General features: G+C 39.6%; 1 protein-coding gene and 1 long non-coding RNA gene across 6 annotated transcripts; both read left to right on the plus strand.

Moving 5' to 3' along the window:
• Window positions 1–7513: 7513 nt before the first annotated feature.
• Window positions 7514–91010, plus strand: PAXIP1 (PAX interacting protein 1). 5 transcript variants are annotated; one of them, XM_049862665.1, is made up of 22 exons: window positions 7514–7731; window positions 7972–8076; window positions 12426–12560; window positions 16733–16776; window positions 19146–19209; window positions 26795–26908; window positions 34066–34692; window positions 57959–58709; window positions 59197–59291; window positions 66236–66331; window positions 68000–68137; window positions 68860–68981; window positions 69465–69649; window positions 71078–71121; window positions 73498–73568; window positions 75178–75280; window positions 78169–78337; window positions 86291–86391; window positions 87577–87711; window positions 87800–87875; window positions 87964–88023; window positions 90549–91010. In XM_049862665.1, the coding sequence occupies exons 1-22, from the start codon at window positions 7624–7626 to the stop codon at window positions 90563–90565; spliced, it is 3360 nt and encodes a 1119-aa protein (XP_049718622.1). In that variant the 5' UTR covers window positions 7514–7623; the 3' UTR covers window positions 90566–91010. The 5 variants fall into 5 exon arrangements, with proteins under 5 accessions (XP_049718622.1, XP_049718623.1, XP_049718625.1 ...); XM_049862666.1 differs by lacking the exon at window positions 7972–8076; XM_049862668.1 differs by lacking the exons at window positions 7514–7731; window positions 7972–8076 and adding an exon at window positions 7809–7873.
• On the plus strand, window positions 19451–23957 carry LOC126064064 (uncharacterized). Its single transcript, XR_007514443.1, has 3 exons — window positions 19451–19508; window positions 22536–22599; window positions 23944–23957. It is a non-coding gene; the product is annotated as an uncharacterized LOC126064064 (long non-coding RNA).
• Window positions 91011–144179: the final 53169 nt, after the last annotated feature.

The following is a 144179-nucleotide window of genomic DNA, read 5'->3' on the forward strand; positions in this document are numbered from 1 at the left end:
GCAGCCAACATTATGAGTGAGAAGTCAACTTTGCAGTAAGCCAGTAAGCTACTGAGATTGGGAGTATCACAGCCTAGCGAAAGCTGGTCAATAGATGCATCCAGCCTCCAAATGACCAGTGGATTTATGTGATGTCAACAGAAAAAAAAAATAGAAAACATGTTAAATAAAGTGAAGAATCGAAGTCATTTTATCTAAAGAGTCATCACATAGCTCTTTGGCACTAAAAAATCCAAAAACCAAACCCGCTGCTGTTGAGTCAATTCCGACTCATAGTGATCCTATAGGGCAGGGTAGAACTGCCCCAGAGGGTTTCCAAGGGCAACTGGTGGATTCGAACTGCTCATCTTTTGGTTAGCAGCTGGGCACTAAAAGTCAGTTACAAAATCCTGAAATCAGTCTTAGGCTGTAATTTCTCCCAAAATGAATTTTTAATAGGGCATAGTATGCTATGTGTTGAAATCAACTCAACGGCAATGGGTTTATTTGCTGTTTAGGGGGTCCCTAGGTGGCACAAATGGTTAAGTGCCGAACTACTAACCACAAGGTTGGAGGTTTGAACCCACCCAGAGAAACCTCGCAAGACAGGCCTGGCGATCTGCTTCTGAAAGTTCACAGCCTTGAAAACCTATGGAACACAGTTCTGCTCTGCACACATGGGGTTACCATGAGCTAGAAATGACTCAACAGCAGCTAACAACAAAGAATGCTGTTTAGCTTAAATTAATTCCAAACCTGGCCTGACATTTTCATTTTTAGCTTTGTCTTGGCTACCACCCCACCATCCCTTAGAAAACGTGCTTATACAGGTGTTCTTCACTTTACCCAACTACAAATGTTGTGAGCAAACTGAATACTTACAAACATATGCACTTAAAGTAGAAGTTCTCAACTGCGGCTGTTTATCAAGATTGTTTAAGTTTTAAAAAATGTAGAAGCCTGGTGGCCATCCTTCAGAGACGCTGAGTAAACAGTTAATTTCCCACAGGCAGTCTGTCACAAAGTCCTTAACTTTAAATTGCTACTAAGCTATTTTCTTTTCTGTTTCCACAGCTACAGGATGACTCCGTCCCAAATGCAACAACTTCTGATGGAGACACAAGGATCTTCATATACTAGACATAGCCTGTTTATTATTTCCCGGTTTCACCTGGCATCAAATTGACAATTATTTAATATCTAAAATGTGCAACTTTTCATTTAGCAATACCAGTATTCTGACTCCAACACCTTTTATCTTTGTGGTTTCCTCCCCTCCCTTCAGGAACTACTCCCTTCATATCCACTCCTAAAAAGCTTTCCCCAGCTACTCTAAATCTCTGCTGCATTTATGACTAATTCCACCAGTGTTAGACTTGTTTCTGAGGTCAGGCACAGTATTTAAAAGAAAAAAAATCTCAACATTCCTATCTGGTTTTCAGTCCATCAGGTAGCGTCCCAACAGGGAGCGGCACACTCATATAAGGTATTTGAGGAAGTTTATTTATAAGGGGACTACTTACCAAGTTATAGACAGGTCTGGATAGTGAAGGAAACGGGTGAGAAACAGGGGAGCCCTGACAACCCGTAGGCCCAAAAGGATGAGAGGAAGGAAAGGTTACCAGACCCGGAAGGAGAGAGTCATGTAGAACAGGTTACCTTGCCAATTTCAAGGAACCCTCATTAGGAAACTGGGAAATAAATACCATAATCCTACCCTCCTCCTTTCCCCTACCCTCAGCTTTCTGCTGGGTTCCCCATTGACCAAGTTCAACTGGAAGTCAGAGTGCAAGGAAGTCTATTGATATAAAACAGTCAGTTCAGTGGACAAGGTGAAAGATGGAGCGTAGATCCGAGGGTGGGGAGTGGAAAAAGACATCCAGCTTATCCATCAACAAGCCTTCAATAGACGCCTGATTGCGTAAATGCACCTAAGTGTTTGCTTTTGAAAAAAGGACTCTACCGTATTAACCCTTTTCATATAAAGCTAATAACCCCAATTTCAACAATATCTATTGAGTAGCTATATGCAAGCACATTTTTAACTTTTACTGTGCTATGTGAGTTTACAAATTGTCAGTCTCTCACATAAAAACTTATCTACACGTTACTACATACTCCCAATTACTCTCCCCCTAATGAGACAGCCCGCTCCCTCCCTCCACTCTCTCTTTTCATATCCATTTCTCCAGCTTCTAACCCCCTCTACCCTCTCGTCTCCCCTCCATGCAGGAGATACCAACATAGTCTCAAGTGTCCACCTGATCCAAGAAGCTCACTCCTCACCAGCATCCCTCTTCAACCCATTGTCCAGTCCAATCCATGTTTGAAGAGTTGGCTTCAGGAAGGGTTCCCGTCCCAGGCCAACAGAAGGTCTGGGCGCCATGACCACCAGAGTTCTTCCAGTCTCAGTCAGTCCATTAAGTCTGGTCTTTTGATGAGAATTTGGGGTCTGCATCCCATTGCTCTCCTGCTCCCTCAGGGGTTCTCTGTTCTCTGTCAGGGCAGGTGTCAGTAGTGGCCGGGCACCATCTAGTTCTTCTGGTCTCAGGATGATGTAGTCTCTGATTCAGGTGGCCCTTTCTTTCTATCTCTTGGGCTCGTAATGACATTGTGTCCTCGGTGTTCTTCATTCTCCTGTGATGCAGGTGGGTTGAGACTCAGTGATGCATCTCAGATGGCCACTTACTAGCGTTTAAGACCCCCAGACACCACTCTTCAAAGTGGGATGCAGAATGTTTTCTTAATAGATTTTATTATGCCAATTGACTTAGGTGTCCCCTGAAACCATGGTCCCCAAATCCTTGCCCCTGCTACGCTGGCCTTCGAAGCAGTTTATTCAGGAAACTGCTTTTGGTTTAGTCCCATTTTGCTGACCTCCCCGGTATTGTGTATTGTCTTTCCCTTCACCTAGTTTTTATCTATCTAATTTGTGAATACCCCTTTCCCCCCTCCCTCCCTCCCCCTCATAACCACAAGAGAGTGTTTTCTTCTCAGTTTAAACTATTTCTCAAGTTCTTGTAATAGTAGTCTTATACAACATTCGTCTTTTTGCAACTAATTGCACTCAACATAATGCCTTCCAGGTTCCTCCACGTTATGAAATATTTCACAGATTCATCGCTGTTCTTTATTGATGCGTAGTATTCCATTGGCAAGCACTTTTTTTTTTTTGAAATTGTCTTTGAGAATTTTTAGTTTTATGCTATATTGTACTCTTTAATTTTAGAGAATTTTTTTTTTTTTTGAAAACTCAAAATGACAGAAACGGGCTAAATGCTCAACAATCACATTTTTTCCTGGAGACATAAAAAGACTACATTTCCCAGCCTCCCTTGCAGTGTAGGTTCGGGTCACAAGACAAGGTTCTGGCCAATAGAAGTGGTTGGAGGTGAAGTATGTTATCTCTAGGCCTGTCCATAGAACCTCCTGCCTTATATCCACATGCTCTCTCCATAGCTAGAAGCAAATGGCTCTGAGATAGCACAGCCACAAATGACAGAAGCCTCAAGTCCCTATTTGGAAGAGCTATCCTAGCAAGCCATGCAGCAATTGTGTGCAAGAAACCTTCAGTGTTATAAATCACTGAAATCTAGTTTCTTACCAGAACATAATCTTAGCCAGGGTTTCTTAACAGTAGTACTGTTGACATTTTGTGCAGGGTAATTCTTTGTTCTGGGAGTCTGTCCTGTGCAACATAAGATGTTTAGCAGCTCCATGGACGTTTAGCAGCCCCTCCCCAGCCCAGCTGTGACAACCAGAAATGTCTCCAGACGTTGCCAAATGTCCCCTGAGGGACAAAACTGCCTCACCGTGAGAGCCACTGACATCTAAGCCCTCTTGACTAACATACTAGCTGTGTGCTTGGCACTGTGCTCAGAGCCATGAGATAGGTATCAGGCCTGGATGATCTTAAAACATGAACAGAATAGTACATTACACATACATCTCCATTATATGATGACTGCTTCATTGCAGCATTGTTGGTAATTGTTAAATTGGTCATAACAAACGTGCAACACAGGGTTAAATAAATTACAGTACATTCAAATAACAGGATATTTATCCATTAAATGATATGGATCTATATTTACTGACATGGAAACATTCTTGATTTTTTTTTTTTTTTAAGCAGCAACAGAAAAGCATGTTAGGATTTCTTTTAAGTAAAAATATACACTTATATGGGGCAGTATCTGGAAGGCTTTTAATAATAGTTGCTTCTGGATATAGGATTTGGGGTCATTTACATTTTTTGCTTACTTATCTTTTCTAGCTTTTCTACATTGAATAGCTAGATTGTTGGCAACTGTTTCCTGTGGGTAAGGATTTGGCTTAATCTTTCCCAGAATGAAACACTACCCTTTGGGTTCACAGTTTCTCCTGAGGTAAGATTCTGGCCCCAAACTAAAGGTTAACTAACACTAAAGGCTGTATTACTAGGTAACTGAACAGAACACAATATGAGAACAAAACTGACATTCTCATACACAATATAGAGGTGTTTTTAAAAAGCCATTTGGAAAGGCTTATCTAAATACAACTGCCTCAAGTTTCCACCAGTAGACACAATTTGAGTTACATATTCCCAGCTCTACTTTTGCTTTTTCTAATTTCATATTTAACTTTGTTTTTTCTAGCCTCAGGTTATTCTACAAAGCAGAAAATGAGAAATGTTTGACCATATTCACCAAATTAACATCAGCACTAAGGAGGCTGCTTATTTTCTGAAGGTGTATTATCAACAAATGACCCCTTTAGAACTTAGTTGGGAGAAACCGAAAAATATTAATGCTCAGAGTGTGATATTCAGCAGTAGTACAGGCATCAAAGCCGTAAAAAAGAAAACCCAAAGCTTCTAATTGGTGAACTGATACTGACGTTACCTTAAAGTTAGTCATCCTCTAAGCATCACAAAAATCAATGAGAACTCTCTACTTATCCATGAATAAAACACAGCAGCCTCAACGTGGGATTTTCTGTAACTTTGCATATGGACACTTTATATGATAGAAATTAACCTTTTTGTGAAGATAATTTTTGAGTTTTACTAATAATTTTTAAAAAATCAAATTGCTATCTTCAAGTCCTTTCATACACGGGTTATCCATATTCCAAAGGAAATTAGATTTCATCTAAAGATTTTTACCGGCCAAGTGACTGGTAGACTCTAATGAGTACTTTCTTTGCCTGATGCCGACTCTGGTCCTTCCTGATGCTGGGATGCCTGACTGTGTGCTGACACCTGTGCCCCACAGTGACCCTGCACAGTTCACATGGAGATTCTACAACTTCCGACAGGTTGATGAGATTTTTAAATATCAGATTTCTTAATCCCACGAGATATGGTGACTAAGACTTCTGCCTTACTGAGTATCAGAAGTCACAGGACGGTAACTAATCCTGCTGAGTGTTACAAGTTGACTTTTAACTTATAAAAGACCTGGTTGAGGTAAGCTTTAAGTCTTTTAGCATAAAGCTACATCTTTAGTTTGCATTTAACCTGGGAGAAAAAAAGGCTAAATGTTACCTCACTCAGGCCAATAAAAGGTCAGGTTAATTTTCATTTTGTATTTAGAACTATGGTTTACCACACTGACATTTTCTTAACACTGAACACCAAGCATGTTCTTGGGCACTCAAAGGTTTCCACACCTAAGGGGGCTGAAAACTCTTATTCAGGAAAGCACTCTGTTTTTATTTGCAAAAGAAACATGTTAACCTTAGAACAGGGTGTTTCAGATTGTTCAAGAGACCAAAGAAAAAGACAAAAAATAGAAAACATTCGGATGATGAAACATCAAATATATTCAAAAAGTTTGATGTGTGCCATTTACTTTCTGCTCAAACTAAAATCACTTACTGTACACATAAGAATTTAAAGACAATCAAGGCTGTATTTGCCTGAATTACAAGTCAGTGCACATTACAACCTTACAAATGAATCACTTTTACTTTTGGAACTTTAATTTTTTTTTTTAAGTTAATTTCACTAACCTTTACTTAGACATGATTTATCTGCTCAGCAGGTAATGGGAACCATGGGATGACTTAAGACACGGGGAAGAAATTGTCGGCCTAATGCATATTCCATTAGCAAGGTGATTTTCAAAAATGGACTGCGTAATATTCTGATCATTCATTAACGAATTTCTGGTCTACGATTTGTTGTGAGATTGGAAATCAAGTGGTGTAAATCTGCATTTATTATCATGGTATTATTCCACCTCTCAGCTTTTTTCATCAAAGTGTTTTGGGAAGGTGAATCTAGTCATTCTGCTGTTTTGTGATTGTGGACGAGTTAAGGGAGAATAGCTGTAACTAAAACAATGACAAATTAAAATCACCATTGTAAGATATTAACCTGCCAAATATTATACTTTGTAAAATATATAGTGTCTTTGTTAAAAGGCAGTTGAAGTTACTGAAGTGTGGTTTGTATTCCAGAATAATTCTAAAGTGGACACTATATCACAATAGACAAACCTTACACAGCATTCAGATGATGTCAGAATACAAAGTTATTACTAAATCGTAATGCATTCGGAAATACCATTGGGAATTTAGAATACAGGAGAATATATTTTACTCTGAATAACCCATGCCCCTTGGAAAGAGTAAAATGTTAAGCACCTGAAAGAAATAAGCAGACTGTGCAGTACGTCTAAGGCAGGACAGTGGAAGAGTAACGGCTGTGCGGTTGGTTACATGCAAAGTGCGTCCTGGGCTAAACGGGAAGAAATGAGCCCGGAGCGACTATTTACCGGGAAAACTCAGGGAAACAGAATTACTCCTTCGCAAGTCTCTGTTTTCCAGTCTTCTGACACAAATCGAGACTTTTTCCAGTCACCTACCTCTCACGTTAAAAAACAGTAACAACAACAAAGTGAACTGTTCCTCACTGTCACTGGAGCAAGCGGACCAAAGGGCCCCCGAGCGGTGGCAGGTCTCCACAGGGACAGGCTGGCGAAGCGCGCTCGGACGCGCTGCCCAGCGAGGCCCGCGAGCCACAGGCGGCGTCGCCAACGGGTGTCGTCCCGGAGACGCCACTGGTTCGCTTCCTGGAGGAAAGGCGCCCAAGAGTTGGCGCTCTTTTCACCAAGGGCGCGACGGCGGCTCCCGCGCCTTTCTCTCCAGTTTTTTCCTACTGGTCGCGGAGAGGCCTCGTACACTCCGGAATTCCCAAAAGCGGGTTCCAACGCTGGCTTCAGTCTGGAAGCCACGCACCTCCTTCAGCCCGAGAGTCTCTGTGGCGTTACCTCGGTCTGGTGAGGCTCAAGGTCTTCCACTGCGGCCGGCGAACGCTTCTGCCGCGGACCGCTCTTGCCCTGGGCGGGAAACCCCCTCCGTGAGGCCAGCGGCCAGCGGGCGCCGGAACCGCGCCGTCCCCGGCGAAGCAGGCCCCACCACAGCCGCCGTCGCCGCCGGACGCCCTGGCCGGCGGCCTGCCCCGCCCCTTCCGCCCCGCGCAGGCACCGCCCCAACGAGCGGCGGCGAGTGTTGATGGGAGGGGCTTCCCCGCTCCCGACTTTCCCCGGGACCTACGCACTCGTAGCCTACTCGGGGGGTGGCGCGTTCACTTCAGTCCCGGGGCCCCCTGCTCAGAGTGATGGAGAGCCCCAGACCTCCGGCCTCAAACGCAGAATGTGCGGTGAACGTGTTTCTGGGGCTGCGGGCCGGAGAGGAGTCCCCGCACGGCGCCGGGCGCCAGATGCCCTCCTCGTCGCTTCCCCCGGTGCCCGCAGAGGAATGGTGCGGCCCGCAGGGCGCGCGCGGCTCCCGCGCTTTGGCCGTTCCGAGAGGGCGGGGGGGAAGGAGGCGGAGGGAGGGGGACCGGACCCCAATTCGTAAAGACTCCGCCAGGACCGGACTCGCCGGGCCGTTCGCGGGGGAGGTGGGGGCGCGCGGCGCGCCGGCCGAAGTGGGCCTCGCCGGGGGGTGGGGGGTGGGTGGGGTTGGGGTGGGTGCCATCGTGGATTCTTCCGGATCCAGGGACGCCAGCGAGCGGCCGGGATCATGTCGGACCAGGAGTTGAAAGTTCCTGAGGAAATGTTCAAAGAGGTCAAATATTACGCGGTGGGCGACATCGATCCCAAGGTACCGCGGCCGCGGGCTCCTCGCTCCCCGCCTCGCCTTCTCCTTCCCCCGGCCGCGGGGCGCACTCCTGCAGCCCCGAGCAGCCGCTCCCGAGCGCCGCCGTCCCCGCCGCCGAGGGCTCGCGCCGGCCGGCTGCGCGGACAGGGCAGGGCGGTGCGCCGGCGCGGGGGCCCGGCGCCTGACGGAGGCGCGAGGGCCGGGCTCGCGCCCGCTCCGCGCCCGCCGCAGCCGGCCGACGGGGCGGGGGCGCGTGGCCACGGCCGGGGAGAGGTGGACACCGGGAGGGGGCCCGGTCACGCCGGCGCCGCGCGGGAGGGACGGGGACGGGCAGGGCTTCTGCGCCACGGCCCCGCGTGTGCATCCGCTGCCGCGTCCCCGGCCGGGCGCCCCCGCGCGCGCCGCCCGCGCGAACCGGGAGCCCGGGCCTAGCGCCGCGAGGGCCGATTGTCACCATGCCCCCGGCGGGGTGGCGGGACCCGGCGCCCTGCTGACCGGAGGGTAAGCCCCCAGCCCGGCGGCCGGCGTGCCGCCGCCTCGGCCCGGCTGCCGCTCTCCGCGCGTGGAGCAGCGGGGTTCGGGCAGGGAGCGCATCCTTTCAGCCTGCCGGGCTCCGGAGCCTCGGCTCCGGGAATAGTTGGTCTGAGGGCCGAGGAGATGACGGAGATAGCGGCCGGGAGCCTTGACCGATGCAGCTCGCTTAGGGACCCGGTTTCCAGGCAGCTAAGCGGGAAAAGTTAGCTATGCTCCTAGCTCGGCCAGCCCGATGATTCTGGACATCTCCGCCCGCTTGGCTTCGGTCATTTATGCGGATCTGAGAAGCACTTCGTTCAGCACAAGTGTTCGTTCATGGGATGGGGGTTGGATTTGTATTCCTTCATGTTCTTAATTGGGGGAGTTAATGTGGAACAAATGTGGGAAATACGCTGGTGACACCGTTATATTACTATTATGATTTCGTATTTCGGGCTGCTGTTAAAGAATATTGTGGGTTTTCCCAAGTACTAACGTTCGCTCAGTCTTTAGGATGTTATTATTCCAGGTGGGGATGAATCCTAGTTGAATGTTTTTTTTAATTTATCTTCGAAGTGTTTACTCTTGTCAAGTTTAACGGTGGAATTGTATTGCTTCAAGTGTCACGTCAGTATCACAGCAGTAGTGCCCAACCTGGGGGGGGGGAATTCCGCGCTGCAGGCGGAATGATCAGAACTTAGGTCTCTGAGGGTGGAGATGAATACTCAGCAAGTGAACCTGGATTGTGTAAAAGGAATTGTGCAAGGCTGGCTGATCTTGGCCTTCCAGAGGTTTGTATTTTAGTACCTTAGTGGTTAAATTAGTAGTTGGATGACCCCCAAGACGGATCCTCTTTTTTCACTGCAAATTTAAGATGAAGAGACATTTGGCTTTGAATTTAAACAGGCGCTGAACCCCGAATGATCAAAATGAGTGTTTGTAATAATGGAAGCTTTTTCTAGTATTGATAATTTCCCTCTCTCCCACTGTCCACCATTGTTCCCCTTCTCCCTCACCCCTTTTCTTCCCCTCCCCTCTGCTTTTCATTATGGAACTTTGGCTTTTATAAGGGACTTGAACCAAATGTTACTTAAAACCTGGAACAAGATGAACTGGAATCATATTTGCTCAACTATGAATCAAATTAAGTGCTTAAAAATGTCCTTGGCAAACCACTTCGATATGAAACAGTATATTTTCTAAAAGCCTGAGAGCCAGAACGTCTGATTTTCTGAACCTTGTAAATATGGATTCAGAAAGTTAACATGCCTTGAACGTTGATTATGTGTCCAACATTGGACTAAGTACTTGGTGTAATATAAAGATGAACAAAACATACTACCTAACCTTGAGGACCTCACCAGTGGGGAAGGGGAGCACAGCTGAACATATTACAGTGCAAAGTTGTAGTTAGCTGCCATCGAGTTGGCCCCCGAGTCATGCATGGGACTGTCGTGGTCTATAGGATTTTAACTGGCTGATTTTTTGGAAGTATATCACTAGGCCTTTCTTCCTAGTTTATGTTGGCCTGGAAGCTCCCCAGAAACCTGTTCAACATCATAGCAACATGCAAGCCTCCACTGATGGATGGTGGCTGTGTATGACGTGCATTTGCCTAGAATGGAACCCAGTCTCCTGCATGGAAGTGGAGAATTCTTGCACTGAACCACCCCTGCCCCTGTAGTGTAAGGTAGTCGGTGCTGTAAGAGGACAGATTCCCCCTACGGTGCATAGGAGAAGGCATCACTGAAATGTCACTAGGTGCTATTTTAGTTTGGTCTTGAGCTAAGTAAAAGTTAAGAAGAGGGTGAAAGATATTTTCTTCAAGTGGACTGTATATGCTCAGGAATGGAGGCATTAACACATTTGGGATGATACTTCAGGCAGGTACCTGGAGCAGACGAAGGAGGGACAGGAGAGGAAATCTGGTAAGAAAGAGGTTCAGTAGTATGGAGATTGAAAAGAAGTTATTGGTTTTGGCATCCTCAAAGTCAGTGAACATTGAATAAGTCTCAGAAGAGTGTTGGTAGAAGAGGCTGCATTGCAGTGAGTTGAAGAGTGAATACAAAGTGAGGGAGTGAAGACACAAAGGTCAGATTGTTGTTTCAAGAAATTTGTCATTATAGGGCCGATGGGTGGATGTTTACTTGCACAGGCATGTTGTATAGGATGTGGGAGACTTCGTTATTTATAGGTTGAGGGAACATAGTTATAGAGGGGAGAGATTGAAATTTCTCAAGACTCGTAAAAAGTAGGACCAAAAACACAGAAGGGTAGATAAAGGAGTGTTTTTCTGTGAGACAAGTGGAATAGATATATGAAGTTAAAGATGCTTGAAGGTCAAAGGAGGAAAGTTGTGGTTCACATCTAGTGGCCATTGCTTTTTCATTTATTAAATGCTCAACTACTAGCCAAAAGGTTGATGGTTTGAACCCACCTAGAGGCAGCTCAGAGGAAAGGCCTGGCGATCTGCTTCGAAAAGGTCAGGGCCTCGAAAACCTTATGGAGCAATTTTACTCTGTAACATATGGGGTCATTGTGAGTTGGAATCAATTCAGTGGCAATGGATTTGGGTTTTTGTTTGTGTAATAGTTCTTCTTTATTAATGACTAATAAAATAAGTTGTCCAAGTTGTGAGTAAAATTTGCTATGTGACAACCTTACCAATTTCATACTTGGTACAAATTCTTATATTACTTAGCTTGTCTGATGCGTTTGACTCTGTCGACCATTCTGTAACCCTTACCTTCCTTGGCTTTTATGTACACTACTCGCCCTTGATTCTGCCCTTACACCTACCTGTCCCCAAAATGTTCTTTATTGCCAGTGTTTAGTCTCCAGATCACTTTCCACTCTAGACTCGGGGGCGTCTCTTTCACTCTTGTTGCTTTAGCCCCCATCTGTGTATATATACTGAGGATTCCTGATCAGGTGAGCCCCAGATCTCTTCCTAGATTTTACACGTGGCACCTAAAGGACATGGAGTGGCCAAAACTAAAAGTTTTCCTCTTGCTTCCCCCTGTCCTTTGCTCTTCTAATGTATTCCTCAGCATTTCATTCTTGATGGTTCACTTGTACTTACACCCCTTTCAGTAGCCACATGTTCTTTATTCTCTCACATCTTTCTTCATCTTGCTATCCCTAATGATATTCAGTTACCTGCCTCTTTCACCTCGATTATCCTAGTCGCTCCCTAACCAATCTGTCTCCAGTCATGCCCAATCCATTCTTACTGCTGACAGTAATTTTTCTATAACTAAAATCTGATTATGCCATTTCTCTGGTTAAAATCTTTCAGTGGCTTTCCTCCAGATAATAAAATACAAGGTTATTTTTCTGCATGGCATATGAGAAAGATCATTTGTGGGCTGATTACTAGTCACCTGCCCAGTGCCTTGAACATTGCTCCTTCCTCCAGTACATTTGTTTTTGCCTGGCTAACTCCTGTCAGTTCATAAGGATTCTGCTGATATGGCCCCTCTTCCAGAAGCTCCCTAATTGTGGTGCCACCCATCCCCAAGCCTTTAAGTTTGAGATCCAGTATCATGTGCATACCCAGGTTTAGCGCTCAGCCACGCTGGGTGTTGTTTGTATGGTTCATTTGTCTTGAGGGCAGAGACAATATCTGGTACCTGGTTCTCAGGAGCCACCATTGCTGAACTTTTTATTGTCCCCAAATGTTGCATTGGCATATTACTCGGAGTAGAAGTTTACCGATGCTTTGTGGGGATAATGGTGTGTTTTAAGTGAAAATTCCCATTGTTCACAATAATTATTCATATAAGTCAAGAATAAAACATAAGGTTTTCTGTTTTAATTTCTTTGGGTTTTTTCTTTAGGTTATTCAGCTTCTAAAAGCTGGAAAAGCTAAGGAAGTCTCCTACAATGCCCTAGCCTCACACATCATTTCAGAAGATGGGGACAACCCAGAGGTTGGAGAAGCCCGGGAAGTCTTCGATTTACCTGTTGTAAAGGTCAGGAGTAAAAAATTATAATTTTATATATTTTCATCATGGATCTTGAAAGCAAACGTGTAGAAATTTTGATGTAACTCGTCTTGTGGTCTTTGCTGTGGAAAGTTGCCAGATTAATGAATCCCTTTAACATCTTAACTAAGGCCCTTTAAGCTGTGTCACAGAGTTGCAAGGTGCCTGTATATGCTAAGTATTCTAGATCATCCTGTATACTTGCTGTAGGAGTGATTCCATTTTATCACTGCCTCTAAGCTCTCTCAGCTGAGGAAACTTGTCGTAGGAAGTGGATCTATCGCCTCAAATCAAGTGGGCATTGGCAAATTCTCTCATAAGAACGCATTTGAGTACAAAAGGAGGCTAAATCCTGTCAAGAAGTAACTCCTGGAACACGGTTACTTTCCATTCTGATTGTGGCAAGTGGTCCTGATTTCCGGCTAGAATAGTCGAAGGAGATTTTGCCTCCCATCTACTGAGTTCTTGCATCGACCTCATTAAGTAACAGAGAGCACTCGCATCTCTGACAAGGTCCACCATGATCATTTGTAACACTGTCCACTTGGTGGCCACCTACAATACTATCCAGCTTGACCTGTGCAGCATTTATGGTAGGAAGTTGGGGGGTCTCAGCTGGTGGGCGCATTCAGATTTTGTTGATCTATTTACTGTGCTGCTTTTATCACTGATAATTGAGTTGATTGTCATTAAATGAGTGTTCTTAACATTTGTTAATTTATTCTTTTTTGTTTTAATTTTCTGTATTATGTATTTGGGAAACCCTGGTGGTGTAGTGGTTAAGGGCTACTTGGCTGCTGACCAAAAGGTGGGCAGTTCACATCCACCAGGCGCTCCGTGGAAGCTCTATGGGGCAGTTCTACTCTGTCCTATAGGGTCGCCATGAGCCTGAATTGACTTGACGGCAGCGGGTCTGGGGATTATGTATTTGTTTAGAAACAGTTCTATAGCACTACCTTTTTTTATTCTCTTCTTCATGCTATTAAGTGCTTTGCTGTAGGGAAAAATAACCAGTGTAAAAGTCAGTATGATTTAGTAATAGAGCGAAGTTAGGTTGGTGGCAGAGAAGTAGCTGGCTGCTGGGAAGTGGTGAACCTCACCAATATCCAGGGTCTTAAGCTCTGCTTTGCAGGCTTAGATACTTGGTTTTTGAAAATAAACCTGAAAGTGGATCTGTCTCAAGAGATGGTTCTGAAGACTCTCGGGAGACTGGCGTGCGCAGAATGCTTATTTTAGCGGGACCATCTCGCTCTCACTCTCGATGCAGATCCGTTTGTGAAGACTGTTAGCAGGGTTCCTGGTCTGCTGTGTGATGCCGCTTTGCGAAAGAGATAGACTTGCTACAGGGGGGGGTTTATCTCTGGTTTGCTTCCATTCTTAGCTATAGGGACTAGACCTCAGGTCCTTTCCCTGACTGCAGACTTTCTCTCAAGCTGTTGTCTCATTAAAGTAACTTTGCATGTCTTGGATAGATTACACAATTGAACTTTAAAAGGGCAGCCTTATTAACAAATTTTGGGGGCCTAGGAGCCCTGGTGGCGAAGTGGTTAAGAGCTCAGGCTGCTGACCAAAAGGTTGGCAGTTCGAATCCACCAGCCTCTCCTTGGAAACCCTATGGGGCCGTTGCACTCCGCCCTGTAGGGTTGCTATGAGTTGGAATCGACTCGACAACACACAACAAGCACAGATCATTGTTGGCAGACCACTACAGCAGTGATTCTTAACCTCTGTGACCCCAGAACCGCTTTTGGTAATAACTACTTTGTTCCCATTGTGCAGAAATGAAATTCATATGTAAGATAATTTACCACATAATGTCAGCTGTGCATATATGTAAGTGTGAAGTAAATATATGAAATGTAAAGAAATAAAAGATAATAAGTACGTGTTTCAATATGTAAATACTTGGGCACAACTATGCTAGGGGATATGAGAAAATAGATGCCGCTATATATAGGATCACTGAACGTGACTGCTGCAAATGCAGGCTGATCCTTGTATCCCACAAATGGAGCTGCCAGCTGTGAGGTGACATTTCACAATGGTGAACAATCCTTGGTAAAGTTCTGAACTAAACAAAACAGTCTTTGGTTTTATATAGTAGTTACATTCCTGGAAAAGTCAATGTATAATAAAGCTGTATAAAGGTACACACTTCCCAGCTTCTATAGTTATCAGTGTTTTGCCTATCTAGCTTAATATCCCACTTTCCCCCCTTTTGGCTGTAGTATTTTAAAATCAATCTCAGATATACCATTTGGTCTGTAAATATTTCAGCATCCCAGCCTGCTTTTAATTTGTGGCAATACCTGTGTAATAGTCCAGTGGCTGTGGTGTTACTTTGTAGAGTTATATAATTTTTCGGAGCTGACCTAACAGTTTATGTTCATTCCATGATAAGTAGACCCTAATATTCTTAATCTGAATTAACCTAATAGGCCTGTCTTATTTTGGATCTCTCTCTGCTAGGAATTGAGTCTGAATTTGACTGAAGGGTGAAGCCTGGTTCCCTAGGGGTATATCCCTTGGCCTTTGCCTTGATATTAAATTTGACAAATGCATTTTTAAAATAAGGCATCCTTATGCACGATGACAGTTTATCCATCATTTATAGAAAATGAGGGATTTTACATGTATGAATTTTATAGATTTTAAAACTTACTTCTTTAGGCACCAAAATTTTTAAAATAATTTTTTATAGAAATGTTTTTCTCACCGGCCTTTAGGCATCATTGAAAATGTTAATTATGCTGACTTGTAGTGAGTTTATTTTTATATATTGTTATTTGCCTTTGGGATAAATAGCACCTTATTACCATGCTTTTATAGTTTTTCATTTCTGCTTTATTAGTGTGTTCTGCCTCTTAATTTTGCATTATTTTATCTGAATGAAGGCCTTAGGGTAACTATACTCTGCTTGGACTTTATTATGGCTAGACCAACGATGTAAACTGGTGGAATGTCACTCCCGCCCCAGCCTCTGGAGGGGAGACTTACCAAGGTGTATGCTGTATGGATCACTGGGCAGGGATCGGTTTCTTTATGCGGTCCTTCCTAAAACTGCCTGAGAGTATACCTGTGGTCACGACAGCCCTCCTACCAGTTTACCCAAGAAAAGGCATATCCTCACTGCCCTAGCCTGAGAAAATCTCCCCGGACACCAAAGGGATCATTGGAAATACTGGTTTCCTAAAAGCCTCCCGAAGTGTGATTGGTTATGAAACTTGAAACTCTGAGGGACTTCTGTGTGTGTTCCAGTTAACAATAGACCTTGGCCCGTACAGAGATGTGCTGGCCAGTTCGCCTACGTTTAACTGGAGTGTCTCCAGAACCACCAAAAAAAATGTTAAGATATATTGGATAAAACACCTGGATAGAAACCTTAAGTGCTGATGGATGAGTGATAAGTACATAGATACCTGTTTCAATTGAGTGAAATTTCTGGAAGCCAGCCAGCTCAATGGGACATGACTATATTTTTACATGATAATTTTGTGAAGCAAATTACAAGTGTGGTTTTTTAAATTAAATGTGAAAATAGATGAGGAGCTAATTTTTAAAAAATATAGGTTACCTGAAAAGGTAGTTATTAATCTGAGGCTTTATAATTAATGTTAGTTTTGAAATTCATAAAATGGCTACCAGACAGAATAAATTTTGTGTTTTACAAACATTTTATCTACTTGGCTTTGCTAAAAAAAACCCAGAAATCTCCTGAATTTACACTTCATGGAATTCAGGATTGAAGAAGGGAACTTAAGAGAGCTGACTATTCCATGGGCGGAGTGGGTCTGGTGGTGGGGGCGGGCTGGGTAGCAATGCCCCTGTCCCTCTGCTTCTGAGGACAGTTTCCCTGCTGGCCTAGAGGCCTACACAGTTATAAGTGCATAAACCCGGAATTTAAATTTCTATATGGAGTAATTTTTTTAAAAAGTCAAGTAATGCTTAATTCTTTAGTTGGATTTTTCACTTTGGGCATTGATAAACTAACCTTTGACTGTGATATTCCTGCTACCTGAGTATTCACAATTGTTACCTGGATGTTTTATAATCAATTCTAATAGAGTCTTTTAATTTCTATGAGCAATGCTGCTAAAGTAACATCACTTTGATTATAAATTGAAAATACGTTTTGATCAAGTTAATATTTTGTTTTTCAGCCTTCTTGGGTGATATTATCCGTTCAGTGTGGAGCTCTTCTGCCGTATCCTTTTTTGGGGGAGGGGAGGAAGGAAAGGGTAACTCCTAGTATAAAACTGAAGTGATACTTACTGAGTGAAAAGGGAGTTTATTAGTTAGGTGAATTGTGTTGTCTCCACTCTGTATCTCTCCTATTTTCTATCCTGTGTCAAATTTTATGTAACCAATCCTTATCATTACTAGTGTAAAAAGGGAAGGGCCGGCTATGTGGAAATAGCTCTAGGCTAGGACCACTGAGGCACAAATTTTAGGTCTTTTTTTTTTTTTTCACTACTCAGCTTTAAAATCTTGGGCAATCTGCTTCTCTGAACTTTAGTTTTCTTATCTGAAAAGGATAACTTTTATGGTGTCTAGCTGGACAGTATATTTCTAAAATATTAGACCCAAATCATGAATAATATTCAAAGGGTAGATTGGGGAAGAGAACATCAGAGGAAAATGTTTAGTTTTATAACACACACTGTTATTCTTTTTAATAATACCAGATAGAAGGTTTATTAATTCAGTAAACACGTTTAACACCTGCTGTGGGCTGGGTGCTGAAAATACAGTGGCAGGCAAGACATAGTTTCTGCTCCCAGAGCGCTTTCTTGCATATATGCATGCATTCATTCATTCAGTGTTTCTTGAGTGTGATTCTGCCCCAGGGACTGTGCTAGATGTTAGGAATGAGGCTTTCTGTAGGCCTGCTGTTTACTGTTCTGGGTCTCATGGCTCCTGTTTCACTATGAAAATACGAATCTTCATTTTCTGGAGATATATTCTTTAGCATAACCTTTTTTTTTTTTTTTTTAACAGTACCTGATACCATACAGTCATGACGGTAAAATTTTAGATTTGGGTGAGAGATTCTCTCTTTCACCCTATTTTATTTTGCAGCTGTGCAAGGCAGTTCCTTTGAATGCATTTATTACCTATGAAAGTAATGTGGATGGAAGGAATCTTACTATAATTAAATATTTATAGGGGACCTCAAATGGACAGAGAAAATACCCTTTAAATGCAGTTCTTGGAGTATATGCAGAACATGAGCAACTCCAATTCATGTATTCTAAGATTTCTCAACTGCAGCCTAGAGAGTTGAAGTGGAGGTCTCGGGGTAGGGTGAGGGGTTTATTTGTGTTTTTTTTGTTTTATAAGAGCAAGTAAAAAAAGGTTAGGAGTAGAATGGGTATTTTTGAAGAGGGTAGTTCTTCCTGTTCTGGATCATTAACTCTCCACACAAGAATTCCTTCAGAACTTGTCATCTCCTTTGAACTGTTACTTGCCTCTCCTAAAGAAGCCTAAAGGAAACAGAGGAGGGAACCTCCAGGACTCTGGTAGACAACATACGCTGAGATCTGCCTTTGCTAATGTTTCCCCCAAGTCTTTGGAATTATAAAATCCATGGTCCGTTTAGTAGGAAGATTGACACTAGTCTTGGGATAATGGAGCAGTTTGAGTCATGTTGAGTCTACAGTTTATTCAGGGAGTGTTCAGATCTTTATAAGATTTGTCAGTATACCTGTATAGGAGACTTCAGAGTTGCAATAGAATTTTCAGTCTGTTATGTTTTTCTTAATTCACCCATCTGATATATACACTTTTCACCAGTCAGAAAATAGAAGTAAGCCTTTAAGCCATTTTGAATTCTAGACACTCCAAACTTTAAAAAAGTCATTGTGTTTGTCTTGAATAGACTATAAAGTATAGGCACATAGAGCCCATGTCTATTTATAGCCATGTTCTGGGGTCTGGTACATAGTAAGCTTTCAGTAATTATGTTGAATGGAGTTTAAAAATCAGAACTTTAGAACTAGAAACGATCTTGGGAATTACATATTCCACCTCTTTTTTTAATGAAGAGGAAACTGAAGCTCAGAGGTGTCTTGCCCAGGTTCACAAAATTAGTGGTAATAAATCTAGAACCTCAATTCTTTCATAAAGGATTCTTTCTACTATGTCACAGAAGTAATCACATTACCCTTCCATTCTAAAATAAGCTTAAAAAACTTTTTTATGTTTGTTTTTAAAGTGGTTGTTATACCGTGTGTGTGTGTGTCATAAGCAAGCTATCAGAGGCCAAGTGCTTTTCCCTGTAACTGTATTATGCCCATTTTATTGAAGATAAGTGGAGAGATTGGATTTTAAAATGTACTTCATAGAAAACCTCTCAGTCCTCTTTGTGCTGCCTATTTCTCTTTATTCCAGTCTCCTTTGTATTATTCTGTGGTCAACTTAAGGCTGTCTCTTTCATAAATGGATAGAGTGGGAGGGAGGGAGGAAGGTGGGAGGAAAGCAGGTAATGTTCACGTGGTCAAGTAAGATGGTCTGTTAGTGAAGGACAGGTTGCACTAATTCTGTTCCATTGTAATCTTAATAACTACAAAACAGAGTAAATGGTTTTTCTCCAGAGTCATGTCAGATTTTTTTTGGAGTTACTGCCTGCCTTTCTCAGGTAAGCATGATTATAATTAGTCTTGCATTATTTACACGTAACACTTTCTGACGTTTTGTATGATTGGATTTATGACCTATTAACCAGTTTTAAAGAAGTTGTTGACTAAACTGTGACTGCATATTCAATATGAACTTATGATTATTTAAATATTCATGCTTATTTTTAAGATTTAAAGTTTTTAATGGGTGAGAACAGTCCTTCTAAATCTGAAGAATTACAAAGTTTTAAAACTTGGACACAAAAAGTGTTAAAAATGAAATTAAAAGATGACGAAGAAAATTCAGTCAGAATTATAGGTGAGGAATTAATTTTCCTAGTAAATTATACGCATCAATAAGAAAAAATAATAAAGATCTCAGCAGATAAGTTAAAGAAGTGAATTTACAGTTCATAAAGGAAACCCTGGTGGCGTGGTTAAGTGCTACGGCTGCTAACCAAGGGATGGAAAGTTCGAATCCACTAGGCACTCCTTGGAAACTCTACGGGGCAGTTCTACTCTGTTCTATGAGATGACTATGAGTCAGAATCGACTCGACGGCACTGGGTTTTTGGGTTTTAAAGAGAAACCACATATATCAAATAAGTATAACAAAACACTTGCTACACTTTTATAATCAAAGACATGGAGGTTATAATAGCAATGAGATCAAGATTTTTGCCTATCAAATTGGTAACATTGTACTTAATACTGGTGGAGACATCTACCACAAAACGCCTACCTACTGCTGGCGGGAGTGCAAATCAGTGTAACAGTTTTCTAGAAAAGTTTAGCAGAATCGGGAGCCTGCAAGTACTCATTCTGTTTTCCTCTGCAGTTCTCGTGTGTTCAGAAATCTATCCCAGGTTGATTGAAATAAAGACAGATTGATGCATGAAAGTGTTCAGCACAGCATCATTATACAAGAGGGTAAAACTGGAAATGATAAGATTATCCAGTATTTGGGAAAGGTTAAGAAACCTTATATACACTTATACAAGAGTCTAGCTGTATAGCCATTTTTGTATTATATTTTATGAAGATATGTAAAGACATTGAAAATGTTTTAAGTGGAGACAAAAGCACGATATAAAATAATTATAATAATATCAACTACAAGCAGGAGATATCTGAAAGGAGGGACCAAAATGTTAACAGTGGTTAATTCTGGGTAGTGAGGGAAGTGATTATTTGATTTTTTTTATTCTGTTCTCCCAAACCCTTAGTTAAAAAAAAAAAAAAACTCAAACCATAGAAACTATTTTAAAAAATTAAGTTTGTACTGTTAAGCTTATTTTAAAATTGCGTAGGACAATTCATTTAAAATGAGTGGTTATTGGACAGGAAAAACCACAACATAGAGTGCTACCATTTTGACACAGGCCGGGTCCCCAATCTATAATTTTGATATTCTCAAGAAGATATTTTTCAGATAGTGTTTAGTCCTCTATCCCCTCTGAAAGCTTTGAGAAAGGGCATACCATGAAAATGGCTTTGATTGGTGTCTTTCTGTTTTTGCTCCTCTTTGGCATTAGAGGGCTATAGAACCAGGCCTTATTTACTTTAGCACTGTTAGAGTTTTGGCCAGACTCAGCTTTTAGTACAGATATTACCAATCTAAGTTTGATCCCATCTGTGCAAGCAATAAGTCAGTAAGTTTAACTCTGGTTACTATGCTTTTGTTTTTTGTGTCATAAATTTTGGAAGTTCTTTAAAATGATAAAATCCTCTTTTTTCTTTTTCTTGCTACATAAATTTGGTGGAGATTCTTAAAGAAGCAAAATTGACTCCCCTCCCCCCCTTAGGAACAGGAATTTTGTTGGTATTTGTATTTTTCAGTGTTTTTCGTATCTGTTATAAATGTGTATTTACGTGATGATGATTTTTAAAGTTGGCTAAAGTGAAAATTTTTTTTTATCACTAAGTGCTATGGTTACATGTAATTTTTATTGTTTTCTTTATACTTCTCTGTATGTTCCAAATTTATAATAAACATCAGAAAAGTGTTAAAATTGAAAACATTTTATTCCTATATCGTATATGCATAAACACAATGTACTTTGGCTAAAATGTGAATTTTTAAAAATTATGTTTCATATTGATTGGATTTCTGGGTTTCAGATTCAGAAATCCACTATCCAGTGAGGATGCAAATTGAATGAGAAAGCAGGAGAGAAAGATGGGCCATTGAGAGCTGGGGTGGGTACGGAGGAGCACTGGATATTTTTCAGGGGTCTAGGCCACAGTGACATGGCGATTAGCAGACTTGACTTGAAGAAATAAATAATAAAATAAAAAATATGTGAGAATAAGGTAATTAGAGGTTTTTAAATTAGGAAATTAGATATAATTCAATACTAACTATGAGTTTAGCACTAGGTAGAATACTACCTAGTAGTATTCTAGGAGAGAAAAAAACTAGTAGTTACATTTGACAAAGGTTATACCAGGTGCCATTGAGTCATTTCCGACTCATGGTGACCCCATGTGTGTCAGAGTAGAACTGTGTTCCACAGGGTTTTCAGTGGCTGATTTTTTAGAGGTAGATCACCAGGACTTTGTCTGAGATGCCTCTGAGTGGACTTGAGCTCCAACCAGTCCAGTGCATTAACCATTTACAAAAGACTATTATATGGTATAGATATAAGGTTATAGTATATATAACACGTACTATGTGATATGCTCAATCTAGTGACATAAGTATTAATATATGAGTTCAGAAAAGGAAGGCATTAACATGAGCTGGAAAGCTCAGGGGAGACTTGACAGAGGATGCAGGATTTGAATTGGATCTGAAAGAATAGGCAAAGTAAGAATAAGGTATGGAGGGAGGGCATTCCATGTAGAGAAAAATAGAAGGAAAAAACAGGAAGGCACACGTGGCTCATTGTTAGGAGACTGATGTCAGAGCTAAGGTTATATATTTGGGTATAGAGCCAAAAGCTTGGGTAGGTAGGTGGAGAGAGAATATGGAGAACCTTGAAACCTAGGTATGTGAGCTTGAGCTTGGTAAAGTAGTCAGCAGGATGCTTCCTTACTTTGTTTATTTTTGAGTTACAGATGTTTACATTAGAAAATTTAGAAAACACAGGAAAAAATAAAAATTCGAATCGCCTGTGATCCTTGTAGGTCAGGTTGGTCATGGAACTTCAGTGTGACATGAAGGCAGAGCAGAGGTTGGAGTTTTGGCAAGATGGAAAGTTGCTGTCTTTTAGACTTCAGGTGAAGAAGATTTGGATTAAGGCAAGCACAGTGTAAATGAAGGTATAAAATGGAAACTAGAAACAGTTTGAAACCTATTGAATTTGGGGTATTGATCAGCTATCCAAATGGAAATTTCTTGTAGGGATTTGAAGATACAGTGGCATGAAGGTGCTGAGAATTGTTAATTCCTTCAAAGGATAGTAGAGGTAAGAGGAGATCACCAGGAATAGAGCTTTGGGTAACATACATACTTACAGAGATTGGAAAAGGAGAGGAATTTGAAAATAGAGACAATTAGAGAAGTAGAATTTTATTTTTAGAAGCCAAAGATAAAGTCAGACTTAATCATTTTTATTTTTATTTGCTGGTAAAGTTTCAGAGCATGAATTTGTAGGAGAGAGGTATACATAGCTCCATGTATTCTCAGTCCTGTTCTGTAAAAAAAAAAAACCCAGGAAAAAAAAGAATGATGAAAAAGGGCACAGGACTTGGTGACCATACTTAGGGGTCTAAGTGGATCTTGGGTTCTAGGCTGAGAAGACACACCAGTATAGTTAGCAGGGGATGAGGAGAGAATGACCATCCCATGAAGAAAACATTACAGGTGAGGAAACTAGCCAGACAACATACATGTCTAGATTCTTGAAGGTAGAATAGTGTCATTTGATTATGAGGTCTGGGAAGTGACCCTGCTGGTGACACGTTGGGTGAAGATACGGCTCCCCAGCTTTCATTTGAAAAGTAGAATTTTATGTAGGTGCTAAAATCATGGAGGGGAGCAGCTGGGTCTATGGAGGACATAAAGAACCTGAATTTAGTGTGAATAATTTTGTTGGGTAACAAAAATCAGAATCTGATATGGTCTTTGTGGATCGTTTATTACACTTATTATCCTAGTCCATCATTTATGATGAATTGAAGGCCCCAGTGTGTAATTTAACAGGGTAAAATAATGAAGCCCTGCTTTCGCATTCAGAAAGATTGTTCAGGTATGGATGGGAAGGATCTTACCTGACAGTAGTTCATATGAAGAACCCTGGAAATTTTAGTTTAAGGAAAGTGCATTGGGAGGCAGTAATATTTTGTGCTTATTAACAAGTGTTCATTAATTTTTATAAGGTATATTAACAAACATCTGTATAGTGTGTAGCTAAGGGACTTTGGTTCAACAAATACTTGATGAATACTTCCTTTGTGTCAGGAACAACGCTAGGGTACAAATAAAGATGCGATTTCTCCCCTCAGTAAACTTACAGTCTATAAGGGGAGATAGACATGTGAACAAATACAATATATTGTAATATGTACAAAAATAAAAGTGGGTACAAGGTATAGAACTAATACAGAGGAGGGTTGGAAAATGATGGTCAACCGTTGCTCTGTTCTCTGCACTGTTAGAGACTGTCTGAGGTATTGGTACCTTTTTTTGAACGCTAGAACACCTATGTGCGCACACACGCATACATGCATTACCAGGCAGGACTCCACCTTTAAAAAAGGAATGTTTGCTTGGTGGTTCTTAGTGACCCTTCTGTCTTTTCCCCTGTCAGGGTGTTGATACAAGCTGGAGCTCTTTGTTGGAGTCTTCCAGAGATCTCCCAGGGAGAGGTAGGGAAGGGAGATTGTGCCAGCAGAAGTTGGAAAGCACAGAGACCATCTGCCTTCTTCTGACCCGGTATTGATGCAGGCCGAGGCCCTCTGTTGTAATGTGCTGGGTAGGTTTCTGGGAATAGGTCAAGAGTGTAATGGAGAGCCTGGCCAGGGTCATAATTTAAACTTAGAAAATGAAAAATAAAAGTCCTTTCCATTTCTGTATCTCAATCAACATGTGTTTCTTGACTGCCTACCCATGTGCCTTGCACTGTACTAGGTACTGTGAAAGATACCCAGGCTTTTAAGACGTAATTTTTATCCAAGACTTTAGTCTTTAATAAGTAGCATTGTAGTTCCTGATACTGAAGGAGAAATCCATGTATGTATGTTAGACTCAGGGAGGGTTTTATTAGGGGTGGTGAGATCTGAAGGAGAAGGGAGGACATTCCTGATTGGTATAAAGGAAAGCATGTGTTTAACAGGGGGAACAGAGTTGCTTAGAGTGCAGTGGAGGGGGGGGGGGCAGATGTGTATACAGTTACATAGCTGGATGAGTATTTAGAGTTTTGTATAGCATGCTATGGGAATGTAGTGACAGTGATACCTGAGCCGAATCCTAGAGGAGCAGGGAGCTGAGGGCTAAGCTTTGGGTGGAGACAGAAAGCAGAGCATGTCTGAGGAATGCCGTTAAACATGGCTGTAGTGGAAAGTGCATGTGGGGAAGTAGTGAGCACAAGGAGGTGGTCAGGAGCCAGGACAGCAAGGGCCTTAGACACCATTTTGAAGCTTTTTAGATTTTAGCCCTGAGGAATTGAGGAGACATCAAAGCTTTGTTAGCCAAAATGATAAGATTTGTGTTTTAGAAAGATTGCTTTAAAAAAAGAAAAGCACTTTTCCCCAATTTTAAAATTAACGATTTGGAAAATACAGAAAAGTATAAAAATGAAAATAACAATGTCCCCATAATTATATCACCCTAGATAACTATTGTTAACATTTTGGTGTGGAAAGAGCATTCCTAATTATTAATTAATGCTGATTTATTGAGCTGGTATGGTTTTTAGAGGTCATTTAATCCAAACGTACTTTGATGAAGAATCTGGTTCACGGACGTTTTCCAAGCTAACATAATGAGCTTGTTATGGGAGACACAGTACTGCCTCCCAGGTCCCCTTCTTCCTCCCTGCCTAGTGTTCTTTCCACAGCAACATCTTGCACCCTGTTGAGATCTATACCTATGGCATAGGCCAACTATGTTATAGGACTATATTTACTGCAGTCAGTAAAATAAAAATATCTAACTGACTTATGGCCAAATCTTGGTAATAAAGGCATATCTAGATTGTTTTTTAATTTCATTTTTGATAAAGGTTAGATAATGATTGATTAGTTTAACCTATATTATCATAATTAAGTTTCAGCTGTCCAGATGCTGCAGGATATAAATGTTTTTTCAAGTCTCTAATGAAATAATAACCTGATCTAATCTCCTGAAATGTGATGTTACCTTACTAAATAAAAAAAAATAATAATAATATTTTTAGAGGTGATTTTATAACGTGATCTTAGTATTCCTAGAGTAGTGTGGAATGTGAATTCATTTCTTGAAAAATTTGTAAGAAGGATGAGAGTAGATGTATGTCAGAATTTTGGCAAACTGAACGATGGCAATTAAAAAGAAATTAACCCATTAATACTTTTAAAACTGGTAAGATAGTTCAAGATTCTTCAACAGGCATAATCCTCAATTTATAATAAAAGTTTATCCGGAGAAAAAAATCACTTTGTTAAATGATTATCTTAGAATTAACACACCTTTATTTTTCTTAAGTGTTTCTTTTGTTTTTCAGACTCTGAAGTTTTAATTGCAGGTATTATTTTTCGATTTGCTAGTAGTGACCCCTAGAGAAGCAGCATAGAACAGTGGGAAGAGACAGTTTAGAGTTAGACCCGGGTTTAGACAGACCTGGATTTAAAAGCCAACTTGTCCAGTTATTAACTAATCTTGAGAGAATTACTTAATCTGAGTTTGTGTCCTATCTTTATGATTGGACTAATGATTCCTATTTCCCGTGGTGGTTGTAAGGATTAGGAATATAGATAAAGCACTTGGCACAGTTCCTGGCACATAGTAGGCAGGCAATAAATGGTAGCTGTTTTTATCATTATAGTGAAAGCCTGTTTTAAAACAAACCATCATATCTGGAGTCTTTACTTTATCATTATGCAAGCATAAGAAATTACTCCTTTTATGCTTGTCTTTTCTTTCTTCATGTTAAATAATATTTACATTTACCCCTGCACTTACAATTGTATTTTTATGTTTTTATTTACCCATTTCATGATTAGTATTTATTTGTTTTCCATTAGTGATTAAGGAGCTCCTTAAATGTGGTTTTGATATTGCTATTATTGTATTTAAAGTTTCAGAAATTACACACATAGAAGCTGGAATGATGTACTGGTTCTTTCTGCTTCCCCGTTCTGCATCATTTTTGTTACAGACTGAATCCTCCATTCGGTCTTTGAAATATGAATATAAGTATTTTTTATTCATTTGGTGGCAAGATAAAAAAAGATATCTATAAAACTATCGTGACAGAAATATAGTTTTTATTATAATAATTGCTAAAAACTTATTTATTTTTCCTACTCAGGTCCTTAGGTTGATTTCATTTAATAAAACAGAAAAGTAGATAAAGCAGAATAGTTAGGATATCACAATGTATTCTAATATAATAAAGTAAAAAGATAAACATGCAGAGATGAAGACGTATGATGAAAGCCCTGTTTTCTCGCTTCTCCCAGGTGTCATCTGAAGACCGAAGTGCTCTGTGGGCTTTGGTTACATTCCACGGAGGGGAGTGCCAGCTGAACCTCAACAGGAAGTGCACCCATTTGATTGTCCCAGAACCAAAGGGGGTAAGCACCTCATACACACCCTGTCTTTGTAGGCCATTGAAGTGTTTACAGAAGTCAGCTGTCTTGTTGTTTTTTTTTTTTTTTTTTTTTAAACTCCTTTTAAATTAATTATTAGATTCCACTTGCAGAAGCTGATTCTGTTAGTTTTCATTATTTATACCCGGCTTCATTTCACAGAGGATGTGAGATCATTGTAAGTTACATTATAAGCCTAATATAACTTCTAAATACAAAGAACTTTGGCTTTATTTCATGGGGGAAATAGGAAACTTTTTTGAACTCTGTAGTTTATTCTTTCAAATCCAGTAAAACTTCAGTTCATTTTTATGTATGGAAAAAATGTATGAAGTTAGTCTTCATAGTTTTTTTTAGGACCTTGTGCTGGATATAATTACATACGTTTGGTAAAGTTTTCAATACATTTTCTTCTTTTAGTAATCTATAACAGTAAAAACTAAATTTATCTTGATAAGAGCAAGGCTTTTATCCCTATGCACTGGTATGACCACAAGGATTTTGGTTCCTAAAATATGGTCCCTGGTTCAGCAGCATCCATCACCTGGGGACTTGTTAGAAATGCAGATTTCCAGCCCCAGCCCAGATTTACTAAATCTTAAGACTCTGCGGGGTGGAGCCCAACAATCTGGTCTGTCAAGCCCTCCAGGTGATTCTGCTGTGTACTAGATTTTGAGAACTACTGTTCTATGGAAGGAAACCCTGGTGGGTAGTGGTTAAGTGCTACAGCTGCCGACCAAAAGATTGGCAGTTCAAATCCACTGGATGCTCCCTCGGAAACTCTACAGGGCAGTTCTACTCTGACCTATAGGGTCACTATGAATCGGAATCGACTCGATGGCAATGGATTTGGTTTTGTGGAAATCAAATTCCCTTCCATGACCAATATATAATTTTGATAACCAAGTATAATATATGACAGCCTTTGATTAGTTAATTTTTCCATCTGTCAGTCATTGCCATCATGTTTTTGTTGTTGTTGCCTTCAGTCTGAATCAACATTGTTACCATATTATTTCACCTTAGCACACAGAATCACAAAAGTAGAAGAAAGGAGTTTTCCGTTTATGGCAAAGATACTGAAGTAAAAAAGAGTGGAAGACTGATAAAAAAAACCTGCCCAGCCAAGAGTCTGTTCCATTTTATAGAAACTTGGAAACTGTACAGAAGCGATCCATAAATGTCACGTGTAAATTGTGGTCCTTACTGATAAGTCCTGCAATTTAAATTGTATATTGTTCATCATGCTAGTTTCCTGACAATAAAATTAATTTGAGCTAGTGAGTTTGGTTGTGACTTGGTATTATTAAGCCACACAATCAAAAAAGAAACATCTTCTGGGAAAGTTTATGGTATGATTCTTTAAGTAAAAAATTTGTATTTCGCATACTATTTTGCAGAACAATTTAACCAATTAAGTGATAAGTAGTATGCTTTAGTTACATGGATATTAAACAAGATGTATGTATGTATGCACATACACAGAGATCTTATCTAAGTCTGTAATGGAATTATAATATTCTCTTAAGCAATTTATTTCATTTTAATGCTTAATTTTATTTATATTATTTATTAGAAAAGAAAGAAAAGCCTTGTTTGCTTTTCCAATTTTAATTTCTCAGTTTTGAAAGAACTAACTCAATATAGGGAAAAAGGAATTAATATTTTAGTGTTAACTGCATTTCTTCTTCAATGATTAAAAACTTGTTAAAACCAGATTTATGAACTTAATAAAAATAGTGGTAATAAACATTCATTATTGAGCACTTACTAAATGCTAGTAATATTCATAGCATGTTATGAAATAAGTTCTCCTATCACCATGAAGAAACTGACACACAGACATCTTCTTTCTGTAACAAATATTCTACAATACACTTTATTGTTCCTAAATAATTTCTAAGAAATCATAACACTCACTTGTAAAATAAATTGAAAAAAACGGTAAGATGTATGTATGATAATATTTGAATGCTCAAGTACAGCTATACTAGAAGATGTCATGAAATAGTAAGATGTTTATATATATGTTGCTGTATATATTTTTGGAAACCCTGGTGGCATAGTGGTTAAGAGCTATGGATGCTAACCAAAAGTCAGCAGTTCAAACCCACCAGGCACTTCTTGGAAACTCTGGGGCAGTTCTTCTCTGTCCTGTAGGGCCCCTGTGAGTTGGAATTGACTTGAAGGCAATGTGTTGTTTGTTTGTTTGTTTGTTTGTTTGTTTGTTTAATACACACATGTATATATAACATAAATGTGTATATAAATGGATCTATACGTAGGCGTCTCTATCCACTTGCTGTGGAGCCGTGTCAGAGCAGAACTGTACTCCACAGGGTTTTCATTGTTCAGTGACATGATTTTCCAAAATGGCAATGAACTCTTAGTAAATTTTTGAACAAAATAGAATCAATCATCCTTTGATTTATTTTATTATTATTTTTTTTGGTAGCTGCTTTCCTAGAAAATTAATGTATATACCAGCATGTATTTATCTCTGAATGTCTGGTGGTACATCAGAACATGGTATGCAGGATACCTCTTGAACTGTACAGGATTTCTGGAGCACTCTAGAACTTAGCATCCCTGGCACCTCCTTGTGCCCATTGGTTCTTGTGACAGACGAAACAATGCCCTCACAGATACCCAAAACTGTCTAGGGAAGAGTAACCATGTGTTTAGAATTGCTGAGTTAAATAATTTTAACCAAAGTCTCAGAACTAAAAAGTAATGGAGTTAAAATTTGTAAGCAGGTCTGTCTGCCATCTGTATCTAGGATGGTATTGTTACTTTTGAGATATTTTACAAATAGATTATGATAGACCATGTTGCCTCCTCTCGTTTAGTTTGTAGGTTGATGATTTCTTACTTCAACTCACCTCTTCCTTGATTTTCCACCTCCTCTCCTATAAGGACAAGAATCCCCAGTCAGAAGAGCTGGAGGCAACCATATGATCTGGCATACTCTATTTATAAAAACAAAATGTTTTTAAGTTAATGTACATCATTATTAGCCATTATGTTCTTAATTCATGATTTTATCTTTGACATAGAACTAAGTTACTATAATATTTGAGATTAAAGCCCTTTAAAAAGACTGAGGTTTGGTCATTTTGGATGTACTTAAATCTATTCAGACATAAGTTTTTGTGTTTTTTTTAAATTAATTTTTATTAAGCTTCAAGTGAACATTTACCATTCCAATCAGTCTGTCACATGTAGGTTTACATACATCTTACTCCCTTCTCCCACTTGCTCTCCCCCTTTTGAGTCAGCCCTTTCAGTCTCTCGTTTCGTGCCAATTTTGCCATCTTCCCTCTCTCTCTATCTTCCCATCCCCCCTCCAGTCAAGAGTTGCCTATACACTCTCCAGTGTCCACCTGATTTAATTAGCTCACTCTTCATCAGCATCTCTCTCCCCCCCACTGACCGGTCCTTTTCATGCCTGATGAGTTGTGTTCAGGGTTGGTTCCTGTCCTGTGCCATCAGAAGTTCTGGGGAGCATTGTCTCTGGGATTCCTCTAGTCGCAGTCATACCATTAGGTATGGTCTTTTTATGAGAATTTGGGGTCTGTATCCCACTGGTCTCCTGCTCCCTCAGGAGTTGTCTGTTGTGCTCCCTGACAGGGCTAGACATCGATTGTGGCCGGGCACCAACTAGTTCTTCTGGTCTCAGGATAATGTAGGTCTCTGGTTCATGTGGCCCTTTCTGTCTCTTGAGTTCTTAGTTGTCGTGTGACCTTGGTGTTCTTCCTTTGCCTTTGCTCCAGGTGGGTTGAGACCAATTGATGTATCTTAGATGGCCGCTTGTTGGCATTTAGGACCCTAGGCGCCACAATTCAAAGTGGGATGCAGAATGTTTTCATAACAGAATTATTTTGCCCATTGACTTAGAAGTCCCCTCAAACCACGTTCCCCAGGCCCCAGCCCCTGCTCCGCTGACCTTTGAAGCTTTCATTTTATCCCAGAAACCTCTTTGCTTTTAGTCCAGTCCAATTAGGCTGACCTTCCTTGTATTGAGTGTTGTCTTTCCCTTCACCCAAAGCAGTTCTTATCTACTGATTGATCGATAAAAAGCCCTCTCCCTCCCTCCCTCCCTCCCCCCTTTGTAACCACAAAAGTATGTGTTCTTCTCCGTTTTTTCTATTTCTCAAGATCTTATAATAGTGGTCTTATACAATATTTGTCCGTTTGCAACTGACTCATTTCGCTCAGCATAATGCCTTCCAGATTCCTCCATGTTATGAAATGTTTCAGAGATTCGCCACTGTTCTTTATCGATGCGTAGTATTCCATTGTGTGAATATACCACAATTTATTTACCCATTCATCCGTTGACAGACATCTTGGTTGCTTCCAGCTTTTTGCTATTGTAAACAGAGTTGCAATAAACATGGGTGTGCATATATCTGTTTGTGTGAAGGCTCTTGTATCTCTAGGGTATATTCCGAGGAGTGGTATTTCTGGGTTGTATGGTAGTTCTATTTCTAACTGTTTAAGATAGCGCCAGATGGATTTCCAAAGTGGTTGTACCATTTTACATTCCCACCAGCAGTGTATAAGAGTTCCAATCTCTCTGCAGCCTCTCCAACATTTATTATTTTGTGTTTTTTGGATTAATGCCAGTGTAGTTGGTGTGAGGTGAAATCTCATCGTAGTTTTAATTTGCATTTCTCTAATGGCTAATGATCGGGAGCATTTTCTCATGTATCTGTTGGCTACCTGTATTCAGACATAAGTTTTTAAAGGTACTAATAACAATCTTAAACAGTTTACAATCTGAATTGTATTAGTGCTGAAGAGACTAGCTGACTACATATGAAAATAAATGGCATCTCTTTTTAAAGTAAATTAATGTTTTTACATTTTGTTAATGAGTGCATAAAGAAAATGTGTAACTGGCATAAAGAAACTACCTTTTATACTCTTCAGTTTATAAAACATTTTAATTTCAATTGAGAAAGACAGGAATTTTTACCTTAAGATCAACAGAACAATGTTTAATTATTGGCAGGAGAAGGTTAGTTTGTAGCATTTGCACATTTCTGAGTGTAAATACTCTCAGCGTGGCTAATTACAAGCTACCAACCTGATGTCATCAAACAGGAAGTTGAAATTGGGAAAGATAGGCACAACCAGCCAACCCTAGCACGTCACTGGTTATGCCCTCGACTGTGCTAAGACTGCACGGGTGCGTTTACTTATCACTGTTGACTCCTAAGGTCCATTACATGTAGTAATTTATCATTTTGAGGATACAAGAATTAGAATAATTTAGCTGGTAAATTAGCTCAGGCAAAGGCATGTAAAAATTGCTTGGCTCTTAAAGTTGTTTAAGCAGTAATTGTCTTTTTTTGTTTGTTTTTGACAAAGTAACTGTCTTTAAGTGACAAAAGCTATTTATGGAAAGTGAGAGAAAACTTGAGTGAAATGTGATTTTTTTAGGATAAGGAATAAAATATTTTATTATCAGGGGTGTGAGTATAAATTGGAATAGTGTCTTTAGAGGGAAGTGTAGTTATAAATGTACAGCCTTAAATCTCTTTACTTTTCAAACCTGCGACCAAAATTTAGAAATTTATCGTAGATAAATAATGAAGAATATATATATATATAAAATTAAGACTATATACTAAAAATGTTAAGTGTGGTAATTTCCAGTCAGTGTAATTATTATGATTATGCTCATTTTCCTTTTGGTTAGCTTTTTATTCATAAGTGTTCTTTCAGGTCTGCGTTTTGCTTGCGGTTTTAAAATGTTTAAAAAAGAACATCCTCGAAAATAACAGAAAGTGAAATCATTTGCCTTATGTATAGCTTTATTCTTTCCCAAGAGATGTCTCTTAGTTTTATAGCACTTCACATTAACACTGATTGTCCCCAAAGAATGAGACAGCTAAAAGTAGTAACTCCATATCCTTCTACTTCCTGTACTGCCCTGTAGAGCATAATACTTACCCTGACCATAAACAACAAATGTCACCTTTGGTCTCTACAACAGGAAATAGGTTTAAGTTTACAGCCATAATTATGTGTTTGCCAGACAATTGCTGTTACATACTGAGCTTTTAGAAGCTGGTGGGTGAGATTCTATGAATTAACTGAACCGTATTTACAAATCATTTTTTTTAAAGCTACTTTATTTACATTCACTTCCTTTTTCCTTTGGTATTGATTCCATCTTGACTTTCACATTACACATACCAGTGGAAGAGTCCTTGACCTGTCAGCACACTTCGTGATATGCGCCATGCACATTTTTTCCGTTGTGCCATATTTCTCCTCCCCTTTTCTACCATGCAAATTATCTTCATGGCTCAGGCATATCTCACCCTTCAGTGAGGCCTTCCTTGAGTCCTGTAGCTCACACTGGCAAAATCCTTTTGCAATCTTGTTACCATGTCACTTAACACTTGGTTTTATATTATAGTCTCCTTGCATATTTAATTGCTTTTCTGAATTAAATTGTGAACCTCTAGGTCAGAGACGCATGCTTTGTGTCTCCAAACCCCTAGTTGTTGTTGGGTGCCATTGAGACAGTTCTGACTCAGCTGCCCCACAGGGTTTCCAAGGAGTGGCTGGTGGATTTGAACTGCCAACCTTTTGGTTAGCAGCTGCAGCCCTTAACCACTGCACTACCAGGGCTCCTAAACCCCTAGTATTACTTGGCATATAGAAAGTGCCGGTAAATACAAGATAATTGATTAAGGGAGGATCCCCATGAAAAGTCATCCACACTGTGTATGTATTGAAGGTACTCCACCCCCATGATTCCATTACCCTGAAAAACCAGCTTTGCAAACACTATCAGTAAGTGATTTTCTAACAGAATTTTCCAAAAAATTCCTAGCTATACTTTTGAATTTAAAATATAATTTATAAACAGACTCTTTTAGGACTACTATTGCAGAGGAGACATTTCCAGTGATCATTGGTAATGGTTCATGTCAACTTTTTTGCTCAATGTCCTCTACGTAAAAGGAGATTAAGCTTTTCTTTTGTATATAATGGCAATAACAATTGCTGAACTTTTTCAACTGCATCCCTCTCCTAAAGTTTTTTTTTTTTTTTAATACACAGTGATTCTGGGAAATCTGATAAAATTTACAGCTTTGGTTTTGTCTGTGCTTTACTCACAGGAGAAATACGAATGTGCTTTTAAGCGAGCAAGTATTAAAATTGTGACACCTGACTGGGTCCTCGATTCCATAGCTGATAAAACTAAAAAGGATGAAGCATTTTACCACCCTCGCCTGATTATTTACGAAGAGGAAGAAGAGGAGGAGGAGGAGGTGGAAAACGAGGAACAGGATTCTCAAAACGAGGCTAGTACAGATGAAAAATCAAGCCCTGCTAGTTCTCAAGAAGGATCGCCTTCAGGTGACCAACAGTTTTCACCCAAATCAAACACTGAAAAATCTAAAGGGGAATTGATGTTTGATGATTCTTCAGATTCATCACCTGAGAAACAAGAGAGGAATTTAAACTGGACCCCAGCTGAAGTCCCACAGTTAGCTGCGGCAAAACGCAGACTACCTCAGGGAAAGGAGCCTGGATTAATTAATTTATGTGCCAATGTCCCACCGGTCCCAGGTAACATTTTGCCTCCTGATGTCCGGGGTAATTTAATGGCTTCAGGACAAAATCTCCAAAGCTCTGAAAGATCAGAAATGATAGCTTCTTGGAGTCCAGCTGTGCGGACATTGAGAAATATTACTAATAATGCTGACATTCAGCAGATGAACCGGCCGTCAAATGTAGCACATGTAAGTCACCTTCAGAAAGCAAACATTTATATATTGGATTGTATAATCTCTTTCAGTATAATTTTTTTTATTTTCTGCTTCAGACTAAATAACTTATAAGCAATATTCATTTGTGTCAGTGAAGTAATGAGAATCTATTTTATAGTCTTACTATTTTTGATGTGTAATGAATTCTATCACAAAAAAAGATAGCAGTGTGAGCAATGTGCACTTAGGTTGAAGACCTAACACAGCTGAGTAGAAGCAGGGTAACAGTGATAAAGTGCTCTCCCTTGAAAAAGGGTTTCCACTCTTAGTCTGAAATTAGCGGTAGCAGCCAAGAGAAGAAAGAAATTTATCAGCTCTTCCTTATTTGGAGTCCTGCTGGTGCAGTGGTTAAGAGTTACGGCTTCTAACCAAAAGGTTGGCAGTTCAAATCCACCAGCTGCTCCTTGGAAACCCTATGGGGCAGTTCTGCTCTGTCCTGTAGGGTCTCTGTGAGTCAGAATTGATGCGACTGCAGCAGGTTTGGGTTTTTTTTTTTCTTTTTTGGTTATTTTTTATTTGCTTGTAATGAACTTCATGGTAAATAAATAAGTTCATTTATTCACCAAAGAAGCCTTTATCTCAGTTTTAAGTTTATGACATGAAATGTGTTGATACAGATAGATCTTAAAATTTTCAAGTAGTGCTTCTCAATTTAAGATAGAAAGAAGGGTAGTTGAGGTAGCATATGGATGGACCGTTGTTTGCCAAGCACTTTCTAGGCACTGGGAATAAAATAGTAAATAAGAAAGACAAGTTTCCTGCTCTCATTTTAGGTGGAGAATACCGACAATAAGCAGACAAATATCAACAAAATGATAGTTATAAATGTTTTGAAGAAAATAAAGGGTTGTATAATAGCAAGGGGTGGGGGAATGCTGTTTTGGATTTGGTTGTTAGAGAAGTTCTCATAAAGGAGGTGACTTAAGTCAGGGTTAGATGACAAGGAGATCAGCGGAAGAACTGAGAGCAAAGGGTTGTAGGCAAAAGGAACAGCAACTGCAGAAACCCAGAGTGGGAATGAATTTGTTGTGTTCTAACAAAAGAATGTTAAGGAGACTTAAGCTTAGTAAATGAGGTGAATGAATGCTAGGAATGATGTAGTGAGGGCCTTGTAGTCCATGGGAAGGAAGCCATTGGGGGGCTTTGAGCAGGGATGAGATGAGATCTGATAGGTGTTGTGTCGAGAATGTATTGTAGAGGGGCAAGAATCGAAGCAGAGACCACTTAAGAGACTGTTGGTGTGGGGTTTGAGAGAAAAAGAGTTAAGGATAGGACCCAGCTTTCTGTCTTGAGCAGTTGAGTGATGATACCATTTCAGAAAAAAGGGACATTGGAAGAGCTGCAGGTTTTAAGACCCTAAGTTCCTTTTTTTAGAGAGTTGGGTTTGAGGTGTCTGATAAATCCAAGTAGAGATGTCTAATAAGTAGTTGGGCCTATGTGTTTGGCTCTCATGTTAAAGGTCTCAGCTAGAGGCACAATTAGCCAAAACGATGCTGATTGAAGCATGGATCTGGCAGAGAGGGCACAGCAAGAAGAGAGTCTAGGGCAAAGGTGTAAGGATCCCTGACCTTTCAGAGCCAGTGGAGCGCCCCATCTAGCTCTTAGGATCAGTCTGCAGGCTCACCTTGCTCTGGCAAACTTTCCGTTTCATATTTCTTATTTTTTGAGTAACAGTATAGAGTCCCAGAAAAACAGCTATATAGAGTATGGGAACAAGTCGAGGTGGTGGCCCAGTGTTCCACAGATTCCTGCTTTCGCTAGAAGGACTTGATGTTTATAACGTGTCATCATAGAAGCACATTTATAATGTGAATGTGAATGATAGCTATTTGATTCTGAGTGCACACATGCCTTAAAGCTCAACTGTAGGAACATTATAGACAAAAAATTAGTTTATTGAAATATACATCCTTATACAGTGTAAGGCTAGCCAATCCATAGCTAACTAAATTGAAAATGGTGAAGGTAAAACATGTTTAGTTATAATTTAATGGCGTAACCTGAAGCAGGAAAGCAGTGACTAACTCAAAATTACATTAAGAAACCTACAGGAATTCTGTCTGCTTGTATGCCTGCACACTAGGACGGGAGTTTTGCAACGTTGTCAAACGTTGCATGGTAGCAAGATTTCTTGATAGACTATTGAATCGTTTGTTGGCAAATTTACTGAAAAAACTGAATTTATGAATTTAGCACCCCCCCTTTACTGAATAGCTTATCCACAGTTGCTCTTGTGTTGGTGTATGCCTTTGAGTCAATTCTGATTCAGCGACCCCATGTGACAGAGTAGAACTGCCCCATAAGGTTTCCTACGCTGTAATCTTTACAGGAGCAGATGGCCAGGGCTTTTCTGCTGTGGAGCCTCTGGGTGGGTTCAAACTGCCAAACCTTCAGTTAGTAGCCAAGCATTTAGCCATTGTACCACCAGGGTTCCTAAGTTGCTCTTTTTTTTTTTTTTTTTTTAATGATTGTTCTTTAAGTGAAAGTTTACAAATCAAGTGAGTCTCTCACGTATAAACTTATATACACCTTACTACATACTCCCAGTTACTCTCCTCCCAATGAGACAGCCCGCTCCCTCCTTCAGGTCTCTCTTTTCCTGACCATTCTGCCAGCTTCTAACCCCCTCTACCCTCCCATCTCCCCTCCAGACAGAAGATGCCAACACAGTCTCAAGTGTCCACCTGATGGAAGTAGCTCACTCCTAATTAGCATCTCCCTCCAACCCATTGTCCAGTGCAGTCCATGTCTGACGAGTTGGCTTTGGGAATGGTTCCTGTCCTGGGCCAACAGAAGGTTTGGGGACCATGACCGCTGGGATATTTCTAGTCTCAGTCAGACCATTAAGTCTGGTCTTTTGATGAGAATTTGGGGTTTGCATCCCACTGTTGTCCTGCTCCCTCAGGGGTTCTCTGTTGTGTTCCCTGTCAGGGCAGTCATCGGTCATGGCTGGGCGCACCATCTAGTTCTTCTGGTCTCAGGATGATGTAGTTTCTGGTTCATGTAGCCCTTTCTATCTCTTGGGCTCGTAATTACCTTGTGTCCTTCGTGTTATTCATTCTCCTTTGATCCAGGTAGGTTGAGACTCATTGATGCATCTTAGATGGCCCACTCTTCGAAGTGAGATGGCAGAATTTTTCTTAATATATTGTATTTTCCAGTTGACTTAGATGTCCCCTGAAACCATGGTCCCCAAACCCCAGCCCCTGCTTCTCTGACCTCTGAAGCATTCAGTTTATTCAGGAAACTGCTTTTGGTTTAGTCCAATTGTGGTGACCTCCCCTGTATTGAGTGTTGTCCTTCCCTTCACCTAAAGGAGTTCTTATCTACTATCTAATTAGTGAATATCCTTCTCCCACCCCCCCTCCCTTCCCCGTCTCATAACCACAAAAGAACTTGTTCTTCTCAGTTTAAACTATTTCTCAAAATCTTATAATAGTGGTCTTACACAATATTTGTCCTTTTGCAACTGAATAATTTCACTCAGCATAATGCTTTCCAGGTTCCTCCATGTTATGAAAAGTTTCACATTTCACTGTTCTTTATGGATGTGTAGTATTCCATTGTGTGAATATATCATAATTTATTTATCCGTTCATCCTTGCTGGGCACCTTGGTTGCTTCCATATTTTTGCTATTGTAAACAGTACTGCAGTAAACATGGGTGTGGATATATCTGTTCGTGTAAAGACTCTTATTTCCCTAGGATATATTCCAAGGAGTGAAATTGCTGGATCTATAGTAGTTCTATTTCTAGCTTTTTAAGGAAGGCCAAATGGATTTCCAAAGTGGTTGTACCATTTTACATTCCCACCAGCAAAATATAAGTGTTCCAGTCTCTCCACAGCCTCTCCAACATTTATTGTTTTGTGTTTTTTGGATTAATGCCAGCCTTGTTGGAGTGAGATGGAATCTCATTATAGTTTTAATTTGCATTTCTCTAATGGGTAATGATCAAGAGCATTTCCTCATGTATCTGTTAGCCGCCTGAATGTCTTCTTTAGTGAAGTGCCTGTTCATATCCTTTGAACAGGATTTTTAATTGGGTTGTTTGTCTTTTTGTGGTTGAGTTTTAGCAGAATCATGTAGATTTTAGAGATCAGGTGCTGGTTGGAGATGCCATAGCTGAAAATGTTTTCCCAGTCTGTAGGTGGTCTTTTTACTCTTTTGGTGAAGTCTTAAGATGAGCATAGGTGTTTGATTTTTAGAAGCTCCCATTTATCTGGTTTTTCTTTGGCATTTTTAGTAATGTCTTGTATTCTGTTTATGCCTTGTATTAGGGCTCCTAACGTTGTCCCTATTTTTTCTTCCATGATCTTTATCGTTTTAGACTTTGTGTTTAGGTCTTTGATCCACTTGGAGTTAGTTTTTGTGCACGATGTGAGGTATGGGTCCTGTTTCATTTTTTTGCAGATGGATATCCAGTTATGCCAGCACCATTTGCTAAAAAAAGACTATCTTTTCCCCAATTAACTGACACTGGGCCTTTGTCAAATATCAGCTGTTCCTATGTGGATGGATTTATATCTGGGTTCTCAATTCCATTCCATTGTCTATGTGCCTGTTGTTGTACCAGTACCGGGCTGTTTTGACTACTGTGGCTGTATAATGTGTTCTAAAATCTGGTAGAGTGAGGCCTCCCACTTTGTTTTTTGTCAGTAATGCTTTACTTATCTGGGGCTTCTTTCCCATCCATAGGAAGTTGGTGATGTGTTTCTCCATCACATTAAAAAATGTCTTTGGAATTTGGATTGGGAGTGCATTGTATGTATCGATGGCTTTTGGTAGAAGAGACATTTTTACTATGTTAAGTCTCCTATCCATGAGCAAGGTATGTTTTTCCACTTATGTAGGTCCCTTTTGGTTTCTTGCAGTAGTACCTTGTAGTTTTCTTTGTATAGATCTTCTACATCTTTGGTAAGATTTATTTGTAAGCATTTTATCTTCTTGGAGGCCACTGTGAATAGTACTGATTTGGTGATTTCCTCTTCGGTGTTCTTTTTGTTGGTGTAGAGGAATCCAGGTGATTTTTGTATGTTTATCTTGTAACCTGATACTCTGCTGAACTATTAGTTTCAGTAGTTTTCTGGAGGATTCCTTAGGGTTTTCTGTGTATAAAAATCATGTTGTCTGCAAATAGAGATACTTTTACTTCTTCCTTGCCGATCTTGATACCCTTTATTTCTGTGTCTAGCCTGATTGCTCTGGCTAGGACCTCCAGCACAACTTTGAATAAGAGTGGTAATAAAGGGCATCCTTGTCTGGTTCCCATTCTCAAGGGAAATGCTTTCAGGCTCTCTCCATTTAGGATGATGTTGGCTGTTGGCGTTGTATAAATACCCTTTATTATGTTGAGGAGTTTTCCTTCTGCTCTTATTTTGCTGAGAGTTTTTATCACGAATGGGTGTTGGACTTTGTCAACTGCCTTTTCTGCATCAATTGATAAGATCATGTGGTTTTTGTCTTTTGTTTTATTTATATGGTGGATTACATTAATGGTTTTTCTAATACTGAACCAACCTTGCATACCTGGTATAAATCCCACTTGGTCGTGGTGGATTATTTTTTTGATATGTTGTTGGATTCTATTGGCTAGAATTTTGTTGAGGATTTTTGCATCTATGTTCATGAGGGATATAGATCTGTAATTTTCTTTTTCGTGCAGTCTTTAGCTGGTTTTGGTGTCAGGGATATGCTGGCTTCATAGAATGAGTTAGGGGGTATTCCATTGTTTTCTGTGCTTTGAAATACCTTTAGTAGTAGTGGTGTTAACTCTTCTCTGAAAGTTTGGTAGAACTCTGCAGTGAATCCATCCGGGACAGGGCTTTTTTTTTTGTTGGGAGTTTTTTGATTACCTTTTCAATCTCTTTTTTTTTTTTGTTATGCGTCTGTTTAGTTGTTCTACTTCTGTTCGTGTTAGTTTAGGTTGGCAGTGTGTTTCCAGGAATTCATCCATTTCTTCTAGGTTTTCAAATTTGTTAGAGTACAATTTTTCGTAGTAATCTGATATTATTCTTTTAATTTCAGTTGGGTCTGTTGTGATATGGCCCATGTCATTTCTTATTCAGGTTATTTGTTTCCTTTCCTGTATTTCTTTTGTCAGTCTGGCCAATGGTTTATCAATTTTGTTAATTTTGTCAGAGAACCAGCTTTTGGCTTTGTTCATTCTTTCAGTTGTTTTTCTTTTTTCTAAATCCTTTAATTCTCCTCTAATTTTTATTATTTGTTTTCTTCTGGTACCTGACAGACTTGTTGCTCTCTATTTGTTCAAGTTGTAGGGACACTTCTCTGATTTTGGCCCTTTCTTCTTTATGTATGTGTGCATTTATTGATATAAACCGACCTGCGAGCACTTCTTTCGCTGTGTCCCAAAGATTTTGATAGGAAGTGCTTTCAGTCTCGTTGCATTCTATGAATTTCTTTATTCCCTCCTTAATAACCTTCTATAACCTTCTATAACCCAATCTTTTTTGAGCAGCGTGTTGTTCAGTTTCCAAGTATTTGATTTCTTTTCCCTAATTTTTCTGTTATTGATTTCTACTTTTACGGCCTTATGGTCTGAGAAGATGCTTCACAATATTTCGATGTTTTGGATCCTGCAGAGGTTTGTTTTATGACCTAATATGTCATCTGTTCTAGAGAATGTTCCATGTGCGCTAGAAAAAAAAGTATACTTTGCAGCTGTTGGGTGCAGTGTTCTGTATACGTCTATGAGGTCAATTTGGTTGATTGTAGCAATTAGATCGTCCGTGTATCTCTTCAGCTTCTTACTGGATGTCCTATCCTTCACTGAAAGTGGTGTATTGAAGTGTCCTACTATAATTGTGGAGGTGTCTATCTCACTTTGCAATTCTGTTGAAGTTTGTTTTATGTATCTTGCAGTCCTGTCATTGGGTGCTTAAATATTTAATATGGTGATATCTTCCTGGTCAATTGTCCTTTTAATCAGTATGTAGTGTCCTTCTTTATCCTTTGTGGTGGATTTAACTTTAAAGTCCATTTTGTCAGAAATTAATATTGCCACTTTTGCTCTTTTTTTATTGTTGTTTGCTTGATATATTTTTTCCATCCTTTGAGTTTTTGTTTGTGAGTCTAAGCAGTGTCTCTTGTAGGCAGGATATAGACGGGTCGTGTTTTTTTATCCAGGCTGTGACTCTCTCTTTATTGGTGCATTTAGTCTGTTTACATTCAGCGTAATTATAGATACATATGAGTTTACTGCTGTAATTTTGATGCTTTTTTTGTATGTCTTGTTGACAGTTTCTCTTTTCCACTTACGTTTTTGTGCTGAGTTGTTTTTCTTTGTTAAAGTAGTTAAATTTATTTTTGCTAAGTCATTATGTTTATCTTGATTTTTATTTTGAAGTATGGAATTGTTAGACCTCTTTGTGGTTACCTTAATATTTACCCCTATTTTTCTAAGTAAAAACGTAACTTGTATCGTCGTATATCGCCTTGGTTTCCTCTCCATATGGAAGATCTGTGCCTCCTGTATTTAGTGTTTCTTTTTTGATTATTGTAATCTTTTACATAATGACATCAGTGATTCTCTGTTTTAAGCTTTTTTTTTTTAATTAATCTTATTTTGTTTTTGTGATTTTCCTGAGTTTATATCAGGATGTTCTGTGACCTTTTGTTGGTATCTGATATTATTGATTTTCTGACCAAAGAATTTCCTTTAGTGATTCTTGTAGTTTTGGTTTGGTTTTTGCAAATTCTCTAAGCTTGTGTTTATCTGTAATGTCCGAATTTCACCTTCATATTTGAGAGAGAGTTTTGCTGGATATATGATCCTTGGCTGGCAGATTTTCTCCTTTAGTGTACTGTATATGTCATCCCATTGCCTTCTTGACTGCATGGTTTCTGCCGAGTAGTCTGAACTTATTGATTCTCCTTTGTAGGTGACTTTTCGTTTATCCCTGGCTGCTTTTAAAATTTTCTCTTTATATTTGGTTTTCGCAAGTTTGATGATAATATGTCTTGGTGATTTTCTTTTGAGATCTGTTTGTATGGGGTTCGATGAGCATCTTGGATAGATATCCTTTCATTTTTCATGATGCCAGGGAAGTTTGCTGCCCACAGATCTTCAACTATTCTTTCTCTGTATTTTCTGTTACCCCTCTCTGTTGTGGAACTCCAGTCACACGCAAGTTATTCTTCTTGGTAGAGTCCCACATGATTCTTAGGATTTCTTCATTTTTTAAAATTCTTTTATCTGATTTTTCTTCAACTGTATTGGTGTCAGTTGCTTTTTCCTCCCCCTCCCCCACTCTGCATTCCAATTCCTCGATTTTGCTGCTCTGACTTCCTACTGAGTTGCCTAATTCTGTAATTTTATTGTTAATCTTTTGGATTTCTGAATCCTGTCTCTATGGATTCTTGCAGCTTATTAAATTTTTCACTATGTTCTTGAATAATCTTTTTTTTCTTTTTTTTCCTTCAACTGCTTTATCTGTGTGTTCCTTGGCTTTTTCTGTAGATTGCCTTTTTTCATTTTTGAGGTCATCCCTGATGTCTTGAAGCATTTTGTGTATTAGTTTTTTATATTCTACATCTGATAATTCCAGGAATGTATCTTCATTTGGGAAAGATTTTGATTCTTTGATTTGGGGGTTTGTAGAAGCAATCATGGTCTGCTTCTTTATGTGATTGGATATCGACTGCTGTCTCCAAGCCATCTATAAGATATTGTAATGATTTATTTTATATTTTCTGAGTCTTCTTGTTTTGTTTCAGTACACCCAGATGGGTTACTAGATTGCACTATCTTGATTGTTGTAGCCTTTGAATCACTTATGTCCTGTTACCAGCTGATTTGAGCTGTTACCAGATATATGAGCCTATGAGTCCATTCACTGTTCTTGAATAGAATCAGCTTAGGTGTCCTGATAGTGGGTCACCTAGTGTGTGATGTAGGCTGTCGCCTGTTAACTTAGAGGAGTAGTGGTGATGGTTTTATGCACCAGATTCTAGTAGCAGCAGGGGGTCACTCTGAGGAGGGCAGGATGCTCACAGCCTTCCCCCATGTGCCAGTGAGGTAGGAGTGTCTCTATTCTCTAGAGCATGCTGGTGGTTGAGCTCCACAGCTATACCTTAGGCACCCAGTGCTTGGTAGGTGTCACTATCCTCAGACCCCTTTAGCAGGTGGCTAGGTGGTGTGGGTGGAGCTTCAGCCCTCAGTTCCCTGCTGTGGATCAGTGAGGGCTCTGTTTAATAGGTAGAGAGGTATCAGACCTCCAAAACTTGCCTTTCCATTGCTCAGCTAAAACAATTACAGTCAAATCTCTATCAGAATTGCCTTTGCATTATAATAGCCACCTGGTTCCCTGTAAGGATGAAAGCCAAAGACTGCATCTCTTATGCTTGGCTGGAGCTGGTTCTGTATTATTATTCCAGTTTAGGGAAATCAGGGAAGGATTTTTTCCCCTTGATTGTTAATTGCTGTTTCTCTCAAGCCAGGAGAATGGGTTAGAAAAAAAAAATGAAAATCCCACAGAGTACTTCACTCCCTAGCCCAGGTAATTCCAGTGTTAATGAAGCCAGCTGGGGCAGGGAGGGAAGGGATCAGATAGATAGGAGAGAGTAGTGTGGCAGGATAGACAAAGTTACTTATCTTGTTTGGTGAGGACTGTTTTATCTGAGATTCCAGAGGGGTGTGTAGCCTGTGTGCGGTGGCTGGGTCGAGATTGCCCCTGTAGGTTAGGGCTGCGTCCCGTGCTCACGCCTATCAGGAAGCTATGATCAGCTCCTCCGCGCTTAGTCCAAAGCCCAGCACCAAGGTTTTCTGGGTCGGATGCTGCGCTCCAGGCTCCGAAACCAGTCACTTCCCCGTGGCTTCTCGTTCTCCTGTCAGCCGCATCGGATGCAGCCTGTGTGTGCTGGAGGGGTCCCCGCCAAGGTTACTCAAGGGGATTAGGGCTGCGTCCCATGCTTGGTTCGTCTCAGTAATCCACGATTAGCCCCACCACACCGGCTCCAGGGAATCGTGAGGGCTCAAGGCTGTGGCGCGGCACGCCGGCTCCAGAAGCGATTGCTGCTTCAGTGCACGGCTTTTCGCTCCCCTGGTACTCAGGTCAACTCCTTAGTTCTGTGTTTGATGGTCAGGGTTTGTAGATTGTCATGTATGTAATCGATTCATTTCTCTTTTCGAGTCTTTGTTGCAAGAGGGATCAGCGGAAGCTTCTACCTAGTCAGCCATCCTGTTCCCCTCAAGTTGCTCTTACCTAAAAACCTAGTGCCATCGAGTCGATTCCAACTCATAATGACCCTATAGGACAGAGTAGAACTGCCCTGTAGAGTTTCCAAGGAGTGCCTGGCTGAAGTTGCTCTTAGTTACACATAAAAATAAGCCTAGAGAATTATTAGTCATTCCTTTGTTGGAATTAATAAAGAACTTAATTTTTGGATCTGTTTGCTGTCTACTAGGAGGATAGACCATAGATCATATTTTGAGAGTCACTAATCTGAAGAAATCAAAGGCAAACACTCATACATGTGAAAAATTTTCAAAAAGTTGAAGATTTAGAGATAGTCAATAGATGAATCTTCGAAGAAGGAGCCAGGGAGTTCAGGAGGAAACAAAGATAGTGTATTATCACCTAAGTCCGGGGGTAAGAGTGTTTCTGGGAAGACATTGATCCACTATGTCCAGTACTGCTGATAGGTCAGATTTGGACATGAGAGACTGGAAAGTATTATGTACATAAACATGGAGGTCTTTGATCTTGTCAAGAGAGTGTCATTAGAGCAGTGGAGGTTGAAGACAAACTGAAATTATGGTAGAAGGTGATGAAATGGATCCAACAAACGGAGACAGTTTTTAAGAAGTTAAGCTATGAAAGGGAAGAGATTGTATGATAGTGGCCAGTGGAAGACAGCAAATCAGGGGTAGTCCTTCCTTCCTCTCTCCTTCCTTTCTTTCGTTCCTTTCTTTTTTAATGAAAGAGGTTGAGCAGTGTGTAATTGGTAGTACATGTTTCTTGAGAAGGGTGAAGGGCATGAGATACAGAGTGAGGTAAAAGAAAACACATCTTTTAGATATTAGAAGGAAGAAAGTTTAGATGGTATGAGGCAAGATGGGTAGAGCCTAGGAGAAGAGAGAGGAGGTAGTCGGTGGTTTGGAAAGATGAGAAGATTTTGTAATAGTTGCTGTAGAGATTGGGAAGACACGGGTGCTAGACATAGTTAGGACCAGCTTAGGTTGGTGGTGTTAACAAGAATGAATACATGGAACCCAGTCTGGATGGAAAGTGGAGGGATCAGAGGCTTAGAATTCCCATGAAGAGGAAGACTAGTTGTAATGGTAATAGTTACACTGGCAACCCAGAAGGAAAAGATTTGGTCAGACTGGTATATTTGAATTAGCAACTTTGGAGGCGTGTTGGCTCTGGGTGATGGAAGATAAAGAACTCAGGTTGCAGACCAGTAACCCACAGGCCATGTTCTGCCTTACGTTTTAATTTTGGCCAAATATATATATTTTTTAATTTATTTGCTAAAATCAGATTTTCCATAAAAGTTGGATTTTTGACTTATGTTTGAGGGATGGATCATCTAATAAAGCATTGAGCTTACATTCCTGAAGTCCTGAAAGGTAATAGTTTTTGGAGCTGGAGGAGCAGCTGCCCCTTTTAAATTAGGTCTGTTGAGTGTGCTTCAATTCCCACCACTCCCTATTTGATTACTTCTACTTCCCATCACACTTTACCTGCCAGATTACTACAGACAGATTTGAGTTTGGTACTGACTACAGGTCTAGGGCATAATTGAGAATGAGTGGCCAAGGTAAAGTAGAGAAGGCCATTGAGACGAGGTGGTCAAAGAACTGAAAGCCAGGGGTGTCCAGAGGATGTTCCACGTGAGTATTGAAGTCATCTAAGTTAAGGGTAAAAGATGAAGTGCAGAGAAGAACCTGTTACCAACGTCTTCCAACACTTGAGCATGTTGTCCAGCTGGTCCACATACATTAGCTCCCAGGAAGTGTAAAAAATATACATATATATATATATATGTATTTTTACACTGTGATAAAATCACATAACAGAGTTCTAAAGGAGCAGAAGTGTTAGTAGAGGGCAGAGGAGTGATGGTTAGAAAGTAGTATTGGAAAGCCAGAAGGACTTTAGTAACAAATAGGAAATGAAGGATGGGCTAGAGGTGAAGATAATTTTAGAATAATTGGCCTAAGAGACTAGAAGAGTAGTGATGCCACTGAACACAGTGGGGAAAGGTGAGCGAGTTTCCGGGAGAAGACCTGGGGCACGCAGTTAGACCTGCTCCAGGAGCAGTTGGCACTGCAAGACTTGGAGTGCTTGTGCACAGACTAAAATTTCTATTAGAGTTGGGTGTTGTGAGGATACTCGAATATATGAAATAATGTCTAAATCCTCTGACACCTCAAGAACTGTTATTTTCTATCTTTAGTTGCAAAACTATGAATGAAAGTCATCCATTTAAAATAGAATGAAAATGTTCTTTGCTCTACATTTATTTGCAGTATAGAAAGCACCATTGCTGGTCATTTCTACTGTATTTTTCAATACAGTGGATGTTGGTTTAAATCTGTGGCTCCTCAGCTTGTGTTCGAATGTAGTGCTACAACAATCTAGTTTCAACTGGAAATAAGCGAGTACACTAGAGAGTGTAGGCACATTTTGAAATCATCTTGTCTGTAAGGTACCCTTATGAGAGGAACTTGCCATGTACTCAGCTGTGTACTGTAAAGGTAGAAAAACAGGAAGACTCCTTCTGCTTCTAGTAAATGAATGGACTTGGTCACTAATAAGAACAGTTGCTGTGTTCTGAGAGTTTTTCAGCGGTGTAAGAGAATATTAGGACATTTTGCTGCTAGATGTAAAGAGAACGAATTTTTAAAATCACTTAGAGGAGGCAGGGCCAAGATGACCGACTAGGTAGAAGCTACCTCAGATCCCTCTTGCAACAAAGACTCGGAAAAACAAGTGAATCGATCACATACATGACAGTCTACGAACCCCGACCATCAAACACAGATCTAAAGAGTTAACCTGAGTGACAGAGACTCAGCCAGTGCAAGCAGGCTGTACACTGACGCAGCTAAGGAGAGAACGAGCAATCATGGGGAAGCAGCGACTGTTTTCGGACTCTGGAGCCAGCGTCCCAGTCATAAAACCTTGGCGCTGGGCTTTGGACTGGGAGCGGAGGAACTGACCACGGCTTCTGAGACAGCACAAGCACAGGACGCAGGCCTGACCCTCAGGGGCAGTCTCTACCCAGCCAACACACACAGGCTGCACGCCCCTCGGGAATCCCAGATAAAACAGTCCGCAACAAGCAAGATTAGTAACTTTGTATATATTCCGGGGTGCTACCCTCTCCTCTCTATCTGATCCCTCCCCTTCCCAGGCGGCTTCATTAACATTGGAATTTCCTGGGCCAGAGAGTGAAGTGCTCTGCGGTTTGTTTTTTTTGTTTTTGTCTTTTCCTAACCCATTCTCTTGGCCTGAGAGAAGCAGCTACAAAAAACCCAGGGGCCAAAACTCCTCCCCTGACTTCCTGAAATTGGACTAAAAATACAGAACCAGCTCCAGCCAAGCATTTGAGATCCACAGTCTTGGTCTTTCATCCCTACAGGCAACAAGGTGGCTATTATAATGCAAAGGCAATTCTAATAGTGATCTGACTGTAATTCTTTTAGCTGATTACTGGAAAGACAAGTTTCCCAGGTCTGATATCTCTACCTATTAAACAGAGCCCTCACTGACCCACAACAGGGAACTGAGGGCTGAAGCTCCACCCAAACCACCTAGCCTCCTGCCATAGGGGTCTGAGGATAGTGACACCTACCAATCTGTAGAGGTACATGCATTGGGTGCCTAAGGTACAGCTGCAGAGCCCACCCACCAAAGTGCTTTAGAAATAGAGAACACCTACCTCACTGGCACTTGGGGGAAGCCTGTCCGCATCCTGCCCCTCCCCCGGAGCGTGACCCCCTACTACCTCTACAGTCTGGTGCAGACAACTATCACCACTACTCCTCTAAGTGAATAGGTGACAGTCTACACCACACACTTGGTGACTGAAAATCAGATTCTACTCAAGAATAGTGAATAGACTCTTAGGCTTATATATCTGGTAACAGCCCAAAACCAGCTGGTAATAGGACATAAGTGATTCAAAGGCTACAACAATCAAGACAGTGCAATCTAGTAGCCCATCTACGTATATTGAAAGAAAACAAAACAAGACTCAGTGAGCAAATATAAATCATTATAGTATCTTATAGTTGGCTCAGAGACAGTCGATATCAAACAACATAAACAAGCAGATCATGGTTGCTTCTACAGCTCCCCAAATTAAAGAATCAAAATCTTTCCCAAATGAAGATACAATCCTGGAATTGCCAGATACAGAATATAAAAAACTAATTTACAGAATGCTTCAAGACATCAGGGATGACCTTAAAAATGAAATAGGGCAATCTACAGAAAAAGCCAAGGAACACACTGATAAAGCAGTTGAAGAAATAAAAAAGATTATTCAAGAACATAGTGGAAAAATTAATAAGCTGCAAGAATCCGTAGAGAGACAGCATTCAGAAATACAAAAGATTAACAGTAAAATTACAGAATTAGACAACTCAGTAGGAAGTCAGAGGAGCAGAATCGAGCAACTGGAATGCAGGGTGGGGGAGTTGGAGGGTAAAGTAATTGACACCAGTATAGTTGAAGAAAAATCAGATCAAAGAATTTAAAAAAATGAAAAAACCCTAAGAACCATGTGGGACTCTATCAAGAAGAACAACTTGCGTGTGATTGGAGTTCCAGAACAGGGAGGGATGACAAAAAATACAGAAAGAATAGTTGAACATCTGTTGGCAGAAAACTTCCCTGACATCATGAAAGATGAAAGGATATCTATCCAAGATGCTCATCGAACCCCATATAAGATTGATCCAAAAAGAAAATCACCAAGGCATATTATCATCAAACTTGCCAAAACCAAAGATAAAGAGAAAATTTTAAAAGCAGCCAGGGATAAAAGAAAGGTCTCCTACAAAGGAGAATCAATAAGAATAAGTTCAGACTACTCGGCAGAAACCATGCAGTCAAGAAGGCAATGGGGTGACATATATAGAGCACTGAAGGAGAAAAACTGCCAGCCGAGGATCATATATCCAGCAAAACTCTCTCTCAAATATGAAGGTGAAATTCAGACATTACAGATAAACACTAGCTTAGAGAATTTGAAAAAACCAAACCAAAACTACAAGAATCACTAAAGGAAATTCTTTGGTCAGAAAATCATTAATATCAGATACCAACACAACACAGGGTCACAGAAGAGAACAACTCAAATAGGGAAATCACAAAAACAAATTAAGATTAAATTTAAAAAGAAAAAAATGCTCAAAACAAGGAATCATTGAAGTCAGTATGTAAAAGATCACAATAATCAAAAAGAGGGACTAAATACAGGAGGCATAAAACTGCCATGTGGAGAGGAAAACAAGGCGATATAGGATGATACAAGTTAGGTTTTTACTTAGAAAAATAGGGGTAAATATTAAGGTAACCACAAAGAGGTCTAACAATTCCATAACTCAAAATAAAAACCAAGAAAAACATAACGACTCAGCAAGCAAATTCAGCTACTATGAAAATGAGAAACACAATTTACAAAGAAACGTCTCAGCACAAAAAAGTAAGTGGAAAAATGAAATTGTCAACAACACATAAAAAGGCATCAAAATGACAGCACTAAACACAAACTTATCTATAATTACGCTGAATATAAATGGACTAAATGCACTAATAAAGAGATAGAGAGTCTCAGACTGGATAAAGAAACACGATCCGTCTATATGCTGCCTACAAGAGACACACCTTAGAGACACAAACAAAAACTCAAAGGATGGAAAAAATATATCAAGCAAACAACAATAAAAAAAGAGCAGGAGTGGCAATATTAATTTCTGACAAAATAGACTTTAAAGTTAAATCCACCACAAAGAATAAAGAAGGACACTACATAATAATTAAAGGGACAATTGACCGGGAAGCTATCACCATATTAAACATTTAAGCACCCAGTGACAGGGCTGCAAGATACATAAAACAAACTTTAACAGAACTGAAAAGTGAGATAGACACCTCCACAATTATAGTAGGAAACTTAAACACACCACATTCGGAGAAGGACAGGACTTCCAATAAGAAGCTCAGTAGAGACATGGAAGACCTAATTGCTACAGTCAACCAACTTGACCTCATACACTTATACAGAACACTGCACCCAACAGCTGCAAAGTATGTGTTTTTTCTAGTGCACATGGAACATTCTCTAGAATAGATCACATATTAGGTCATAAAACAAACCTTTGCAGAATCCAAAACATCGAAATATTACCAAGCATCTTCTCAGACCACAAGGCCATAAAAGTGGAAATCAAAACAGAAAAATCAGGGAAAAGAAATCAGATACTTGAAACTGAACAATACCTTGCTCAAAAAAAGACTGGGTTATAGAAGCATTAAGGAGGGAATAAAGAAGTTCATAGAATGCAACGAGAGTGAAAACACTTCCCACCAAAACCTCTGGGACACAGCAAAAGCAGTGCTCAGAGGTCAGTTTATATTGATAAATGCACATACATAAAGAAGAAAGAACCAAAATCAGAGAACTGTCCCTACAACTTGGAACAAATAGAAAGTGAGCAACAAAAGAATCCATCAGGCATGCGAAGAAAACAAACAATAAAAATTAGAGCTGAACTAAATGATTTAGAGAACAGAAAAACAATTGAAAGAATTAACAAAGCCAAAAGCTGGTTCTTTGAAAAAATTAACAAAATTGATAAACCATTGGCCAGACTGACAAAAGAAATATGGGAAACAAATAACCCGAATAAGAAATGAGATGGGCCATATCACAATAGACCCAACTGAAATTAAAAGAATCATGTCAGATTATTACAAAAAAGTGTACTGTAACAAATTTGCAAACCTAGAAGAAATGGATGAATTCCTAGAAAAACACTACCTACTTAAACTAACACAATCAGAAGTAGAACAACTAAATAGACCCATAACAAAAAAAGAGATTGAAAAGGTAATCAAAAAACTCCCAACAAAAAAAAGCCCTAGCCCGGATGGCTTCACTGCAGAGTTCTACCAAACTTTCAGAGAAGAGTTAACACCACTACTACTAAAGGTATTTCAAAGCATAGAAAATGATGGAATATTAACTAACTCATTCTATGAAGCCAGCATATCCCTGACACCAAAACCAGGTAAAGACACCACAAAAAAAGAAAATTACAGACCTATATCCCTCATGAACAGAGATGCAAAAATCCTCAACAAAATTCTAGCCAATAGAATTCAACAACATATCAAAAAAATAATCCACCACGACCAAGTGAGATTTATACCAGGTATGCAAGGTTGGTTTGGTATTAGAAAAACCATTAATGTAATCCACCATATAAATAAAACAAAAGACAAAAACCACATGATCTTATCAATTGATGCAGAAAAGGCATTTGATGAAGTCCAACACCCATTCATGATAAAAACTCTCAGCAAAATAGGTATTGAAGGAAAATTCCTCAACATAATAAAAGGCATCTATACAAAAGCAACAGCCAACATCATTCTAAATGGAGAGAACCTGAAAGCATTTCCCTTGAGAACAGGAACCAGACAAGAATGCCCTTTATCACCACTCTTACTCAACATTGTGCTAGAGGTCCTAGCCAGAGCAATTAGGCTAGACAAAGAAACAAAGGGCATCTGGATTGGCAAGGAAGAAGTAAAATTATATCTATTTGCAGAGGAAATGGTCTTATACACAGAAAACCCTAAGGAATCCTCCGGAAAACTACTGAAAGTAATAGAAGAGTTCTGCAGAGTATCAGGTTACAAGATAAACGTACAAAAATCACTTGGATTCCTCTGCACTAACAAAACGAACATCGAAGAGGAAATCACCAAATCAATACCATTCACAGTAGCTCCCAAGAAGAAGAAATACTTAGGAATAAATCTTACCAAAGGTGTAAAAGACCTATACAAAGAAAACTACAAAGTACTAGTGCAAGAAACCAAAAGGGATCTACATAAGTGGGAAAACATACCTTGCTCCTGGATAGAAGACTTAACATAGTAAAAATGTCTATTCTACCAAAAGCCACATATACATACCATGTACTTCCTATCCAAATTCCAATGACATTTTTTAATGTGATGGAGAAACAAATCACCAACTTCATATGGAAGGGAAAGAAGCCCTGGATAAGTAAAGCATTACTGAAAAAGAAGAAGAAAGTGGGAGGTCTCACTCTACCTGATTTTAGAACATATTATACAGCCACAGTAGTCAAAACAGCCTAGTACCAGTGCAGCAACACGGACATAGACCAATGGAACGGAATTGAGAACCCAGATATAAATCCATCCACATATGAGCACCTGGTATTTGACCAAGGCCCAGTGCCAGTTAATTGGGGAAAAGATAGTCTTTTTAACAAATGGTGCTGGCATAACTGGATAGCCATTTGCAAAAAAATGAGACAGGACCCATACCTCACATCATGCACAAAAACTAACTCCAAGTGGATCAAAGACGTAAATATAAAGACTAAAACGATAAAGATCATGGAAGAAAAAATAGGGACAACGTTAGGAGCCCTAATACAAGGCATAAACAGAATAGAAAACATTACTAAAAATGGCAAAGAGAAACCAGGTAACTGGGAGCTTCTAAAAATCAAACACCTATACTTATCTGAAGACTTCACCAAAAGAGTAAAAAGACTACCTACAGATTGGGAAAAAATTTTCAGCTATGACATCTCCGACCAGCGCCTGATCTCTAAAATCTATAGGATTCTGTTAAAACTCAATCACAAAAAGATAAACAACCCAATCAAGACATGGGCAAAGGATATGAACACGCACTTCACTAAAGAAGATATTTAGGCGGTTAACAGATTCATGAGAAAATGCTCTCGATCATTACCCATTAGAGAAATGCAAATTAAAACTACGATGAGATTCCATCTCACTCCAACAAGGCTGGCATTAATCCAAAAAACACGAAACAATAAATGTTGAAGAGGCTGCGGAGAGATTTGAACTCTTATACACTGGTAGTGGGAATGTCAAATGGTACAACCACTTTGGAAATCTATCTGGTAAATCCCACTCCTCAGAATATACCCTAGAGAAATAAGAGCCTTTACACGAACAGATATATGCACACCCATGTTTATTGCAGCACTGTTTACAATAGCAAAAAGCTGGAAGCAACCAAAGTGTCCATGAACAGATGAATGGTTAAGTAAATTATGGTATATTCACACAATGGAATACTACGCATCGACAAAGAACCATGACGAATCTATGAAACATTTCATAACAGGGAGGAACCTGGAAAGCATTATGCTGAGTGAAATTAGTCAGATGCGAAAGGACAAATATTGTATAAGACCACTATTATAAGATCTTGAGAAGTAGTGTAAACTGAGAAGAACACATTCTTTTGTGGTTACGAGAGCGGGGAGGGCGGGAGGGTGGGACAGGGTTATTTACTGATTAAGAGATAAGAACGACTTTAGGTGAAGGGAAGGACAGTACTCAATACAGGGAAGGTCAGCTCAACTGGACTGGACCAAAAGTAAAGAAGTTTCCGGGATAAACTGAATGCTTCAAAGGTCAGCGGAGCAAGGGCGGGGGTGTGGAGACTATGGCTTAAGGGGACTTCTGAGCCAATTGGCAAAATAAATTTTATTAAGAAAACATTCTGCTTCCCAGTTTGAAGTGTGGCGTCTGGGGTCTTACTAACAAGCGGCCATCTAAGATGCATTAATTGATCTCAACCCACCTGGATCAAAGGAGAATGAAGAACACCAAGGTCACACAATAACTATGAGCCCAAGAGACAGAAAGGGCCACATGAACCAAAGACTTACATCATCCTGAGACCAGAAGAAGTAGATGGTGCCCGGCCACAATCGATGACTGCCCTGACAGGGAGCACAACAGAGAACCCCTGAGGGAGCAGGAGAACAGTGGGATGCAGACCCCAAATTCTCATCAAAAGACCAGACTTAATGGTCTGACTGAGACTAGATGAATCCCGGGGGTCATGGTCCCCAAACCTTCTGTTGGCCAAGGACAGGAACCATTCCGGAAGACAACTCATCAGACGCGGAAGGGACTGGACAATGGGTTGGAGAGAGATGCTGATGAAGAGCGAGGTACTTGTATCAGGTGGACACTTGAGACTGTGTTGGCGTCTCCTGTCTGGAGGGGAGATAGGAGAGTGGAGAGCGTTAGAAACTGGCAAAAGGGTCAGGAAAGAAGAGAGTGGAAGGAGGGAGCAGGCCGACTCATTAGGGGGAGAGTAAATGGGAGTATGGAGTAAGGTGTATATAAGCTTATATGTCAGAAACTGACTTGATCTGTAAACTTTCACTTAAAGCACAATAAAAATTATTTTTAAAAAATTCACTTAGAAATATAGATCTAGTTTAAAGGTAGAACAGGAGGAAAACATAGCTAACCATGAAAATCTTGTTTAAATTGCACATGTATGGTGGTTAGGAGCCGTGTGGTGTGTATCATGCTTTGTATATTGTGACACTTAGTATTAAGTGATTTAAATAAATTCAAAAGTTGTGAAGGAAAAATTGATTCAAGTTTGACATTCATTCAAAGTTATTGCTTACAGGATGGCACAATTATGTGATTGAGAAGTTATTTTTCTCACATTCTCCAGTACTAACGTATGTTTCCAGCAAGCAAGTTCAGGGGTTCAAGAATGATCAGGCGAGTACAAAGGTGTTACTCCAGGGTGCCAGCTGCTCAGCCAGACTTGTTCCTCAGATCCCTGCCCCCTCTTGATAGCAGATGCAGATTGTCCATTCTGTGTTCCCGGCCGGTGCTCTCGTCCTGAATGTCCACATCCACCGTGAACCCTTTTGAACATTTCATTCCAAAGCCCATAATAGAAACAGCTCTTCAGTAGCCCTCCTGTCACCCCCTACCCGCAGTCTCCCTTGGCCCTGTCAGATCATGGACACCTAAGCAGAGGGCATACCCAGCCCGACGCGTTCCCAGCCACTCCAGTCAGGAATGGAAGTGCTGAGAGGAGCGGCCCTAACTCGGGCCTTCCTCTGCACTGCTGCGTACAGCTCAGAGCTCCCTTGGATCTGGGGTCCACAGGTGCAGAGAGGCGGGGAGTATGTGTCAGATCATTGGCTTGACCCTGTTCATTGTGGCAGCAGTTGTTTGTTTTGTTATTACCCTTAAAATTTATGTGGGTTGTTTACTTCTGGTGTTTAAAAAATAATAGATTTGTGAAAGAAATAATTCAAATGGTACTAAATAAAGGATATAAAGTGAAAATCAAACTTCCTCCCACCTCTAAATCACATTTACCCTCTCAAGAGGCAGCCACTGTGGTTACCAGTTGCTTGTGTATTGGCCCATAGCTGATGTACATGTCTACAAGCAGGTATCCCATCCCCACCACCTTTCCCCCACAAACGCTTTTTTATACAGTTGTTAGCGTACCAAGTACTGTTCTACCCCTTGGTATGGTGGGGTTAGATTTTCCCTGCTATTTTACTTGGTATTTTTAATAATTTTTTAAGTATAGAGAAGAAACAGTTACCTTGTGATTTACATATTTGTTTAAGTAACAGTTTTCTGTTTAAAAATTCAACTGAAGGGTTTCTGAAAGAATCTCTTTATAAAGGTATCTTATTTATAAGGTGATTTCAAAGATAGAGATGTGCCCAAGCTCTTGGGTTTGATTTACTTCAACTTCAGGGTCAGTTATTTCATCGCTAAATCCAATATAAATTAATCTTGAAGACAGTAGAACATTTGCATTTGGGAGTCTGCTTATTTAGATGGAAAATATATGTTAAAAAAATATTTTAGATTAAGTATAGTTTTGGTAACGTTAAAATTTAATTTCTTGAGTTTTACTTAAATAATAAGTATGCTTTTAATAGGGCTAAGTTGTATTGACTGCACTTGAGCAAAATCTATTTGATTGTTACAAGTTCCATGACTGTAGAAATTGACTTCCAATGTTTGTTGTTTATGTTACATGTAATCCGTTGTATAACATATTGGCATGTACTTTTTTTGTTTTATCCAGTGCTGTGTAGGATAATAAAAATAACTTTCAGTTTGATTCTCTACTTGTTGGGCATCTCCTGATTCACTGAGCCTTTCTCTCCCACCCCCTTGACGTGTATGTAACTCAGCTTAGTTCCTGTCATTGTGACACGGAATGAGTAAGAAGGGATATAGCAGACTGACTTGTGTGGTTTTCTCTAGCTTGTGTTATTTTTGTCCTATCTAAAGGAGCTCAGTCACTTTTGAGGAAGGATCATTTATCAGCTGCAATGATTTTTTAGTTGGGAATGTTTACCGTTTAAACAAACCTCTTTTTAATGTCTTTTCTGTCCATCTTTTGAGTAACATGCCAATACGAAGACCAGATGATAGATAGTAGATGAAGACAAGAGGGTGGTAACTGTGATGGTGTTAGCTGCTGTCTGAGCGACTCCTAGGTTTATAGCTGTGCCTCAGGTTTTCATTTGGAAGGAATTCCCGATATGTGACACTCACCGGGGAAGTTTGTTTATTGTGCTCTGGATCATAAGGCGGGAAGAAATGGAAATGGCAGCTCCGGATAGAAGACTTGGGGAACAGACCCAGGCTGTGACTACCAGGTGTTTTTACTGCTTGTTATTCACCAGAGCATCCCTTGGTCAGGAGGGAGGTCTGTGTCACTGACTGAAGGGAAATGGTTGGTGAAGACATGGCTGTACCCAAGGGAGTGCCAGAGACACAGACTCCCAAAGGACCTAGAAATCAATAGGACAGAGGAACTTGATTTTTTTTTTTTTTTTTGCTAACCCCTATGAGATACACGGACCATATGCATTTTTGTGTTTGTCAGTTTTAACTCGTTAGCCTACTCCATTTCACTCATACACTTTCAAGATTTTGTGGTCTCAAAATCTGAATTTACTTAGTTGCTTTATTAATGTTGGTGATGCTTAATAAGTACGAAAGACAGGTACAGCATTGCCTATGAAGCTTCCAGTCATTTGAAGTTTCCCGCTTAATTGAATAGTAAAGAAATGTGTACAATATACTATTATTTTCTTGATTGAGAGAATATCAGTACACTTCAGAAACTGTTGATAATGACCTTGCCTGATTTTGTTTTCTAGATCTTACAGTCTCTTTCAGCACCTACAAAAAATTTAGAACAGCAGGTGAACCATAGCCAACAGGGACATACAAATGCAAATGCAGTGCTGTTTAGCCAAGTGAAAGCAACTCCCGAGACGCACATGTTACAGCAGCAGCAGCAGCCCCCGCAGCCGCAGCCGCAGCCGCCCCCGCAGCCGCACCACCCGCTCTTACACCTTCAGCCCCAGCAGCTCGTGCAGCTCCAGCAGCAGCAGCAGCAGCAACAGATTTCTCAGCAACCTTACCCCCAGCAACAGTCGCATCAGTTTTCACAGCAGCAGCAAGTCCATCAGCATCCGTTTCCACAGCAACAGCTACAGTTTGCCCAGCAGCAGCTGCACCCTCAGCAGCAGCTGCATCGCCCGCAGCAACAGCTACAGCCCTTCCAGCAGCAGCATGCCCTTCAGCAGCAGTTACATAAGCTGCAGCAACAGCAGCTGCAGCAGCAACAGCTAGCACAGCTCCAGCAGCAGCAGCAGCACATCCAGCAGCAGCTACAGCAGCAGCAGCTGCAGCGCCTACACCAACAGCAGCAGCAGCAGCAGATGCACAGTCAGACGGCCCAGCACTTGAGTCAGACGGCCCAGACACTACAGCCTCAGGCCCCGGCCCAGCAGCCGCCCCAGCCGCCGCCGCCGCCCCAGCAGCCGCCCCAGCAGCAGCCGCACCAGCCGCACCAGCCGCCCCCGCCGCAGCCGCAGCTTTTTGGGCATGATCCAGCAGTGGAGAGTTAGTAACGTGGATTTTCTTCTTTCTCTCTTCTGACTTACACTTCCATAAATGCTTTGAGAGTATTTGGAGGCGGAGTAAGGATTCATATCAAAACATTTACTACAAGGTGGAGAGTGTGAATCCCATACCTAACAAAGAGTGTAACTATAATGGGATAGTTATACTTACTTTTGTACTTTGGGACATCATATACTGAAGTGAATATTGGTGTTATCTAGAATGTCGAGGCGAATACCAGAGCCGGCCCAGAGTATTTAATGGCCAGGGGTAAATGATGCTGGCTTTATTTTTTACTGATTATTTAACATAGACAATCAAGCTAGCCTATTTTTAGCAACGTACCGACATCACTGGAGGATACATCATGGTCAGGAATGATTAACTTCATCAATTCCAATTTAACTTAGCAGAATGCGCTGTTTATTTTTATGTGTGCAAGTTCTTGGGTTTTAATTTTCTTCTTCTTAACACAATTCTATCCTAGTTCCAGAAGAAGGCTTCTTGTTGGGCTGTGTATTTGCAATTGCGGATTACCCAGAGCAGATGTCTGACAAGCAGCTGCTGGCCACCTGGAAAAGGGTGAGATGGTGCCTGGGAGAAGTAAACCGTTGTATTTGATTGAAAGGTTTTCTTTGTGAATGTAGAGCTCACCATGTCCCTTCCGCTGCACTCACTGAGACGTATTTATGTGTTGTGAATATATTGTGGGCATTTTTATTATTAACATTGTCCTTGGGCAAATTTCTTTTCTTGGCTTTAGTTTTCTTAGGTATATAAGGATGTTGGCCCTTGTCATTTTTAGGATTCTTTTCAGCTCTGAAATGCTAAGGGGTACTAATTAGTTGTGTATGACTGGCGGTTTTCAGTGACATAGGATAGTAGCCATCAACTTATATGTATCTTAATCATTTCTGTTTCTCTAAGGCTAGTGCTAGAAAAATACCAGAATCTTGAGGTTGGAAGGGACCTTAACATTTTTCTAGTACAGTTGTGGAACTGAAGTCTGTCTGTTATTTTGCATTGTTTTCCTTACAATACCACAAATCAAAACTGAGTTGAATTTTTTTAAATGGAGTTTAAGTATGTTTCAAATACATGTTAAATGCACATTCAGAATGTTGTAAATTTTTTGTTAAGCTGAGGGATTTATTCATCCAGCTGGCATTTGAACCCCTGCTATGTGCCAGGCATGCTGCAAGGCCGAGGGGACATACAACTAAACAGACACTCTGAGAACACTATAGACAGGTGATTATAAGGCAGTATGGTGGGTGCAAGGATGGTGATAGGAACAGGATATTGGGAGAGCTCTGAGAAAGGACTTTCACTAACCCATTGGGCTTGGGAAGAGTCTCCTGGGAGAGGTGATTCCTGAATCAAGTGTTAAAGGATAAATGGGAGTCCAGGGTAGGTGGAAGGATTTTCCAGTGTAGAAGCAGTACAAGCAGAGACATGTGATGGAAGAAATTGCTGGGGGGGAGCGATGAGGTATGAGTTCCTCAGTGGTGGAGTATGAGGTGTGGGGACAAGAGACAAAGGCACACCAGATCTTCTAAGGCCTTATGTCTATGCCATATTAGAGAATTTGGACTCTCCTCCCCCTAGTCTTTAAAGCATACAGGAAAGGGGAAGGGTAAAGTGGTCCAGTGTACTTTTTGGATAGTGAAATACTGAATTTGAGGGAGGCCAGATGACAACTGTTGACAGGAGGGAGGGGAAAGAAGCATATTTGAGAATTCAAGTGCAGAAATTAAAAAAAAAAAGACATGTTAGAAGGTAATGTTGAGAAACTATCCTAAAAAGTAGAACAAAAGTCAAGGATATGAAAGATAGTAGAGAAAAGATTTTCTGTTTCTTTGGTTGTTTTTTTAAAAGACAGATAGCTCAAGGGATCCAACATTAAAAAACGAGTTTTGGAGCAGAGAAAACAGGTAAGAGGATTATGAAACTAAATAGCTTACAGCTGAAGGACATGAGTTTCCAGAGTGGAAGGGAATGAAGAGACAGCAACTTCAAGGTGCCGTGAAAGTTCAGGACGCTTTAGGGAAAGACATGTCTAAAGCTCAGTAGAGAAGAACGTTAAATGATCAGGAATCAAGATGGTTTCGGGCATCTCAAACACAGATACTTGGAAGCTAGAAGCCAGTCAAGTAATTTCTTCAAAGTTCTGACGGAAAATAATTTCCAACCTAGAATAATATATCCAGCTTTCCAATCAAATGGGAGTGTAGAATAAAGGTATTTCCAGAATTCCAAGGTCAAAACATTTACTTACCTCCCATGTACCCTTTCTTGGGAAGCTATTGTGCCAGAAAAGAGGAAGACAGGGTATCCAGGAGGGGGATCTGACACAGATGCAAAGGGAATTCCTAGGATGCAGGTGAAGGGAAATCCCAAATAGATGTGACAGTAGGACTAGAGAATAGCCAGTCAAAGTTGGAGCAGAAAGACAGAATTCTGCGAGGGATAGCACAGGTGAAAAATGATACTGATAGATTACTGGATATATTTTAACGTATTGAGAAGAAATGTACTGTATTAGTTATTTATTGCTGTGTAACAGATTACCCCCAAACTTAACTGACTTAAAACAACATCATTTATTGTCTCATAGTACCTCACCTGGGTCAGAAATCCTGGTGTGACTTGGCTGGGTGGTTGTGACTCATAGTCTCTCATGAGGTAGTCAGGGTATTGGCGGGGACCACAGTAATCAAAGGCTCGACTCAGGCTGGAGGATCCACTTCCTAGATGGCTTGCTCATGTGGCACTTGGCAGGAGGCCTCAGTTCCTCACCCCTGGGCTCCCCGTAGTGCTGCTGGAGTACTCCTGTGATATGGCAACTTCCCCCAGAGTGACTGTTCTAAAACGGAGAGCAGAGAGGAAGCCACAGTGTCTTTTATGACTTAGTCTTGGAAGTCACACATCGTTGTTCCCACCATATCTGTTCATTGAAAGTAAGTCACTAGGTCTAATCCATACTAGAGGCTAGAGAAATTAAGAGCTCTGGCTCTTAAGGGGAGGAGCATCAGAGAATTTGTGGTCATGTTTTTAAAGCAGCACATGTACACCTCTTTGACGAGCTTGGGAATGAAATAGTAGGTACATGGAAAACTAAGAAGATGGCAGGTAGGAAGGCTTGGGGAAGAGGAGGAGGCAATTATTAACACCAGGGAAAACATAACTTTGTACAGGAAAAGAGCTTTAATCTTATTATGCTAGATTAAACTGTGCAGCTAAGCTACATTGTATTAAATCACTGAAGAGGGATTGAATAAGAATTGGGATATAACTAACTTAGGAAGCCTAGGGGAAGGGAACCAGGGAAGTGAGTGTGTGTGTGTGTTGGGTGGGAGGATGGCTTTGAAAAAACTAAATATTTTCTTAGTAGGAAGGCAATAGATAATATCTAAAACTGAAATAACGGAGCTCTAGGCATTAGTGAGCTAAAATGGACTGGTATTGGCCATTTTCAGTCAGACAGTCATAGCCTACTATGCTGGGAATGACAACTTCAAGAAGAATGGTGTTGCATTCATCGTCAAAAAGAAAGTTTCAAGATCTATCATGACGTACAGCGCTGTCAGTGATAGGATAATATCCATACACCTACAAGGAAGACCAGTTCATACGAATATTATTCAAATTTACGCACCAACCACTAGGGCCAAAGATGAAGAAATAGAAGTTTTTATCAGCTGCTGCAGTCTGAAATTGATCGAACATGCAATCAAGATGCATTGATAATTACTGGCGACGGGAATGTGAAACTTGGAAACAAAGAAGAGGGATCAGTAGTTGCAAAATAAGGCCTTGGTGATAGAAACAATGCCGGAGATCGAAGGATAGAATTTTGCAAGACCAGCGACTTCTTCCTTGCAAATACCTTCTTTCAGCAACATAAACAGCAACTATACACATGGACGTCACCAGATGGAACACACAGAAATCAAATTGACTACATCGGTGGAAGGAGACGATGGAAAAGCTCAATATCATCAGTCAGAACAAGGCCAGGGGCCGACTGTGGAACAGACCATCAACTGCTCATATGCAAGTTCAAGCTGAAACCGAAGAAAATCAGAGCAAGTCCACGAGAGCCAAAATATGACCTTGAGTGTATCCCACCTGAATTTAGAGACCATCTGAAGAATAGACTTGACACACTGAACACTAGTGACTGAAGACCAGGCAAGTTGTGGAATGACATCAAGGACATCATCCATGAAGAAAGCAAGAGGTCACTGAAAAGACAGGAAAGAAAGAAAAAACCAAGATGGATGTCAGAGGAGACTCTGAAACTTGATCTCGAACGTTGAGCAGCTAAAGCAAAAGGAAGAATTGATAAAGTAAAAGAAGCGAATGGAAGATTTCAAAGGGCATTTTGAGAAGACAAAGTAAAGTATTATAATGACATGTGCAAAGAGCTGGAGATGGAAAACCAAAAGGGAAGAACACGCTCAGCATTTCTCAAGCTGAAAGAACTGAAGAAAAAATTCAAGCCTTGAGTTGCAATAGTGAAGGATTCTATGGGGAAAATATTAAACGACGCGGGAAGCATCAAAAGAAGATGGAAGAAATATGCAGAGTCATTATACCATAAAAGAATTAGTCGGTGTTCATCCATTTTAAGAGGTGGCATATGATCAGGAACCGATGGTACTGAAGGAAGAAGTCCAAGCTGCTCTGAAGGCATTGGCGAAAAGCAAGGCTCCAGGAATTGATGGAATATCAATTGAGATGTTTCCACAAACAGATGCAGTGCTGGAGGTGTTCACTCATCTATGCCAAGAAATACGGAAGACAGCTTCCTGGCCAACTGACTGGAAGAGATCCATATTTATGCCTATTCTCAAGAAAAGTGATCCAACCGAATGTGGAAATTACAGAACAATATCATTAATATCACACACAAGCAAAATTTTGCAGAAGATCATTCAAAAACGGCTGCAGCGGTATATCGACAGGGAACTGTCGGAAATTCAGGCCGGTTTCAGAAGAGGACGTGGAACCGGGGAAATCATTGCTGATGTCAGATGGATCCTGGCTGAAAGCAGAGAATACCACAAGGATGTTTACCTGTGTTTTATTGACTATGCAAAGGCATTCTGCTGTGTGGATCATAACAAGTTATGGATAACATTGCGAAGAATGGGAATTCCAGAACACTTAATTGTGTTGATGAGGAACCTTTACATAGGTCAAGAGGCAGTTGTTCGGACAGAACAAGGGGATACTGATTGGTTTAAACTCAAGAGAGGTGTGCTTCAGGGTTGTATTCTTTCACCATACCTATTTAATCTGTATGCTGAACAAATAATGCAAGAAACTGGACTATATGAAGAAGAGCAGGGCATCAGGATTGGAGGAAGACTGATTAACTACCTGCATTATGCAGATGACACAACCTTGCCTGCTGAAAGTGAAGAGGACTTGAAGCACTTACTAATGAAGATCAAAGACCACAGCCTTCAGTATGCATTGCACCTCAACATAAAGAAAAAAAAAAAAAATCCTCACAACTGGACCAACGAGCAACATCATGAGAAACAGAGAAAAGATTGAAGTTGTCAAGGATTTCATTTTACTTGTATCCACAATCAACAGCCATGGAAGCAGCAGTCAGGAAACCAAAAGACATGTTGCATTGGGTAAATCGGCTGCAAAGGACCTCTTTAAAGTGTTGAAAAGCAAAGATGTGACCCTGAAGACTAAGGTGCGCTTGACCCAAGCCATGGTACTTTCAATCACATCATATGCATGTGAAAGCTGGACAGTGAATAGGAAGACTGAAGAAGAATTGATGCCTTCGAATGGTGGTGTTGGCAAAGAATATTGAATATACCATGGACTGCCAAAAGAACGGACAAATCTGTCTTAGAAGAAGTTCAACCAGAACGTTCCTTCGAAGCAAGGATGGCGAGACTGCATCTTTTCATACTTTGGACATGTTGTCAGGAGGGATCAGTCCCTGGAGAAAGACATCATTCTTGGCAGAGTACAGGGTTAGCAGAGAAGAGGAAGACCCTTAACGAGGTGGATTGACACAGTCGCTGCAACAATGAGCTCAAGCATAGCAGCGATTGTGAGTATGGCTCAGGACTGGGCAGTGTTTCGTTCTGTTGTGATAGGGTCACTGTGAGTCGGAACCGACTCGATGGCAGCTAACAACAAGAAGTGGCACCGTAGTGGTGAAAGCATTGGGCTGCTAACTAAAAGATCTATGATTTGAACCCACCAGATGCTCTGTGGGAGAAAGATGTAGCAGTCTGCTTCTGTAAAGATTTACAGCTTTAGAAACGCTCTGGGGGCAGTCCTGCTCTGTCCTGTCGGGTTGCTATGAGTTAGAATTGAGTCAGTAGCCGTGGGTTTTTTAGTTAGTGGTACAGTGGTTAAGCACTCAGCTGAAAGTTTGGCTATTCAAACCCACCAGCAGCTTCATGGCGATCTGCTCCCATAAAAATTACAGACTAGGAAACCCAACAGGGCAGTTCTTCTCTGTTATATGTGGTCACCATGAGTCGAAATTGACTCTACAGTACACAACAATAAAACTGAAATAAAAAATAGCATAAGACATGCTATTTATATTAGTAAATACAAGAAAAAGAGCTGAATGTGATTGCTTCTGGGGAATGAAAAATGGGGCAAGATAGGAAACTGCTGATTTTGTCACACCTTATTAAACTATGTTTGTGAATAAACCCACTGCTGTTGAGTCGCTTCCGACTCATAGCGACACTATAGGACACGGTAGAACTGCCCCACAGGGTTTCCAAGGAGTGCCTGGTAGATTCGAGCTGCCGACCTTTTGTTTAGCAGCAATAGCTGTTAACCACTATGCTACAAGGGATCCTTGTTTATGAATAGTTGTAATAAAAAAGAAAAATTGAAAAAGTAGCAAATTGATTTTTTTGGTATTGGGTGGTTTTTATTAATTTATTTTAAAAGTTACGTAGAGTAAAATCTCCCCCCTTTTTGTTTGGTGTAGTTTTTTTTTTTTTAATGAAGGCATAGTGCCATCTAACAACCACAGTCAGGATACAAAACAGCTCCCTCACCCCTAAAAACTTAATCTGTTTTAAAAACAAATCTTTGTGCTCGAAGACATTTTTAGTTGTCACATCTAGGTGAGGTGCTACTGGCCTCTGGTGGGTAGAGGTCAGGGATGCTGCCAAATATCGTACAGTACACAGGACAGCTCTCACAATAAAGAATTATCCGGTCCAAAATGTTAGTAGTGTTGAGGCTGAGAAACCCTGTTTTAGAAGAGCTTTTCCAACTTTGTTCTCTTTCCTCCTGTAAATTCAAATTAAATGAGGGTTGGAGTTCATTTTATAGTTTTGGATAGAATAGTCTGTAAATACAACTGATACATATTTGTTATACTTTGGGGAAGTACACTAAAAATATATACGGGATGGGTTCTTTTTTTAATAGGTGTCTTATTTGAAATTATACTTCTATACTCTTCTCCTGAGTACTTGAAATTGATTACAACTTTGGGTGTTTTGTATGTCTAGATCATTCAAGCACACGGAGGCACTGTGGATCCCACGTTCACTAGTCGGTGTACACACCTTCTTTGTGAAAGTCAAGTCAGTAGTATGTATGCACAGGTGAGCAAAATAGTCTAAGCTGTGACTCTGAGCAAAGTCTTTGTTTTTAGTTGTCACTTTATTTTTTGTTGTTGAGAATATACACAGCAGAACATACAGCAAGTCAGTTTCTCCACATACAGTTCGGGGACATTGATTACCTTCTGAGTTGTGCAACCATTCTCATCCTCCTTTTCTGAGTGTTCCTCCCCCACTAACGTAAACTCACGGCCCCCAGGCTTCCTATCTAATCTTTCAAGTTGGGGTCGTCAGTTTGATCCCGTATAGACAGATCTTAAAAGAGCACAATACTCAAGGATATACTTTTTTCATATAAAATCTTAAGATCCTCGTGATTATTGTTTTTGGAAAGGACTTTATTCTATCTCTCAAAATAGGAAAATCGCTTCTTATTAATTTTCATTGATTTTTTGGTAGGATAGACACCTTTGTGGATCCCAGACCTTTATGTCTTTGAGAGATGGAGAAAGAAAGGAAAAATTCCTGGGTAGACACTCTTTCCAATCAGTGTCAAAGAAGCACTGAGTAAATGGTGGGTAGAAGTGAGATTTCCTACTGTTGTGAAACTTTGCGAGCAAGCACCTGAAAGGGGAGGATACCTTACAGAGCTTCCCTTAAACTCTCCTGGGACATAAGCTTTCTCCTCAATATGACCTCTTCTTATCCGCTGTAAAGGAGTCCTGGTGGCATAGTGATTAAGCACTTGGCTGCGAACTGAAAGTTTGACGGTTCAAACCTACCAGCCACTCTACAGGAGAAAGATGTGGCAGTCTGCTTACTTAAAGGTTTACAGCCTCAGAAACCCAGTCGGGGCAGTTTTACTCTGTCCTGTAGGGTTGCTGTGAGTTGGAATCGACTTGATAGCAATGGGTTTGGAACAGGTTTTTGTCCCCTGAAGTTCCATTTTTCTCTTAAAAATTTCTTATTTGGGGACAGACTGATGTTAACGTGTATGTGATAAACAACCTCAGAGAGACCACTCTTAGGAATATAACCATTGACTGGATCCACTTTCCAACTAAAAATGTAGAAATACTTGTGAGGTTTTTTCCCCTATGGTTATTTTAGGCCAACAACTATGTTTTTTATATCTTGTTATATATGGGGCCCTCTGTGTTCTTAAGGAGTCCCTATGTGATGCAGACGGTTGAGCGCTCAGGTACTAACCAAAAGGTTGGCTGTGTGAATCCATCCAGAGGTGCCTCCGAAGGAAGGTCCAGGATCTACTTCTAAAGATCTTAGCCGTCGGAAACCCTACAGAGAGCAGTTCTGCTCTGAAACACACGGGGTGGCCGTGGGTCAGAACCAACTTGACAGCAACTTTTTTTTTTTCTTTCTGTGTGCTTATGGGAGAATTTCAGTTTTCATGATTATAACTGTTACCTCACGTTATAATTAAAGTAACTTTTAACGTTGTTGTAAAACTTGTTACTTTTTTTACTCTTTTGCTGGTTCTTATATATAGATAATAAAATTTTGAGACTGTATTAAAATTAACCAGTTACATGTTTTAGTTTGTTACGTTAATAAACTGAGTGTTAAACTTCATGAAATAGTTTTATTTCTGGGATTTCTAATAAAGATAGCATTGTAGTTACACAGCTTTACAATTTTGTATTTAATCCTGACACACAAAAAAAGAACAAACCTCTAATTTTATGTTCATAGGCGATAAGAGAAAGGAAGAGATGTATCACAGCACACTGGCTAAATACAGTCTTTAAAAAGAAGAAAATGGTGCCGCCTCATCGAGCCCTTCATTTTCCAGTGGCATTCCCACCAGGAGGAAAGCCGTGCTCACAGCATGTAAGGCAGAATTGTTTAGTTTTATTTTTTAATAATTATTTTTCTTCGGCAAATAATCACGTGCTGACTTGACATCTCTTATTATCTTCCGAGTTGGTGTGTTTCTGTGTATTTTGGCCTAGTTTCTAAGTGCCTTGAGCATAGTAGATTTGTCTTAACTTCCTTTATTCCCCAGTAACAATCACAGCATCCTGCAGCTAGTAAGATATTTGACTGACTCTCCACTGTAAGGTTCAACTTTATCAATACTTGTGGGTCCTCCCACTCAAATGATGTCAAAATTAGGATCAGTGAGGTGAATGAAGAACTGACTGTTGTCTATATGCTTAACAAAATAACTTCATTAAAATGATCCAGCAATGTCATGTTTATACAGAATAGGCCTTCCTACATTTGATATCTCGTTTTTTTTTCCCCTCCCTACAAGGGCTATGTATGTAACATTTTAACCATTAAAGTATTTTGGTCTTAAAATTCTTAAGGGTGATATTACTAAATGTGTCCCTTAATGCCAGAGAATGAATATATATAAATATATATATGCTGAAAAATTAGCCTTTGAAAACCCTATGGAGCACGGTTTTACTGTGACACATTTGGGATCACCATGAGTTAAAATCGCCTTGACAGAACCTGGAAGGATACATATATTAACTAAAAAGTAAGTGAAGTAGTGCTTGGATTTGAATTTGTCTTTGTTTTTTACCCTATTTTTTGCTTAGATTATTTCCGTGACTGGATTTGTTGATAGTGACAGAGATGACCTAAAGTTAATGGCTTACCTGGCAGGTGCCAAATATACGGGCTATCTGTGCCGCAGCAACACAGTCCTCATCTGTAAAGAGTAAGCGATATTTTGAAACTATATTTAATCTTAAATTTATGCACAATATTGTGGCTTTTTTTAACAGCTCTGTAGTTCTTATTATTTGTGGTTTTGTGGTAGAAATTTAAATATTAATGTAAAAATCTATTAAAAGAATGGTAATGCTATTCATGGTAATGTTAGCAGAAATACCTGTAAAACATTTGTATTAATTAAATTAGATGAGTTGGTGTGAATTAAGGAAATTTAATGAAACAAGTCAATAGTAAGGTAAACATAAGACTAAGAGAAATTGTATTTACGTAGCCTCATAGTCCAGTGTGAGGACTGAAGTGTACATTTAATTACCAAGCAGTGATTACTGTCGACTTTGCTAAGATATGCCTGCCATTTCTATTATGAGAAAGTATTTTTCATTGGCTTTTGTTGAAAATAAATATAAATTTGAACAGTAGACAACACTAACATTTGAAAAATGTTTTTTCTCCAAAAAAAAAAAAGACCAACTGGGTTAAAGTACGAAAAAGCCAAAGAATGGAGGATCCCATGTGTGAATGCTCAGTGGCTTGGTGACATTCTTCTTGGAAACTTTGAAGCACTAAGACAGATTCAGTATAGTCGTTACACAGCTTTCACTCTGCAGGATCCATTTGCCCCTACTCAGCAGCTAGTTTTAAATCTGCTAGGTAAGTGAAATTGTACATCCTGTACATTTTATTTAAATAAGAAGGTACTGCAGATATGTCTGGAGTGATTCTCGTTGCGGCAATATTGAAGTAAAACTTTATTGAACTTTTCAAGAAATACAAAAGACTCCTTTTCAGTTCTTTTTCTACAAGTGTTAGAAGTGCTTCCCCCATCTTTTTTTATATACTAACCAACAAGCTTGGCTTTAGCTTTCCAATCATTTTTTAATTCATTTCTTGTTTTCTTTTCACACTCTTTCTTCCTCTTCCCCATTCTGCCCAGGGCTTTTTGTTGGGTTTTTTTGTTTGTTTTTGAGTAGGCTCAAGATGACGGAACATTTAGAAGCCTTTTTACTCTTGTTTCTCAAGCCAGTTATCCTTCATACAAAATGCCACCTACACTGCGAAACCCATTTCCTGCTCTCTTTCTATTTCAAATTAGAATTGCTGTCTTTTCCTCTTTGTCATTGTAGTATGTTGATTGAATTGCTGTTACATCATGGGTATCCTTATGCCGTACATGATAGGTAGTTGTGTGCGTGCCTGCTACTCCTTTCCATTATATAAAACCTCCCTGAGCTTTTACCACCCTTGTTGGATACACTACAACACAAAATTTTAATTCTGCATTTACTGAATTCAACATGACTCGAAAATGACCATTCAAGCACAGCTTTAATAGCTCCCTTTTAAGGGCAACTTTTTCATTGCTGGACAGCTTTAATCATGAGAAAGCTCTTCATTTTGACCCATAATCTGCTCTCTTTAACATACCTGTTGGTCTTACTTTAACTCTGGAACTACTGTGCAGACTACCAGTCCTTCTTTCATAGATATCCATCTTTAAGTATTTAAATATGCTCATCGTGTCTACTCTCCCCCACCAGGGTGAACATGCCTGTCCCCTCAGCCATACCTTATTTAATGTGTTGTCTTCATGGTGTCCACTCCTAGTCTTAACTGGTTTCTTAGAGGCCAGATTACGTGATATTCGGAGCTGGACACAATGTTCTAGAAATGGTCTAACCAGAAAACACACAATGGAATGATGAATACTGCTGATTTGCATATGCCACGTGCTTTGTTGTTTGCTGTTGTTTTTCTTACTGTTACTTCACACAGAAAATGTGTTACATATAGATAATATTTTACTTGCTTTGTTGTTTGCTGTTGTTTTTCTTACTGTTACTTCACACAGAAAATGTGTTACATATAGATAATAAGCTTTCATAGGGATAGCTTGTGATGTCTTATTATACTGGGAAAAAACTTAGAACTCAAGTATAATACTTACATTTATCCCTATTAAATGTTGTCAGCTTCATTACCTACATGTCTAGGTTTACCAGCCCCAGGAAAGGCTTTTACAAAAGGGCTTTTCTATTTAAACGGTGTGTTGCGGTAAAAATAACATATTTCTCTCTTTAGATGCTTGGAGAGTTCCATTAAAAGTGTCAGCAGAGTTGTTGATGGTATGTCAAATTAATAACTTTACTCTGGAATTACTGTATTACTAAAACGCAGTAGGAATATTGTATATTTAAGTTTAAAATTCTTTTGGTAATTTGTGAGCAGGATAACAAATGAAGGCTATATCTTCCTCATCTGTCATGAAATGTTTAATATACTCTGCTTTTTTCTCTTAATTATTGATGATATTATTGCAGTCGGTCAGAAATATTATTTGGGCAGAATTGGATGGAGTAGGCTTTTTTAATCCCCTGTTAAGTTTCCCTCTTATTAGCAATTCTCTAGAGAACTTGACAGAATTGTGTGATTGCTTAAAGGATAGGAGAGCAGAATAAAACCCTAATACTACTTTCTGTTTTTGCACGGGATTAGTGAGGCAAGAACTTGGTGGACAACCATTAGAAGCAATCAATTACTTTAGGTGGTCCATTACCCACTCTGCACCACAGATTAGAACTAAGGAGGTATCAGATCTAATTTAAGGAAAAGGACATGTTTTCCTAGTGTCCCAAGTTGGGTGTCACATCACATTGGTTGCGGTCTCTGATAAACTTTTCAAGATAGGCTATTCTGGACTATCCTGGAAGCTGGAATGTCATTGATTGGTATTCACAAAACTAACAAATAAGGGCTGTCTTTTGAGGAGAGGCTGTCTGCACTCTCATCTATAAAGTAGAATGAGTAGTGCATTAAGTCTTTTTAATTTTTCACCTTGAATTTCTCTGCTGTTAATAGTTACCATTTAACTGCACGTCGTCCTTGTGAGAACGGTAGTATTTTTATGGCTTATATGGTAGTAGTGTAATTTAAAGGCACTGGGTTTTTTTAAGTTTGCATAAATCCATTGTCGTCCAGTCAATTCCGAGTCACAGCCACCCTATAGGACAGAGCAGAACTGCCCCATAAGGTTTCCAAGGAACGGCTGGTGGATTCGAACTGCTGACCTTTTGGTTAGCAGCCGAGCTCTTAAGCACTAACGACAGTGTAATATGTATTTTCCGAGTATAAACTAGTAGTTATGATTGTGATAAAACATGACCACCTCTGATACTTCAGTAAAAGCAAATTTTCTCCCAATTCCTTTGGATGAAAGAAATTTTAGGGTAGCTTCCAAGATCAAGGTGGGAAAGTAGTCACCAGAGATTTTCCCCAACCACATGGCTTATATTCTGAAATCATTTTAGGGGCTGAGGATGTTGATTTCTCTTGTGACTTTGTGTCTGTAGTTGAAGTTGAACATCTAAGAGACTAAGAGGCTGATTTACCTTTCTGTATATCCCACCATTGGCTTCTGTCATTGCTGCCAGTGACCTAAATGTGATAGTTCAGATTTCTCAGAAAAGAGTATTAGCAGAGGCTTCCTGACAAAACTGGAAAAAAGCTTGACTCGTTCTAGTGGTATGGAGGAGCCCAGCCTAGCTGAAATAGAGAGTTTAGGGATTTTCTTGCAGAAGTGGTAGTTAGAAAAGGTATAAACCTTCCCTCGAATTATGGAAAGCTTGATTCTCCATGTTTGAAGCTGTTGATAGATGTTAGATAGTTTATGTAAATATGCTTATATTTATTTTGGTTGTCTGGATATGGCAGCAGTATTTAGAAAATGTAAGCGGTAACTAAGATGCATTAATAAGATCAAGAGGTGGTTATTTTAAATAATAAAACTTATACAACTTAAATGTCTTTTTAAAAAGAAACCGTGAGTTTAAAATTTGCAGAAGGGATGAACAAGGCCTAGGAGCAAAATGGAGAAGCTGACTGCCAGGTTCCTACATGGCAGAACTGTCTTCTTCCTTCCGTCTTTTTCTTGCATGCCATGGCTTTCTGCTCCCAGGTCAGGGCTTCCAGCTGTTTCCAGAACATGGACACTGTTGCTGAGAAGCAGGTTGTAGGTTTCAGCACCTTGTTTTGCTCTTAGTAACGTTATTGATCGGATTGTCATGTAATATCTTTTATGCCATCTCAAAGGAGAAATTTCTGGTTCAGGATTAATCTTTTTTAGAAGGATGTAATTGCAGTGATTCTGTGTTCCAAACTGAGACATAAAGCAAAATGTTTGAAGTAGAATTGCTCTCAAAAGTTCAGAGTTGAGGTGTAAATATGTAACATGAGGTAAGGAAAAGATGAAGACATTTTGAAGAAATTGATAGGATTTGGTAAATAGAAAGGAAGACTAAAGAATGATAACGGAGATGCACTGGAATAAACGTCAGGTTCTGGCTTGCTTTATCCATCTTTTTAGGCAAGTGCTAGTTCTCTCTGATGAAGAGCTTGATTGTTGTAGAGGACCAGATACTTTATTTTATACATAAATCTTTTAGAAGCTACTGCGTTGCTTGGGAAACTACTGATTTAAATAAACAATAATACTTTAATTGCAGGGTGTAAGATTACCTCCCAAACTGAAACAGAATGAAGTAACTAATATCCAGCCTTCTTCCAAAAGAGCCAGGTATGAAAAATTAGCTGCTTCTTTTTTTTTTTGTATGAGTGGTTATCTTTCACAGATCTGTTTTAGAAAACTGGCAGCAACTGGGGAAAGTTTCTTAAAACTTTCACAGTAATTAGAATTTGAAAGGGATTTGCTTTTTGTTTGCTTCACAACTTTATTGTGATCATGTCCCAATTTATTGCTGGAGACAACTGGTGAATGATGAGAAGCCAATGTCTTTTTTTTTTCTTTGAAACTTTTTCTTCAAGTAGAATGTTACCCAGAACCCCTAGCATGTAAAACATAAGCTGCTGTGGTTGAAATGGTGTGTGAAGTCTAGAATCCCAGGCTCTGACACATCCCACGGAACCCTAGGTCTCTGCAGCCAACTGTTTAAACACCGCTAGTCTAGGTGTGCTGAGAGAATGTCCTCGGTGGGAAATCCTCTCAGGTTTGTTCCATTTGCCAGTGTGTGGTGAGGAGGAGGTATAGGACCACACTAACTGTGGTGGGAAGGAGGCCTGCACCCTTTTGGAGTCTGGTATGTCGACACTGCAGGCTGCATGCTGACTTCAGCTCCATGTGTGCGCTCAGCTGTGGAAGATGTGGTTGGCCAGGACTAGTTAGTTAGGAAATCTTGCTTGTAATTTAATTAGTAAGGCTTGGCAAATAGAGGAACAGATCAAAGAAGCTTTGTTTCTTTTCTTGATTTTATAAGTCTTATTCCAAACTGTATTTGGTGCAGTACTGTTTAACTGCCTAAAATTTAAGTTTCTTCATCTTTTTTAAGTTTCCTCATCTTTTTTTCTCTTCTCTGCTCATTATCTTTCCTTCCTTCTGTTCCCTGCATCCAGAACACAAACGGAATTGTTGGATTCTTTGTCAGATCCTAATTATGTGGTTATATTTGTTTAAGGCTATGATCAAAATGCCACAAATTTTTGCAAAGAATTTATCTGCACTTTCTCATTTAAATATAAGCTGAAAAATATGATTTGAAAAGATTCAAGGTAAATATGAAAGACTGAGAAGTTTAAAATGTATGCTTGAGTAAAACAGTGTCTTTTATCCTGGACATCTGGTGGAGGACAAAAGGCTAGAATTCTAGAAAGAAGTACAGGATGCTGTAGGGACACTCCTCTTAGCTTGCTTGTATCACCAATTATGGGGATGTTCAGTATCAGAGCAAGGAATGGGTAAAGTCATAAAAGATTATTTTAAAAACTTGATGGAAAAGTTAAGAGTCGCTACTAGTAATGGTTAAGCTAGCAAAATAAGTGAAATGTAAAAGGCTAACCTTAATATTTGCCTTCTTTTCAATATGCCTGTTTTTCCTCTTCATTGGGAGGGAGATTGATGAGGAACAGGGGAGTACTAACTTCTATCAGCAGCTAGTTAAATACTTCCCTTGGAGCTTTCAAATATACTGTTGTTTTGGGGGGGGGGCCGGGGATGACTACATAAATGGTGCAGAATCACACAGAAAGGACCGGTAACTCATTGGATTTCCCTCTAAGGAAAACCATGCACACTTAACGTTCTTAAAGCTTATTAAAATCTTCCTTTGTTTTTTAAATAAGATTTTTATTTTAGGTGAATAATAAAATCATCGTGTTTATTTATTTTATAGGATTGAAGATATACCACCTCCCACTAAAAAGTTAACACCAGAATTGACCCCTTTTGTGCTTTTCACTGGCTTTGAGCCTGTCCAAGTTCAGCAGTACATTAAGGTGAGCTTTTATTCTACTTCGTACAAGAATTTTTAGCAGTGTACCTTTCTCTATATATCTGCTTTGGGATAGCAGTTTATTAAACTAATGTTTAATCAGGAATATCTTATTAAAATAGACTTTATAGTGTGTATTTATGAAGTATTTGTAGTAGTATTTAGGTAATAAATAGACATTAGATTGTGAATATATTCCCACCTTGTTCTGTGCTATATTTCATATTTAGATATTTGGTTTCTTTTTTTAATTTTTTTAGCTTAATTTTTATAAAATATACCTAGCCAAAAATTCGCCATTTTAACCATTTTTAAGTGTACAATTCAGTGACAGTAATTACATTTACCATGTTGTGCAACTATCACTACTGTCCATTTCCTAAAGTTTTTAACACCCCACACAGAAGCTCAGTACCTTTTGAGCAATACCTCCCATTCGACCTCCTACCAGCCCTCAGTAATCAGTAGTAAACTTTGGTCTTTATGCATTTGCCTATTCTAGATATTTCATATAAGTGGGATCATATAAAATATGTCCATTTGTTCTGGCTTATTTCACTCAGCATAACGTTTTCCACCCTTATCCTTGTCATTGCATGTATCAGAACTTCAGTTCTCTTTTTGGTTGGATAATATTCCATTGTATGGGTAGACCACATTTTGTTTATCTGTTTGTACACAGACACTTGGGCTATTTCTACCCTTTGGCTTTTGTGAATAGTGCTACCATGAACATTGGTATACAAGTATCTATTTTAGTCTCCGATTTCAGTTCTGTTGGGTATATACCTAGAGTGAGATTGCTGGATCATGCGATAATTCTGTGTTTAAATTTTTGAGGAACTGCCAAACTGTTATCTTTTATATCTATCTATGTATATATTTTGGATTGTGGTAAATATATATGTAACAAATCATTTGCCTTGGCAACATTTTTCATGTGTACAGTTCATTGGCATTAGTTATGTTTATCATGTTGTTCAACAATTAACATAATCAGTTTCCAGATTTTCACATCACCCTTTAACAGAAGCTCAGTGTTCCCCTTTCCCCCCTCTCTTTCTTGCCCCTGGTAACCGCTGATAAACTTTGGTCTCTAGACATTGGCCTATTTGTCTTAGTCATCTGGTGCTGCTGTGATACCACAAGTGGATGGCTTTAACAAAGAGAAATTCATTCTCTCACAGTCTAGTAGGCTGCAAGTCCAAGTTCAGGGTGTCAGCTCCAGGGGAAGGCTTTCTCTTTTGGCTCTGGAGGAAGGTCCTTGTCATCATCAATCTTTCCCTGATCAAGGAGTTTCTCAGGCACAGGGACCGTGGGTCTAAAGGATGTGTTCTGCTCCCAGTGCTTTTTTCTTGGTGGTATGAGGTCCGCATGTCTCTCTACTCATCTATCTCAATCTGAAAAGAGATTGGCTCAAGACACTGTTTGATCTTGTAGATCTCATCAGTATAACTGCGGCTAATCCATCTCATTAACATCGCAGTGATAGGATTTACAACGCACAGGGAAATCACATCAGATGACAAAACGGTGGACAATCATGCAATACTGGGAATCATGACCTAGCCAGGTTGACAGATATTTTGGGGGGACACAATTCACTTCATGACATCACCTTTGGCCCCCCAAAATTCATGTCCTTGCCACATGTAAAACATATTCACCCCATTCACTATCCTAGAAACTTATGAAATCGTATCACCCTTTGTGACTGACTTAGTTAACTCAGCATGTTTTCCATGTTCATGCATGTTATAGCGTGTAATAGAACTTCTTTTCTCCTTATGGCTGAGTAATATTCCATTGTATGTATGTACCATATTTTGTTTACACATTCATCTGTTGACATTTAGGGGGTTTCCACCTTTTGTTGTGAATAGTGCTGCAATGCAGACTGTTTCCAGCAGTGGCTTTACCATATTATATTCCCATCAGGCAATGCATGAGAGTTTCAGTTCCTCCTCATCCTCACCAACACTTGTTAGTTTCTGTTTTTCTGATATTAGCCATCCTAATGGGGTGAAGTGGCATCTCATGGTTTTGATTTCCATTTCCCTAGTGACTAATGATGTTGATCATCTTTTCATGTGCTCTTTGGCCATTTGACTACTTGCATTCTTATTAGTGGAAAAATATGATTAAGAAGGGTAGACTGTGTTTTAAATATAAATAGAATTATCTTTGTAGTCGTACTAACATTTGCAAAGCTACTCGAATGTCATTTTAATAAACATGTTTGGCCTAAAAGAGTGACTGTACCTTTTAGAGTTCTGTTTAGACTATAGTTTTTTTGGGTAGGGTTAGGTCAAAAGGGGGTTTGTTTATTTGTTTAGAGAATAAATGGGAACAGAATTTAAAATTTATGTTTTGAAATAACAGCCCAAGAGATAGTAGAATTATGTTTTGTTTCTGTATGGGTTTGGGGGGGGAGGGGGCAGGGGGGTGCTGACCTGTATCACATTGGATGTCATATACTTTGCTTCTGATTTTTTCTTTAAGGAAAAGAAAAAATTATAAATGCTGCTATTATAAATTTAGTACAATTTAATTTTTCTACCGTGAAATCTTAGCATAGTTGTTAAGAGGCCTTTTTTTAATATGTTCTTGTCTTTTCAGTCAATTTTTATGCTATCATTTTTTAAAAATAGAGATAGTTTGTTATTGTTCCTCATTAATACCAGTTTCAGTATAGCAGCAAGTCTGGGCATATTTACTCTTTACCATGAAATGAGTGGCATCATTCTTGAGTTGTTATTTATTCTTAAAGGTAATCATTTCTATGTGGTGGAGAATTCATGTTCTGATCTTGATTCATCATTCATTATAGATATGGCCCTATAGATTTTTTACTTTGTTATTTCTGATCTAACTATTCTATGTCACTTCTAGAAACTCTACATTCTTGGCGGTGAGGTTGCTGAGTCTGTGCAGAAATGCACACATCTTATTGCCAGCAAAGTGACCCGCACTGTGAAGTTTCTGACAGCGATTTCTGTAGTAAAGCACATAGTGACTCCAGAATGGTTAGAAGAATGTTTTAAATGTCAGAAATTCATTGGTAAGTAATAGCTTCAATACTTTTATTTTTAATGCCAGGTAAACTCTTTTTTCCTCTAATTTATATCTGTCTTCATCCCAACAAACATCTAGTTTATTGTTTAAGTATTCGATAATCTCCATTGGAATTGATAAATTTATTTCATGTCCCAGCTATTCATTTGATTGATATCTTTGCACTTTACCTTAGAAATATAAAAGTTTTGGTAGTTTGAATAATTTTAGGGGAAAAAAATAAGCTCCGTATCCTTGTTTTGTTGTTTTCTTATTAATATATTTTATTTGGAAATGTGGATGCAAAATGACAGTATTTTGTTTTCTGTTGTAGAATATGGTTTTTTTGGTTAAATAAATATACTTAAATGTTTCTAGAGCCTTGTCTAAGTATAAAATGAATATAAAATCCAAATGATTTTTTTCCCCATAAAAGCTATATAGCCAAAGTAGTGCGTACTATTATCAGAAGAAATAACAGTGGCATCCTTTATATGCAGAATTGGTATTCCTAACCCACCATCTAGGACAGGAATCTATAACCTTTTGAAAAGTGCATCGTTAGTCTTTATCTGGCCACTTGCTTGGGTGGGAGCCGGTTCAAGAGGCTTATTGTTATAGACCAATGGAACAGAATTGAAACCCCAGGAGTAAATCCATCCACCTGTGGACGACTGATCATTGACAAAGGGTTGAAGTCCATTAAATGGGAAAGAGATAGTCTCTTTAACAAATAAAAAAAAAAACAAATAGTACTGGCAAAACTGAATATCCTTTTGCAGAAAAATGAAACTGGATTCATACCTCACACCATACATAAAAACTGAGTAATATTCCATTGTATGTAACATATTTTGTTTACCCATTCGTCTGTTGAACTTTTAGGTGGTTTCCACCTTTTGTTGTGAATAGTGCTGCAGTGCAAACTGTTTCCAGCAGCGGCTTTACCATATTATATTCCTATCAGGCAATGCATGAGGGTTACAGTTCAAAGAACTAGATATAAAACATAAAACTATAAAGTTCATGGAAGGAAACATAAGAACAAAGTTAGGGAGCCCAATTTATGGCACAGATAGACTATCAAACATAACTAAAAATGTGCAAACAGCGGAAGATAAATTAGATAATTGGGATCTCCTAAAAATTAAATAACGCTCATCAAAAGATTTCTCGAAAGAGTAAAAAGAGAACCTACAGACTAGGAAAAAAATCTTTGGCAACAACATATCTAACAAGGATATAATCTCTAAAATTTATAGAAACTTGGAACACCTCAACAACAAAAAGGCAAACCAATCCAATTAAAAAATGGGCAAAGGACATGAACAGACACTTGAGCAAAGAAGACATCTGTGTGGATTACAAACAAATGAAGAGATGCTTATGATCATTAGCCATCATAGAAATGCAGAGCAAAACTACTAAGACATACCATCTCACCCCAGCAGTAATGGCACTGATCAAAAAAACAGAAAACAAGCAATGCTGGCAAGGTTGTGGGATGATTGGAACTCTTACACACTGCTGGTGGGAATGTAAAATGGTACGACCACTATGGAAAACGGTATGGCGTTTCCTTAAAAAGCTAGAGATAGAAATACCATATGACCAAGCAGTCCCACTCCCAGGTATATATTCTAGAGAAATAAGAGCTGTGACACAGACAGATATAAGCGCACTCATGTTCATTGCAGCATTATTAACAATAGCAAACAGATGGATACAACCTAAGTGCCCATCAGTAGAAAAATGGATAAACGAATTATTGTACATACACACAATGGAATGTTACATGACAATAAAGAATAATAATGAATCTGTGAAACATCTCTCAACATGGATGATTCTGGAGAACATTTTGCTGAGTGAAATAAGTCATTCACAAAAGGGCAAATATTGTATGAGACCGCTACTACAAAAATTAAGAAAATGTTTACACACAGAAAGAAACATTCTTTGATGGTTACCAGGGGTGGAAAGGGGAGGGAGGGAGAATCACTAATTAGGTAGCTGTTGTATGCGTTCGAGTCATTTCCAACTCATAGTGACCCTTTAGGACAGTAGAACTGCCCTATAGGGTTTCCAAGGAGCGGCTGGTGAATTCGAACTGCTGACCTTAGCAGCTTGGGCTCTTAACCACTTCACCACCAGGACTCTACAACCAGATAGTAGACGTGTTAATTTTGGTGAAAGGAAAAGGCAATACACAATGTGGGGGAAGTCAACACAACATAACTAAGGCAAAGGAAGACACTGAGAGGTAGGCAAGAATAAAGGGTGACTACAGTAAATACTATAGCGTATATAATTCTGTAACAACAGAAATAGCGAACGATAATTTCTGACTGGATACCTAGGTAGATATGTATGCTAAATAGATGTGGAGGTCGTATAGGGGTACATCCATGCACCTACATAGGTATGGTTGTAGATGTTTCTACATACATATTTATATGTGCTGTATGTATATTCCTGTGTGTAATAGAGCACATGGGAGCACAGCTATGGAAACTTCTTAGATACAACCAAACACCTTGAGGGACTGAGGGACTGGGATTGAGGGCTGAGGACCATAGTCTCGGGATACCTAGGTCAGTTGGCGTAATATAGTTCATAAAGGTAATGTTCTACATCCTGTTGTGGTAAGTAGCTTCTGGGGTCCCAAAAGCTTGCAAGTGGTCATTTAAGATACAACTATTAGTCTCTTCTCATCTGGAGCAGAGGAGGGTGAAGAAAATCAAAGACTCAAGGAAGCAATTAGTCCAGAGGACTGATGGTCTCATGAACCACATCCTCCACTAGCCTTAGACTGGAAGAACTTCATGACGCCTGGCTACCCCACTAACTGCTCTGACCAGGAACATAATAGAAGGTCCCAGGTAGAGTGGGAGAAAAACGTATAACAAAATTCAAATTCCTAAGAAAGACCAGACTTGCTGGTCTGATAGAGACCAGAGGAACCGCCGAGACTATGGCTCTAAGATACCCTTCTCATGCGGAACTGAACCCACTCCCGGAGACGACTTTTCGTACGAATATTAGACAAGCCTAAAAAGTAAACGATAACACCCATGAGGAGTATGCTCCTGAGAACTCTGCGTTACCAAAAGGGCAGTGTTTGTCCAAAAGCAAAGATGAGAAGGCAGGAAGGAGCAGGGAAACCAGACTAATGGAAAAGGGGAACCCAGGTGGAGATGGAGAGAGTTACTGACCTGGTGTTGAGCTTCCCTGCTTTGTCAGTGTTATTTTTTGGTTGATCTCTCTACTCCAACTATAGTGAAATAAAACTTAACCCCCTTGCTACCCCGTCATGTGATATTAATTACCATTCTCTGACTTAGGGTATCCACATGCTTTTCTGTTTTTGTGCTAGTGGTTGGCATGCATTGCCCTGTTCTACTCATGTTTCCTCAGCTCTGCCCACTCGCTCCTTGCCCCATAACCAGTGGAATAATACAGCTGCCAAGGGACATGGGCAAGATGTGTAGCCATGGAACACGCCAGGGATGGGAGGGAGCATTGTTACCATGTCCTTCTGATGGAATAAACTAACCTTAGTTATCACTTACCGGGTAGAAGTCATTGTTATCAGTGTTATAAAATATTGATAGCTGATATTTAAACATAAATCACTTATGCTTAAATAAATGAAATAAAAAGTATATAGTTTTAAAGTTCATATGGTTTCATTTTACAAATGAGAAATTAAGATCCAGAGAAACAAAGATTACTTAAGTTTGCTATTTATAGCAAAGTTAGAACTAAACTTAAAATTTCATGATTCTATTGCAATAAAACAAAAGAAAAAAAATTAATATAGTAGAAAACCTAAGTCCCTGACTGTACTATATTGAATAGTATTTAGAATTTTTCTTTTCAATTGCAATTTTAGAAATGCTTTCTCCTTAAGTAAAAATATGTTAATGAAATAAAAACTTACTGAAGAAAGAAATTGGAGAAACAGTTACTACAAATCTATACTTCAGTCCCCATTCTGGGTAATGTGTAAAAAATAAAAAAAAACGTGTAGAGTTATAAAATTTAGAATGAGCTAGTTTATTCTTTAACTGGCACAGGAAATACCTTTTCTTAGGGTCTGCTGTGGGAACGATGTACTGGGGCCTGGAAAATGGGCCTTGTAGTTGTCTAGCCACCATTGGTTCCTTTTGCTGCGTCTTGGCAAGCTGCCCAGCTTTGAGGATCTTTATTGTCACTTTCTGACTGCTTTTCTTTTTCCTTTTCTGACCAGAATCATGCCAATTTGTTGAAAATGGGCGACTGGTCAATTTGCTGAACATATTGAGCTTACCAGTTTGTGAAAGCTTGATTCTTTTGTTTATAAAGCTTACAGCAATTTATACTTAGTGGGAGGTTTTAGATGACTGGTTTTCATTTCTTTATAGCGTTGTTAATAAGTGTTTGCTTTGTCGATCTCTAAGGGTTATAAAGTGGTTTATTTAATATTCAGAAAACATACTTCATATTTGGTCCCACATATTTCAGGATTTCCTAAGAGAATTTTTTCTAGTTTATAATTTATTTTTAATACTTTTAAGTGGCATTTTCTGTTTTGCCAAAATTTTATATTTTCAAACTCTTCTTAAAATTTCTTAAGAAGACTATTTGCCTTGGTTTATTTCTAGCAATTAGTACCTGACATTTTGCTTTCTGATTCATTTCTTAATTTTTCTCCATCTTTTCACAATTTAGGGTTTTTTTTAAAAAGCCAATTTGGCCTTTAATTTTAATTTTTTTCCTTTTTCTTTTTTAAAATAACCACAAACTTACAAAACAGTTGCAAGTACGATACAAATTACCTTTTTCCCTTAACCATTTGAAAGTACGTTGACAAAGTGATACACCAGAATCCCTGACTACCTTAATTTGTGTTTCCTACAAACAAGGATAGTCTATATAACCATAACATACCCATGAAAATTTGAAGATGACATGGATCCATTACTACTCTCTAACCCTCAGACCCCATCCAGATATGTCCAGTTGTCCCAATAATGTCCTTTAAAGCAAAAAGATCCAATTCAGAAATACGAGTTACATGTAGTAGCCATGTCTCTGTAGACACCTTCAGTCAGGATTACTTCCTCGGTTTCGCCTGTCACTTTGAAGATAACAGGTTGGTTATGTCGTATTATGTCCCTCAATCTGTATTTATTTGAAGTTTTCTCATGATTAAATTCGGGTTATGCATCTCTGGCAGGATTGTTACGGAGGCTATGCTGCGTCCCTCTGATTGCATCCTCTCAGATGTACAATTTAGATATGTCGCATTGCTGACCATCACTTTGATCACTTGATTAAAATGATGTTGCCAGTCTCCTCCACTCTAGTTACTCCTTTTTCTTTTACTATTAATAAATATTTTGTGGGGATGTGCTTTGAAACTAACTATACTGTTTGTCATCACAGTTTTGTTTTATCCATTTTTTTAATTTTTTAAATTTTTGTTGAGAATATGCACAGCAGAACATACTGCATGTCTGCATATACAATTCAGTAGCATTGATTACATTCTTCAAGTTGTATGACCATCTCACCCTCCTTTTCCAAACCGTTCCTCCTCCATTAACATAAATTCATTGCCCCCTAGGTTCCTATATAATTTTTCGAGTTGCTGTTGTCTGTTTGATCTAATATGGGTACATTTTAAAAGAGCACATGGTCGAGGCAGGCATATTTACTAGTTAAGCTAAACTATTGTTTGACTTTAAGAAGACTTAAGGGATATTTTTGGTTTAAAGTTTGAAGATTATCTCAGGGCAGTAGTTCTGGCGCTTTAGCCAACTTTCATAGCTGTAGAAAGTCTGGATTCCAGGAGAATTGGAAGTTCTGTTCTGCATTTTATCCCTTTTGATAGGAATTCTTCTATAGACTCTTTAATCAAATTATTTGTATGGACGCTTTCTGTCTTTTTTATTTGCTGGGTTGTTACCATTACTGCCATTATTGGTGCTCGAATTGTCCCCACTTTAGCCAGTGGGGACCATTCAAGTTGCCCTCCATACCCTTTGACATGCCTCATTATTTTTCCACCGTTTCCTTAGCTTCTGGCACGGTAAGAAATGTTCCAGACTTTTCTTACGCTTTTCTGCCCTGGCTCTCTGGAATCAGCTATTTTTTCCAAGGAACCCTGATTTCTTTCTGTAGAGAATGGTATCAGGGTGCTAAATGTTATCAGGGTGTTGCTACTCCTGTGCCCTCTTAGTGGGAATTTATGTCCATATTTCTGTATCTTTCCAATGCTAATCCTATACCACAGGTTCATTTCGGTTTCTCCCTTCCCGTGTTTGTAAATCCCTTTTTCAGCAGTGAGAAACCTGGCTTCCGTTATCTTAAATATATTTACTTATTCATCATTTTTTTATTTCTCCAATTTTTAGACATTATTATCTTCTTTGACTTAAAACACTTTAGCAGCCTTATTTGTTTGTTGATTGGCTGACTGGTTTTCAGCATCCTTCAGTGATGTGATTTGTCTTCATCAGGGGCAAGCAGATTACGACCCACCAACTAAAGATACGTTTTACATTTTTAAATCATTGTTAAAAAAAGAAGACGACGACACATGTGCAACAAAGGCAATATCTGGCCCACAAATCCTAAAATCGTATTATCTGGCTGGCCCGTTTGCTCTGGACTCTTTCCTACCAGCCTCATGCTTTTGATGAGTATATTACAAGATTTTAGCTATCCATTATGCCATCTGGTATTATTACGAAATTATGATGAGGAGGAGGAAGCAAAAGAATTGTTCTTATGAATATGAAATGTAGCCATAAGAGTAAACCACTTTGTGGTCCTTAACTTTTGACAAATGGGACATTGCTTAAAATGTCACTGTGAAAACCAAAAACCAGTCAATTAAAATTCACAGTCTTTTAAAGGCGGTAAAACTATCCTCTTAAAAATTGCTACACACCTTAATATACTTTAATATCTTTTGGTAAATCTGCAAAAAAAACAAAAAACAAACCCATTGCTGTCGAGTCAATTCCGACTCACAGCAGCTCCATAGGGTTTCCAAGGAGCGCCTGGTGGATTTGAACTGCCAGCCTTTTGGTTAACATTCAAACTCTTAACCACTGTGCCACCAGGGTTTCCAAAGAGCAGCTGGTGGATTTGAACCACCAACTTTTTTGTTAGCAGCCAAGTGCTTTAACTACCACACCACCAGGGCTCCGTACCAGTGGCTCAGTGGTTAAAGGGCTTGGCTCTAAACCGAAAGGTCAGCAGTTCAAACCTGCCAGCCACTCTGTGGGAGAAAGATGTGGCTGTCTGCTCGTGTAAAGATTACAGCCCTGGAATCCTATGGGGCAGTTGTACTCTGTTCTGTAGGGTCTCTGTAAGTCGGAATTGACGCAACAGCAGTGGGTTTACCAGGGTCACTGATTGTTAAAGAAGTTAGTATATGTCAGGATGGATTCTGAGCTCAGGCCCAGACCAGCTATAAATCTGTAAAGTTTGGTAAATTCACCCAATTGATTATCAGCTAATTGACTCCCATGTCCCTCAAATCATTGTAGCAGAAGATAACTGTGGAATGAGACATTTTAGCTTGGGACACTTTACAGAGTTTGTAGACTCCCTGAAACTGTGTGTGAAATTATGTTTGGGGACAGAGGGGATGGTGCAGCAACAAGAGAGGGTTCACAGCTTTCAGCAAATTTTTTAAAAGGAGTTTATGACCCCAAAAGGTGAAGAACTGCTGATCTTGGAGAATACAGAAGGAGTATCAGTCTGTTTAGGGCTGGCTGGCTGTTTTGAGGTGGGGGCGGGGTATAAGTGAAACATGAAACGTAACGCGTGAGGACTTTACAGGTAAATATAAGCCATGAATAACAAGTGCGTGAATAACTGGGAGAGTTCTGTGCTTGGGTTGCACACACCCCATTTCTGAAATTTTTGAAAAGTTGACAGTATGTGGTGTTTTGTTCTCCAGATGAGCAGAACTACATTCTCCGAGATGCTGAGGCTGAAGTACTTTTTTCTTTCAGTTTGGAAGAATCCTTAAAAAGGGCACATGTCTCTCCACTCTTTAAGGTACACTTTAAGGGAAAAATCAAATAAGTCCAAGAAGATGTAAAAGAGCATACAACTGAAGACAATAGGGAGTTAGCTGAGAGCACATATCTGGAGGAGCTGGGCTTACCCTGGCTTCCCATTTGCGATTGCTGTCCTTGTCTGTCGTTACCAAGGGCTTCCCCTGGTGAGGTGTAGTGTGCTGCTAGAGTACTTGTAGTTGCTCTAAGGTAAAGAGCTGATACAGAAGTTAAGTAAATACATCTGCTATTGATATATGTTTTAAAATATCTGGGTATTCAAAGGTATATTTATTAATAATTGATAAGAGTTCATTTTTCTGCTTTTAACAACTGTTAAGAGGACATTACATACTTAATACTGTTCTCATTAGCTGTATTCAGCTGAAGATACTTGGAAAAACAGTAATTGAGTGTATGCGTAAATATTTGTAACTAAAGATTTTAAAATATATATTAGAACAGTTGGGAAACACTTTTTTTTTTTTTTTAAATCCAAGAGTGGCTAAGTAGATCAATAATCTATTCTTTAAACTTCTTAAGGAGCCAGCCTAGCAGTCAGGAATGATTTGCAATACTGAGTTAAAATATATTTTACCTAAAATCATCTGATTTTTTTAAATGTTTGGCATTTTTTTTCTGAGAGCAGTTTAAAACAAAATAGTATTCCGTGGTATACTTAGGGACAAGGTTGTTACAGAATTAAACTGTCAATATCCGTTTGGCCATCAATATCATTTCCAAGTAATACAGAGGTATTAAAAGGAATACAGGTCAGGAATTGTGCTTTGCCAGTCTGTTGCTTCACAGATAAACGTGGTTATGTATAATGCTAATTTCGAGTTTTATAGAAATAGTGAAAAATGTTTTAATTTTCTTGCTTATATCACAAAGTATTCATGTCTTTTTCTTTAGAAACTTGAGTTCTACTTATTTTTAATAATTATATATCATACCTACGTATGAAAGTACTTCAGCAATTTCTAAGCTCTACACACATAGATTACACACATAGATTCCTCCAGGCTCACCTTAGGTTTGGGGACAAATTGAGGACTAGGACCTTCTTTTAACTGAATGAAAGTAGACTTTTGTCAAAAATACCAGGATAGATGTATGAAAAACTATGTACTCTAAAAATTAAAAGCATGTTTTAAAACATTATACATATATTTTTTATTTTTAGGGAAAATATTTTTATATCACACCTGGAATCTGTCCAAGTCTTTCAACTATGAAAGCTATAGTGGAATGTGCAGGAGGAAAAGTATTATCTAAACAACCATCTTTCCGGAAACTCATGGAGCATAAGCAAAATAAGGTGGATAGAACTAAAATAAGCTGTTGATGTCGTTATTGTCATGTAGAAGATTGTTTACTAACTGTAAAACTTATTTTATCTTCCTTAGAGCTTATCAGAAATCATCTTAATATCGTGTGAAAACGACCTTCACTTGTGTCGGGAATACTTTGCCAGAGGAATAGGTACCGCTTATTGCCCTTGCTCTCTGTCCAAGTGTGTGTACACGGCAGCAGCACGTGGGCCCCTAATTTTTCTTTTCGTTCCTTTCAGATGTTCATAATGCAGAGTTTGTTCTAACTGGAGTCCTTACACAAACGCTGGACTATGAATCATATCCTTTTTGAAAAAGAATGAAAAGTGGAAGGCTTGAATGTGAAAATGGATTTCCAAGAGTAATGAAGCAATGGCTTTACTGTTTTTGCAAGCCATCTTTTCTTTCTTTTTATTATGATTTATGTAGTTAGCAATTCCTTCTCTTTAGAATATTCATTTGAGTATAAGATAAAAATATTCTCTTAACTTACTGAGAATTCAGATGCAGCATGTGATATTGATCAAAAAGGGTCTGTATTGTCTAGTTCATGTAAGTAATTGGCAATTAGAGAAAATAAGTACAAAAATAAATCTAGATTGTGTATCATCTACTCAGGAACTTTGAGATATGCAAATAAAAGCACAGTTTAGTAGAAGCATTAAAAGTGAATAACTTACTAATATATTGCCAGTAGGTAAATACAAAGATATATCTTTAGAATAATACATTTTGACACACTTAAGCTTTTTTCTGTTTCTGGCATTCAGGGAAAAAAAAAAAGGTTTGCCATGTGTTATCTATAGTCCTTATTCAAAATCTCTAAATTATTGCTCTAATACGAGAATGGCCCACCAGTGAAGCAGAGTGTGTGCCTCATAAGTCCTTATGCAGAAAACGTATGTTTGAACACAGATTCCTGCTAGAGAGGTGGCTCTGGGAGAACGTTTGCAGTTAGGCTGAGGCAGGCCTGAGCAGAAGCCCTTTCCCCTGTCCTGTAAGTGGACCACTGTCTAGTATCAGCAGTAGCTGGATTGGCCCTCAGGCAGAGGAGGCGTGTGCTGTGCTTTGGATAGAAGTAATTCAGGTTTTGTTCCATGAGCAAGTCATAGAGGTTAGAAAGACATCTTTCTTCAGTCAGTTCTTTTGTTTCTTCTTATGTACCAATTTTGGCTAGTTAATTAAATTTAGCAAACACTTGCTGTTTAACCTTAAAGTTGTTATGTTTATAATACAGGTTTCCCCTGCTATCTGAAAGTAGAGCATTCCTGTGAAACCTGTCATAAGCCAAAATGGTGTAAAGCGAAGAAGCAATTACCATTAATTTATATGGGAAAATTTTTTGCACGTTCCCAGACTCAAAAATGCCCTATCAAGTCATAACAAATAACACATAAAACCCTTACAAGCTCTCTTAGGCTTTTCTGATACCTGAGGACACAGCTTCCCAAGGGGAGGACACAGTAAACCAAGATAAAGCACAGGTGATTACAGACACAGTTCAAAGCTATGGCAGCCGATGCGGAGAGCACTTCCCAGGGAAGGAGCTTGGCGACGCCACTCTCTCTGCTCGGGCCCACTCTCGCTGCTCAGGGCGTGCACTGCCTCTTTAACAGCTCGCTGCTATTCCTGCTTTTCCCCTTTTCTCATAAAAGTGCAAATCCTCTTTGGCTTTCCTTTGGTTAGTGAAAACAGATACCATTGTAGGTCTTTCATAAAAGCGAAGTGGCATAAAGTGAACTTTGGGAAAGCAAGGGATACCTGTATTATGTAGAAGACCTACATGTTATTGGGAGCAAAGCACTTTTAAAAAGAAAAGTTTGCCTCAGTGCCAGGAGCGAATGTCATGTTTAGCAGTAGCAGCCTACCTAGTTGGGATGACGTGTAGAGCGGCAGCGTTCTTATCATTAATATCAGCTTTTTATATTTGATATCGTCATATATTAAGAAATAATTGCAGGAGTTACAGACACATATGATAAAAGACTTGTCAGATTTTTGCAAATATGCAGCAAGCACCTTGTTTTATACAATACATACTGTTAATGTCTTTTCCAGATTTTTTCTACCATTCATATCTGTTTGTGTAAGCCTATCCTATACTATTTTTACTTTCATAAGGAAAGATTGCTTTAAGAATTATGTGGGTGATTTCTGGGTGTTACCACAGGGTCCTTTGTTGAGATAAGCCTGAGATTAACCTGATTTTACCCCCAGTGGCTGGTTTAGAATTGCAGGGGTTGGCAGGTGCTCTTGATACTGGTAGGAATCAGTTTCTTTCTGGTGGGCCTTTGGGATATCAGCTTATCAGTATTGTGCATTGCAAATATTAGTTTAAAGGAGAATCCCACTATTATTGGATCTCAACTCTGGCTACATGTTGAAATCACCTGGAAAAATAAAAACTAAACCTTTCGCCATCGCGTCGATTCCGACTCATAGTGACCCTATAGGACAGAGTAGAGCCGCCCCATAGAGTTTCCAAGGAGTGCCTGGTGGATTCGAACTTCCGACCTTTTGGTTAGTAGGCATAGCTCTTAACCACTATGCCACCAGCGTTTCCTAAATCACTTGAGTACCTTGAAAAAGTACTTCTGCCTTTGTCTGAGCCCCAAAGACCCAGGTTTACTTAACCAGAGTGAGACCTGTGCACTTCCTGTGATTTGGGTATGCTGCCAGACTAGCTGGTTTAGGGATAAGAAAAATGCTGTAACATTCTTGTTAAACACCACTTGAAGCTAGTTAACTAATTTGAAATTAGAATCCTTTATTTAATCCTACTATTGTACCTTGTGTTTGCACATCGTTTTCCTCAACAAGCCTACATATAAATTTAATTGATGGCATGTAAGCTGCTGCGTGCCTCTGGCGTCCTGGAGCACAAGATCTGGCCATTTGAGCTGTTGGATAGAGCACCCAGGGCTTCCGCAGACGCTCTTGTTTTCCGGCTGCTTTCTTAGGGGACAAGCATTTTAAAGCAGGAAAACAAATATAATAAATTAACTGCATCTTATTAAGATGTGTGATTTTATTCTGAGAAAACATAAATTATGTTTTGTATTATATGAATTTAAGAGCCCACATTAGGTTTTATGATTCATTTGCCAGGTTTTTAAATGTTTTCACAAAACTGTTATGGAACTTCAGCTACAAGTAAAATGGTGTAAATAAAGACCTTGCTATCTTTAAATTATGGATGTTAAAGAAATGAACTGTTTTGTACTTTGATTATTTTTATTTCTTATACTCCGTTTTCTTTTATATTGATATCTTGCCCACATTTTAAATAAATGTACTTTTGAACTGTACTTAAAACTGAGTCGCTCTTCATTGGTCCACATTTTTTGTGTAACTTAGATGATTTGCATCAAACTGGTTCACATTATTTCAAGCCAAAATATTTTCTAGCAGATTTTCTCCTAAAGAAATAATTTCTGGAAGGCAGCCATTTTCTGTCAATATAATAAATAAATACTTAGGGCTACAGCACAGGAGTCAGCCACTCAGAAGCAGTGATGCCCCCAAACGACCCGTGTCGGCTCTGCTGCTATTCCAGGTCTTGATTCTAATGCAGCCTCTGTTGAATTGTAGCTGCGAGAAAATAACTGGAGGCAACCACGTTTTAAAGAATAGTTAGGGGATTAGCTGCTAATACATTTAAAATCATGTTGACCGATATTGTCATAGATGTTGAGTTGCGTTCGTATCACTTTCCTCATCAGGTATGTTCCTGAAAGAAGTGCCTTCCCTAGAAATATTTGTGATTTATTTCAGAGTTTATTCTTTAATTACACTATCTTGACGATTTAAGTCTAAAACACAGTATCGGTGGAGCATATGTATTAAAAAGTTTTTAACACTCGATCTCCATTTAATAGGACTTCTCAGAATTCATGTAGGGCATTAATGTTTGTTACATATTCAAGACATCATTACTTCAGATACTCCTCTCAACTCTGGTAGGGCAGTGGAGCTGTTTTCACAAATGGAAAGGAAATTGACTTTACAGACATCAACACACAATTTCAACTTATTTAAGGAACAATCCATATCTTCAGCATTACCCAGTACCTGTCTGGCCCTTGACCTTGTGTGGTACTCACAGTGCTCTGAAACCATGTGGGCACACATTCACGTCTTAATAAATGTGACTGACATATATATTTGTTGTGTATTAGAAGTTTTTATCCCTTGATAGATCCTTGAGTTATTAAAAATGCACCCAAAGTCAGTATTTTCATGGGGGCACTTGTATTTTTAACAAACTGCCTCAAGGCCTGCTTTTAAGCCTGTCTCTGTACCTAAGCAAACTTATAGATACATATCTCTGAAACTAACCTTTTCCCTCATCTGTCACAGATGGAATGTCTGTTGCTGTGAAATATTTAATTCTGTGGAATCCTGGAAGCGCAGAAGAGTTTCCTAAGTTGGGATAAAATTTGGATTCCCAAAGTGTGCAAAGTGCTGTCATACTAGTTAGAAACGTGAAGATAATTACAGAATAAATGGACCTTCTGGGTAAAGTATAATGCATCTGTTTAATCATCAGCGGAGACAGGGTGTTTATTTACCCAACATACAAGCATCACTGATTTGATTAACCTTTCAATTAGTGCTTTTTTAAAGCTGCCAAGAAATAATCCTTAGAAACTCCAGGAGCTGTCTAAAGCCAACTGGCTTGCCCAGCTGTTAGGCATTGATTTAGTGGCTAACAGGGTAGATATGAACATAGAAGAATGAAGATTTCAAGTATAAATGCTTTTTAGAAAATTGACGAGATCAGAATATTTCTCATAAGAACAGGGGTATCCCCCTTTAATTCTGCTGCTCTTGTCTAGATCAACACTGTCTAATAGAAATAAAATGGTAAGGTACATACACAATTTTAAAATTTCTAGTAGCCACAGTAATAAAGTAAAAAAAAAGTAAAATTAATTTTAATAATTGTTTTATTTGACCCATGTATCCCAAATATTTTTCAATACAGTCAATACTTTTAAAAGTCCTTAGTGGGATATTTTTACATTCTTTTTTTCTTATGCTAAGTCTTTAAATCCAGTTTGTATTTTACACTTAGAGCACATCTCAATTCTGATAATAAATTTTCATTAGAAATACTGGCTCTGTATTTAGACTTTATAATATTTATAGTTGCAAAAGTAGATGTGATGTACATACCCAGATTATTCGAAACATACTTAACTGTTTTCCCAGTAACTGAATCACGGGTCCGTTTTTAAATGAAAGTTACTCGTTAAGTACATTTTAAAATGCAGTTCCTCACTCAGCTGCACTACACATTTCAAGTGCTCTGTGGCCAGGTCTAGCTGGTAACGTTTGCAGAAAATAAATAGCCGCCTGAATTATGCTGTCTCAGTTCTTTACCCTCAATTATGTGTAAAACTTTTGGCTGTTAAGGATGAGAGGAAATGTGAATGCCAGTGATGAAAATGCATGTATTCCATCCCAGGAAGATTGTTTGTCTTCATGTAGAATAATTAAATTATTTTTCCCTATGTGGTCAGCCACAGAAGGTGTGTTCTTATCTTTGTAGGTGCTGGGTGTTGAGAGGAAATATGGAAGAAATAATGATTATCCTAGCTTTCTAGGCATTTATTATCTTACTAGGAAAACAGCATATGTCTTAATCCTGTAAATATTAGCTAATTTAAGAAAAAATACATTTGAATGGGTAGCTGCACAAAATTTTATTTTCTTTAAACTGTTCTATCGTAGAAGAGAATGTGGCTAAATGAAAGATAATTGTATCATCAACTTCTTAAACCTAAAAACCCCTTGAAAAAACTCACTGCCATCAAGTTGATTCGGACTCACAGTGACCCTAAAAAAAAGTGCTACTTAATTCCCCATAAAGCTCTCCCAAATTATTTAATTTCAGTGAACTAAAAAATAAGTGTAATTAAGTTCTAAATTTATAGGAAATTTAGCTACCTCTTCCACACTTTAAAATAAATTTCAATATGTTCCAAATACTCACCACTTACGCAGTCTTCAAACCTCCAGGGCTCCTTTGTCTCACCTAGCAGTAATGACCATCTTGTTCTTGTAGCTAAAAACATCTTGTTATCTTCAACTTTTCCCTTTATTCTTCCCTTGCGCTGCCTAGCTTGCTCATTCGCCTGCAGAGTGCCCGTGTCTATGCACTATCAGTACCTTCAGCTCTTTCCCTCATACTTGAGCAAGGGTTGTAATTTGTCTCTTGGCTTCTAATCCTTCTTTCAATTTAACCTTTATAATCTGTTGCAAGAGTAATTTTTCTGAAATAAGATTCTGATTGTCACATTCCTGCTTAAAAAAAAAAAAGTAATGTTTCCAGTATTCCTTTTTTTTTTTTTTTTGTATGATTTCATTTATGTGAAATGTCCAGAATAGTCAAATACATAAAGGCAGAAAGGAAACTACTGGTTTTCAAGGCCTGGAGTTGGGGGCATTGGGACTGACCACTGAAGGATACAGGACTGGGCAGTGTTCATAGGGATGTGAAAATGTTTCGGAATTAGGTGGTGATAGTTGTACAATCATTTGTGTATACTAAAAGCCACTGAATTGTACATTTTTCAAGGGTGAATTACAATCTGTGAATTATACCTCAATTTTTTTTTTTTTTTAAGTTAAAAAGAGTAAGGAGGATGGGATTTTGTCGTGTTTCCATTTTTTGGAGCCCAAAGTTTCACCAAAAAGGTAAGCCATTAACCCAGTGCAAGGTAAACACAGACTCTAGTAACATCCTGGCATGACTTCTGTTTACAGAAGGAACGGTGTGTCGTGGCTAGGTGGCACATGCAGCAAGGTGTACAAAATAGAGTATATCCAATACTGAGTGCAACTATTACCTAGACCACAGGATAAGACCAATAGCCTGTGTCAGAAATGCATGTGTGGACCAACTGGGAAATAGCACTGTTTCTTTCCACTTCAGTTGCCTTTCCATCACATTTCACCTTAGAGTGGTCTTGAGCAATTTTAGGACCCAGCTAAGGGAAAGTTGAGGATATACATAGTTTAAGTTTTATAGGATCTATATGTGATCCAGAGTCACGTTTATGTATAGCAACATGATTGCAAGCTTTCCTGGTGTAGGAGTGGCTTTGAGGAATGAACACCCCACCCTTCCTCCCATACTCCCTTGTGCCAACTCTTCTGGCTTCTGACACTAGGATTACAAGTTGCCCTACAGCATCCTGCACCAGAAGTATGCAGGTATATGTAGTGGTAGAGAAGGATTCACATAGAAGGACTGGGTTATCGTTCTTTTTTCTCTGTAGAAAATGTTACAACATTGTTATCTTCTAAAGAGGCAATTGAAGACTATGCAGCCAAAATATTATGTTTGTAAAAAAATATAGAAATGTGTCAGGCAGTTGGTTAATAAAAATATTTTGTTGTTTTCATAGATTTTGTTATAAACATAGCATTTGCCAGGTTTTTTAATTTTTTAATTCCTGTATTTTTTTTAATTGTGCTTTAGATAAAGGTTTACAGAGTAAATTAGTTTCTTGTTAAACAATTAATACATGTACTGTTTCGTGACATTGGTTGTCAGCCCCAAGACATGTCAACACTCTCCCCTTCTAAACCTTGGCTTCCCCATCACCAGGTATCCTGTCCCCTCCTGCCTCCTCGCCTTGCCCCTAGGCTGGTGTGCCCATTTAGTCCTGTTTCATTTTAATGGGCCTATCTGATCTTTGGCTGAAGGGTGAACCTCAGGGGTGACATTGGTGCTGAGTTAAAAGGGTGTTTGGGAACCAGTAAGTCTGGTCTTTTTTTGTGAGTTAGAGTTTTGTTCTACATTTTTCTCCAGCTCTGTCCAGGACCCGTTATTGTGATCCCTGTCAGAGCAGTCAGTGGTGGTAACCCCGGACCATCTAGTTGTGCTGGACTCAGTCTGGTGGAGGCTGTGGTGGTTGTGGTCCATTAGTCCTTTGGACTAATTTTTCCCTTGTGTCTTTGTTTTCTTCATTCTCCCTTGCTTCAGATGGGGTGGGGCCACAGGAGTATCTTAGACGGCAATTACAAGCTTCTAAGAACCCAGATTCTACTCACCAAAGTAGGGTGTAGAACATTTTCTTATTAAACTGTGTTATGCCAGCTGAGCTAGATGTCTCCAAAGACCATGGTCCCCAGCCCTCAGCCCAGTAAGTTAGTCTCAGGGAGTTGGGATGTGTCTATGAAGCTTCCATGACCTTGCATTAGTCAAGTTGTGCTGATTTTCTCAGTACTGTGTACTGTCTTAGCCTTCACCACAGTCACCACTTACCTATTGTCTAGTTAGTGTTTTTCCCTCCCCACACCTCCCCTCCTTGTAACCATCAAAGATTGTTTCTTTCTCTGTGGAAATCTTTTCACGACTTTTGTAATAGTGGTTTCATACAGTGTGTATCCTTTTGTAATTGACTTATTTCACTCAACATAATGCCCTTTAGATTCATCAGTGTTGTGAAATGTTTTGCAGATTCATCGTTGTTCTTTATCTTTGTGTAGTATTCTGTTGTGTGTATGTACCATGGTTTATCAATTCATCTGTTGATGGGCACTTAGGCTGTTTCCATCTTTATGCTATTGTGAATAATACTACAGTGAATGTGGGTATGTATATGTCTATTCATATGACGGCTCTTATTTTTCTAGGATATATTTCCAGGAGTGGGAATCCTGAATCATAGGATATTTCTATTTCTAGCTTTTTAAGTAAGTGCCATATTGTTTTTAAAATGGTTGTACCATTTTGTATTCCCGTCAGCAAAGCACGAGAGTTCAGTCTCCCCACAGCTGCTTCTGTCCTTTTTTTAATTTGTTCCGGTAGTGTTGAGGTGAGATGGAATCTTACTGTAGTTTTTATTTGCATTTCTCTAATGGCTAGTGATTGCAAGCATTTCCTCAGGTGTCTGTTAGCTGCCTAAATGTCTTCTTGGAAGTGTCTGTTCATATCCGTTGCACATTTTTTAATTGGATTGTTTGTCTTTTTGTTGTCGAGGTGTTGCAGTTATCTTGAAGATTTTAGAGATTAGACGTTTGTCGGATTTCTCATAGCTAAATTTTTTTTCCCAGTCTGCAAGTTCTCTTTTTACATTTTTGGTGAAGTCTTTTAATGAGCCTGAGTGTTTAATTTTTAGAAGATCCCAGTTATCTAGATTATCTTCTGGAGTTTGTGTGTTGTTAGTTATGGTTTGTGTCCTGTTAACACCATGTATTAGGGCCTCCAGCATTGATCCTATTTTTCCTTCGATGATCTTTATACTTTTTGGTTTTATATTTAGGTCTTTGATCCATTTTGAATTAGGTTTTGTGTGTGGTGTGAGGTATGGGTCCTGTTTCATTTTTTTACAAATGGACATCCAGTTTTGCCAGTACGATTTGTTAAAAAAGACTGTTTTTTCCCCATTTAGTGAACTTTGGTCCTTTGTCAGTGAGCTGGTGACTGTAGGTGGATGGACGTACATCTGGGTTCTTGATTCTGTTCCATTGGTCAATGAGTTTGTCATTGTACCAGTACCAAGCTGTTTTGACTACCATAGCTGTATAGTAGGTTCTGAGGTCAGGTAGTGTGAGTCCTCCTACTTTATTCTTCTTCAGTAGTGCTTTATTTATCCGGGGCTTCTTTCCTTTCCATATAAAGTTAATAATTAATTTTTCTGTCTCTTTATGCTGTTGGTATTTGGAGAGGGATTGCATTGCATTTGTGAATTGCTTTGGGTAGAATTGACATTTTCACAATGTTGAGTCTACCTATCCAGGAGCATGGTATATTTTTCCATTTATGTAGATCTCTTGGTTTCTTGCAGTAGTGTTTTGTAGTTTTCTTGGTATAGGTCTTTCACATCCGTGGTTAGGTTTATTCCTAAGTATTTTATTTTTTTAGGGGCTATTATAAATTGTATTGCTTTCCTAATTTCCTTTTCATAGTGCTCTTTATTGGTGTATAGGAATCCAACTGGTTTTTGTATGTTTATCTTGTATCCTGCTTATCTGCTGAATCTTTCTATTCATGCCAGTAGCTTTCTTGTGGGGTTTTTTGGGTTTTATTATGTATAGTATCATATCATCTTCAAATAGGGACTTTTGCCTCTTCCTTACCAATTTGGATGCTCTTTATTTCTTTTTCGTGCATCATTGCTTTAGCTAGGACTTCCAGCACAATGTTAAATAGGAGTGGTGATAAAGGGCATCCTTGTCTTGTTCCTGTTCTCAGGGGGAATGTGTTCCGATCTCTCCATTAAGAATGATGTTGACTGTTGATTTTTATAGGTGCTCTTTATCATGTTGAGAATTTCCCTTCTCTATTTTATTGAGCGTTATTGTCAGGAATGTGTGTTGGACTTTATCAAATGCCTTTTATGCATCGATTGAGATGGTCACGTGATTCTTTTATTTATGTGATGGATTACGTTGATTGATTTTCTAATGTTAACCATTCTTGCATACCTGGTATAAATCCCACTTGGTCAGGTCTTTTTTTTTTAATATGATGCTGAATTCTATTAGCTAGAATTTTGTTAAGAATTGTTTTGCATCTATAGTTATGAAGGCCGCTATGAGTCAGAATCGACTCGACGGCACTGGGTTTGGTTTTATAGTCATGAGAGATATTGGTCTGTAATTTTCCTTTTTTGTGGTTTCTTTGCCTGGTTTTGGTTATCAGGGTTATGCTGACTTCATAGAATGCATTCAGTAGTAGCCCTTCCTTTTCTGTTTTTTGGTATAGTTTGAATAGTACTGGTACAAGCTCTTCTCTGAAAGTTTGGTTGAATTCTCTAGTGAAGCCATCTGGGCAAGGGTGTTTTTTTGTCGCGAGTTTTTTTTTTTTTTTTACTTTTTCAATCTCTTTTCTTATTATGGGTCTCTTCACGTTCTTGACCTCAGTTTGTGTTAGTTTAGGTAGGTAGTTTTCTAGAATTTTATCCATTTCCTCTAAGTTTTCAAATTTGCTGGAGTATAGTTTTTCGTAGTACTCTGTTATGATCCATTTTACTTGTTGGGTCTGTTGTAATGCCCCCATTTCATTTCTTTTTTGAGTTATTTGCCTTCTTTCCTGGTTTGTCAATTTTGTTGATCCTTTCAAAGAACCAACTTTTTTTTTTTTTTTTATTCTTTCTGTTGGTTTTCTATCCTCTATTTCATTCACTTCTACTCTGATCTTTATTATTTCCTTTCTTTTGGTGGCTGTGGGCTTCTTTTGCTATTCTCTTTCTATTTGGTTGAGTTGTATAACTAATGTTTTGATTTTGTCCCTTTTTTGATGTGTGCGTCTATTGCTATAAATTGACATGAGCGCTGCTTTTGCTGTGTCCCAAAGGTTTAGGAATGATATGTTTTCATTCTCATTTGATTCTAGGAATTGTTTTATTTCATCTTTGATTTCTTCTATTACCCAGTGGTTTTCAAGCAAGGTGTTTTTCAGTTTCCATATATTTGATTTTTTTTTTCCTTGCTCTTCCTGTTATTAATTTCTACTTTGATGGCGGTGTGATCAGAGGAGATGCTTTGTATTATCTCAGTGTTTTGGATTTTGTTGAGGGTTGCTCTGTGGCCTAAGATGTGGTCTATTCTGGAGAATGTTCCATGTGCATTGGAAAAGAATGTGTACTTTGCTGCTGTTGGGTGGGTGTTCTGTATATGTCTTTGAGATCAAGTTGGTTGATTGTGGGCTTTAGATCTTTTGTGTCTTTTTTGAGTTTCTTTCTAGATGTTCTGTCCTTTACCAAGAGTGGTGTGTTGAAGTCTCCTGCTATTATTGTGGAACTGTTAGTTTCTCTTTTCAGTGCTATTAGAGTTTGTATTATGCGTTTTGGAGCTCTGTCATTGGGTGCAGAGATATTTATTATGGTTATGTCCTCATGTTGGATTGTCCTCTGCGTAAATATATGATGTCCTTTCTTGTCTTTTATGGTGGGTTTTGTTTTAAAGTCTGTGTTCTCTGAGGTTAGTATTGCCACTCCTGCTCTTTGTTGGTTGCTGTTTGCTTGATACATCTTTTTCCACCCTCTAATTTTTAAGAGATGTTTTTTAAGAGATTTATGTCTTTGTTTGTAAGGTGTATCTCCTGTGGACAGCATATTGATGGGTCCTGTTTTTTTTAATCTATTCTGTCACCGTGTCTCTTTATGGGTTCATTTGAGCCATTTATGTTCAGTGTCATTGATAGGTATGAGTAGCCAGTCAGTTGAAAGGGAGCTTCCTTGGGCATGTGGCATGCATCTGAATATAAGCAGACGTCTTGACTTTTGCCTGCTCTGGGTCCTGCAGCTCGCTCCTGCTTTTCTGACCTCCAGTTCTTGGGACTTGAGCTAGCAGCTTAGCTGTGGTTTCGCCTGCTGGTCTTGGAAATCCTTGATCTTCACAGCCTGTGAGCAAGAGTCCTGCTTTCTGACCTGCTGATCTTGGGTTTACCAGCCCCTGCAGCTATGTGAATCAGTAAAACCCTTGAAGTCTTGCCTGCTGATCTTGGGGTTCATCAATCTTCACAGCCTGTGAGCAAGAACGCTATTCTCTGACCTGGCGGTCTTGGGTTTGCCATCCCCTGCACCTACGTGAATCAGGAGAAGCCTCTATCCCGATCCATGGTCTTAGGATGTTCTAGCCCTACAACCGTTGTGAGCCATTCCCTTGATACATATATATTTATGTGCTTTCCTGGTTTTGCGTCTCTAGAGAACCCAGCCTAAGACATTTGGTACCAAGAATGGTTCTAGAGAAACAAAATTGTGAGGATGAGTTTTCTAAATTCATTTCAAGTCCGGTTAGTCTTAAAGATGTTGATGACTCTGCTTCCAGTAGTAAAGAGGGTGCTGCTAATCCCTGGCATGAGGTGCCAGTACAAATATGCAAAATATCACCACCAATAGATGAGGTATTGGTGAAAGGTGAGGCTTGGGGTGAACACATGTGTGATATCTTTCTACAGTTTTGTCATAAAGAGAATTATAAGGAAGCTGGTTGGTTGGTCCTTCTTTCGCTAGACATACTGGCGAAAGAAAGAGATAAGCTCAGGGCTTCAGAGTCAAAGCTCAAGTGCTGCATGAATGACCTCAAAGTTTCCACTTGTGCTTTGAAAGAAAGCCTTATTTCTTGTAGTAACAGAGCTGATATTGCAAAAACCAAACCCAGAGTCTTATTGTAAGCGTGGCTGAATTACAACACCAACTCAACTGCCAACCTTAAAACGTGTCTGAAGTTAAAGTGAGGGCATTGACTGGGAAGAAATGGGATCCTGAAACTTGAGATGGGGACATATGAGCAGATAATCAGGAATTTGGAAAGACTGAGCCCCTAAATTATGTTGAGTCACACCTGCCAACAGAATCAGTACCATCTGAAGAGATAGTCCATGTTTGTCTGCCCAGAGAAACCCTTAGCCTCTCCATTCCTGTCTAATAAGATTAGCCCAGCTGCCTCTAAAGAGCCCTTGTCTGAATCATTGCCTGAGACATCGCCTGAGGCAGATGCTTTACAAGACAATGCTGAATGTTCTCAAAATAATTCCACACTATTCTGGCCTCCCTCTAGACCTATAATGAGACTTAAGTCTCAGCAAGCCCCAAAAGGTGAAGTACAAAGTGTGACCCAGAAGGAGATAAGCTGCACTCCAAAACAACTGCTTGACTTTTCTAATGTGTACAAACAGAAACCTGAGAACTGTGCGGGGGGAATGGCTATTAAGGCTGTGGGATAATGATGTAAGGAACATAAAAGATGGATTAGTCTGTGTTTATTGATGTGAGTCCACTAAGCACAAATTCTTCATTCAATGTTTCAGCTCCAGAAAGGATCTAGTAGTTTATTTGGTTGGGTTGCTGAAGCGGGATGGCACAGTGGACCACACTAAATCTAGTTGAAGTGCCAGACCTGCCTTGGTATACTGTAGAAGAAGGTATCCAAAGGTTTAGCAGATTGGCATGCTAGAGTGTTTTTATCAGGTTAGACCTACAGACCCACACATGGAGTGCTCAGAGGACACACCTTTTGCCACAACTGTTGAGGAACAAATTTCTGAAGGGAATCCCAGCATCCTTAAAGACCGCCGTGATTGTTATTTTATATAAATCAGATTTGACAGTGAGAAATGCCCTCACTGAACTAAGACACCGAACTACAATAGGACTGATTGGACCCTGTGGTAGTAGGGGCCAAGTGCTGCACGCAGTCGACAAAGACAAGATCAGCATGGTTACAGTAATACACAGTGAAGTCAAAGCACTGATCAGAATAGTCCGACTCATATGGACATAAGACATTGACTACTTAGTCATGGTGTCCCTAGGAGTGAAATGTAAGAAATCTAAGTATTTCCTTAATCTCTACAAATAGATGCATTCCAGGTCAGGTGAACAGCAGCCTAGCTTGAATCGCCAGAATAGTCGTGGTCCCTCAATCAGCTCCCAGACCAGAGCAAGTTTAAAGACCCACAATCCCTTGAATGAAGCGGAGGCCGTATCCCCTCGAGGAAAATTTATACTTTTAATCTCCTAGCCTTCCCCAAAGGGATCTGCGGCCTTCTATAAGAGTGACTATTCATTAGGGAAAAGGAAATAACCATACTTTTCAAGGATTACTGGACAGTGGTTCTGAACTACTTCCAGGAGACCCAAAACATCATTGTGACCCACCAGTCAGAGTGGGCGCATATGGGGGTCATGTTATTAATGGAGCCGTGGCTCATGTCCATCTCACAATAGGTCCAGTGGGTCCCTGAACCCATCCTGTAGTGATTTCCACAGTTCCAGAATACATAATTGGAATAGATACACTCAGCAGCTGGCAGAGCCCCCACATTGGATCCCTGGCAAATGGAGTAAAGGCTATTATGGTAGGAAAAGCCAAGTGAAAGCCATTAGAACTGCCCCTACCTAGGAAAATAATAAACCAAAAGCAATATTGCATTCCTGAAGGGATTTCAAGGATGCACGGGTGGTGATTCCCACCACATACCCATTCAACTCACCTATTTGGCCTGTGCAAAAAACAGATTGATCTAGGAGAATGACAGTGGATTATTGCAAACTTAACCAGGTGCTGACTCCAGTTGCAGCTGCTGTTCAGATGTTTCATTGCTTGAGCCAATTCATATATATCCTGGTATGCAGCTATTGATCTGGCTAATGCCTTTTTCTCCACACCTGTTTTGAAGGACAATCAGAAGCAGTTTGCCTTCCACTGGCAAGACCAGTAGTACACTTTCAGTTGCCTGGCTCAGCACTACATCAGCTCAGCCCTATGTCATACATTAGTCTGCAGGGACCTTGATCGCCTTTACCTTCCACAAGATGTCACACTTGTCCATTACATTGATGACATTACGCTGATTGGATCTAGTAAGGAAGAAGTGTCAATGACTCTGGACTTACTGGTAAAACATACACATGCTAAAGCAAAACCAAACCAAACCCAGTGCTGTCGAGTTGATTACAACTCATAGCGACCCTATAGGACAGAGTAGAACTGCCCCATAGAGTTTCCAAGGAGTGCCTGCTGGATTGGAACTGCCAACCCTTCAGTTAGCAGCCGTAGCACTTAACCACTACACCACCAGGGTTTCCATGTGCATGCTAGAGGGTGGGAAATTAATCCCACAAAAATTTAGGCACCTTCCACCTCGGTGAAAATTCGAGGGGTTCAGTGGTGTGGGGCATGTGGAGATGTTCCTTCTGTAGTGAAGGATAAGTTATTCCGTCCGGCTGCTTCCACAACTAAAGAGGAGGCACAGTGCCTAGTGGGCCTCTTGGATTTTGAAGGGAACATATTCCTCATTTGGGTGTGCTACTCTGGCCTATTTATCAAGTGACTTGAAAAGCTGCTAGTTTTGAGTGCGGCCAGAACAAGAGAAGGCTCTGCAACAGGTTCAGGCTATAGTGCAAGCTGCTCCCACTTGTGCCATACAATCTGGCTGATCCAACGGAGCTTGAAGTGTCAGTGGCAGATAGAGATGCTGTTTGGAGCCTTAGGCAGGCCCCCATTGGTGAATCACAACACGGAACCTTAGTTTTTTGGAGCAAAGCCCTGCCATCCTCTGCAGATAAATACTCTCCTTTTGAGAAACAGCTTTTGCCTTGTTACTGGGCCTTAGTAGAGACTGAATGCTTCATTATGAGATACCAAGTCACCATGCGGCCTGAGCTGCCCATCATGAACTGGGTGTTGTCTGACCCACAGAGCCATAAAGTTGGAGGTGCACAGCAGCACTCCATCCTTAAATGGAAGTGGCTTATTTGAGATCGGGCCCAGGCAGGACCTCCAGGCAAAAGTAAGTTGCATGAGGAAGTGGCCCAAATTCCCATGGTCTCCACTCCTGTCACATTACCTTCCATCTCCCAGTCTGCCTATATCCTCATGGGCAGTTCCTCATCACCAGTTGTCTGAAGAAGAGAAAACTAATACCTGGTTTACAGATGGTTCTGCCCCATATGCAGGCACTACTTGAACAGCAGCAGCACCAAGGCCCCTTTCTGGGACCTTGCTGAAGTACAGTGGTGAAGGGAAATCTTCCCAAAGGGCAGAATTTCGAATAGTGCACCTAGGTATTCACTTCGGTTGGAAGGAGAAATGGCCAGACGTGCAGTTGTATACTGATTCATGGGCCATGGCCAATGGTTTGACTGTATGGTTATGGACTAGAAAGGAACATGATTGGAAAATTGGAGACAAGGATTTATGGGGAAGAGGTATATGGATAGACCTCTCTGAATGGTCCAAAGAAGTGAAGATATTTATATCTCATGTGAAGCTCACCAAAGGGAGACCTCAGCAGAGAAGGATTTTAACGATCAAGTGGATAGGATAACATGTTCTGTGGAAACCACTCATCCATCCCCACATACTCCCATCGTTGCTCAATGGGCTCATGAACAAAGTGACTACGGTGGTAGGGATGGAGTTTATGCACGGGCACAGAAACATGGACTTCCACTTACCAAGGCCGGCTTTCCCACAGCCACTGTTGAGTGCCCATTCTGCCAGCAGCAGAGACCAACACTGAGTCCTCGATACGGCACCCTCCCTAGCGATGATCAACCAGCAACCTAGTGGCAAGTATATTACATTGGATCACTTACATCATAGAAAGGGCAGCGTTTTGTTCTTCTTAGACACTTACTCTGGATATGGATTTGCCTTCCTTAAATGCAATGCTTCTTCCAAAACTACTATCCGTGGACTTACAGAATGCCTTATCTGCAGTCATGGTGTCTCACACAGCATTGCCTCGGATCAAGGGCCTCTCCTCACAGCAAATGAAGTGCAGCAGTGGGCCCATGCTCATGGGATTCACTGGTCTTACCATGTTCCCCATCATCTTGAAGCAGCTGGTTTGATAGAACGATGAAATGGCCTCCTAAAGACACAATCAATTCAGTGCCAGCTAGGTGGCAGTGCCTTGCATCATTGGGGCAGTGTTCTCCAGGAGACTGTATATGCTCTAAACCAGCATCCAATATTTGGTGCTGTTTCTCCCATAGCCAAGATTCATGGGTCCAGGAATCAAGGTGTGGAAATGGGAGTGGCACCACTCACTATTACCCCTAGTGACACACTCACAAGATTTTTGCTTCCTGTCCCTGCAAACTTACGTTCTGTAGGTCTAGAGGTCTTTGTTCCAAAGGGAGGAATGCTCCCACCTGGAGAAACTTCATTGATTTCATTGAATTGGAAGCAAAGATTGTCACCTGGCCACTTGGGGCTCCTTGTCCCTGTGGATCAATAGGCAAAGAAGAAGTTACCATACTGGCTGGCCTGATCGATACTGATTACTAAGAGGAAATCAGATTGATATTACATAATGGTGGTAAAGAAGAGTATGTCTGGAATGCAGGAGATCCCTTAGGGCATCTCTTAGTACTACCATGCCCTGTGATTAAAGTCAATGGAAAACTACAACAACCCAATTCCAATGTGAGTACTAATGGGCCAGATCCTTCAGGAATGAAGTCTTGGGTCAAACCCCCTGGTAAAAAACCATGACCAGCCAAGGTGCTTGCTGAGGGCAAAGGGAATAGGGAATGGGTGGTGGAAGAAGGTAGCTGTAAATACCAGTTACAGTCATGTGACCAGTTGTAGAAACAAGGACTGTAATTTTTATGTGTGTTTCTGCCTTGTATATGTGCATTAAATGTTTTGTTTTCTTCACTTATAAAATCTAAAATGTAAATGGGGCTAGTGCATTTTGGGTTGAATGTATGTTCATTATATCAGGTTAGGTGCAAGTATGACTTTATGATTGTCTTTATTCAGACATTATGTATGGCTTAAGGAGATGTGTATAGGTGACAAGTTGACAAGGGGTGGACTGTGATGGTTTAAGATTGTGTGTCTACTTGGCTGGGCCATGATTCTCAGTGTTCTGGCAGTCGTATAATATTGTGATCATTCCTCTGTTGAGACCTGATGTGATTGCCCCCCATGATGGGATCTACTGTGAGTAGTCAATCAGTTGAAAGGGCGTTTTCCTTGGGCATGTGGCCTGCATTCAAATATAAGCAGAAGTTCTGGCTTTTGCCTGCCCTGGATCCTGCAGATGGCTCCTGTCTGTCTGACCTCTGGCTCTTAGGACTTGAGCCAGCAGCTTACCTGCGATTTTGCCTGGCAATCTTGGGTTTGCCAGCCCCTGCGGCTGTGTGAATCAGGAGAAGCCCCTATCCTGATCCACTGACTTTGGATGTTCCAGCCTCTAAAACTGTGTGTGCATTTCCTTGATATAAATCTCTCTCTGTATATATATTCATAGCTTTACTGGTTTTGCATCTCTAGGGAACCCAGCCTAAGACACTTGGTAACTTCCTTTTGGGGTCTATCCTATACTGGGTTTGTTGAGTGTTGTGGATGGTCAGCTTTTCATCTTTCACGACATTAGGGAAGTTTTCTGTCAATAAATCTTGACAGATGTGATCCTCTCCGTGTTTTCCATTTTTCTCCCCCTGTTCTGGAACTCTGATTACTCACAGATTTTTGCTTTTGATTGTATCCTACATCATTCGCAGGATTTCTTAATTTTTCTTCATTCTTTTCTCTGATTTTTCCTCAAAGTGGTATCCAAGAATTTGTCTTCAATTTCACTGATTCTGTGTTCCATTGTTTCAAGCCTGCTCCTCAGACCTTCTATGACACCATCAATTTCTGACATCTTGTTGTTTATCTTTGAGATTTCCAGTTGTTGGTTTTGTATGATTTCTAGTTATTTTTTACATTTTGTTGCTGTATTGTTTTCCTGAATTCATCCATTGTTTTGTCTGTGTTTTTCCTAATTCTGGGTGTATTTTCCACAATTTTGTCTGTTTTTCGTTATTTTTGTATGTATTTTCCTTCTTCTTTTGGAGTGCCCTGGATATCAGAGTTTTGAATTCCATTATCAGGTATTTCCAGTGCCTTTTCTTCTACCAAAAGGATGTCTGGTATTTTGGTTGCTTTCTGGAGCCATCTTTTTCTGTTTTTTTTTTTTTTTTCTTAATATGTTTTTATATTGTCTGCTGTATTTGGGACATTCAGGAATTATTTTTTTCGATTATTGATTGTTGATTTGTTTCCTTCATCCTGCATTTTTATTTTATTTGGTTATGTCTGGGCAAGCGGGGTGGGTGTGCTTTGTTGCTTGTCTGTGGGCATGATACTTCTCACCACCTTGCTCAGGTGGGCAGGGCTGATCACTCAGCTGTGGTGCAGTAGGGCAGGTCCAACAGGGGATAGGGAAGCATCGTTTCTGGCAACATGCTTCAGCCTATGTGGTGGGACTAGGGGGAAGTGCAGGGCAGGGTCTGTTGGTCCGTGCTGGTGCCACCTGGGAGCATGGCACTCAGTGGGCAATCCAGATAGACAGGAGGTAAGGGAGAAGATGTGATGAATGGAGCTAAGTGGGTGAGAGAGAGAAGGGAGAGAAACGGAAGCAAACAAAGAAAAAAAAGGGCAAAAGAAAAAATTAATAAAATGGTGAAGCAGTAGGATTTGGCCAGTGGGGTGAGCCAGACCCAGTGAAGCCATTTGCCAGTGACTCTCTAGCTGACTGCTGTGGCACAGCCCATTAAGAAGGAGTGGGACAGCACACAGGGCTAGCTGGGTGGGAGAAAGAAAAGAAGAGAGAGAAGAAACCAAAGGAAAAAAAATGGCACCAAGAGAGCCTACTGATGGGGTGGCATGGACCCTGGAAGGCCATGTGGCCGTGTCTCTGCAGCCAAGCAGTGTGCAACAGCCCATCAAGAAAGGGTGAAGATAACATACGGAGCTAACTGGGCAGGAAAAAGGAAAGGAAGGGAGATAGAAGAAACAAAACCTGAAATAAAAAGGATCATAACAGAGTACTATGAAAAACTACACCAACAAATTCGAAAATATAGAGGAAATGGAAAAATTTCCAGAAACACATTACCTGCCCAAACTAACACAAAATCATGTTGAAAATCTGAACAGACCCACAAGAGAAGAGATTGAAAGGTAATTTAAAAAACAAAACACCCCCCCCCCCGCCAAAAAAAAAAGCCCTGGCCCACATGGCTTCCTTTGACAATTCTACCGAACATTTACAGAAGAGCTTACACCAGTACTACTCAAACTATTTCAGAACATAGAAAAAGGAAGGGATACTTCCAAGTTGATTCTATGAATCCAGCATAACCCTGATACCAAAACCAGGAAAAGACACCACACACACACAAAAATTAGACCAATATCTGTCATGAATATAGATGCAAAAATTCTCAACAAAATTCTAGCCAATAGAATTCAGCATCATATCAAATAATTCACCACAACCAAGTGGGATTCATTCCAAGTATGCAAGGATGGTTCAACATTAGAAAATCAATCAATATAATCCACCACATAAATAAAAGAGAAGAATCACATGATCATCTCAATGCAGAAAAGGCATTTGACAAAGTCCAACACCCATTCCTGATAAAAATTCTAGATAAAATAGGTATAGAAGGGAAATTCTGTAACATAATAAAGGGTATCTATACAAAACCAACAGCCAACATCATTCTTAATGGAGAGAGGCTGAAAACATTCCTCTTGAGAACAGGAACAAAACAAGGATACCCTTTATCAACACTTCTATATAACATTTTGCTGGGAATGCTAGCTAGAGCAGTAAGGGCATCCAAATTGGTAAGAAAGAAGTAAAACTGTCCCTATTTGTGGATGATATGATACTATACATAGAAAACCCAAAAGACTCCATGAGAAAACTACTGGAAATAATAGATTCAGCAGAGTAGCAGGGTACAAAATAAACATACAAAAATCAGTTGGATTTCTATACACCAATAAAGGAAAGAGGGAAAGGAAATCAGGAAAACAATACTATTTATAATAGCCCCTAAAAAATAAAAAACTTAGGAATCTAACCAGGGATGTAAAAGACCTATACAAAGAAAACTACAAAACCCTACTGTAAGAAACCAAATGAGATCTACATAAATGGAAAGACATGCTATACTCATGGATAGGTAAACTCGACATTGTGAAAACGTCAATTGTACCCAAAGCAATCTACAAATACAATGTAATCCCTCTCCAAATACCAACAGTATTCTTTAAAGAGATGGAAAAACTAATCATTGACTTTATGTGGAAAGGGAAGATGCCCTGGATAAATAAGTACTATTGAAGAAGAAGAGTAAAGTAGAAGGACTCGCACTACCTGACCTCAGAGCCTACTATACAGCTACGGTAGTCAAAAAAGCCTGGCACTTTTACAATGACAGATACATTGACCAACGGAACAGAATTTAGAACCCAGACGTAAAGCCACCACCTAAGGTCACCTGATCTTCGACAAGAGCCCAGAGTCCAATAAATGGGAAAAAACACTCTTTTTAACAAATGATGCGTAACTGAATGTCCATCTGCAGAAAAATGAAACAGGACCCATACCTCACACCATACAGAAAAATTAGTTCAAAATGGATCAAAGACCTAAATATAAAACCAAAAAGTATAAAGATCATAGGAGAAAAAGTGGGATCAATGCTAGAAGCCATAATACCCGGCATTAACAGGATACAAACCATAACTAATGACACACAAACTCCAGAAGATCAGCTAGATAACTGGGATCTTCTAAAAATCAACAACCTACAGTCATCAAAAGACTTCACCAAAAGAGTAAAAAGAGAACCTACAGATTGGGAAAAAATTTTTGGCTATGACAAATCTGACAAAGGTCTGATCCGTAAAATCTTCGAGATACTGTAACACCTCAACAAGAAAAAGACAAATAATCCAATTAAAAAATGGGCAAAGGATATGAACAGACACTTCACCAAAGGAGACATTTAGGCAGCTAACAGACACTTGAGGAAATGTTTGTGATCACTAGCCATTACAGAAATGCAAATCAAAACCACAGTGAGATACCATCTCATCCTGGCATTACTGGTGTGAATAATAATAATAAATAAATAAATAAAACAGAGAATAATAAATATTGGAGAGGCTGCGGGGAGATTGGAACTCTTACGCACTTCTGGTGGGAATGCAAAATGGTACAATCATTTTAGAAAATGACATGCCACTTCCTTAGAAAGCTAGAAATAGAAATACCATATGATCCAGCAATCCCATTCCTAAGAATATATCCTAGATAAAGAAGAACCATCACACAAATAGACATAGACACACCCATGTTCACTGCAGAATTGTTCACAATAGCAAAGAGATGGAAACAACGTAGATGCCCGTCAACAGATGAATGGATAAACAAACTATGGTACATACACACAGTGGAGTACTACACAACAATAAAGAACAATGATGAATCTGCGAAGCATCTGACAACATTGGTGAATTTATGCTGAGTGAAATAGGGTCGCTATGAGTTTGAATCTAGGGCACTGGGTTTGGTTTGGTTTTTATGCTGAGTGAAATAAGTGAATCACAAAAGGACAAATATTGTATGAGACCACTACTATAAAAACTCATGAACAGGTTTATACAGAAAAAGAAACAATCTTTAATGGTTACAAGGAAGGGGAGGGGTGGGGATGGAAAACCACTATATAGAAAATAGATATATGGTAACTTTGATGAAGAGTGCAACAGTACACAATACTGGGAAAACCAGCACAACTTGTCTGGGGCAAGGTCATGGAAGCTCCATGGATACATCCAAACTCCCTGAGGGGCTGAATTACTGGGGCGAGGGCTGTGGGGACCATGGTCTTGGTGGGCATCTAGATCAGTTGGCATAACACAGTTTATAAAGAAAATGTTCTACATTCTACCTTGGTGAGTAGCATCTGGGGTCTTAAAAGCTTGTGAGCAGCCACCTAAGATACTCCATTGGTCTCAGCCTGTTGAGATCAAGGGAGAATGAAGAAAACCAAGGACATGGGGGAAAGATTGGTCCAAGGGAATGATAGACCACAACTACCACAGTCTCCACCAGACTGAGTCTGGCAATGCTGAATGGTGCCCGACTACCACCAATGACTTCTCTGACAGGGATCACAATAGAGGATCCTGGACAGAGCTGGAGAAAAATGTAGAACAAAATTCTAATTCTCAAAAAAAGACCAGACTTACTGGAGTGACAAAGACTGGGCAAACCTTGAGAGTGTGTCCCCGGACACCCTTTCAGCTCAGTATTTAAGTCACTCCTGAGGTTTGTCCTCCAGCCTTCAGATTAGACAGGTCCATAAAACAGTGAGACTAAAGGGGTAACAAATGTCACAGACCATTACGTGTACTAGTTGTTTAATCAGAAGCTAGTTTGTTTACCCGACAACAACAATGGGGATGAGGGATTGGATGGAGGTCTCATGAGAGAGTATTAAGAATATCTGAGGAGGCAGAGCCAACATGGCACTATAGACAGAAGCTCCATGCTGTCCCTCTACAGCAAAGATCAAAAAAACTAAGTAAAACATTCAAATCTCAATCCTGGAACTCTCAATGTCAAATGAAGGAATAAAGAACTTGATCAAGCACCGAATGGAATAAGAAGCTGACAGAGAACAAAGAGAGCTATAGAGTGGAGGTCCCTTTGGGCCTTATCCACCAAGAGCAGCTGAAAAGGAGTACGGAAAGGCAAATTTATGGACCTCCCAACAGGAGATAGAGCACCTGGTAACCAGGGATACACACTTTCCCACCACCACCCTTCTTCCTTCTATGCATCCTCCACCGCTTTCCAACGGGCCAAGATTGATCTGTCAAAATGAAAGACTCCCTTTTGGTTCTTACATATCCCCTTAATTTCTGTTTATCTGGAAATGTCCTAATTTCACCATCATATTTGAGCGAGAGTTTTGCAGGATATATTATTCTTGGTTGGCAGTTTTTTTCTTTCAAGGTTTTATATATGTCAGCCTTCTTGCCTGCGTGGTTTCTACCAAGTAATCAGAGTTTAGTCTTAGTTTCCCTTCTGTTTGTGACTTTTCCTTTTTCTTGAGCTGCTCTCAGGATTTTGTCTGTCTTTGGTTTTAGCGAGTGTGATTATGATATGCCTTGGTGGTTTTCTTTGGGGGGGGTGTCTATCCTATATTGGGTTCATTGAGCTTCTTGGATGGTCAACTTTTCATCTTTCAGGATATTAGGGATGTTTTCTGTCAGCAGTTCTTCAATGATCCTCTCTCTGTTTTCTGCTTTCTCTCCCTGATCGGGAACTCAGATCACTCAAAAATTTTTGCTTTTGATTTTATCCTACATCATTTTCAGGATTTCTTCATTTTTCTTGGTTCTTTTCTCTGATTTTTCCTCAAAGTGGTGTCCAAGAATTTGTCTTCAATTTCACTGATCCTGTCTTCCATTGTTTCAAGCCTGCTCCTGAACTTTCTATGGCACTGCCCATTTCTGAAATCTTGTCGTTTATCTTTGAGATTTCTAATTGCTGTTTTTGTATTATTTCTAGTTGTGAATTTATTTTGACATTTTCTTCCTAAATTATTTTCCTGAATTCTTTGTTTTGTCTGTCTTCCATGACTTTGTCTACTTTTTCCTCATTTTTTGTCTGCTTTTTCCTTCAACTCTTGGAAAGCTCTGAATATTAGAAATTTGAATTCCCTACCAGGTAGTTCCAGTGCCTTTTCTTCTGCTGAAAGGTTATCTGGTGTTTTATTTTGGATGCCTAATGACACTATCCTGTCCTTTTTTTTTTTTTTAATGTTTTGATATTGTCTGCTGTCTTTGGGACATTCAGTAGTTTTGTTTTTTTTCATTTATTGATCGTAGACTTGTTTTGTCCTGCTTTGTTGTGTTTTTTTGGTTATATCTGAGCAGGCGGGCTGGATGTTCTTCACTGTTTGCTCATCTGTGGGCACAGTACTTCTCACCACCCTGTCCAATGGGCAGGGCCAGTCACTCAGCTGTGGTGCAGCAGGGCAGGTCCAGCAGAAGGGGAAGGTCTGGGATGGGTTGTTTGTGGCACGTACTGGGGCCAACAGGGTGGGGCTGGGGGCCGGTGCAGGGCAGGTTCCAGCAGACTGTGCCTGTGCTGCTTGGGGGTGTGATGTTCAGTGCATGGTTCAGATAGGCAGGAGGGAGGGTGGAGGTTGTGATGTGCAGAGCTAAATGGGTGTGGGAAAGAAGAGAGAGAAGCAGGAGCCAAAAAAAAAAAAAAAAAAAAATTGCTGAGTGAGCCTGCTGTTGGAGTGGCACAGATCCAGGGAAACCATGTGCCGGTGGCTTTCTAGCCAGGCAGTGAGGCACAGCCCATCAAAAAGGGACAGATATGGCACACACAGCTAGATGGGTGGGAGAAAGGAAAGGAAGGAAGGGAGCAAGAGATAAGAAACTTTTTTTTTAAAAGGAGAGAGAAAGGCACACACAGCTAGGTGATCGGGAGAAAGGAATGTAGAGAGACAAGAAACCAAAAAATAAAATTAAAAAGAAAGAGAAAAAAAATGCCCCAAGTGAGGCCACCAGAAGCTATCCCCATCTGAGCAGCACTGCACCATGCATCCAGAAGGAGTGGAGATGGCACACAGCACCAGGTGTTCAGGAGTAGGGTAGAGAAGGGAGGTAGAGAGAGACAAGAAACCAAGGGAAAAAGGAAGAAAAAAGATGCCCCAAGGGGGCCCACTGGTGTGGTGGCATGGAGTGGGCAAGAGGCTCCCCAGCTGTGTGGCACAGTACAGCTCATCTAGAAGAAGCACAGATGGCATATGTCACCAGGTGTTCAGGAGAAAAGAAGGGAAGGATGGTAGAGATAAAAAATCAAGCAAAGAAAAAAAAACCCCAAGGGTGCCCACTGGATTGGTGGCACAGACTGGGAAAGTGGTTCCCAAGCCACTAGGCACCACACAGCCCATCTAGAAGGGGTGGAAATGGAACACAGCACCAGGTATTCAGGAGACAGGAAAATAAGGAAAGTAGAGAGAGAGATGAGGTACCGAGAAATGAAGAAAAAGAAAAAGAAAATAAATAAATGCCTACAGGGATCCCACCAGCTTGGTGGCATGGACCAGGGAAGTGGCTCCAAGCCTCGCAGCACAGCCCATCTAGAAAGGGCAGAGATGGCACATAATGCCAAGTATTCAGGAGATAGAAAAAGAAGGAAAGTTGAGAATGATGAGAAACTGAGAAATGAAGGAAGACAAAAAAGAAAAAAAAAATGAAAGAAATGCCCCCACAGATCCCCCCTGGGTGGCAGCACAGACTAGGGAAGTGGTTCCCCATCCATGCTGCACTTCACAGCCTGTCAAGAAGAAGCGGAGATAGCACACGGAGCTGGATGTTCAAGAGAAAGGAAGGGAAGGAGGTGAGAGGGAGAGAAGAAACCAGAAGCCAAAAAAAGCAACAACAGCAACAAAAAAATGGCACTGAAGGGGCCCCACAGTGTGAGTGGGGTGAATCCAAATGGCACAGAGCCAGAGTCTCCCCAGCCACACGACCACAGCCCACTGGGAAATGGCTGAGAGGCCTACCAGGGAGACAAGGTTGGGGAGTGGGAAAGTGTGTATCGCCAGTTACCGGGTGCTCTGTCTCCTGCTGGGAGCTCTGTAAGGCTGCTTTCCTATACTTTCCTGTCTGCAGATCTGGGTGGCTGAGGAATCCAAGATGGCAAATCTGTGCCCCATTAGCTGATAGGGGACCTCTATTTCGTATCTCCCCTCACTCTCTGTTCTCTGTCCGTTTCTTATTCCATTTGGTGCTTGGTTGAGTTCATCTCTTCATTTGACACTTAGGGTTCCAGAATTGACGTTAGTCTCTGTTTTACTTAGTTTTTTGTATTTTTGCTGTGGAGGGACCGCGTGGTGCTTCTGTCTATAGTGCCAGGTTGGCTTCACCCACCTTTCCTGATTCTTGATGGCATTCTTTGAGCTTCCTTCTGTTTGATTATTTACCCCTCTCTGATACTATGTAAAAAATGCCTTAGAGGCATGTAGTTACTTGTTTGCAATCTGTTTCTCCATTGGATTGATAAAGCCTCAAAAACGGGGGTAGTAAGTACCATCTTTGTATCTGCAGTAGGCAGAAAAATGGCCCCCAGAGATTTTCACATCCTAATCCCTACAACCTGTAAATGTTACTTTACATAGCAAAAGAGATTTTGCAAATATAATTAAGGTCAAGGACCTTGAGATGGGGAGATTATGTTGGCGCACCAAACCTAATCAAGAGTCTTGTTTTTCTTTCTTTTTTTTTTTTTTAACATTTTTGATTGTACTTCAGATGGTTTACAGAGCAAATTAGCTTCTCATTAAACAATTAATACATATATTGTTTGTGAAATTGGCTGCCTCACATGAGTCTTTAAACATGAAATAGAGGCAGAAAAGTGGGTCAGAGTGATGCAACTTGAGAAGGACTCAACCCATGTTACTGACTTTGAAAATGAAGGAAGGGCCACAGGCAAAAAAATTAAAAATTAAGTCTAAAGAAGCTGAGAATGGCCCTTTGTTTACACCAGCTCAAAAATGGGGACATGTGTCCTACAACCACAAGGAAAGCAACAACTCAAATAAGCAGGAAATTGATTCTCCCCTAGAATCTCTGGAAAGAAACTCAGGCTTCTGATAGTTGATTTTAGTCTGGTAAGACCCGTACCAGACTACTGACCTACAGAACTGTAAGATAATACACTTGTGCTCTTTTCAGCCACTAAAACCAAACCAGTTGCCCTCAAGCCAGTTCCAACTCATGGACACCTCATGTGTGCCAGAGGAGAATGTGCTCCATAGGGCTTTTGATGAGAAAAGATTGAAGTTGTCAAGGGCTTTATTTTACTTGGATCCACAATCAACACCCATGGAAGCAGAAGTCAAGAAATGAAACGATGTATTGCATTGGGCAAATCTGCTGCAAAAGACCTCTTTAAAGTGTTGAAAACAAAGATGTTTGATGAATTTCAAACCTTAGTGGCCTTAGTGGTTGGCGGGTAAATTTGAGTAATAGTAGTATTAACTGGTCTTCCTTGGCATATGGATATTATCTAATCACTGTCAGTGTTGTACTTCTGCATAGATCTTGAAATATTCTTTTTGATGATGAATGCAATGGCATTCCTTTTCAATTTGTCATGCCTGACATAGGAAACCATGATTGTCTGATTCAAAATGGCCAATAATAGTCCATTTCAGTTCACTACCCAATTCACTAGTGCCTAGGATATTGATGTTTATGTGTTCCATTTCATTTATGATGATTTAAAATTTTCCTAGATTCATACTTTGTACATTCCATGTTCCAATTATTAATGGATGTTTGCAGCTGTTTCTTCTCATTTTGAGTTGTGCCACATCAGCAAATGAAGGACCTGAAAGTACAATTCCATCTATGTCATTAAGGTCGACTCTACTTTGAGGAGGCAGCTCTTCCCCTGTCATCTTTTGAGTGACTCCCGACCTGAGGAGCTCTTCTTGTGGCACTATATCAATGTTCCACTGCTACTCCACTGCTGTTCATAAGGTTTTCACTGGCTAATTCTTTTCAGAAGTAGACTGCCAGGTCCGTCTTCCTAGTGTCTTAGTCTGGAAGCTAAGCTGAAACCTATCCACTATGGCTGACCCTGCTGGTATTTGAATACCAGTGGCATAGCTTCCAGCATCACAACAACATGAAAGCCCCCACAGTACAACAAACTGATAGATGCATGGGGGATTTGGCAGTTGTTATAGTAGAATTATGTAGTTGTGGGTTCAAGGCACCCTGATTAATTACCCTTTGTACTGCAAACAACAGGCTTGAAGGTAATTTTAGTGAACAGAAATAAATCCAGTGAAATAAAAAATTGTTAGGTGCTGTCGAGTTGGTTCTGACTCGTATTTACAACAGAATGAAACAGTGCCCAGTCCTGCATCATCCTGCACTGGTCCTGCACAATATTTGCTATGTTTGAGCCCGTTGCTGAAGCCGGTGTGTCAGTCCATGTCATTAAGGGTCTTCCTCTTTTTCACTGGCCCTCTGCTTTACCAAGCATAATGTCCTTCTCCAGGGACTGGTCCCTCCTGATAATATTTCCAAAGTACATGAGAAGAAGTCTTGCCATCCTCACTTCTAAGGAACATCTTCCATGAAGATTTGTTCATTTTTCTGGTAGTCAGTGCTATGTTCAATATTCTTCAAAATACCGAACTCAAATCCATCAGTTCTTCAGTCTTCCCTATCCATTGTCCAGCTTTCACATGCATATGAGGGGATTGAAAATACCATGGCTTGGATCAGGCACACCTTAGTCCTCAAAGTGACATCTTTGCTTTTTAACACTTTAAAGATGTCTTTTGCAGATTTGCCCAATGCAATATGTCATTTGATTTTTTTTATTGTACTTTGAGTGCAAGTTTACAATTCAAGTCAGTTTCTCATACAAAAACTTATACACACATTTGTTATGTGACAATAGTTGCTCTCTCTACAATACGACAGCACATTCTTCTCTGTGCTGTATTTCCTGTGTCCATTCAGCCAGCTCCTGTGCCCCTCTGCCTTCTTGTCTCACCTCCAGACAGGAGCTGCCCACATAGTCTCATGTGTCTACTTGAGCTAAGAAGCACACTCCTTACTAGTATCATTTTACGTCTTATAGTCTACTCTAATCTCTGCCTGAAGAGTTGGCTTCAAGCATGGTTTTAGTTTTGGGTAATAGAGAGTCTGGGAGCTATGACCTCTGGGGTCCCTCCAGTCTCAAACCATTAAGTCTGGTCTTTTTACTAGAATTTGAGGTCTGCTTTCCACTTTTCTCCTGCTCCATCAGGGTTTCTCTGTTGTGTTCCCTGTCAGGGCAGTCATTGGTGGTAGCCGGTCACCATCTAGTTCTTCCAGTGTCAGGCTGATGGAGTCTCTGGTTTCTGTGACCCTTTTTGTCTCCTGGGCTCATATTTTCCTTGTGTCTTTGGTGTTCCTAATTCTCCGTTACTCCAGGTGAGTTGAGACTAATTGATGCATCTTAGATGGCCACTTGCTAGATTTTAAGGCCCCAGATGCCACTCACAAAATGGAATGCAGAGCATTTTCTTAATAAACCTCGTTATGCCAATTGACCTAGATGTCCCCTGAAACAATGGTCCCCAGATCCCACCCCTGCTACTCTGTCCCTCGAAATGTTTGGTTTTATTCAGGAAACTTCTTAGCTTTTAGTTTAGTTCAGTTGTGCTGACTACCTCTGTATTCTGTGTTGTCCTTCCCTTCACCTAAAATAATTCTTGTCTATTATCTAACTAGTGAATATCCCTCTCCCTCCCTTCCCACCCTTGTAATCATTGAAGAATGTTTTCTTCTCTGTTTAAACCTTTTCATGAGTTCTTATAATAGTGGTCTCATACAATATTTGTCCTTTTGTGACTGACTAATTTCACTCAGCATAACGCCTTCCAGATTCCTCCATGTCATGAGATGTTTCACGGATTCATCACTGTTAATGATCATTGCATAGTATTCCATTGTGTGAATATACCATAATTTATTTATCCATTCATCTGTTGATGGGCACCTTGGTTGTTTCCATCTTTTTGCCATTGTAAACACTGCTGTAATGAACATGGGTATGAATATATCTATTGGTGTGAAGGTTCTTATTTCTCTAGGATATATTCCAAGGGGAAAAAATATCAATGCAATCAGGTTGCATTGATAATTACTGGTGATTGGAATATGAAAGTTGGAAAAAAAGACGAAGGATTGATAGTTGGAAAATATAGTCTTGGTGATAGAAACAATTCTGGAGATCAAATGATAGAATTTTGCAAGACCAATGATTTCTTCATTAAAAATACCTTTTTTCACCAACATGAACGGCGACTATACACATGGACCTCACCAGGTGGAACACACAGGAATTAAATCAACTATATCTGTGGAAAGAGAAGATGGAAAAGCTCAGTATCATCAGTCAGAACAAGGTCAGGGGCCAACTGTGGCCATCATTTGCTTATATACAAGTTCAAGCTGAAACTGAAGAAAATCAGAGCAAGTCCATGAGAGCCAAAATACAAACAGGGAAAAAATAATTTGTGAGTACAGGGTCCTTCCTCTGGCCCAGGGTATGCAGCTGGCTGGAACCCAGTGCAGAGTGGGAAGGGAGCAGGTATGTGGGTGAGAAGTTTTTCCCGACGTATTTATCATTTGCTGATTGTGGGCTGCTTCTCGCTTGTTCTGGAGGGTTGAGCAGACTCCCCGCTGTTCAGCCTTCCTTGATGTGAAAAATGCATTCCGAACTCTTCGGCTTGCCTCACAGTGCTCGTGGCAGCAGTGGAATCAGCCTGCAGGGTGCTGATTCCTGCCGGGTCAGGTCTGGCAACTCCTTGCTGCTTCTGAACCATTTCTCCCTCCACTTGCTGCTCAGTCTAATCCCTCAACTTTACCTTTGATGTTCAGGGCTCCTAGCTTGTCATATATAGTCGATTCACTTGTATTTTTTGGGCCTTTGTTGTAAGAGGGACTACAGGAAGTATCTGACTACTCCACCACCTCGGCCCCACCTCGGCCCCACCTCTGTCTTTTGATTTCTTGACTGCTGCTTCCATGGGCATGGATTGTGGATCCAAGTAAAATGAAGTCCTTGGCAACAACAATATTTTTTCTGTTCATCGTGATGTTGCTTATTGGTCCAGTTGTGAGGATTTTTTCTTTATATTGCGGTATAATCCATGCTAAAGCCTGTAGTCTTTAATCTTCATCAGTAAGTGCTTCAAGCCCTATTCATTTTCAGCAAGAAAGTTTGTGTTATCTGCGTAACACAAGTTGTTAGTAAGTCTTCCTCCAATCCTGATGGCACATTCTTCTTCATATAGCCCAGCTTCTTGGATTAATTGCTCAGCATACAGATTGAATAAGTATGGTAAAAGAATACAACCTTGACACACCTCTTTTCTGATTTTAAACCATGCAGTATCTCCTTGCCCTGTTCAAATGACTGTATTTTGATCTACTTACAGGTTCCACATGAGCACAATTAAGTGTTCTGGAATTCCCATTCTTTCCAATATTACCCCATAATTTGTTATGACCCACAATTGAATGCCTTTGCATAGTCAATAAAATATGGGAAAAAATCTTTCTGATATTCTCTCTTTTCAGCCAAGATCCATCGACATCTGCATCGCTGTTCCACGTCCTCTTCTGAATCCAGCTTGAATTTCTGGCAGCTCTCTGTCCATGTACTGCTGCAACTGCTTTTTCTTCAGCAAAATTTTACTTGCATGTGATATTAATGATATTGTTCCATAATTTCCCCATTCTTTTGGATCACCTTTCTTTGGAATGGTCAAGCATATGGATCTCTTCCAGTTGGTTGGCCAGGTAGGTGTCTTCCAAATTTTTTGGCATAGATGAGTGAGCACTTCCAGCATTGCATTGTTTCTTGAAACATTTCAATTGGTATTCTGTCAATTCCTGAAGCCTTGTTTTTCACTGTTGCCTTCAGTGCAGCTTGGGCTTCTTTCTTCAGTACCATCGGTTCTTGATCATATGCTACCTCTTGAAGTAGTTGAATGTTGACCAATTCTTTTTGTACAGTGACTCTGTGTGTTCCTTACCCCCCCTTTTTTATGCTTTCTGCATCGTTCAATATTTTGCCCATAAACACTCATTGCCGTCGAGTCGATTCCGACTCATAGCAACCCTATAGGACAGGGTAGAACTGCCCCATAGGGTTTCCAAGGGGCGCCTGGGGAATTCGAACTGCTGACTTTTTGGTTAGCAGCCACAGCACTTAACCACTATGCCACCAGGGTTTCCTTGCACTAATTAGAATCCTTTAAAATTACAACTCGAGGCTTGAATTTTTTCTCCAGTTTTTCAGCTTGAGAAATGCAGAGTATGTTTCTTCCTTTTTGGTTCTAACTCGAGGTCTTCGCGCATTTCATTATAATACTTTACTTCGTCTTCTTGAGCCACCTTTTGGAATCTTCTGTTCAGCTCTTTAACTTCATCATTCCTTCTCTTTGCTTTAGCTACTCTGTATTCAAGAGCAAGTTTCAGAGTCTCTTCTGACATCCATTCTGGTCTTTTCTTTCTTTTCTGTCTTTTCAGCGACCTCTTGCTTTCTTCATGTATGATGTCCTTGTTGCCATTCCATACCTTGTCTAATCTTTGGTCATTATTGTTCAATGTGTCAAATATATTCTTGAGATGGTCTTCATTTCAGGTGATGTATACTCAAGGTTGTACTTTGGCTCTTGTGTACTTGTTTTAATTTTTTTTGCCTTCAACTTGAACTAGCATATGAGCAATTGATAGTCTGTTCTGCAGTCTTTCCCTGGCTTTGTTCTCACGGATGATATTGAACTTCTCCACTGTCTTTTTCCACCCATGTAGTCTATCTAATTCCTGTGCATTCCATCTGGTGAGGTCCTTGTGTATAGTAGCTGTGTATATTGTTGAAAAAAATGTATTTCCAATGAGTAAGTCATTGGTCTTGCAAAATTATATCACGTGATCTCCAGCATTGTTTCTATCACCAAGGCCATATTTGCCAACTACTGACCCTTCTTCTTTGTTTCTAACTTTCACATTCTGATCACCAGTAATTATCAATGCATCCTGATTGCATGTTTGATCAATTTCAAACTGCAGAAGCTGGTAAAAGTCTTCAATTTCTTTATCTTTGGCATTAGTGGTTAGTGTGTAAATTTGAATAATAGTTGTATTAACTGGTCTACCTTGTAGGCATGTGGATATTATCACTGACAGTGTTGTACTTCGGGATGGATCTTGAAATGTTCTTTTTGGCAATGAATGTGAAGCCGTTCCTCTTCAGTTTTTTATTCCTGGCTGGCTTACTAGACCATATAATTTTCCTATTCAAAATGGTCAGTGCCAGTCCATTTCAGCTCACTAATGCCTCGGATATTGATCTCCAAGCATTCTATTTCATTTTTGACAACTTCTAATTTTTCTTGATTCATGTTTCAAACATTTCATGTTCCAAATACTAAGGGATGTTTGTAGCTGTTTCTTCTCATTTTGAGTCATGCCACATCCACAAACAAAGCTCTTGAAAGCTTTATTTCAATCCATGTCTTTATGATTGACTCTATTTTGAGGGGGCAGCCTTTCTACAGTTCTATTTTGGGTGTATTCCAAACTGAGGTGGCTTATCTTCCAGCACTATATCAGACAATGTTCCACTGCTATCCATAAGGCTTTCACTGGCCAATTCTCTTCAGAAGTAGACCACCAGGCTCTTCTTCCTGCTCTGTCTTAGTCTGGAAGCGTTGCTGAAACCTGCCCTCATTGGTGACCCTACTGATATTTGGAATATTGGTGACATAGCTTTCATTATTACAGCAACACACAAGCCACCATAGTTCAAAAAACTGATAGACAAGTGATGGGGAAGAAAAAACTGGAACCCCACAGGGGTATACCCTCAATTTAAGTATAACTAGAAACAAGTCTAACACCACCAACAACCCCAGGGGTATTTGCCAGCCTTGCTTTGTAGTACTAAGAGAATCTACCACATCAGTTCACAATACATGAATGGTCCAAAAATACTAAGCTCAAAATTGAGACTGATAGTGCCCATGGGGGCTTGGCAAAAGCAATTGCAAGTCCTATTTAGAGGAACTCATCGTCATCTCAGTACTGCACATATATTATCCCTTAAACAAAGTAGCAAAGAAGCAGGGCATCATGAGCAAGAACAGGCAAACACCAGCCATAATTAAAATAGAGTGTTTTTTTTATGATGCAGAACATAAAAGAGTTCATATTTTTTGAGATAAACTTGAAAATACGAGCAGGGAATAAGAAACTATTAAGACTAACCCAGCAGATTTGTAAAAGTACCAGTAGGAACTTCAAGGAATAAAATACAATTAATGGCTGGAGCAGCACTGCTGGAATGGTGGAATAGGGACCTTCAAATATCTGCTCCTCCATAAAAGCACTGAGAACACAGGTTAAAAATTGTTAAAACAAACTTTTTTCAGGACTCTGGAAATTAACTAAAGGCTTGCAACAATCCGAGGAGCATTGATTCAAGAAAAATGGTTGAATCTCAGTAAAAATAAGCTTTGTGAAGTTTTAACTTGTCTTATTTTCATTCCCCTCTTTCCAGCTCTTCTGTAGCCTTAAAAACCAACCAGCAGCCTTGGAACCATGGTAGCTATGAAAATCAGCTTCCTCGTTAACACTACCCAGTACCCAGTGCTGTCGTTAGAGGGGGCATAATAGGTTTGGAGTCCCCCCAAAAGCCCCATTCCCAGAGAATTGTCACTATTTGACCTGTCTGGCAGCTCCCTATGGAGAAAGGGAGTTTGAGATGGGGAGATTATTTTGTTGTTATTAGTTGCTGTCAAGTAGATTCCTCCTGGAGATTAAAGGCCTGTTCACAAGGATTATCTTTATTTGACCTGACTCAGATTTCGCTCAGTGAGGAAATCCCTATACCCGGGGTGCTTGTGGAAAACAATCCACAGCAACCATTTAACATCACAGGTGCAGTGATAGCACTCTGGACAAATACGAAGCTGGCCAAAAAACTTAAATCTAGGGAATGAGCATTCCATAAACCTATTGCTGTCAATTTGACTCTGAGTCATGGAGACCCCATGTGTTTCAGAGTAGAACTCTTCCATAGGGTTTCCTTGGATGTAATCTTTACAGAACCAGAGCCACTGGATGAGTTCAAACTACCAACCTTTAGGATAGCAGCCAATCACAGGCCTCTTGGGACCTCTGAAAATCTTTGACATATTCCTGAGGACCTAGAAGGCCATGTACACATGCATGGGTGTGTGCATACCCAGAAAAGACCTGAGAAGGCCCAAAATTCCCTACTTCTGGCTGACTTTGAGACTGCATGAGCAGGAAATGAAAGTTGTAAATTACCAAACCATTGAAGGTATACCTTAAAACACAGAGCCCCTCAAGAAAGGTTGGGAGGCTTATTGGTCAAAGGCACTTAAGGAAGTATCTGTCCAATCATTAGCTAACCACTAAGCAAACGAAACAAAGACTTCAGGGGCAGCACACAAAAATGAGTATAGGCATTACAAGATTAATCTGTGAAAGCCAGTAAACATATAAACCACCAATCACCAGTAAAGGCAACTATGGCAATACAAATGTGTTTTTGTTTGTAACTTTTTTCTCCTATTTGGTTTAAAAGACAACTGAACAAAGTAATAATTATAAACCTATATTGATGTTCACACAATGTGGAAAGATGTAATTTGTATGACAATAGCAGAACAAAGGAGAGTAAAGGGAACAAGCCTATACAGGAACACAGTTTTTGTAAGTTAATTAAATTAAGTTAGTGTTAATATAAACTAGGTTGTTATAAGTTAAGATAATAATTGTAATACTCAGAATAAGCACTAGAAAATAACTTAAAAAATAGCAAGCAAATTAAAATGGTACACTAGAAAATAATGGTACACAAAAGAAGTCAGTATGAAGGTATGGAGAGAAAAAAAGAAGTAAGACATGTAGAAAACAAATAACAAAATGACAGACGTGAATCCTACTATATCAATAAGTACATTAAGTGTAAATGGGTTAAATATTACCAAAAAATGCACTCCAATAAAAAGACAAAGATTGGCAGAATGGCCTTTAAAAAATGATCTAAATACGTGTTGTCTACAAGAGACATATTGCATTCAAAGACAGAAATAGGTTGAAAGTAAAAAGATGGGAAAAGATATGACATGCAGATAATATCCGAAAGAAAATGGGAGCAAAAGTATTGATATCAGACAAAATAGATTTTAAGACAATTAAGAATATATATATTAGAGACAAAGGGTGGTCTTTAATGGTAAAAGGGTCACCATTAAGAAGATATAGCAATTATAAACATATATGTACTTAAACATAGAACCCCAAAATACATGAAGTAAAAAATAATTAAAGAGAGAAATCAACAATTCAACAGTAATAGTTGGAAACTTCAATGCCCCACATTCAGTACTGGATAGAACAACTAGAGAGAAGATCAACAAGGAAATAGAAGACTTGACCCATTGCTGTCGAGTCCATTCCAACTCATAGTGACCCTATAGGACAGAGTAGAGCTGCCCCATAGAGTTTCCAAGAAGCAACTGGTGGATTCAAACTGCTGACCTTCTGGTTAGCAGATGTAGCTCTTAACCACTATGCCACCAGGGATTCCAGAAGAAACAACGCTGTTAATCAACTAGACCTAACAGACATGTATAGGATGCTTCACTCCAAAACAGCAAAATATTCATTCTTCCCAAGCATACTTGGAACATTCTCTAGAATGGACAGCATATTAGTCAATAAAGCAAGTCTCAGTAAATTTTAAAGGATAAAATCTTATAAAATATGTTCATTGAACAAAATAGAATGAAATTAGAAATTAACAGCAGAAAGAAATCTGGGAAATTCACAACAATGTGAAAATTAAGTAACACACTCCTAAATAACCAATGGATTAAAGAAGGAATCACAAGTATTAAAGTTAAATAATGCTTTAAGTTGAACAAAAACGAAAATACAATATACCAAAACCTATGGAATGCAGTTAAAGTATGCTTAGAGGAGAATTTATAGCTATAAACCCCCATATGAAAAAGGATAATCTCAAATCAATAACTTAAACTCCCACCTTAAGAAACTAGAAAAAAGACGAAACTAACCCAAAGCTAACAGAAGGAAGGTAATAATAAAGACTAGAGTAGAAATAAATAAAACTGTGAGTAGAAAAACAATAGACAAAACCAAGTTGGTTCTTTGAAAAGATTAACAAAATTGACAAACCTTTACCTAGATGGAGAAAGAAAAAAAAGAGAGAAAACTAAAATTAGGAATGAAAGAGGAGACATTGCTATTGACCCTACAGAAATAAAAATCATTATAAGTATTATGAACAGTTGTATGCCAACAAATTAGATACCCTAGAAGAAATGGAGAAATTCCTAGAAAGACATAAACAAACAAAACTGACTAAAGAAGGATTAGAAAATCTGAATAGACCTATAACAAGTACAGAGATTGAGTTAGTAATGAGATTAGAAAGAAAGCCCAGGACCAGATGACTTCACAGGTGAATTCTAGCAAACATTTAAAGATGATTTAACACTAATCTTCCACAAATGCTTTTTAAAGATAGAAGAGATGGGAATGACTTCTCAGTAATTCTATGAAGCCAGTATTACCCTGAAACCAAAACCAAAGACATCACAAGAACATAAAACTACAACCCAATATTCCTTATGAATATAGATGCAAAAATCCTGAAAAAAATACTGAATCCAGTGACATAAAAAAAAGGATTATTTACTTTGACCAAGTCAAATTTCTCCCAGGAATGCAAGACTGATTCAACATACGAAAAGCGATGCATGCAATACACCATAGTAAGAGAGCAAAGGACAAAAACCATATGATCATCTCAACAGATGCAGAAAAAGAATTTGACAAAATCCAGTATCCCTTCTTGATAAAGCCGCTCAACAAACTAGGAATAGAAGGGAACTTCCTCCATGTAACACAGGGCATCTACAAAAAAACCACAGCTAACATCATTCACAATGGTGAAAGACTGAATTCTTTCTCCCTAAGATCAAGAACAAGACAAGGATGTCCATTCTCACCACTTCTATTCAACATTGTACTGGAAGTTCTAGCCAGGGAAGTTAGGCAAGAAAAATAAACAGTAGACATTGAGATTGGAAAGGAAGAAGTAAAACTGAATCTCTATTTGTAGGTGACATGATCTTATACATAGAAATTCTAAGGAATCCACATCAAAAATATTAGAGCTAATAAATGAATTCAGCAAGTTGGCAGGATATGAGAGATATATACAAAAATCTGTTAAGTTTCTATACAATAGCTTTCTGAAAATTAAATCAAGAAAACAATTCATGTACAACAGCATCAAAAACAATAAAAAACTTAGGAATAATTTTTAAAAACTAATATTGAGTTTTTTGTGAAAGTTTACACAGCAAGCTAGGTTCTCATTTGACAGTTTCTGCACAGATTGTTCAGTGACATTAGTTACATTTATCACAATGTGTCAACATTCTCTTTAATCCTGTTCTGCTTGTTCCATTTCCAGTACTCTAGTTTACCTGCTCCCTTATCGTCTCATCTTTGCTTTTGAGTAATTGTTGGCCTTTTGGTCTCCCGCTGATGGTTTTCAGGTCATGATCTTATGGGTAATATATTTTATGTGCCACTCTGCTATTTTGCTAAAAGGTAATCTTGGGGATAGTCTCAGTTCTACGTTTAAAGAGTGTCTCAGGGTGATAGTCTCAGGGAGTCCTCTGTACTCTACTGTTCCAGTTTGTCTGGATTTTTTTTTTTTTTAGTAAGGATTTGAGTTCTGTTCCACCTTAGGAATAAATTCAACAAAAGAAGTAAAAGATTTGTACACAAAAAACTACAAAACATCATCAAAAGAAATTAAAAGCCTAAATAAATGGAAAGACATTATGTGTTCATAGACTGAAAGACCTAACCTTATTAAGATTGCAGTACTTCTCCCCCAAACTGAACTACAGATCCAATGCCATCCCTATCCAAACCCCAGCTGACTTTTTTTTCTCTCTCTCTTTTGCAGAAATTGACAAACTGTTGCTAAAATTCGTATGAGGCCCAGAGTAGCTCAAACAATCTTGAAAAAGAAGAACAAAGTTAGAGAACTCACACTTCCTGATCCCAAAACTTACTACAAAGCTACAGTAATCAAGACTGTATGGTACTGGTATAAGAATAGACATATTGATCAGCGGAATCAAATTGAGAGCCCAGAAATAAGCCCATACATATATGGTCAGTTGATTTTTTTGACAAAGATGCCAATGCAATTCAGTGAGGGAAAGACTAGTCTTTTTAACAAATTGTTCTGGTACAACTGGATATCTACATGCAAATAAATTTGGACCTTTACCTTATACAATATACAAAAACTAACTCAAAATGGATCAAAGATCTAAATGTTAGAGCTTAAACTATAGAACTATAGTTTAACTTGAACTATAGAAGATAACATATGAATAATTCTTCATGAGCTTTGATTAGACAATAGTCTCTTAGATATAACATCAAAAATACAAAGAACCAAAGAAAAAAATAGACAAACTGGACTTCATCAAAATTAACATATTTTGTGCACCAAAGGACACTATCAAGAAAGTGAAAAGACAGCCTAAATAATGGGTGAAAATAATTGCAAATAAAAACTACATTTAGATACCATCTAACCCTGACAATACTGGCACTAATCCAAAAAACACAAAATAAGAAATGTTGGAGAAATTGTGGGGAAATTGGAACTCTTATGCACAGCTGGTGGGAATGTAAAATGGTACAACTACTTTGGAAAATGATATGGTGCTTCCTTAAAAAGCTAGAAATAGAAATACCATAGAAATCAGCAATCCCACTCCTAGGAATATATCTTAGTGTCTTAGTTGTCCAGTGCTGCTATAACAGTAATACCACAAGTGGATGGCTTTAACAAAGAGAAATTTATATTCTCACAGTCTAGTAGGCTTAAATCCAAACTCTAGGCTTCGGTTCCAGGGGAAGGCTTTCTCTCTCTGTTGGCTCTGGAGGAAGGTCTTTGTCATCAATCTTCCCCTGTACTAGGAGCTTCTCCACACAGGAACCCTGGGTTCAAAGGACTTGTTCTGCTCCTGGTGCTTCTTTCTTGGTGGTGTGAGGCCTGTCCCCCTCCACTCACTTCCACCTCCTTTTATCTCTTGCAAGAAAAAAGGTGACGCAGGCCACATCCCAGGGAAAATCCCTTTACATTGGATCAGGGATGTGACCTTAGTAAGGGTGTTAAAATCCCACCCTAATCCTCTTTAACATAAAATTACAATCACAAAATGGAGGACAACCACACAACACTGGGAATCATGGCCCAACCAAGCAGACACATTTTTGGGGGACACAGTTTAGTCTATAACACATAGAGAAATAAGCGCCATCACACGAATAGACATATGCACACCCATGTCTACTGCAGCACTATTCACAATAGTGAAAAAAAAAATTGAAACAACCTAAATGCCCATCAACAGATGAATGGATAAACAAATTATGGTACATATATACAATGGAATACTATGCAATGATGAATCCGTGATACATCTCACAACATGAATGAACCTGGAGGGCATTGCTGGGTGAAATAAGTCACTCACGAAAAGGACAAATATTGTATGAGATCACTGTTATAAAAAGAAAATGTTTACATACAGAAAAAAGTATTCTTTGATGGTCATGAGATAGTAAATAGATAGTAGAAAAGTGTCAACTTTGGTGAAGGGAAGGACAACACACAATATAGGGGAAGTCAGCACAACTAGATCAAAGCAAAAGCATAGGTATTTTCTAGACACGTCCAAGCACTTTGAGGGACTGAGTAGCTGGGGCTGGAGCCTGGAGATCATAGTCTCGGAGGACATCTAAGTCAATCAGTATAACATAGTTCATAAAGAAAATGTTCAATATCCCACTTTGGTGGGTAGCATCTGGGGTCTTAAAAGCTCGTTATTGTCCATCTAAAATATGTATATCTATTTGTCCCATCCCACCTGGAGCAAAGGAGAATGAAGAAAACCAAAGACACAGGGAAAATATTAGCCCAAAGCACTAAAGGACCACATAAACCAGAGACTCCATCAGTCTGAGAGCAGAAGTAGATGCTGCCTGGCTACCACCAAAGACCACCCTGATAGGGATTGCAGCAGAAATTTCTGGACAGAGCAGGAGAAAAATGTAGACCAGAACTCAAATTCACATAAAAAGACCAGACTTACCTGTCTGACAGAGACTGGAGGAACCCCTAAAACTGTGGCTCCCAGACACTCTGCCAACCCAGAACTGAAACCATTCCCTAAGCCCACTTTTCAAAGATTAGATAGGTCTATAAAACAAAAAATAACACATATGAGGAGTGTGCTTCTTAGTTCAATCAAAGGTACAAGACCAAATGGGCAGCTCCTGTCCGAAAACAACCATATACAACAACGAAGTGCTGTCTTAGTCATCTAGTGCTGCTATTACAGAAATACCACAAGTGGATGGCTTTAACAAAGAGATTTTCTCACAATCTAGTAGGCCAGAAGTCCAAATTCTGGGTGTCAGTTCCAGGGGAAGGCTTTCTCTCCCTGTCAGCTCTGGAGAAAGGTCACTGATCTTCCCCTGGACTAGGAGCTTCTCTGTGCAGGATTCCCGGGTCCAAAATGATGAGCTCTACTTCCGGAGCTGCATTCTTGGTGGTATGAGGTCTCCATGTCTCTCTGCTTGCTTCTCTCTTTTATATCTCAAAAGAAGTTGATTTAAGACAGGACCGAATCTTGTAGATCTCATCAACATAACTGCCACTAATCCATCTCATTAACGTCATAGTGTTAGGATTTACAACGCATAGGAAAATCACATCAGATGACGAAGTGGTGGACAATCATAGAATACTGGGAATCATGGCCTAGCCAAATTGACATACATTTTTGGGGGACACAAGTCAGTTCATAACAAGTACTTTTACAGCTGCAATATGGATGATCCTTGAAAACATGCTAAGTGTAAGAAGCCAGACGGAAATGTCCAGAATAAGAAAATCCATTAAGACAGAAAACAGATTGGTATTTGCCAGGGGCAGAGGGGAGGAGGGAATTTGGAGTCATTACTAATGGATATGGGGTTTCATTTTGGGGAGTTGAAAATAGTCTGAAATTAGAATAGTGGTGATAGTTTCACAACCTTGTGATTAACATTAAAATCCTCTGAATTGTATAAAGTGTAAATTATATAGTATATGAATTATATTTCAATTAAAAATTTTAAGGTATTGTGCAAAAGAAGATAAAGCCATCGCTACTTATAGATCTACCATGCATCTGTCAGTTTGTCATACTGTGGTGACTTGCATGTTGCTGTGATACTGGAAGCTTTGCCACTGGTATTTCAAATACCAGCAAGGTCATCCTTGGTGGATGGGTTTCAGCAGAGCTTCCAGACTAAGACAGATTAAGAAGAAGGGCTTGTCAGTCTACATCTCAAAAAACTGACCACCAAAAACCTTATGAATAGCAGTGGAACATTGTCTGATATAGTGCCAGAAGGTGAGGTCCTTAGGTTGGAAGGCACTCAAAATACAACTGGGGAAGAGATGCCTCCTCGAAGTAGAGTTGACCTTAATGATGTGGATGAAGTCAAGATTTCGGAACATTCATTTGCTCATGTGGTACAACTCAAAATGAGAAGAAACAGCTGCAAGCATCCATTACTAATTGGAACTCGGAATGTATGAAGTGTCAGTCTGGGAAAACTGGAGGTCATCAAAAATAAAGTGAAACAAGTGAAGTTCGATATCCTAGGCATTAGTGAGCTGAAATGGACTGGTATTTGCCATTTTGAATCAAACAATCATATGGCCTACTATGCCAGAAATGACAAATTGAAGAGGAATGGCAGCACATTCATTGTCAAAAAGAACATTTCAAGATCTATCCCCAAGTACAACACTGCCAGTGATAGAATCATATCCATACACGTGCAAGGAAGACCAATTAATATGACTATTATTCAAATTTACACACCAACTACTAATGCCAAGATTGAGAAAGTTGAAAACTTTTACCAACTTCTGCAGTCTGACTTTGATCAAACATGCATTCAAGATGTGTTGATAATTACTGGTGATTGGAATGTGAAAGTTGGAAACAAAGAAGCAGGATTGGTAGTTGAAAAACATGGCCTTGGCTATAGAAACAACGTTGGATAACACATGATAGAATTTTTAAGACCGATGACTTACTCATTGTAAATACCTTTTTTTCAACAACATAAATGGCTACTATACACATGGACCTTACCGGATGGAAAACACAGGAATCAAATCAACTACATCTGTGGAAAGAGGTGATGAAAAAGCTCAATATCATCAGTCAGAACACTACAGACAGATCACCAATTGGTCATATGCAAGTTCAAGTTGAAGCTGAAGAAAATTAAAACGAGTACATGAGAGCCAAAATACTACCTTGAGTATATTCCATCTGAATTTGGAGATCATTTCAAGAATAGATTTGATGCATTGAACACTAATGACTGAAGACAAGACAAGTTGTGGGAAGACATCAAAGACATCAAACATGAAGAAAGCAAAAGGTTATTAAAAAGACAGGAAAGAAAGAAAAGGCCAAAATGGATTTCAGAAAAGACTCTGAAACTTGCTCTTGAACAGAGAGTAGCTAAAGCCAACAGAAGAAATGATGAAGTAACAGAAGATTTCGAAGGGCAGCTCGAGAAGAGAAAGAAAAATATTGTAATGACCTGGAGTTAGAAAACCAAAAGGGAAAAACACAGCATTTCTCAAGTTGAAAGAATTGATGAAAAAAATTCAAGCCTCAAGTTGCATTTTTGAAGGATTCTATGGGCAAAATATTGAATGACATAGGAAGCATCAAAAGCAAATGGAAGGAACACAGAGTCACTGTACCAAAAAGAATTGGTCAATGTTCAACTATTTTAGGAGGTAGCATATCATCAAGAACCAACGGTATTGAAGGAAGAAGAAGTCCAAATTGCACTGAAGGCATTGGTGAAAAACAAGGCTCCAGGAGTTGATGGAACACCAGTTGAGATGTTTCAACAAACAGAAGCAGCTCTAGAGGTGCTCACTGATCTGTGCCAAGAAACTTGGAAGATGGCTACCTGGCCAGCCAACTAAAGGGATCCATATATGTACCTATTCCAAAGAAAGGTGATCCAATGGAATGCAGAAATTATTGAACAATATCATTAATAGCATATGCAAGTAAAATTTTGTTGCAAATCATTCAAAAATGGTTCCACCAGTACATTGATAAGGAACTGCCAGAAATTCAAGCCATATTTGGAAGAGGACATGGAACGAGGGTTATTATTGGTAATGTCAGATGGACCTTGGCTGAAGGCAGAGAATACAAGAATGATGTTGCCATGGATTGAATTGTGTCCCCCCCCCCCCAAATATGTGTATCAATTTGGCTAGGCCATAATTCCCAGTATCGTGCAATTGTCCACAATTTTGTCATCTGATGTGATTTACCTATGCATTGTAAATCCTAATTTCTGCCTATGGTTAGTGAGGCAAGCTTAGATTATGTTAAGGAGGATTAGGGTGGGATATAACAACCTTGCTCAGGTCACATCCCTGATCCAACGTAAGGGGAGTTTCCCCGGGGTGTGGATTGTGCCACCTTTTATCTTACAACAGATAAAAGGAGAGAGAAGTGAGCAGACAGGGGGCACTTCATACCACCAAGAAAGCAGTGTTAGAAGCAAAGCATGTCGTTTGGACCTGAGATTCCTGTGTGTAGAAGCTCCTCGACCAAGGGAAGATTGATAATAAAGACTTTCCTCCAGAGCCGACAGAGAGAGAAAGCCTTCCCCTGGAGCTGATGCCCTGAATTTGAACTCGTAGCCCATTGGTCTGTGAGAGAATAAATTTCTCTTTGTTAAAGCCATCCACTTGTGGTATTTCTGTAATAGCGGCACTAGATGATAACTGTTTACCTGTGTTTACTTGACTATGTAAAGGCATTTGAGTGTGTGGATCATAACAAATTATGGATAACATTGTGAAGAATGGGAATTCCAGAACACTTAATTGTGCTCATGAGGAACCTGTGCACAGACCAAGAGGCAGTTATTTGAACAGAGCAAGAGGATACTGTATAGTCTAAAAACAAAAAAGGTACAGGTCAGGGTTGTATACTTTCACCACACTTATTCAAGCTGTATAAAAAACCAAACTCATTGCCATGGAGTCAATTCTGACTCATAGGGACCCTATAGGACAGAATAGAACTGCCCCATGGAGTTTCCGAGAAGCGCCTTGCAGATTTGAACTGCTGACATTTTTGGTCAGCAGCTGCAGCACTTAACCATTATACCACCAGCGTTTCCATTCAATCTGTATACTGAGCAAATAATCTGAAATGCTGGGCTATCAGAAGAATGTGGCATCTGTGTTGGTGTAAGACTCATTAACAACCTGTGATATGCAGATGACACAATATTGCTTGCTGAAAGTGAAGAGAACTTGAAGCACTTACTGATGATGATCAAAGACTACAGCCTTTAGTATGGATTGCACCTCATCATAAAGAAAACAAAAATTCTCACAACTGGACCAATAAGGAACATCATGATAAATGGAGGAAAGATTGACATTGTCAAGGATTTCAATTTACTTGGTTCCACAGTCAAAGTCCATGTAAGCAGCAGTCAGAAAATCAAACAATGTATTGCATTGGGCAAATCTGCTGTCAAAGACTTCCTTAAAGTGTTAAAAAGCAAGGATGTCACTTTGAGGACTGAGGTGTGCCTGACCCAATCTATGCTATTTTCAATCACCTCATGTGAAAGCTGGACAATGAATAAGGAAAACCAAAGAAGAATTGAAGACTTCGAATCATGGTGATGGCGAAGAATATTGAATATACCATGGCCTGTCGAAGAATGAACAAGCCTGTCTTGGAGAAATATACCCAGAGTGCTCCTTGGAAGCGAGGATGGTGAAACTTTGTCTCACATACTTTGGACATGTTTCCAGCAGAGACCAGTCTTTGCAGAAGGACATCATTCTTGGTAAAGTAGATGTTCTGAGAAAAAGGGGAAGACACTGGACGAAGTGGATTGACACAGTGACTACAACAATGAACTCAAGTGTAGCAATGACTCTGAGGATGGCACAGTACTGGGCAGTGTTTTTTTCTGTTGTACATTGGGTGGCTATGAGTCAGAACCAACTTGACGGCATCTAACAACAACAGCACATATAAGGATTCCTGGTGGCATAGTGGTTAAGAGCTCAGCTGCTAACTGAAATATTGTCCGTTCGAACCTACCAGTCACTCTGCAGGAGAAAGATGTGGCGGTCTGTTTCCATAAAGATCACAGCCTTGGAAACACTGAGGCAGTTCTACTCTGTCTTATAGGGTAGCTGTGAGTCAGAATCAATGGCAACAGGTATGACTACATATGGTCAGTGCTACAATGGCAGAGTTGAGTAGTTATGACTGAAAATATTTACTATCTAGCCCTTTACACAAAATGTTTGCCTGCCACTGATCTATTTCTAGCTCCCATTCTTCAAATTGGCTCTTTCTAATTTTCTTCATTCTCCTTAAACACATATGCCTATCTGATTCTTTCTCCCAGAAATTTTGAATTAGGACATGGAAACTGTGTCAGGTGTTTGATGAGCATAACTAGGAGGTCATACAGAATTGGGGGTTGAGACCACCGTTTGGCAATAAATATGATAGGATGTGTGCAATGGATGCAGAAAGTCTAATATACACAGAGGAAAGTAAAAGGAAGAAATGAAGTACTCTGGAAAAACACAGGAAATTCAAGCAAGGGGCTGTTCTCTACCTCCTTCTAGGTTCTGGGAGAACCAGTTGTACTTCATTCTTGAAGCTGGAGTCATGAATTCCACCCCCACCCCCACCCCCAGGATGAGCCCCAAACCTTGATTTCTGTAGTTCTTTGAAGTTCCTTGTTACTGAGGATTGCTAAGATAAGACATTGAGTAGACAGAGACTGAGTAGAGGGGGCTTGGCACAAAATAGCTGGTACAGGTTGAGGAATTAATGCCATTCAATTTAAAGCCATTCAAATGAATGCACAAAACTAAGATGAAGGATACTTTGGTTGAAAAGAACAAATGAAAATTTAGCGTTAATTAGGATTCAAAGCTTTTCTTTTTTTCCTGTCAAGACCCTCAACAAAATCCAATTTCAGATTTCATATGATTAGTCTAATCTTGAGAGTAGCAAAGGTAGGTTTTTTTTTTTTTTTTTTTTTTTCCTTAGGAACACCCCTTCCCCACCATCCACGTACACCTTGCAGCCTGGGTATATATTTTTGTGCTATGACGGGAAAGTGACTGGTTCATAAAACCAGACAAACCTGAAGTTAAGCTATTCTGCCCACAGACTTCTATGGATTACCTGGGTTGTCATGGGTTAAATTATGTCCCACCAAAATGTGTGTATCAACTTGGTTAGGCCATGATTTCCAGTATTGTGTGGTTGTCCTCCATTTTATGATTGTAATTTTATGTTGAGAGGATTAGGGTGGGATTGTAATACCACCCTTACTGAGGTCACCTCCCTGATCCAACATAAAGGGATTTTCCCTGGGGTGTGGCATGTACCACCTTTTATCTCTCAAGAGATAAAAGGAAAGGGAAGCAAGCAGAGAGTTGGGGACCTAATATCACCAAGAAAGCAGCACCAGGAGCAGAGCGCATCCTTTGGACATGGGATCCCTGTGCCTGAGAAGCTCCTCGACCAGGGCAAGATTGAGGACAAGGACCTTCTTCCAGAGCCAACAGAGAGAGAAAGCCCTCCCCTGGAGCTGAAGCCTTGAATTTGGACTTTTAGTGTACTTTACTGTGAGAAAATAAATTTCTCTTTGTTAAAGTCATCCACTTGTGGTATTTCTGTTATGGCAGCACTGGATGACTAAGGTATGGGCTTTCAGTTTTAGGCTTTAGGAGCTTTTAGAGTTTCTGGGGTTATTTTGTCTGTATAGTTTTTGCCAGGGCTAAAGAATAGTTAAGTGGGGCAGGTTCTGAATTTCAGGGAGTGAAGGGAATAGGTGATAGTTTTCTCAGCTAAGTGAAATAGCAAGAAAAACACTCTCCTATGAACATTTATTTTTCAACAAGCTGCCTGATGAGGCACTTTGTGGGAGGGAAATGGAAGATACAGTTAACTTATTAAAACATGCACATTCTGAGTATAGGATAAATACTGACTTAACTGAGGCCTGAAGGACCCATGTGATCTAACAGTGTAGATTACCCCACTTTATGGGTCAGAACATCCTGAGGCTTCATGGCCATCACAACTTGGGCATGTAATAAAACAAGATCTCACAAGTCACGGTCCATTCAGCTGCTGGTGGCGATTTTAAACTGTGACAGACATGGATGAATTTTACTGGACATTCCCTTAAGGCTGGCATGCCGTCCCTACACCGCCGTGCTGCAGCCCCTGGGCTCCCTTCTACCATCAGGCAAAGAAAACGTGGGCTCGCTTTTAAGCGTCAGACAGAGAAAAAAGAAGGGCACCTTCTTATCTCAAGACATGAGGTGCCTTCAGGAAAGCAGACAGGTTACCTGCAAAGGAGGCGATACCTGCTCTGATCCTTGGAAGAATTAACAACACATTTCCCAGAATGTTAGATTTCGCATTCAGTAATGGTCTTTAATCCAAACGAAGAGCACATCTATTTATGTTTCATGTCACACAGTTTTGATGTAATAAGCAGAATATTAATATGCATGTAAATATAAGTGTAAACGCGAATTGTTTAATCTCTGACAATGAACGGAAGTATTCATCACCAGCACGGCAGAACCGACTGCTGTTTTTCTCTCGGCCTGAGGCATTGTGTGTGTCTGGCTTTATTTGGTTAACAGGAACAGGAAAAAAGCAGACTTTTGTCATCTGCTTCTCACTTTAAGGGTTTATTTGCCAGCTTGGCTCCTCACCCCCTTGAACTCTGAGTACTGGGCTGGGCTGCAAACCTGGGTTGTTAAACTAAGCTGCACAAACAGGTCCACTTCCAAAGGTGACAATAAGGGGGTGGAGCCCAGGGAAAACAGCCAGCCCAGGCTGAGCTTTGAGAAAGACTTTGTGGAATTCTGCAAGAACCAGGCAGCCGCCTTGCTGTGTGAGATATTGGGAAAAGACGGCAACTTAAGAGGTTATAAATGTCAGTTCTCTTTGACACCTCTTCAAGTGACTTTAGTAAAGACTAATCCATCTCAACAACAACAATGAAAACTCAAGCAATATTTGGCCATCTTGCCAATTATCATCATTGTCACTATCTGGTATCATTATGCAACGTAATGAGCAGAAGTGCCCACTGGGTTACGTCCTGAGAATTATCTTGCAGGATTTTAGACCTGAATTCAAGCATACTAACTAATTACCTTATTGCTCTAGAGCTGAGTCAAGAGCCCACCTTTACATGAACACTCTGCTCTGAGACCATAATGAAGAGCACAGAGTCTGGTATCCCACCTTGGCCACCAGATGTGTGGATGGGCAAATTCCTCAGTAATCAACACCCCAACAGGTATGCACAGTACTTCCAGGGGTACTGTGAGATATTTGCCTTGTCATTTTTTATATTGATGAAATTTACAGCTGTCGAAATTTTATTTGAGCTATTTATATAATTATCCTTATAAACTTCCTGAGGTGGTGTGTGTGTGTGTGTGTGTGTGTGTGTGAATAAGACATTTTATCGTAGCATCTGACACCAGAAAAACTGTGTAGTGACTAAAGAATGCTGCAACTTACCCTCAATTTTCTTTTTAATAAACCCAGTTCTGATTACTTTTTTAGTTAAGATTTATTATTGGTGAACTTTGTTTTGTGTGTTCGTGTAAAATATTTACTTTTTATTTCAATTTGCTCTGATTTTCAGATTTTGCTTAATACAGAAATTGTATATGGTTGTGTTCATTTTCATCATTATCACCATTGTTGCTGTCTGGTATTATCATGCAATGTAGTGAAGATCATCGTAGCTTTGGATTTGTGTGCAGTGATACTTCTCTTCCTTAGCCTAATGTCTTTTTGTATGAAAAATTATCTAGGGATGTAATGGTGGCATGCTAATTATACTGGCACCTCTACACACTCTCTCCCTTTCTCTTTCTATCTTCTTATTTTTCCCCAGAAAAACATTTGAACTTTGAAAAGTCTCTGCCTGTATGTAATAAGAAACAAAGTTATTTTCTGAGTTTGGATACAATAGTATCAGATCAAGCTTAAGAACTAGTTACAAGATTGCACAATTCATTGCTAAAGGGCAAACGCCTCATGCAGTTGCAAAATTGCTCATTTCGACTGTCTCCAGGAAAATTAGCAATGCTGCATTTGGGACTAATGAAGCAAAGGAAACAGAAAAGCAGCCTCCTTGGAATAATACTTGAAGATGATGCATTGAGGAGATGTTAGATAGCATACACCCTAATTCCAAAGATAACTAAATCAAATGTTTTCCTTGCAGAGAGACTAATTTATAGATGTTTAGTGACTGCTCAGTTACTAGCCCTGTTAGAGCCCATGAAGTGAAGTGCCTGTAAGAACATTACTTGTTCTGGAATCAAGTACCAGAACAAATGATAAGGAATCATGGATTCAAGGCAGTAAATGAATTTTGTGAGCCCAGTAAAACTCATAGATGCTGTGAGTCTGTCTGTACAGCAAGAGTGCAGCCCCAGTGCAGGGAGGGTATAATGCTTTCTCCATACCAGGGTATCTCTTAAAAGTCAGAGGCTCAGGCAATGCGCTGCCTTATTTGCACAGAAGCTCTCATAAGAGGAAAGTTTGCCTAAATTCTACATTACATGATGTTTCCCAAAGTGAAAATTCTAATAAAACCTAAACTGCTACAGTTCTGTGAGCTTCCAGCCATTTCCAGGAAAAATGGCATCGGAGGCAGGGCCAAGTCGGCGGAGTAGTCAGGTGTTTCCTGTGGTCCCTCGTACAACAAAGACTCCCCAAAACAAGTGAATCAATTATATGTGACAATCTAAGAGACCTGAACATCAGAGACAAAGTTGAGGAGTCAGACTGAGTGGTAGGGGGACGGAGAGACAGTTCACCAGCAGCGAGAATTCGCTGGACCTGACCTGGCCAGCACCCTGCAGGCTGGATCAGCTGGCATGTGTGGGCTGAGGCAAGCAGTAGTACTCACGATGTGTTTTCCACATCAGGAGAAACCAAACAGTGGAGAGTCTGCTCAAGCCTCTGGAACCAGGGAGAAGTGGCCTTGAATCAGTGAAAGAAAAATGCAGGTGTCTAACCTACCATGCAGGTTAAAAAACAAAAACAAAAACAAAAACAAAAAAAACCTACACCCTTTGGGAACTACCTGTCTCCCATTTACCTGCCCCCTCCACACTCTGCTCCAGGTGCTGGTCCAGCTTCAGTGATTGCTGTGCCCCCTGGGCCAGAAGTAGGAGCCATCACATGGCCTGAGCCATTCTTCTGGCTTTGGAAAGGAAACAAATTAACAAACAGGAAAAAATAATCTACCAGCTCCCCTAAGCCAGGAACTCAGGACAGGCACAGCCCCTTTGCCTAGGTGCAGGCATAAGGGGTCCATGGACTTTGAATGCCTTTCACCGCTGCCTAGACTTGTGTGGGCCCATTTCAACAGTGTAGGCCCTCATTACACAGTACAGCAGAGTATATACCTGAAGCCCATTTCCTATTGCAACAGCTAAGGGGGAGTGGCAGATTCATGATGTTTGACACTAGCTGCTCATTGAGCAGGGTCCTCACCTACCCACATCAGGGCCTGAGGACTGGTGGCTCCACCTACTCCACCTATCCACCCATGACAGGGGTCTGAGAGCAATCCCAATCCTTACAGCCAACAGCATTGGGTGCCCATACTCTGGCTGAAAAACCCACCCACCTGTGTATTCTAGGGAACAGGGACACATCTTCCACCCAGGCACTCAGGGGCAGCTGTCAGCCCCCTGCCTTGCTCAGCACATGACCCTCTACTGCAGTCAGATGCCTGTGGCTACTCCAATCACCCCTGCCTGTCTAGGACTGTAGATGATAGCCTGCATAACACACTCAGTGACTGATGACCTGGACACCTGAGCTGAATCCACACGAGAAAAGTAAAGGGACTCCTGGGCTCACACACCTAACAGCTTTAACCACAAGATGACAGGATGTGAGAGCTTCAAAAAAAAAAAAAAAAAAAAAATGCCAATAATTAAAGTAGCTCACATGACCAGACTATTTGGGCATATCAAAACAAAACAAAAAAAGAAGCTGGGACACAGTAAGCAAACAAAAAATAAATAAATATAATAATTCATTGATGGCTCAGAGACAACAGTCAAGATCAAATCACATAAAGAGGCAGACCATGATGGCTTCAGTAAGCTCCTGAAACAAACAAAAAAAGAAACCTCCCAGAGGAAGATAAATTCTTGGAATTTCCAGAGATAGAATTCAAAAGATTAATATACAGAACTCTTCAAGAGATCAGGAAAAACACAGAGGAAGCCAAGGAATGCACAGACAAGTGAACAGAAGAACTTAAGAAGGTTATGTAAGAGCATAATGATAAATTTAACAGTCTGCAAGAATCCATAGACAACAAACAGAAATCCAAAAGATTAACCATAAAATTTCAGAATTAGACAACTCAATAGAAAGTCATAGGAGCAGAATTGAGGCAATGGAAGTCAGAATTAGTGAGACTGAAGATAAAGCACTTGACACCAGCTTATTTGAGGAAAAATCAGATAAACTAATTTAAAAAAAATGAAGAAACTTTAAGAATTATGTGGGAGTCTATCAAGAGGAATAACCTATGAGTGATTGGAGTACCAGGATGGGGGGAATAACAGAAAATACAGAGAGAATTGTTGAACACATGTTGGCAGAAAATGTCCCTGATGTCTTGAAAAATGAGAAAATATCTATTCAAGAAGATCATCAAACAATACAGGGTAGATTGCAAAAGAAAGTCACCAAAACACACTGTAATCAAACTTGCCAAAACCAAACATAAAGAGAGAATTTTAAGACTGGCTAGGGATAAACAAAAGGGATAAACAAAAAGTCACCTAAAAAGGAAAGTCAATAAGACTAAACTCTGACTACTCAGCAGAAACCATGCAGGCAAGAAGGCAATGGGATGATATATATAAAGCTTTGAAGGAAATAAAAATTGCCAACTAAGAATTATATATCCAGCAAAACTGTCTCTCAAATATGATGGTGAAAATAGGTCATTTCCAGATAAACAGAAGTTTATGGAATTTGCAAAAACCAAATCAAAATTACAAGAAATACTAAAGGAAGTCTTCCAGTTAGAAAATCAATAACATCAGATAACAACACAAACTTAAACATAGGACAGAAAAACCATATATCAACCCAGACAGGGAAGTCACAAAAATAAATCAACGCTAAAACCTTCAAAACAGAGAAATAGAGATGTCATTATGTAAAAGATGACAATATTAAATCACAAAAGAAATAAAAATATAGTCATAGATCTTTCATATAGAGAGGAAGTTAAGGAGTTATAAAGAAATAAGAGATTAGTTTAAACTTAGAAAAATAGGGGTAAATATTAAGGTAAGCACAAAGGAAACTAACAACCCTACAATCAAAATGAAAAAACAAGAAAAACATAGACTCAGCAAATACAAAATCAACAACAATGAAAAAGATGAAAAGAAAATACATAAAGAAAAACAACTCTGCAGAAAAAAATCAAGTGGAACAAAGAAAATGTCAACAACACACACAAAAAGGACATCAAAAAGGATAGCACTACACTCATACCTATCAATAATTATGCTGAATGTAAATGGACTAAATGCACCAATAAAGAGACAAAGAGTGGCCAAATGGATTAAAAAAACATGATCCATCCATATGTTGCCTACTAGAGACACACCTTAGACTCAAAGACACAAACTAAAACTCAAAGGATGGAAAAAAAATATCAAGCAAACAACAATAAAAAAAGAGCAGGAGTGGCAATATTAATCTCTGACAAAATAGACTTTAAAGCAAAATCCACCACAATGGAAAGAAGGACACTAGATAATGATTAAAGGGTCAATACGCCAGGAGGACATAACCATAATAAATACTTACACATCCAATGACAGGGCTCCAAAATACATAAACTCTAACAGCACTGAAAAGAGAAATAGATAGCTCCATAATAAGAGCAGGGGACTTAAACACACCACTTTTGGTGAAGGACAGAACAACCAGAAAGAAGCTCAATAAAGACACAGAAGATCTAAATGCCACAATCAACCAACTTGACCTCATAGACTGTCATGGATTGAATTGTGTCCCCCTACCTTTTATCTTACAAGAGATAAAAGGGAAGCAAACAGAGAGTTGGGGATCTCATACCACCAATATAGAAGCACTGGGAGCAGAGTGCAGACTTTGGACCTGGGGTTCCTGCGTGAAGAACCTCCTAGTCCAGGCAAAGATTGACGAGAAAGACTTTCTTCCAGAGCCAACAGAGAAAGAAAGCCTTCTCCTTGAGCTGACACCCTGAATTTGGACTTGTAGCCTACTAGAATGTGAAAGGATAAATTTCTCTTTGTGGCATTTCTGTTATAGGAGCACTAGATGACTAAAACATAGACATATACAGAACACTCCACCCAACAGCAGTCATATATACTTTCTTCTTCAAAACACATGATACCTTCTCCAGAATAGACCACATATTAGGCCACAAAGCAAACCTTAACAGAATCCAAAACATTGAAATATTACAAAGTATCTTCCTGACCATAAAGCCATAAAAGTAGAACTCAATAACAGAAAAACCAAGGGGAAAAAAAATCAAATTCATGGAAACTGAATAACACCTTGCTCAAAAACTACTGGGTTATGGAAGAAATTAAGGAAGGAATAAAGGAATTCATAGAATCAAATGAAAATGAAAACACAACCTACCAGAATCTCTGGGACACAGCAAAAGCAGTGCTCAGAGGTCAATTTATAGCAGTAAATGCATACATCCAAAAAGAAGAAAGGGCCAAAATCAAAACATTAACCCTACGGCTCAAACAAATACAAAAAGAACAGCAAAAGCAGCCTATGGGCACCAGAAGAAATGAAATAATAAAAATTACAGCAGAAGTAAGTGAAATAGAGAATAGAAAAACAATCGAAAGAGTTAACAAGACCAAAAACTGGTTCTTTGAAAAGATCAACAAAATCAATAAAGCACTGGCCAAACTGACAAATGAGAAAACAGGAGAGGAAGTAAATAATCCAAATAAGAGATGAGATGGGCGATATCACAACAGACCAACTAAAATCAAAAGAATCATAACAGAATACTATGAAAAACTGTACTCCAACAAATTTGAAAACCTAGAGGAAATGAACAAACTTCTAGAAACACACTATCTACATAAACTAACACAAACAGAGGTAGAACAACTAATAAACCTATAACAAAAGAAGAGATTGAAGAGGTAATTATAAAACCTTCCCCCCAAAAAGCGCTGGCCCTGATGGCTTCACTGGAGAGTTCT

The sequence above is a fragment of the Elephas maximus genome, chromosome 20 (genome assembly GCF_024166365.1).
Source record: "Elephas maximus indicus isolate mEleMax1 chromosome 20, mEleMax1 primary haplotype, whole genome shotgun sequence".
NCBI classification, from domain to species: Eukaryota; Metazoa; Chordata; class Mammalia; order Proboscidea; family Elephantidae; genus Elephas; species Elephas maximus.

Coding starts and splice junctions, on each gene's coding strand:
- PAXIP1 (XM_049862665.1), top strand. CDS start 7,624: ATGTGCGGTGAACGTGTTTCTGGGGCTGCGGGCCGGAGAGGAGTCCCC. Junction 58,710..59,196: donor GCATGATCCAGCAGTGGAGA/GTTAGTAACGTG, acceptor ATTCTATCCTAG/TTCCAGAAGAAGGCTTCTTG. Junction 68,982..69,464: donor ACAGTCCTCATCTGTAAAGA/GTAAGCGATATT, acceptor AAAAAAAAAAAG/ACCAACTGGGTTAAAGTACG.